This window comes from Rhinopithecus roxellana, chromosome 1, assembly GCF_007565055.1.
Source record: "Rhinopithecus roxellana isolate Shanxi Qingling chromosome 1, ASM756505v1, whole genome shotgun sequence".
Classification (NCBI taxonomy): Eukaryota; Metazoa; Chordata; class Mammalia; order Primates; family Cercopithecidae; genus Rhinopithecus; species Rhinopithecus roxellana.
Window position 1 is genome coordinate 149,491,611 of NC_044549.1, and position 144,179 is coordinate 149,635,789.

The 144,179-nt window shown below is 31.7% G+C and overlaps 1 protein-coding gene across 1 annotated transcript; it reads right to left on the reverse strand.

The window, feature by feature from the left end:
• Positions 1-8,944: 8,944 nt before the first annotated feature.
• Positions 8,945-111,212, reverse strand: SI (sucrase-isomaltase). The gene is made up of 48 exons (XM_010358645.2): positions 111,149-111,212; positions 108,592-108,709; positions 107,239-107,375; positions 101,835-101,952; positions 101,462-101,571; positions 100,032-100,183; positions 97,891-98,062; positions 96,083-96,182; positions 95,031-95,143; positions 92,625-92,750; positions 91,888-92,019; positions 91,678-91,797; positions 86,667-86,780; positions 81,267-81,351; positions 80,614-80,731; positions 78,345-78,516; positions 74,558-74,674; positions 72,406-72,560; positions 71,349-71,433; positions 70,592-70,648; positions 69,542-69,666; positions 67,999-68,087; positions 65,043-65,092; positions 64,165-64,335; positions 62,375-62,530; positions 54,201-54,407; positions 50,768-50,922; positions 49,160-49,328; positions 47,549-47,645; positions 47,340-47,452; positions 47,126-47,251; positions 45,515-45,643; positions 44,696-44,806; positions 42,849-42,911; positions 39,271-39,387; positions 37,894-37,981; positions 36,850-36,988; positions 28,517-28,650; positions 26,730-26,764; positions 26,527-26,643; positions 24,272-24,420; positions 22,347-22,431; positions 22,211-22,267; positions 21,350-21,474; positions 17,187-17,275; positions 13,023-13,072; positions 12,276-12,440; positions 8,945-9,466 (listed from the first exon to the last, which is right to left on the reverse strand). The coding sequence occupies exons 2-48, from the start codon at positions 108,707-108,709 to the stop codon at positions 9,398-9,400; spliced, it is 5,481 nt and encodes a 1,826-aa protein (XP_010356947.2). The 5' UTR covers positions 111,149-111,212; the 3' UTR covers positions 8,945-9,397.
• Positions 111,213-144,179: the final 32,967 nt, after the last annotated feature.

The window sequence follows — 144,179 nt, forward strand, 5'->3', positions numbered from 1 at the left end:
AGTGGGAGTTCCATGCGTGCTGTCAATAACTCATTATATAGGCCCCATCCTAACCCCTATTGTGTAGATGAGGTAACTGAAGTTTAGAGAGCTTAAGTGAGATGGTACAGTGCGTTGGTGATATGTGCGGTAAAGTCAGTTTTTTTTTTTAATGTATTAGATATATGGCCTTGGACAACTTATTTAGCCTTCGGTTCCTTACATTCCTCATTTATAAAATGAGTAAGATGATACTGCATACCTATTAAATGTTAATGAAGACAAATTAAGATGATATTTAAAAATTATTATCATACCACACAGTCATCATTTACCAGTTGGTGAAATATGGATTCAGAAACAGAAATTCTGATTTCACAGCCACTATCCTTAACTCACTCTCATAGTTTCAAGTTGCAGAGAGCCTCACATGATGGCTCTTTCATGATGGGCTAATGGTTTTAAACTTTAACTGTGTCACAAAGAAATGAAGAACTTTTCAAGTGTGGTGAGAAGTAAATGAGGAATCATGACGGTGAAATCTGGGGACAGTTTATCTGGAGGTAGTGTTTAGGGTGGATTACAGGATGAAGGTTTGAAGTCAGTGAGTCTAATTACAAATTGTTTTCAATGATACAAATGAGGTAATGAGGGTCTTCATTATGTGATAGTTGTTGTAGAGAAAAGGAGGGACAAAATTAATAAATGCCATTGTGCAAAAAATGGATGAAGTTGGATGGACGGGGTTGAAGAAACTATAAACAAATAAAAAATAATGTCAAAATTTTCAAGGGCCAGACATGGTGGTGCATGCCTATAATCGCAGCACTTTGGGAGGCTGAGGTGACAGGGTCACTTGAGTCCAGGAGTTCAAGACCAGCTTGGACAACATAGGGAGATCCTATCTCTGCAGAAAAATTTTAAAGTAGCTGGGTATAGTGATGCTTGTCTGTAGTCCTAGCTACTCAGGAGGATGAGTGGAGAGGATTGTTTGAGACCTGTAAGTCAAGGCTGCAGTGAGCTATAACTGTGTCACTGCACTCCAGCTTGGGTGACAGAGTGAGATCCTATCTCTAAAATAATAACAATAATTAATAATAATACATGAATAAATACAAATTTCAAGCATCTGTCTATAGAATTTTGACTATACAATGAAAGAAAGGAGGGGGAACTGTCTTGGGGGAAAGGTGAGAATAAATGTATTCAGTGACCTGCAAACATTCTCTGATCTTAATTTTATGACTTATAGATGTTACATGTTCAATTTCTGATTGAGTGAGTTTCAGAAGACTAAAGCACATGCCAGTCTGACCATTTGTGTAACTTAAAGGGGGTTGTGGTGGAAAAGAACATATAAATAAGTTTGCTTGAATATGTATGAAATATCCACAGTGGTATATATAAGAAGATGATACATTGCTTGTGGGATAAATGAATACTTAGTGCCAGGTGTTTCAGAGAATAATTTCACTACTTATTTTTTTTTTTTAATTTTTGAGCCATGTGACTATGTTGCCATATAATACATTTTAATAATTAAAAAGTATACCTTACCTCATATGCAGATTAAAACATGAGTTTGAAATTGAGCATAAAAAATGTATGGGGGTTGCTAATGTGATAGTTATTCTCTTGAAAGGATACTTGAAACCAAAAGAATTAATAATATAATCAAGAGAAAACATGAAGCAAGAGACCAACAGAAAACTATTAGCTAAATCTTGGAAAGTGTCAAATTAATTTGGAACAAAATGACTTATAAAAACAACATCTATCAGGATTTGATTGTATATTGTCATATGGTTTCAGAGACAAGGATATTTACATCTATTCTACGGTTATTGCTGTTAAGATCATCTTTGTCCTAGATATAAAATTTACGGTTATGGAGTGTGTTATGCTTATGTATTAACATTTTTTTTCACATAATAAGACAAGGACTTCTTCAAGAAAAAATATACAGGAACTAAATATAAACCACCAAATATGTTTCTATTTAACTCATCTTATAAAACCCTCAAGTTTAATAACTTTTTATTAAAATATATATATAAAATATACATGTAAAAATGCATGCAAAACTACATGTAGAGCTAAACAAAATTTTGTAAAAAGAATCCGTCTTTCTTGCTTGCTTGCTTTCTTGATTTTTGTCACTATTTATTTATTTATTTCAACTTTTACTTTAAGTTCCGGATACAATGAACCCATCTTTAAAACTAATAATGTAATCAAGAAAAATAATGTATGTTGCCAACACTCAGAAAGCACCTCTATGTCTCTCCAGTTACTACCTCCATGAAGGCTGTCAATCATGGCTTCTACCACAATTAGTTGGTCTTGCCTGTTTTTTTTGTTCTCCTTATATACTTGGCATCATATTGTATGTTTGCTTTTGTATATGTCTTCTTTTATGGTAAAATTTACACTTCAGGTGTGCCGTTCTGCAAGTTTTGAGAAACTCATAGAGCTGTGTAGCTGTCACCAAATTAAAGATATAGAACTGTTCCATTATCTGAAAATGATTTTCTGTGGCCTTTTGTAGTAAATCACTTACCACACTCCATTCCCCTGATAACCCTGGTCTAGCTTCTGCCTCTATCGTTTTGCTATTTTATAATATTTTCAGAAAGGAAATCATAAAGTTTTGGCTTTTGAATTTGGCTTCCTACACTTAGTGTAAGCTATCTGAATTTCATCCAGAATTTTACACATATCAGTAGTTCATTTCATTTATGGGTGTATAATAGTTTATATTTTAAAATTCTAAATAGTTACTTTATTAGAGCATCTTTTATTATTATTGTTATTATTATTATACTTTAAGTTCTGGGATACATGTGCAGAAAGTGCAGGTTTGTTACATAGGTATAAATATGTCATGGTGGTTTCCTGCACCCATCAGCTCATCATCTACATTAGGTATTTCTCCTAATGCTATCACTCTCCTTCCTCCCAACTCCCCGATGGGCCCTGGTATGTGATGTTCCCATCCCTGTGCCCATGTGTTCTCATTGTTCAACTCCCACTTATGAGTGAGAACGCATGGTGTTTGGTTTTCTGTTCCTGTGTTAGCTTGCTGAGAATGATGGTTTCCAACTTCATCCATGTCCCTGAAAAGCACATGAGCTCATTCTCTTTCATTGACAAATGGGATCTAATTAAACTAAAGAGCTTCTGCACGACAAAAGAATCTATCATCAGAGTGAACAGGCAACTTACGGAATGGGAGAAAAATTTTGCATTCTATCCATCTGACAAAGGGCTAATATCCAGAATGTACAAGGAGCTTAAGCAAATTCACAAGAAAACAAACAAACAAACAAAACAACCCCATCAAAAACTGGGCAAATGATATGAGCAGTCACCTTTCGAAAGAAGACATTTATGGAGCCAACAGACATATGAAAAAAAGATCATCATCACTGATCATTAGAGAAATGCAAATTGAAACCACAATGAGATACCATCTCACGCCAGATAGAATGACAATCATTATAACGTCAGGAAACAACAGATTCTGGAGAGGATGTGGAGAAATAGGAACGCTTGTACACTATTGGTGGGAGTGTACATTAGTTCAACCCATTGTGGAAGACAGTGGGGCCATTCCTCAAGGATCTAAAACCAGAAATACCATTTGACCCAGCAATCCCATTACTGGGTATACACCCAGAAGATTATAAATCCTTCTACTATAAAGACACATGCACAGACATATTTATTGTGGTACTATTCACAATAGCAAAGACTTGGAACGAATCCAAATGTCCATCAATGTTAGACTGGATAAAGAAAATGTGGCACATAATGGCTTATTTATGCATCACCTAGTTGAGAGACATTTGGGTGGTTTTTAGGTTTTGGCAATTAGGAATAAAGCTGCTATAAGATTTTACAAATTTTTCTTTCCTGTGAACACAGACTTTTGTTTAAGTTGGATAAATACATGGAAATGAAATAGCTAGCCAAGATAGCAAGTGAACACTTAAATTTTAAGATTCGCAAATTCCTATCCAAGGTGGCTGTACCATTATTTCCTTCCCCTAAACACATTTTTTTTTTTTTTTTTTTTGGTGAGATGGAGTTTTGCTATTGTCTGCCAGATTGGAGTGCAATGGCGCGATCTTGGCTCACTGCAACCTCCACCTCCTGGGTTCAAGCGATTCTCCAGCCTCCGCCTCCTGAGTAGCTGTGATTACAGGCACCTGACACCATTCCTGGCTAATTTTTGTATTTTTAGTAGAGACTGGGTTCTAAACACATTTTAAAACAATTATTTACTTTGTGATTTTAATGGGTATGCAATATATGGTTATATATGCTGTTCTTGAGATATTTTGATACAGGTACACAATGTGAAATAACCACAACAGGATAAATGGTGTATTCATCACCTGAAGCGTTTATCCTTTGTGTTATAAACAATCAAATTATACTCTATTAGTTATTTTCAAATGTATAATAAATTATTATTGACTTAGTCATCCTGTTGTGCTATCCCGTAGTAGATATTATCTATTTTTTCTAAATATTTATTTGTACTCATTAACTATCCCCACTTCCCCTCGACCACCCACCTACCACCCTTCCCAGCCTTGGTAACCATTGTTCCTCTCTTGACTTCCGTAAATTCAATCGTTTTAATTTTCAGCTCCCCAAATAAGTTAAAATATGTGAAATTTGTCCTTCTGTGCCTGGTATATTTCACTTAATATAATGTTATTCAATTCCATCTATGCTGTTTTGAAATGACAAAATCTCATTCTTTTTTATGGCTAAGTAATACTCCATTATGTATATGTACCACATGTTCTGTATTTATTCATCTTTTGATGGACATTTGGCTTGCTTCCAAATCTTGGCTATTGTGAATAGTGCTGAGATAAACATGGGAATGCAGATATATCTTTGATTTGCTTTCTTTTGAGTACATACCTAGCAGTAGGATTGTTGAATTGTACGAGAATTCTATTTTTAGTTTTTTGAAGAAACTCCATATTGTTCTCCATACTGACTATACTAATTTACATTTACATGAATAGTGTAAGAGGGTTCCCATTTTTCACATCCTCACCAACATTTATTGTTGTCTGTCTTACTGGGGTGAGATGATATCTCATTATAGTTTGGATTTGCATTGCTTTGATGATCAGTGATTTTGAGTACATTTTCATATGCCTGTTTGCCATTTGTATGCTTTCTGAGAAATGTCTATTCAGGTCTTTTGCTCATTTTCATCAGATTATTAGATTTTTTTCCTATTGTTTGAGATTTTTATATAACCTCCTATTAATCCCTTGTCAAATGGATGGTTTGCAAATATTTTGTCCCATTCAATGAATTATCTCTTTGTTGACTGTTTGCTGTGCAGAATTTTTCTAACTTGATGTGATCCCATTTTTCTATTTTTTTCTTTGATTGCCTGTGCTTGTGGGATATTGCTCAAGAAATCTGTGTCCAACGTCCTAGGGAATTTCCCCAATATTTTCTTTTCATAGTTTTATTATTTCAGGTCTTAGATTTATGTCTGTAATTCAGTTTGATTCAATTTTTCATGAATGAGATTATGTCTTTTTCAGGAATATGGATGGAGCTAGAGGCTATTATACTTAGCAAACTAATGCGGGAACAGAAAACCAAACACCTCGCGTTCTCACTTATAAGTGGGAGCTAAATGATGAGAACTCATGAATACAAAGAAGGGAATGACAGACTCTGAGGCCATCTTGAGGGTGGAAGGTGTAAGGAGGGAGGAGATGATAGAATGAGAAAAAATAACTACTGAGTACTAAGTCTAATATCTGGATAATGAAATAATCTATGCAACAAACCCCCATGACATGAGGTTACCTAAATAACAAACCTGCACATGTACCACTGAACATAAAATAAAAGTTAAAAAGAAGAAAATACTTTGAGCTGAATGAGAATAAAGGCAAAATATAAAATTACGCTTGTAGGAGTCTGTTAAAATTATGATTAGAAGGAAATGCCTAATATTATTAAGATGGAAGTACTCTCCCTACTGAGCTAAAGGTCAAAACATGCTCTATCAAATCCCACCTACTACTTTTATAGAATTTTACAAGTTGATTCTCAAATTCTTTAAAAAATCAAGAGACACAGAATAGGCAAAACTATTTTGGAAAAGAAAATTATTAGTGGACTTGTACTTGCTGATTTCAAAACTTAACCATGATGCTAGAGTAATCAAAATAATGTGGTACTGGGATAAAGGTGGACATAGTGATCCATTGAATAGAATTGAGAGTTTTTAAATAAATTCATTAATTTATGGTCAATTGATATTTAAATTTGTGTTTATAATTCACACATAATAATTGTACATGTTTATGCGATACAGAGAGATATTTCAATACATATATACATTGTATAGTGATCCAGTCAGGGTAGTTAGTATGTTCATCACCTCAAACTTTTATTTCTTTGTGGTTGTAACTTTCAAGATCTTCTTTTCTAGCAACCTTGAAACATGCAGTTGATTATCACTGGCTATATTCACTCTACTACCTGATAGCACACTAGAAATTATTCTTCCTATCTAATGTAACCTTGTACCTGTTGACCTATCTCCCTTCATACCCCCTTCATTTCTCCCATTCCTAGCCTCTGATAACCACTATTGTACTCTTCATTTTTATGAGATAAGCTTTTTTTTTGGTATTCTCTTAATAAGTGAGATTATCAAGTACTTGTCTTTCCCTGCCTGATTTATTTTATTTAACATTATGGCCTCCAGGTTCATTCATGTTTTCACAAATGACAGGGTTTCATTCTTTTTCATAGCTGAATCATATTCCATTGCATATATATACCACCTTTTCTTTGCCACTCCTCCTTTATGATCATATTGGTTGATTCATTCTCATGATTATTGTGAATAGTGATTCCATAATCAAAGGCATACAGATATCTTTTCAACACACTGATTTCAATGTTCTTGGACACCCAGTAGTGAAATTTTCCAAATCATGTTATAGTTCTACTTTTAATTTTTTAAGGACCTTCCATACTGTTTTCCATAATTGCTATACTAATTTATATTCCCACCAACAACGTAAAATGTCCCTTTATTCTGTATCCTTGCCAGGATTTTTTTTTCTTTCATCTTTTTTATAAGAGACATTCTAACTCAGGTGAGATAATACTCTTTGTGGTTTTCATTTGCATTTTCCTGATGATTAGTGATGTTGGACATTTTGTGATATATCTGCTGGCCATTTGTATGTATTCTTCTAAGAAATGTGTTTTTAGACCTTTTGCTTATTTGTAAATTGGATTATTTGTTGTTTTTGGTATTGAGTTGTTCGAATTCCTTGTATATTTTGGATGTGCATCTCTTGTTGGATGCACAGTTGCAAATATTTTCCCTCATTCTAGGGAATATCTTTTCACTTTACTGATTGCTTTCTCTGCTATAAAGATAACTTTTAATTTGATATAATTATATTTGCCTCTTTTTGCTCCTGTTGGCTGTGCTTTGGAGGTTCTATCCAAAATTTCTCACTCAGACCAATGTCATGAAGTGCTTTTCCTATGTTTCCTTCAAGTATTTTCATAGTTCAACTCTTTAAGTCTTTAATTGAGTTCATTTTTATATATGCTGAGAGATATGGATCTGTTTTTTTTTTTTTTTTTCTTCTTCTGCCTGTGGCTATCCAGTGTTCCCACCACTGTTTACTGAATAAAGTGTCTTTTCCTCAATGTGTGTTCTTGGCACCTTTGCCAAAAATCAGTTGGCTCTAAATGCACAAATTTATTTCTGGATTCTATTCTGGTCCATTAGTCTATGTGTTTTTTTTCTTTTTTTTCTTTTTTTTTTTTTTTTTTTTTTTTTAGTCAGTACCATGCTGTTTTGGTTACTACAGCATTGTAGTATATTTTGAAGTCAGGTAGTATAATGCCTCCAGCTTTATTCTTTTTGCTCAAGATTGCTTTGGTTATTCTGGGTCTTTTATGGTTCACTACAACTTTCAGGAATGCTTTATCTATTTCTGTGATGACAGTTATTGGTATTTTGATAGGCATTGCATCAAATCTGTAGATCACTTTGGGTAGTATGAGTATTTTAACTTATTTTCTTATTCAATTTATAAGCATGGGTTATCTTTCCACTTATTTGTGCTTCCTCAATTTTTTCGTCAATGTTTTCTAGTGTTCCTTATACATATTTTTCACCTGCTTGAGTAAACTTATTCCCAGAGTTTTTTTGTTGATGGTGGTGGTGTGATTTTTATATGTGTGTGTGACTATTGTAAATGGGATTGTTTTCTTTTCTCAGATAGTTCACTTTTGGCATATAGATATTCTACTAAATTTTGTATGTTGATTTTGTATCCTGCACCTTACCTGAATTCATTTATTAATTTTAATCGTTTTTGGTGCAGTATTTATGTGTGTGTGTGTGTGTGTATATATATATACACACACACATATGATCTTGTCATTAGCAAACAGAGACAATTAGACTTCCTCCTTTCCAATTTGAATGCCCTTTATTTATTTCTCTTCTATATAAAGCAAACTAAGTCCAGGAAATTTGAATCTCTAGACTGACGTTTGTGTACTCCAAAATCCATACATTGAAAGCCTAATATCCAGTGTGATGGTATTTGGAAATGGGACCTTTGGGAGTCACTTACATCATGAAAGTGGAGTTCTCATGGTGGGGTTAGTGCTCTTATAAAAAGAGACGCGAGAGAGTTTGCTTCCTCTCTCTTTGCCATATGAGGATACAAAAAGATAATTGTCTGTAAGCCATAAAGACTGCTACCATCAGCAATGGATCTGCTAATGCCTTGATCTCAGGCATCCCAGCTTCCAGAACTGTAAGAAATAAACGTTTGTTGTTTAAGCCACCCAGTCTATGATAAATTGTTATAGTAGTGCAAGCTAAGACAATTTCCATTAGGAAAATAAAGACAAAATACACATTTTATACACTTACATATGTTTATTCTCTTTTTCTAATTAAATATACATACTAAGAAATAATTAAATCTTGTGATAATTATTGTTACATAAATCTGCTAAATGTTGAGAAAAATATAGTATATAATTTATAATTACATAAAAATTTAATTTAAAAATCATATGTTTAAATTATATCTTAGCTATTTACATACATGTTTAGTAACTAGTTTACAATTGTAGCTGATACTTAAAGAGGATAAATAGGGCTATTTGAATTTTGTTAGATATGCCTTAAAATTGAATCCAAGTCACATTACTATAATAAAATTATCATTATCATTAATTAAATAGCTTTTCGATGTTATGAAAGCCATATTTTGTAGAGTACAAGAACCAAGTGAAGAGGGAAAGTTGTAAGCGCTGTGAAACTTAAATCCTGGTGTTTTTTCCCATTGACAACTAAAATTGCTGGTGATCTTCATGACCAGTTGATTTCTAATGGTTCTTCTAGAGTAACATTGTTCTGGGTCAGATCAATTTTTAATATCTAAAAAAGTAAAATGATAATTACTTGTTTAATCAGAACCACATTTTTCTTATTTTAATGAATGATATTTCAAAAACAAGTTTTCTAATAAATAGTATATACCTTTATTTTCTTTTATATCTTGAGAAAGTTTTACTCTAGGAAAGTCTGCAACCATTTCAGCAACAATTTCACCCAACCTACCCATTTTACCTAAGGTTAAAATAAATCTCAGAAAGGTGGAATTGCTGTCAAAAGATACTGAAAAACCTGTTATAGGTTTTTATAGTATAAAAGCCAATTTTATTGATTTCTATGACTTTACTCTTTTCACATAATTTCTAAATATGGAGCTATTTATAACTGCACTGCATGAATCTCAATGCATCCCTTTTTCAAGTATTACCCAGACATTTTCAGTCAAAGTTTAGATTTAAAAGTGTTATTTTACCTCAATCAAAAAATATTTTATGATGCTTAATTTATTGCCAATGATTCAATTTTGCATGGTCACTTTATTTCACTGGAGATAATCTGAAGTAGACAGTAGAGAGATTATTATCTCTATCATGGAGATTATTCAGTTGCTGTAGTCAAATGATCTTCTGTCATAGTTTTATGATATGACGATTTCAGGAGACTTTACCATTGCTGCTTTTTGTCCAATGAACTGACAAGATTTTCTGTGCTTTAGCTCAGCAAGTTTGGATTCAGTCATCAAATATGCAAGAGGAGGGTTGGTGAATCCTTTACTGCCTAGCACATAACAGGCCTTTTCATAAGGACTTTATAAATTTAATCTTCCTTAAAACACAGCGTATCTGGATTAATTTACCACACTTGATAAATGAATTTAAAAAGTAATAGTTAAATAATTGAGTATTCGTTAGACAGGTTTAAAACAGATCTAAACTATTTTTTTAACTTAAATGTAGAAAGCAAAAATATACCACATAGCTTTTAATACTTTTTACAAAAATCAGTTGGACATAATTGTTGCTACAAAAATTTTTAAATTATATTGTTAGAGCAATTAAATAATCTCCATCATAAATTAAAGGGCAAGCAGGGTAGAGAAAGAAATTGATCATCCTCTCTTCCTTTCCTATGTATCTATGAAGGCTTGGAAAACAGTAATTGCTCACAAATATTGAGTTTATTTAAATACACTTAGAAGGAACTGCTCAGAGTTGTTGGTTAAAGTAAATGTATATTTCGTCATCACTGAGGTAATGAAACTCAAATATTTGTTCTCAATGCTTAAAATTCTTTGTGAATGTTTTTAAAGAGAGTAGAAAAAAATGATTTTTAATGGTTTGTTTATACTCTACATATTTGATCAAAACGACCTTGAAATAACACCCCAAAATATTAAATTATCTTATTTGGCATTGTTTATTTACTTTATTTTTACCATAAAAGTTGTGAGCTTAATTTTCATCATTGTAATTAGTAAATAAAAAGCAAGACATTATTTAAGCCAAACCATCTTTTCTTTATCTGATTGAACATTGAACAGTACAAAAAAGTGATTTCTAATTGTGACTGATAACTATTGAGTAGTTATTTTGGGGAATTAATTTTACTTCTTTGGGGACCTAATTTCTTTGTCAGCCACATAAGACTATTGGACTAAATCAGGTATTCTGGAATTTTATAAACAAGTCAAATTTTAAAAATAAAAATATGAGTGTAAGGCACTAAGATATTAACTGTTATTTTACCGGGGAAGGACACATTAAATATATCAAAGTTGGGAAATTATATTTTATATTTCCCATCCTTGATATAGTTTTAAGAAAAACAGCGAGTTGTACTGCAAAAGCAGTAAGAAAAACATAGTTCCATATTAAGGAAAACCCCACTTGTCAACAAAACAGCAATAGCAGTAGGATGGGTGTTAAGTTTCAAAAAGATGGAACAGACTTTCAGGTGCTGTTTAACTCTGGCATTCTCTGTCACCTACAATGATCTAAGACTGCGTCCAAGACGGACTTTTTTTTTTCTTTTTTAGGTTCAAGTTAGTCAAACAACTGATTATTTTAGAAGTTAAGTTCACTTAAAGTGACTGATTAATGGCTCTTTATTTTTACCCAAGTTTAAACAGTAAAGGGTGGGTACACACACATTTACACAATTTTAGTAGTGCATAAGTGCATAAGTAGGCTTAAACTTAAAATGAACACTTAAAACAGCTGTTTTCTAGAATATGTGTTTGAAATTCACCTTTGCAAGCCATAGATTCACAGAATTTAGAACTGGAAGGAGCTTTAGAGATTGATCATTTACTTGCATTTTTTTTTAATTCAATTAGATACAACAGTAGGCCTAAAGTTTTTTGTTCAAGGTTAAGAGCTAAATACTGGCAGCAATGATGCTTTAACACAAGAATCCTGACTCCTTGTATAGTATCTGCATCGTACGTATCACACTCCTGTATTAATGGGTGCTGACAGTTTCATTAAGTTTGCAAGAATTTTAAAATGCATTTTCAAGACATATTCAATGTTTAAATGCAGATATCTTGTTTTTAAAATGTATTTTCTGAGGCACTTTATCATATAGGGATAACAGTTATTTTAAGTTTTAATTTAATTTTGCTTTGATTGTATCATAATAATAATAAAATAGGTGTCATTAGATTGATTTGTATGACAGTTTATTAAGGATAATAATAAGGAAATAAACATGGAGGCCCAATGAAAAGGAATATATGAAGAATGTCATAATTGACTCATAATTATGTTTCTTATGGATGAGGGATATAAGAAGTCCACATAGATGCTTTAAATACGTACGCTTTTGTAAAATATCTTTTTATGTTACTTACCGTCTTGGTATCGTCTTCAAAAGGAAGCAAATTTTGATTTCCATTATACCTTAGAGTAACCACATTGACAGGAGTAGTTCTTTTCCCCCATACATGAATGGACCCAAGCCTCGTTTCACTTTTATTTATGTAACCTCTTTTCAATATAGTGCTTGTTAAGGTGGTCTATAAGATAAAGAAAAAGGAATAACATAAACACTTCATTTGCAAAAGCAATTCAATCGAGAAAAAAACACAAAAGTGTATTTCATAGTATAATAAATTGTTCATCTGTGCATTTGATATAAGGTATTTTATATAATAAACATGAAAAAACTTCAAATATTCTTCCTTTTTTCCTATGTATCCATTTATTGAGACAGGGTCTCCCTCTGCCACCCAGGCTCAGAAAGTTTGGATTCAGTCATCAAATATGCAAGAGAAGGGGAGGTGAATTCTTTACTGGCAGGCTGAAGTGCAATGGTGCAGTCATGACTCACTGCCATCTCGAACTCCTAAATTCTAGTGACCCTCTAGCCTCAGCCTCCTATGTAGCTGGGACTACAGTTACATGCCACCATACCTGGCTAATGTTTTTATAGAGATGGGGTCCCACTATGTTGCCCAGACAGATCTTGAATCCCTGACCTCACATAATCCTCCCATGTCAGCCTCCCTATGAACTAGGATTACAGGCATGAGCCACCCCACCCAGCTGTGAACTTCAAATATTCTTTAACAGAATTGCATATAAATAATCTTACATACCTGGTTTAAATTAAATTGTACAGATAAATATAGGTCTCTTTCATAGGTGTCTGTAGAGAGAGAAAGAAAAAGAAAAAAAGTGATATATTGTTATTTCCAAAGAAGAACCATAGTAAATACCTGTATACTTTGCATCTCTTTCCCAGTATAAAAAGTAGCAAATAGTATCAAGGTGTATCTATTTTTTCTCTAAGCCTATTTAAGTAATTCAGATACAATTCAAGAAGCCCTGCAAATGAAGGATGAGTCACCAGGTAAGGTCCTAAGAAGACAAGCTAGGTGGTATATGTGTGTGTAGGGGTAATGATAAAGCAGTAACAAGTTGAAAATCACTTTCACATACAACACTGGGAAGGTGGCAAGAAGTGCACAAGTAGTCCAAGAATAAACAGAATTCAGCGATGATAGCAATGGACACTTACTTGCCACCTTAGTGACTGACAAAATAATATAAAGGAAAAAAAGACATGGTAGCAACACATTCTAGCGTCATTTGAAAAAACAAATTCAATTGTTAAGAGATTGTTACAGGTCAATTAAAATTAAACTGACAAAATACAGGTTTATAGCAACTTCTTTAAGGTATAATCATTATTTTTTAGTTTTTATTTTTTGAGACAAAGTCTGGCTTTATCATCCCAGCTGAAGTGCAGTGACACAATCATGGCTCACTACAGCCTGGACCTCCTGGGCTCAAGCAATCCTCCCACCTCAGCCTCCTGAGTGACTGGGACTACAGCCATTCACTACCATGCCTGGCTTTTTAATTTTTTTTATCTTTGTAGAGTCAGGTTCTCCCTATGTTGCCCAGGTTTGTTTTGAACTCCTAGACTCAAATGATCCTTCTGCCTTAGCCTCCCAAAGAACTGAGATTATAGTCATGAGCCACCATCACCAGTTTGAAGTATAATCTTGCTGTATTTAAAACCCATTTTAATGATAATCCTAGAGCTAAAACTTGTTAAGTGCTATTTATCAAATTCTAAATAGTTTATCACATTTACTCTGAAAGATATGTTATTATTATTATTCCCACTGTATAGAAGAATAAAGTGGCTTTCAAAGCAGTTAAATAAATTGCCAAAGGTAAAACAAAAAAACAAAACAAAACCAAAAAAAACATAAAAGCTAATTACTGTCAAAGTCTGGAATCAAGCCCAGTTTTCCCTGACTTCTAAGATTATATTCCTATGTAAAAAAACAAATAAGCATACATAAGATAGAAAGAGCAAAGCAGAGTCAAATAAATAAAACAATATTGGGGTAACATTGAAAGAGCAATATATTTTAATTCTCTTCTCTCCTTACACATATCAGAGCTGTATTCATTAACCCACTAACATTAATTTGCTATTGATTTTACCTATACTAAAATGGATATTCTGCCTGAAACTTTTTTATATATGCTAATGTATGTATGGCTAATTTAATATGTATTACAAGACATATTAGTGTCAATATTCCTTAACCATTTTAGTTCTTATTTTCAATACACAATTACAGCTTAAGTTTTCATGAACAAACTTTTAAGTATAGAATTCTGAGTTAAAAAAGCAAAGGTGACAGCTATTAGGAAGATATGGGTAGCTTTGTTGTTTTTAATAAGAGGAAGAAGTATCTCACATATGATCTTAGTCAGGGACACACACATAGCTATTTCATTAAGATAAGTAGAAAAATTAACATTTTACTAAGCTCTAACTTTATTAATCAAGAATGGTCAAAATTTACTTAATGTTAAGTTTCAGAAGTTCATTTTGATTTACCTTTAATTATTTCATGATAATTTGTTACCACATTATAATATATCACAAAATTTGAACATATTTGTTTAAAAGAAAGAAATCATTTCAGATAGGATGCCCATCAGTTAGATTGTTGTGTTTGCTGTGAGAGAAAACCTCTGTGGAGATTCTGATCTAACAAATCCAGAGAATAAGCATTTGGTATATATGATTATTGCTGTTAACTCAAGAAATTTCAAGGGACTATTTAAAAATATCTATACTTAATTATACCAAGTATACTGATATTGTGAAACATAACAAAATAAATAGACCCAATTGGCAAAAAGCTATTTTTTATACTTGCATGAGGAGATCATAGAGAAATATTTGAATTATGCTCAGGGACTTTCCAGTGATTACAAAAAGTCTGCCATGAAACTTGAATAGAGTAAAGTCCACACCAAATGTTTTCATCTATATCTTAGTTTGATAGGAAGAGCTGGAGAAAATTTTAAGAGAAATTTGTCTACCTAACTGATAAAATGAATAACTTAATTTGTTAATGATGAGATTCAAAGATCCCAAGTTGCATACCTAAACTTTACACCCTTGGGAAATTGAAGGCTAATTCCCTGTTGGACACAAAGAGAAAGGCTGAAAACTTCATAGACCCTCAGTTGTTGCAGTAATGAAGGTCAGAGCTCTAAAAACAAAGGACTAACTCATGTTGGTATCTTCACTTTCTAAGTCACAAAATGTTATAAAGAGGGATTTATTTTTCCCAAGAGTCTTGCTCTCTAGCATACAATTCTTCTATCAACTTTGTTATACTTGTTTACTAATGGATTATTTCTTATGGTTGCAGAATATTAACTATGATTCATCTTAAAAGATAAAAAATGTATGTCTTTGCTATTAATGATAAAACTATTATCTTTGGATAAGTTATTTAAATTGTAATATTAAATTGTAGAGAACTATCAACTTCACACAGATGTCAGTTTTTATGATTAAAGTTTGTATCAAGAAAATGTTCAGAACGCTCATCTAGTAGTACTGACACTATTAAATGGCAGTCAGTAAACCTATCCTCTATCAGGGTTTACATACAGCATAAAAATCTCCTATGGGAGATTTCTGAGTTTCTCCTAAAATTAATGAAACTTGAATGAGTCCTATAGTCTGCATTCTTAGCAAGCTGTCTCAGGTGTTTCTGATAACAACAGCTAACGGATTTCACATGGCTAGGAGTTTAGAAGTTTAGTATGGAATAGTTATGAATGGAATAAGCCCAGATCTAACGTAAAATATATCTCCTCATGTAAGAAAATGCTAAATACTAAAAAACAAACAAGCAAAAAGAGTAGACATAAAAATACAGAAATTAAATTTACTTGAAATTGGTTTCTGGACTACCTCCTTGTTGTAGAGGCACCGCTCGTGCATTTTGGGGGCTCAGAAAGTGATTTCTCAAAATAAAGGTCCCAGAAGCAACACTGGAAGCAAAGTTTCTCCCTGACCTTCTCCTGCCTTCCTGTCTCTTGCCCCTTATTCTCTAGTCATAGAAACTAGAATTCCTTTTCCCAAAGGCGAGTCATAGAAACTAGAACCCTTTTCCCCCAAAGCTAGCTATAAAGCCTAGAAATGTTACTCTCTTTCCCTGCTTTTCTGTGTAACAGCTGGCCATGAAGAAATTAATAACCTCCTTCCAGAGGGGTCTCACCCCATACCTGAGGAAGAAATGCTAAAATTAATAAGCCAACAAGAATGTGGACAGGCCTTGCTAGATTTCCTCACTCAATCTATTTCCATTAGCTTATACCCTTTTTGTCCAATCACATTTCTACATGGCAGTTCCTGTTTCACTGAAACTCAGAATACAGTCTGAGAGCGTTCTCTGTATCTTTATGCCTTTATTCGGAAGGTTCCTGTTTCACATAAAACAATGATTACATATGCTTGCTATGCTTTTCTCTTGTTAACTTGTGTTTTGTTATTGGTGTTGGCTGTGACCCTTATGGTAAATGAGGAAAAGTATCACTCCTTTTTGTCCCTACAGCATCAATATTTTGCACATATAATAATGTGGTTATTCAGCTAAGTTAACTTTATATATATGCCAAGTGTCTATTATGTGAATAGCACTGTGCTAGCTTCTGGAAGTACAAAGATAATAGATACGTAATTCCTGACCACACGAATTTCTTACCTAGACACTTACCATAGGGATTGACTAATTTAGGATAAGAAAAGTCTTTAAATGTTTGTGACATTGTTTATCTATTTAAGCTGATTCAGTGAATTTAGTAAAATCTTTTAGCCTCGAATAATATTAATAGCTTTGTACTCAGCTTCCAAAGAACAATAATAGAAAACATAAAAGTAATGTGATAGAATATGTCATCAATTAAATTTATCTACTAAATAGAGCACTCACCTATACTCTCTCCATCATCCCAAAACAGAGAACCCTGCGCCATCTGATTATCATCTGCAGCAACAATGAGCTTCATGTATTTTTGTCGACTATAAGAAAGAAATATATAATTTTACCCATGTTTGTAGGATAGCATATGTCTAGGTATGATATGATATGCACATAAGAATCTACAGTAACACAAGCATTAAGGAGTGTGCAAATGACTTAGACCGAGAAAATTAAAGCATTCCCATTTTTCTAAATTAGTTAACAGAAATTATATAAAACAATAATTTTTTTCGTATTTAGCTGGGTGCGGTGGTTCACACCTGTGATCCCAGCACTTTGGGAGACCAAGGCATGCGGATCATGAGGTCAGGAGTTCGAGACCATCCTACCCAACATGGTGAAACCCCATCTCTACTGAAGTACAAAAAATTAGCCGGGCGTGGTGGTGGGTGCCTGTAGCCCCAGTTACTTGGGAGGCTGAGGCAGGGAAATTGCTTAAACCCAGGAAGTGGAGGTTCTAGTGAGCCAAGTTTGCACTACTGCACTCCAGCCTGGTGACAGGGCGTGACTCCGTCAAAAAAAAAAAAAAAAAAAAAAAAAATTATTCGTATTTAATAGGAAATATGCATGCCTTTTGATCTCAAGAGTTAACATAATATAACAAATCAAAAGTGGCCTCATTGAAAGTAATTAAAACCACATTAAGTTTATAAATATATTTACTCATGCCTCTCTTGGGTAATCCTGTCATTAAGCATTAAACATGAAACAATTTTAATATCATTTTTAAATCTTTTATGACTTAAGCCTTCCTCAGATTTCCATACATAAATAACTGAGTTATCACTGGTTAAAATTAATAAGAATGTATAAAGTAGTCTCCAAGTTCTAAGTTACATCCTTGTAATAGACAATACCTTTCAAGCATGTTCCTACATAGAGCTATTTATGAACTAAATACTTGCTTCCATGTTAAATCTCCAGCAATCTTTGAGAAGCAACTTGATTTAGCAGCCTCATATTGTTTGAAATAATTTTTCAGATCAACTGTTTTAGCTGTCTGCCTTTTCCAATCACAAATGCTGAAGAATATATGGCCATGGAAGTCTCCTAAAATTTCCAGAATCTCTAGAGTTCAAATCTCCACAGTAATTTGATATTTTTCAGTGAAATATATTAACATATCTTAGCATGAATATGTATATGAATTTCAGTTCACAGTCACTAGGGTTTAAATATAATTTAGAAACATCAAAAATATGGCTTAACCTGCAATTTCCCAACATATACTAAAACTTGTGATTAGAATGAGTTTTACAACTTTTTACACTGTACAATGATCTGTCTTCTCTCTCATAAAAAAAAAATAAGGTTTATTCAAGGCACAACTTATGAATGGTCTCCTCCATGAAGCCCTCACTTTTCAGGTGCAATAATGTATCTCCTGTTTAACTGATATCAGGGTAGAATATTAGTAGAAACGGACCTGGGTAGGTCGAGGAGATTAGAATATTCTGTTCATGCCAACTGGGGCTGTCAGCATGTAGATGATCGAGAGATGATACAGCACAAAAAGAGAAGAAAAACAGAGACAGCGTCCTCTAGAACCTGAGTGTCGAAGCAAGGAATTTTGCAAGGGAAATAAAGATTGACGGGAATAAGAAGTTTACACCTACGTCAGTCTGAGAACACAGAGCAGATCCATTGTCCCTGGTAAATTGGACCTATTGCTGAATGATAGAAAGAGAAATCCAGGTAGAGGTGCTCAGGAAAGAAGAGAAGGGCCTGGCCAGACAATCAGTTATAAAAATGATGCTAGACAGAAAATCTGGGATAGGCTTCATATTTATATAGGACAAGGTCATTAAGAAACGGGTCTGGAGTTCCACACCAGCCTCGCCAACACGATGAAACTCTGTCTCTACTAAAAACACAAAAATTAGCCAGGCATAGTGGCAGGCACCTGTAATCCCAAATACTCAGGAGGCTGTGGCAGGAATATCACTGGAACCTGGGAGGTGGAGGTTGTAGTGAGCCGAGATAGTGCACTCCAACCTGAGCAACAGAGCAAGAGTCTGTCAAAAAAAAAAAAAAAAAAAAAAAAAGAGAAAGAAAAAAGAAAGAAAGAAAAAGAGAAAGAAAGAAGAAACAGAGAGAAAGAAAGAAAAGAAAAAGAAAGAAAGAAAGAAAGAAAGAAAGAGAAAAAGAGAAAGAAAGAAAGAAGAAAGAAAGAAGAAAGAAAAAGAAGAGAAGAAAGAAAAGAAAGAAAGAAAGAAAGAAAGAAAGAAGAAAGAAAGAAAGAAAGAAAGAAAGAAAGAAGAGAAGGAAGAAAGGAAGGAGGAAGGAAGGAAGGAAGGAAGGAAGGAAGGAAGAAGGAAAAAGAAAAGGAAAAAGAAGGAAATAAGCGAAAAAAGAAGAAAGAAAGAAAGAAAGAAAGAAAGAAAGAAAGAAAGAAAGAAAGAAAGAAAGAAAGACAGAAAGAAAGAAAGACAGCAAAAAAACAGAGGAAAAGGAAGAGAGAAAGAGAAACGAAAAAAAGAAAAAGAAAGAAGAAAAGAAAAAAGAAAGAAAGAAAGAAGAAAGAAAGACACCACGCCAGAAGAAGAAAGAACTAAAGACAGACCAAGAAAGAAGACAGAATAGCACGGCGAGAAGACAAATAAACAAAAGAAAAGAGAAAAAAACAAGTCTGGTTCCTCTTGGATGGCAGGACGCTTAGTAGTTTGATGGAGTAGTGATACTGCCCGTGAATGTCTACATTTTCATGGACTATAATGAGTCAGGAAATATATCACAAGACAGACAAAGAGAGGCAAAGAAAGGGAAACAGAAAATTAATGGAAAAGAAAGGGACACCTCCAAGCTATACTGACTTAAAGTTTATAAAAAGGTTCATCAAATGGAATATTATTCAGTGCTAAAAAGAAATGAGATACAAGCCAGGTAACTCATGGAGGAACCTTAAATGCATATAGCTAAGTGAAAAAAGTCAAATTGAATGGTTACATACTGTATGATTCCAACTATATGACATTCTGGAAAATATAATTTTATAGAGATAGTAAAGTATCAGTGGTTGCCATGGGTTGAAAGAGCAATGAATAGGTGGCACATAAAGGATGTTTAGGGGAGTAAAACAGTTCTAAATGACACCAGTGGTGGATGCAGGTCATCATACATTTGTTTAAACCCAGGGAATCTACAACATCAACAGTGAACCCTAATGTAAATTATAGTCTTTGGTGATAAGTGTTAGTGTAGGTTCAACGACTGTAACAAATGTGCTACTCTTACGGGGGGTGTTGAAAATGAGACCGGCTATGCATGTGAGACAGCAGAGGGTAAATGGGAAATCTCTGGACCTTCTCAATTTTGCTGTATAAAATTGCTCTAAAAAATAAGTCTTTAAAAAAAGGTTCATCAATATTTCATGTTTTCATAAAATGATCTTCATAATACTAGATCTTCCACATGTCAGAAGCAGAAAAGTAAGGTAAAAACCTTGTTGAGGCAATCATTCAAAATATAAGACATTAATTTGTCATTACTTCTGCATATTATAGACAGATCATAAAGGTTTAGTTTATATTTTAATCTGGGAAGCTTTCTTACTTTAAGAGGAAATATCCTGTTGGAAGACAGTTTTCCATGGGTCTCTTGCATTTTTGTATGTCACATGCAGAGGCACTGACAGCCTGTCTTCTGAGCTGTCTTTTCAGGGATGTTTTAAAAGTGAATAGCGTTGGATGGCAGGGTTTTAAAAAAATTCTTCATATTTCTTCTTACTGTCCAATATAAAAAAGATAATGTCTTTTTTCAAAACAAATAATGGACAGATTTGTTTGTAGTCTTATTAAAGACACTGTTTTCCTAAACTTGGGATTTCTTGTTTGTGACACAGACCTCTTACATGTGCAACGCCTGCCTGGGCCTCTCCATGTCATCCCCATGGGACTTGGTGGAAAAGAAAACCTGATGCTAAGATAAAGTTCCGTTTCTTGCTATGTCATAAACCACAAACACCTTTGTCTCTGACCTGGCAATCATAGTACTGAGGCAGGCTAATGTAGAAGCTTGGCAATGGGGTAAAATTTCAGACCTTTTCTATTTCTTAACAATGCTAGCATGATGTATCTCATAATTTAACCTGAGCTTGGAAACAGTTCACTTACCTGTAAAATGTGTTTTGAGCTGGCTCTTGACATGGTAGGATGTGACCACCACGGACATGTAGGTTTATTGTCTCAAAAGTAGCATTAAATGTGTAAAATTGTCCTCTGACACCAATATCTTTGCCCTGGAAATGAAAGGGATGGAAAGAAGAACAGGTGGAGCAAGAAGTGGAATCATCAGCAACATTGGTACTTGAGGATATATATTTTAAAAAATCAAATGATACACTTTTAAATTTAAAAATTAACATGTATTCAGAAAATCTTAATTTGTTTCACTGTCGTAACCATTTTACTATATACTTACATACATACATATATATATATATATATATATATATATATCTCATAACATGATGTTGTATACCTTAAATATACACAGTGGAATTTATTTTTTAAAAGTATATCTTTACAATCTAGTTAAATATAAGTCTTTATGATAGCTTTGAAAGTCATTTATAGTGTTGTTTTTGTGGAGCTCACATGCCTAAAGTGTGTGGATTTTTGAAAGGTCACAAAAGCTCTCCTTGACTTGCCATGTACATTATTCTTGGTAGGACTGCACTATCTTTAATGATAATTTTACATATCCAATAAAAGGCAATTATCTTTTTGTGTGTAATGTGTAATTACCATGTTTATTTGCTAAAATAAATCAATGACTACATAACAAAGTGCAGCAGAATAAATTAACTCTCTTTCACTGTGGGTTAATCCAATTCAGCTATAATTTACCAGAAATGTTACTTTCCACTCTTTTTAAGTGGAAAGTAAATCCAACACACCATTAATGAAAAGGCTGGAACCAAACAATTACCCATTTCTGTTTAGTCAACTCCCCAGAATTCCTTAAATACTTACTGTATGGTAGTCAAACCACCGAGCATTGGGGATGTAGGCATTTACAATTTGAACATACTGGAATGTAAATAAATAGCCATTAATTGTATATAAACCAAATACAATTTTGTAAACAAAAATATGTGGTAGGACTTACAGGTTCCAGTACTGGGGTAACCATAAACGCTGGACCCCATAAGAACTGCTTGAATATATCCCAGGTTGGTTTTTCATCAAAGAACCTTGATAAAATTATCACAAATAATTAAATTAAAAGAAATAACTTTCTCCTGAATACCATAAAATCATTATTCAAATCACATTTTGTATTATAGACTTTTCTGGATTAAAATAAAAACAAAATGATAAAAAAAATTTTAAAATGTATCAGTTGGATTGTAATAGCACAATGTGCAGCAGCATAATACTTTATGAGTAAGTCTAGACTATAACTAAATTTCCTGAGAATATAGAGAATTGTGATGGACATGTAACATCAACTAAATGAGAAATTACTTTGGAAGAGAACTAATAGAGGTACAAATATTAACTTTGTCTAGTATATGATCAACAAATTAAAAAGCATATTAAAATCACTCTGGAAGAAAATTGTGAGACATAATAATTTTAATTCATTAATTTTAAAAACAGTTTGCTTATCCTACTTAATAAACTCTCTGAATAGTAGATTTACATGTTCCTAAAGGCTCTGTAACATGTTAATGGATTTCTGAATTTGAGATATAAATGGCTAGGAAAAACAAAGGTGTTTTCTTTTTGGTTTGTTTTTAATGGTTTAAAAGCCACTGTTAAATGTTAACATTTCTTCTCCAATTGAAATGAAAAAGAAAAGTTATTTCTTAAAATTTGTTTGTTCTTTTGCTGTGGTTTTGTTTTGCCTTATTAAAAGCTGAGATTAATGCTGAATTGGAAAGCTGGGCTTACTCCTCCATAAATTCATGAAAGTAGAAACCCAGGTATTCTCAATAGGACAACAGTCTGTATAGTTAATAATAGTATTTCTGACTAGTGACTCAACCCAGAGCTGATACGCTGATTATCCTGGGAAGTAAATAGGAATAACAAAAGGGGTAAAGTCTGTAAATAAAAAGGAGATCAATAAAATGTTATCAGAAATAAAGAAGGGATTATGGTAGATGACAAATTAATAAAGGAACCAGAACATAATTTGAATCCAGAAAGAATCTTTTGTTGTTGTTTTAGGAAAACTGGATCACTTATCCTGTCATCAAAAGAGAAGGCATACCAATTAACTTATTTTGGTATATTTACTTTGGGTATTATTTTTTAAATTTAGGTAAATATTTGCCTTTTTAAAATGGGCTTATCAATAGTGAAATCTAACAAATCAGCTCATTCAATTATGCTAGTAATATAGGGTGCTCAAAAAGCTAAATATACTGTGATTATTCAGGGTTTTTTTTGTTTTTATGTTTGATTGCATGTTTTGCTTTTTGTGATATCTACAATAAGAATTTACTGTATTCAACTTAAAGTGGTTGAAAATTTTTGCAGATATGTTCCATGAAATATAATTTTTAAAGTTTGGTCATATGTAAGTTTGAGCTTTAAGAGGTTAATCCAAAACAAATTTATAAGGATAATATTGACACTGTTCCTGTATATCTTATTGGGATACATCAAGGAAAAGGTGAGATGGTCTCCAGTCAGACATCTGTATATAGTAGATTTACATAACTGCAGTAAACCTTGATTAATTAAATCATGAGGGGCATTACTTATCTCCCTACAAATGTTGAGAATACTCAGTGTAGACACATATACAAAGCATGTAGAACAATACCTAGTATACAGTAATTATTCTGAAATAGAATTATTACTTTTTAATAACTAATGAATGTGGTTCATTCTTTAATGGTTTATGCTAGACTATTAATGGACATCTTTGTGTACATGCTTTATTAATCAAAAATGTATGCTAATATAACAATGCAAAAGTTAACAATCTAAAATGTTTTATATTGCACTATTAAGAGATCATTGGGTAAATTAAATGAAAAGTATCTCTCTGTGATAAGAGAAAACAAACTTTGTACTTACTCATGCAAAAGGGGTCGAATAACAGTGCCACCATGAGCATGAATTTCATGCATTTGTGTGTAGAAATAGGGCAATAAGGTGTACCTAATATTTAGAATATTCCTTGACATTTCAGCAAAAGTTTCATTCCAGGAAGCGGGATCTTGTCTCTGAAACAAAGCAAAATAACATAGTTATAAACTTTTGTCTTTGTTTAAATCATAATATTCATATTCATATTTGAAGAAATAAAAATAAGTGATATTAATTTATTGTCATGTGCTATGTACTTTCTCTCCAAAAATATTATGAAAGAATATTTCTGTCACATGATAAAGAGAAAAGGTACACAATATTTTAATAAGATAAATTCAAATTAAGTCCATGGCTTGATTTAGTTTAAGTGAACATATCCAGAGAAAAGTTCACATTTTAATGGATGGCAAATATATTGTCAATTAGGTGACAGTCAGTGTTAGAGTGATAAGTATAGAAGAGAAATGGAATGATACGTTATCCAAAGTGGATTGAAATAAACACAGACAAGCAGAGCAAATGATGGTGACCATGCACATTGTGGGTCCTCAGGAGAAATGAACAGATTGTGGTACTAAACTGATAGAAGAGAAGGCATAAATTTGAATGAAAGGAAAGAACATGCCTGAGTATTCTCTGGAATGCACACTCCAGCTCAAAAGACTAAAATTTTTAGTCTAAGATTTAGAGTGGAAGTTTAAAAGTCTACAAAAAAGTTCTTGCACGTATTAGTTTAAAAATAATAGGCAAGAAAAGTTATTACTATTTTATATTTCGATTTGCACCAGGGGAATAAACAAAGCTACCACAAAGCTCGAGGTAACATTTAAATGTTTTTCATTGACATCAGCATGACTGGGGCCCTTTATAGTTGTGTCATATCAATGATGATTCCAATCTTTCTGTATTTTCAGGAGTAAGAACGTTTGAAAGAAAATTTGCTGTCATAGCTGTTATATGCAGTATTAGAATACGGAAAACCTTGAAAGTAAAAATGATCCAAGAACTATTAAACTATATGTGATCTTATTGCTGATATTTCCAAAGAAAAAGAAGAAGAAAAAAAGGCAAAAATCATTATCTGTTGCTTATTGACCTCATTGATATGATTTTAGTTTTAACATGTTGATACACAAGCATCTAATTATAAACCATACAATTTGAGTAACACATTTCAACAGTTCATTTGTACCAACTCATAGTTAAACTTAAGTAGAGGTTTCTTTCCTCTAGATTTTTATTTAAAAATACTTCCTCAATCATTTCCTCCTTCTGCATTTGAATTTTTCTCAAACACTCCAAAGACATTACAATCTTTGGGTATTTTACTTTGTTCCTTCCATGTGGAATTCCCCATATATTTATATTGGTTACTGTTCCCCACACCCATCTCTGCTCTAGTATTTCTTCATTTAATATGTTTCTGAGCACTTTTCCTAAAGCAGAATCTCTGTAAAACTCCATCACTTTAGCTTAATCTATTTTTCCCTTATAGACATTTATTTGTATCTGACCTATTACATATATAATGGTCTATTATTTATATCCCTTTTTAGAATATATAAATCATTGGAGCAAGGACTTGGTAAATATGAAATGGTATACTCTCAATAAAGCATCTCTGTCCAAGCTTTTATTGATTCATGCTCTACTTTCCCAGTATTACAGCTTTCTAAATTGCATTATTGACAGCAGATTTTCCTGTTGAGATATTACTGTGTCATCAAGTTATGTCTCTATTGTCCAACTTTCAAATTCTTTCAAAACGTGGTTCCATTCTGCCTACAATCCTTGTATTTCAGCATTTTCTAAAATAAATCTTACTCTATTTCTACCCACCTTTCCAGTAGGGGGGCCATATAGATTTCACAGCACATCATGAGCTCTGCCATTTATTTCCTACAGGCAGAACACATCTTTTAAAGACCAGCTCTGTCTTTAACCTTTCCATCATGTGCGTTTTGCTAATTTATCATTTCTCTACATTTCTTCACTGAAAATCAGCATCATGAAATTTAGTGCTTATTTAGATATTGGCTCTAACTGTTCATAATTTTCCATAATTTTTAGTAATGTCTCCCCAGTTACTCAAAAAAAGTTCCTCCAGACAATTTCCTCACTACTCCAAAATTATATATAACATCAATAAATATGCCAGCTAAATAGGCCATGTACACTAAAGTATAATGAAGAGTAGCCCAAGTAAGAAAATATTGAAAGTAAATGTAGTAATTACATACCCTAGTATTTGCAATGTTGTGATTCCTTGAGTATGGATAAAATGCTCCAAGTTGCATCCAGCGAGTACAGAGATGATAATCTGAGTTGTTGAAGAAACCACAGATGTCTGCTCCAGTCTAAAATACATTGCTATATTTAGTTAAATTTGAATACTTTATGAATATTTATAATTTATGAAGATAAAAGGAATAAAACTACTTACATATGATATTCCAAAGAGACTAAATTCCATCATACCTACAAAAGTTAGAAAATATATCTTAGAAAGTTATTTTGTCATGTATTTTAATATTGGTTTTTATTTCTACTTATGAAGATGTTCTCTTTTTAATATCAACCTCCAAACGTGAAACATTTTTCAGATTATGAATGTAATTATCTCATAATGCTTCTCATAATGCTAATACATTTTGACTTTGTAGCATTAGTGATATTTACAAAAATGAGATACTATAAGCTTCCTTGACACTTGCCAGGTGACATATTCAGAGAACAAATACATTATAAACACATTAAGTGTGAGAAGGAAGTGGTGTCTACAATCTCATTTTTGAAAATAAAGATGTTATTTCTGCAGTCATTTAACTATAGGTCTTATTGAACTATAGGTTAAATTTATTTCAGACTATCATTTGAAACAGATTGAATCATCCTTATCAAACAAAATCCTCTAAGGAGTAATCAATTCTATAAAATAGAATGAAAGTGAATTCTGAGTTCTTATTTTAAAGGAATATTTCTAAGAATTAATTGTTTTCCTTGAATTTATCAACAGTGAACAAATTTTAAGACTAAACATAGAGCACAAAAGTATCTATTTCCCTATTAAAATGATAATGTCTTATTTAGCACTTATTCCATTATTGTCACAAATTTCTTTTCAAATTTGCTTCGAAATGTTTCATTTTTTAGCATCTATCAGTGATTTATATTCCCTAGAATCTAGAATCTTTTAAATTTTAGTTTCAGAAGTACATTTGCAAGTGTATTATTTAGTAACTTGCTTGTCACGGGGGTTTTGTGTACAGATTATTTTGTCACCCAGATACTAAGCATAGTACTTGACAGATTGTTACTCAATCCTCACCCTCCTCTCACACTCCAACTTCATATAGGCCCTGGTATCTGTTGTTCCCTTCTTTGTGTTTATATGTACACAGTGTTTAGCTCCCAGTTATACGTGAGAACATGTGGTATTTTGTTTTCTGTTCCTGTGTTAGTTTGCTTAAGATAATGGCCTCCAGCTCCATCCATGTCCCTGCACAGGCCATGGTCTCGTTTTTTATGGCTGTATAGTATTCCATGGTGTATAGGTACCACATTTTCTTTATTCAGTCTACCTGGGCATTTAGACTGATTCTATGTTTTTGGTGAATAGTGAATTGGTGAATTCCATGTCTCTGATGAAGAATGTCTTTTGTGAATAGTGTTGTAATGAACCTTCCTGTGCTTGTCTTTGTGGTAGGATAATTTCTGTTCCTCTGGGTATATAACCACTAATGGGATTTTTGGGTTGAATGGTCATTCTGTTTTTAGCTCTTTGAGGAATTGTCACACTGCTTTTCACAATGGTTTAATTAATTCACACTACCACCAAGAGTATATGTGTCAGCTTTTCTCAAAAACCTTGACAGCATCTGTCATTTTTTGACTTTTCACTAATAGCCATGAAATCTAGAATTTCTAGTCATTTTTCTTTATTGACTGTAGACGTTATCTTTGCCAGCTCCTGCCCTTTTCGGCAAGGAATCTAAGGCCAAAAACAATGACAGTATTTCCTCAAAATAAACTAGTTGGAGATCATTAGTTTCTACACAACACCCTCATCCAGCTTCCTGGCCCACTGTCTTTTTCTGATGCTCTATGCCATAAAGTATGATGTGAAGAACAAAATTCTGAGGACTTACAAATTTTATGACCTAGCATCAGCAAAGGTAAATATCTAATAGAAAACACAAAATAATAATAAAGATGGTGACTTTCACTTACCAATGATTGATTTGTCCATGTTGTCCCATCGTGCATAGTTGTCTCCAAGCCAATGTCCTCCCCATCGTCCACCAGTAGGATATGTGGAACGAGAAATTACAATCCCTCTTTTTCCCGTTGTCCTCTGCAATGCACTAATATAGTGGAGAAGTATTTTTGAGTTTTTACACGAGATATTTTCTCCAAATATATCTACTTTGACTAGTTTGTAAAAAAATATAGTGATTCGTGGTGCTTATATTGTCTCTTATTACAACTGGCTGTTGATAAGTTTATCTTCTCTCCTTAAACTATAAAATCCTCAGAAGCATAAAGGACATCTTTTTCCCTTCCAACATTTACCAGAGTGACATGCAGATATTAAGAGGCCTTTATATATTCCTTCAATGAATGCAAGTTAAATCAACTATTAATTGAATGAAATCAACAAATCCATCACATCAAGCTTTTTATTTTACTTTAATGTATTTTTAATAAAGGCCTATGCTCTAATTATTCGTTGCTCCAATCCTTCTCAACTGTAACATATCAACACTTAATATACATATTACTGTGCAGAGAATGCCTACTATCATACTCTTTGCTTTAAAGGGTTAATTTGAAGAGAGCAAAGTATTCTTGGGTCTTAAAACTAAAAATAATTGATCAATTTCAAGTGTAGAATCTATTGGAAGTAAGATCTTCTCAACAGAATGGGTTGTGTAAATGAAATCATATGATTTATTTCCTTTCTCAGTCTTTGGAGAATTAATGACATGCATGTTAAAATATGCTCTAGTTTTAGAAAAAAGGCAATAATTATTTTATATCATCTGCATCTATTGTCCTCTATCTCCCTTTTTTTCCCTCTGTCATTGTCTCTGACTGAACACTGATATTACATTATAAGAGTATTAATAATATTTTACTCTAATATTAGTTGGAAATAAAAATTTTATTTTTATATTACTCAAATAATTTGAACATGAATTAGAGCTACAGAATTATCTTAGAAGAAGATACCACAAAGACATAATCAGGCAGACTTTACTGGGCACTAACACATTATCAACAGTATTGAATCATTTCCTTGTTACAGCTGGATCCCAGTGTTTGTATATATATAAAGCTCCTTCCATGACACCGTGAGATTCCTAAAATCAAGCATGGTACTTTAGTCTTCCTTGCATCCCTTATATCTAATACAATGCTTGGCATGTAAGCTCAAGAAATTTTGGAATTAACAAATGTCTCAAGTCAAAAGTACAGGAAACTAAACATGTATTAAACAGACATAATATATGGAACCATCGTTTGCTAATAAAGGCAATATTATGTTAGTCAACTTAAAACTTTCTACTTCTAAATTGTCACTCTTTTAGAAGACCAAAAAAAGAAAATGATCATCACTGCTTTATTTTTTCATAACAAATATAAAAGTGCCATTTAGGAATATTAATGTTTTAAATATACACTACATGCATTTTTTGAAATTTAATAAGAAATAAATATATAATATGAAGAGTAATAATTGGTGATAATTCTATAAATTTATATGAAAATGTATTTTTGGAGTTTAGTTTGCAAACAAAATTAATTTTGTTTAATATAAAAATTATTTACAAGGACAGGGTTGTCACAAATTCTTAATGTGTTCATATGCAAGAAAATTATGTTTCTGAAGAATTTTTTTCTATATTATATATCTTACACTTGCAAAAATTCTTTACTGATGCTTTAAATTAACAGCTGAATATATGCTTTCTCAGGTTTCTGATTGATAAGGATTCTACATAAAGTAGTTTCACACAATGAGTACAAAGTTACAGTTAGATAGGAAGAATAAATTTAGCAAGGTGACCATAATATATTGTATATTTCAGAATAGCTAAAAGAATTTTAAATTTTCTCACTACAAATAAATTATAAATATCTGAGAAGATAAATAAGCTAATTAGCCTCATTTGATCATTTCACACTGTGTAATGTATGAAAACATCACAATGTGCTCCATATTTACTATTGTTAATTGTAAATTAAAACTATAAAATAAATGGAGTATTTTCATAATAATTTTCTCTTAAGGGTATTCTAACCTCTTATATAAGAGGAATCTCCTCTGTAAACCCTCACACAGAATATTTATTTGGCACCACTAAAGATATAAATTTCAAACACGGTAAATATATTATAATTATTTCCAACATTGTTCAATTTTACAAATTGCTCAGTCACAATTAACTTAGTTTAAGTTATTCTTGAGAAACACCTTTAAGCCAGAGAGCTTGTTGTTTCTTACCACTTGACATTGGAGACTTCAGCTTATAGGAAAGAGATATTTTTGTTGTATATTTATTATTGCCTACATGAGCATTTTCTTGAAATATATTTTAAAAATTAGAATATATCTTTGATTATTATAAAACAGTTTTTTATAGAAGTAAAACAATTTAGAAACTCTACATGTATATTACAAAAATGAAATATGTGAAGAGAATATTAAATTTAAAAATTTTAAACATATTTTTAAGCTTCCAACAATAAATGAGTATCTTTATTTTAGTCATAGTTTCTAAAAGAAAATGTTAAATTAATTACCTTGACTATTATCTTTAATTACTGATGAAATCAATTTATAAACATTTTCCAAACACTTCTATCTCATGACTGGATGGTGTTAAATTATTTTAGAATATAGACTGGTGTATAGTAGAGAAAAGAAAGTTATTACAGAATTGTTATCCTCAATTTTATGAAAACAACTCTTTGAAAAATCAAAGATATATTATTGAATTATTTTTGAAGGCAATATATTTAGTATTATGTATTTAGTATTTATTAGAAATATAAATTTTCCCAATTCACATTTCAAATAGTCACATTAGATCAGAAAATGTAATATCTGTTTTAATTTTGAAATTGGGTAACAAGTATTTTGTAGGTTAAAATATTTTCATCATGTTTTAGTGTATAATAAATTAATGAAATTTGAAATTTCCTTTAGTAAGAAGACAATGTGAAAGACTATATCATGGAAAGAGTTTTATAGATTCATATCTCAAATTTTATATTTTGATATACCAACTGTATCAATGTTCCATTCATCTATATCATTCAGAATCTAATGTCTGGAAGACATGCATTTACTGTCTGGTCTGGAGATGCACAGCTGATTAATAGAAAGTTACAGCAATTACTAAAGTAACTTCTAAATTAATGAAGAAGTGAGGTATACTGTGTTTGTTTTTTCATAGACTAGTTTTTATTTAAAAAAAAAATACAAGAGACCACTTCCTATAGTTTACAATTCCCCCACTTCAAAAAGACACTCTTATTTTTTCCAGAAAGTTACATTAAATATAGCAAAGCAACATAATTTTCCAAGCTGCAAATTATCCCTGTTTATAGGAATATCTGCAAAAATAATTTGTAACTATTGACTTTTTCCATTCCATTCTATGATTATAAAACTCTTGGGCACTTATTTAAAAATTATATATTTAAACACAGCCTAAGCATTCAGAGGGAGTCAAAGACATTTAATTTTCCAATTCCTCTCTAATGAATAGTGTGTACTAATCCCTAATATTTTTAAAGCTATTGGTAAAAATGAAAATATATGTGTAGTTACATAATACTTGAATATTTGTATGAAATTTGAACCCATAATTTGAAGTAGATTTTTAAATGTATTTCTTTCTACATTTGAAGAATAGGCTTTATTTCAGTACAACATTGAATTTTAAATTACAAGAGACAAGAGCAACTGAAGACTCAAAACTTTTGGTGTGAGATTTCTATATGAAGTTTTTTCTATTTGCCATTGGTGTCTATGATTCTTTCTGTAAAACTATTTGCAGTTTCTCAAGCCTATTAAATCCCATTTCTGAATCCATGCAACCGCTTCTTTTGTTGGGTTTCTTGTTTGTTCCATGTTAAGTGAAAGAGCACAGTATGTCAAGAAATAGCTAAATGTCAAATATGTGGCAGTTTGTAAGACAGAAAATATGTCACTAAAAACCAAAATGCTGTGGTCTGTATAACTTGAGAAAAAAAAGTGTGTTTATAATTTGTTCAGTTTTCCTCAATGATAAAAAGAAAGACTTTACTCTTCATAATTTGCTTAAATGTAACATGTACCTTATTTATAGTGTTCTTTTACATTTGTCAAGGTCTTTATACATGTGATTAATAATTAGTCTCTAAAATTTTCTGAGCTCAACACTTTTTTGTAACTGAAAAAATTAAAATATTAAGAAAGTATCTGAAACATGAAAAATTTAAGACTGTATAAATTAGGCTACTTAATACTTAATCCAATTAATCTGCTCAATTTAAGTAATGTGGTTGAAACTTGCACTGAAAAGTTTTATGAACAAGAGCAAAATTAGCACTAGTAAGTATATGTATATTGATTTCATTTTCAAGGATATTCTATGGAAGATTGTGCTGACTTCCTCCGCATAATTTTACTTAAAAGTGGAAAGGGACCTTACATATGTTTTAAATATCTCTGCATATGGACTATTTGGAAATTTACCTGTATCTACCTTGAACTTATCAAAACAACTTTGATACCTGTGATTATAACAGGATAATGATGAATTTATTTAAATTTACTAAGCATCCACGATGTGTCAGGAACCATGTTTGACTCTGTAATGTGCTTCAGAAGTATACTTATTTCCTGTCTTCTGTGGAGAGGAATTAATTTTTTCAATTTTTGTTAAGCTACATAGTTTCAACTCAAAGCACATAATTTTTGCCAATGAGATCATCAATTTTAAATATTTTGTTCTTTTTAATGTCTACAGTTTTAGTTAAAGTAAATTTAGCTGTCGATAATTATGTCCCAATATTGTGTTCCAGAAGGACTAATCAAAAGTAATATTTGCCCCAATAAAAAGGTATTGTTAAATGCCTGTTTGTTCACTCTTAAAATAACTTAGTGTTTTATTTTTGGATTTGGTGAACAAGTGAGTTTTTGGTAATACATTCATCTATTCTGAGTTGATTAAGAGTTAATTGCTAGAAATAAGATAAGTAGGTTTTACTAAGTGAGAAATGTTATCCATACTCTTTACTTCAAAATGCTTTTTATTCTTTTATCAACTTCAGTTATTTGTTAGAGCAAACGTTTTCAACCCTGTATGCTCATTAGAACTGCCTGGAAAAATTTTAAATATTCAGATGCTTAGGCTATAAAAGAGAACAATTAAATAATAATTTATTTAAAATCACAAGCCTTCTGGTAATTACAAATGAAAAAACATACAACAGATATGCAAAATATAAAAAACAAGAAATCAAATAACACCAGAGAAAAGGGAAATAGGAAGAAATGAAAGAGGAATGAGAAGACCATTAAACAACCAGAAAACAAATAACAAATGATGGGAGTTAAGTCCTTATTTATCAGTAATGAAATTGAATATAAATAGACTAAATGCTCCAATCAAAAGACACAGAGTGACTCAACAGATTAAAAATAAAGACTCAATGAAACAATCAACAAAGTGAAAAGACAAACCACAGAATGGGAGAAAATATTTGCAAAATACTCATTTGACAAGGGATTAATGACCAGAATATTTAAGGAGCTCAAACAACTCTATAGGAAAAACTATTAATATTCTGATTTAAAAATGGGCAAAATATTTGAATAGGCATTTCTCTAAAGAAGATATACAAATGGAAAACAGGCATATGAAAAGGTGCTCAACATCATTGATCATCAGAGAAATGCAAATCACAACTACAATGAGATATCATCTCACCCTAGTTAAAACGTCTTTTATCCGAAAGACAGCCAGTAACAAATGCTGTGGAAGCTGTGGAGAAAAGGAAATGCTCTTTCACTATTAGTGAGAATGTAAATTCATACGACCACTGTGAAGAGCAGTTTGAAGTTTCCCAAAGAACTAAAAATGAAGCTACTATATGATCCAGCAGTCCTGCTGCTGAATATGAATCCAAAAGAAAGATATATCAAAATGATATCTGGCCTCCTATGTTTATTACAGCACTGTTCACAATAGTCAAGTTCGGAAGCAACTTTAGTGTCCATCAGCAGATGATTAGATAAAGTAAATACGGTACATATATACAACGGAGTTATACAGCTATAAAAAAGAATAAAATCGTGTCACTTGCAATGACATGTATGAAACTGGAAGTCATTAAATGTTAAATGAATTAAGTCAGACACAGAGAGACAAACTTCACATGTTCTCACTTACTGTGGGTGCAAAATGTTTGAAAACGCAAAACACTGAACTCATGTATATAGACAGTAGAAGGATGGTTACCAGAAGTTACGAAGGGTTGTGTGGGGGCGAGGGGAAAGCAAGTGTTATGGTTTGGCTTTGTGATTCCACCAAATCTCATCAGGGACTGCAATCCCCACCTGCCAAGGAAGCGACCTGGAGGGAGGTGATTGCATCATGGGGGTGGTTTCCCCTATGGTGTTCTTGTAATAGTGAGTTAGTTCTCATGGGAGCTGATGCTTTTAAAGTATGGCAGTTCTCCTGTCACTATCTCTGTCTCCTAAAGTCATGTAAGATGCGCCTTGCTTCCCCTTCACATTCTGCCATGATTGTACGTTTCCTGAAGACTCTCCAGCCATGCAGAACTGTGAATCAATTCAACCTCTTTAAATTGCCCAGTTTTTAAATAAACATCTTTAAATTACCCAGTCTCAGGTAGTATCTTTATGGAAGAGTGATAATAGACTAATACAGCAGGGATGGTTAATGGGTACTATATATACATATATGTATATATAGTTAGAAAGAATGAATAATATATAGTATTTGATAGCACAACAGGATGATAGTCAATAATAGTTTAATTGTATACTAAAATAAAAACTAAAAGTTTAATGGGATTGTTTGTAACACAAAGGATAAATGCTTGAGGGGATAAATACTTCTGTTTTCCATGATGTGATTATTGTGTGTTGCATGTTTGTATCAAAGTATATCACTTACCCGATATATATGCACACCTACTATGTGCACATGACACTTTAAAAAAAAATCCAAAACTTAAGAAGAAAATTTCCAAGTGATTATAATGTGTAGTTAAAAGCCAGGGATCTACAACTGCGGTGTCTAATATGGTAGCCACTAATTATTATTTCATATGTAATTATTTTATATTACTTAATTAAAATTAAATAAATTTAAAATTCCATTCCTGAGTCATACTAGACATATTGTTCAATGGCCATGTATGGCTGGTGAGTACCACATTGGCACCCAGGATTATAGAAGATTTCTATGTATTTATTTATTTTTTCAGCCAGGTTCTTGTTTTGTTGCCCAGGCTAGAATGCAGTGGTAGGAGCACAGCGCACTGCAGCCTCGACCTCCTGGGCCGAACTGATCCTCCTGTCTCAGCCCGCCAAAGTGTTGGGATTACAAGCATAAGCTACTGTGCCTGGCCAGAAAATTTCAATCGTCGCAAAACTTGTATTGGAAAGTGCTAATAAAGAATTGATTTTCAGTGAATGGTCTGTATTCCATCATCATTGGCCTTACATAAATGTTTGTTTAACATGCAGATAATTAGTATGATCATTAATATTTCAGAAGTTCAAGATCATTAAAAATGCTCTCATTTACTAATAATAGATTTATTTATTTTGTGTTTTTATTTTTATTTTGAAACAGAGTCTTGCTCTGTTGCCAGGCTGGAGTGCAATGGCACAATCTTGGCTCACTGCAACCTATGCTGCCCAGGTTCAAGCGATTCTTGTGCCTCAGCCTCCCGAGTAACTGGGACCACAGCTCTGCACCACCACTCCTGGCTAATTTTTCGTATTTTTAGCAGAGATGGGGTTTCACCATATTGGCCAGGCTGGTCTTGAACTCCTGGTCTCAAGTAATCCGCCTCGGCCTCCCAAAGTGCTGGGATTGCAGGCATGAGACACTGTGCCTGGCCTGATAATGAATTCAAATAACAAATTTAGGCAAACGTTTGGTGCTTTATATGTTAATGACATCAAATTAAATGTTATTAACTCATTTACTAACATTACTCGAGTATTATTTATTAAGCACCTACAATTTGCCAGGCACTATAATGGGTACATAATGAGAAACAAAAGACAAATGGTCTAGGATTTATTTTGGGATAGTATAAAAATTAGAATAATAACCATAAAGATATTTAGATAAATTAGATAGAAAGAAACACAATTTTTCTAAATTCTATGAAGGAAGAAGTTACAGAGAACAATTGGAAAGTAAAGGGATACAAGAGAAGATTGTTGGGACGGTTAAAATGATAGCATTAAATATAAGATCCAAAGAATAGAAGAGTCAGAGGGGATAATTCAGAACATTGCTTACTCATAAGTAGGTTTCATTTGTGACCATCCATAGAGATTGTGAACATCGTAATGCAAAACTGATGTTCCATCACTAAGAATCTGCTCAGTTTCCATGCACATTGTTCTGAAATGTAATCCATCGGTTCTTTTTGTGAGTTCTGGAAAGAATCAGTGAAAAAATATTAATGTTATACATTATATTTGTATACAATGAAACGTGTAACTCATAATTATGTATTCTTTGGCAAAGACATTAATCAGTGTTTTATAATAGCTATTTATATTTTAACCATGTGTATACTTTGTATGAGTTAATTATAAACTTAAATGGTCTGAAATTGTAACTGAATTACATGAATTAATAAAACCTGGAAAATAAGTACACTCCTCAATGTCTACTCTTTCTAGTGCATTTAGATGGAAAACACTGATTAGAGTCTTATTAAAAATTCACTTGGTAGCATAAAGCCCAGAATTTAAGGGCTAGGCAAATGTTATAACACTGCCTTTTGATTCACTTTTTCTCAGTTTAAGATTTTTTTCCAGAGTTTTGCCATCACTTTATAAGCTAATAGTTTGTGACGTTTTCTGCCTGCGTAAGAGAATGATGATGAATATGAAACATCACATTAATCGTCATTTCCTTCTATGTCAAAGGTAAACAGAGAAGTGTTAGTATTCTTCCTTTATCCTTAGTAAAGAAACACTTAAAAAAAATCCTTTCAAAATAATTTCATTTGTTTATCTTAAAGAGTATTTAACATTTTTGAATTTGGGAAAATTATTAAGCAAACCAAAATAACAAATTCAAACAAATTTAGAATTGTGCTTGAGTAGATAACATATATTTGTAGATTTTTTTTTTTTTCTCAGAATAGTGTTAAACAATATTGGTAATGGGTCAAGGTGTGGTCCAGTGTGTGGGTGGGTAGTGAAAATTTGGTGTGTAAATCCTATTCCCTACATTCTATGTATATCTAACATATATATATGTTTATATTATATACCTATTAATAAATAATAATAACATGATAATATCAAAGGCATACCAACAATATTGTACCTGGGAAATAAGGTGGATAATTTAGTTTCTCATTTCTGCATTGATTAGTAGTTGTTCCATGTACAAAACTTGATGGCTCATTCATATCCTTAAAAAAAGATGACAGAGAAAGGTAAACAAAAAATAAATTTACAACATATATTCTGAAAAGAGCTAGTTCAAAAAGTAAGCAGGTTGTCATATTTGAACAATGTTACATATACTCACTATTCTAAACAACCTAAATTATAAAACATCTCAATTATATTAAAGTAGTTTATCTCGTTCGCTTTTTTCAATCGGTTTCCTTTTGAAAAATAAAATGTTCTATTTTCTCTGTATTATGCATTATACCTATAAAAAGAGTTTATTTTCATATTTTTAAGACCTAGCATTATAATAGTATGTGTCTTATCATCTCCTTCCCCTCCACTCCTGCCCTGAGCCTGATATCAATTGCTTTTACTGCTAAAACTACAAGATATATTAATAGTTTACAAATGCAGATAATTTCAAGAAGTATCACTATTGAGCACATATCTCAGAATCTCAGTAGCCATATATAAAAGAATCATAATCTAAATAAATAAGTAAGCTACCATTTAAAATGGATTGCCTCCACCTGAAAACAGATAATTTTCTCTGGATCCAGATGTCATTCTCAGGAATATACTTAAGAGAATCCCTTATAGTATACCAATTGATACATCTAATAAACATAGATGTTGCATGAATTTTTTAACAAAATATATGTTTTATAAGATCTTATAGCCACAAAGTTTCCACATAGTGACAGCTGTATAAAGCTTTCTTCAATTTCCAAAATAAGTAAATTAACGCTTTACACTGGAAAAATCAACAAATTAAAAAATTTTACCTCCAGAAATTGAAATATATTACATCAAATTTTCTGTATTAAGCACTTACTTGTAGCAAAGTAAGTTATTTTTATGCTATTTCAAAAATATATTATTAAAAATCTTACTACTAACATTTTAAGGTTACATCAAAAAAGAAACTTTAAAAGACAATGTTACCAAATTTAAGAAATTTTTATTTCTTATACAAAGGACTAATGGTTATTTAAGCCTGAGACTTATTCCTATATTAAATAAAAGTAAAATAAATGTTTACAAGTATTTATTTATATATAGAATAAGAGGGTATTTTGCTTTTTGAATTTTGCAAATTGAAAAAGTCCAGGAAATAGCATCCATACACATAAATTTAATTTTTAAAACTGTAGCAGTCCTTTGCATAAGAAAATTCTATGGGGGAAAAAAGTGGACTAGTTTTCAAATAAAATATTTTATTGACATTATTTGAGCCAAGTATGAATTTTGCATAATCACTGTACAATAAATAACTTAAAACGTAGATTGTTCAAAGTTTACTTACAATCCACAGACCATCAAACTTCATCTTTTCATTGTAAAAGTCCACAATTTCTCTGGCCCACCACTCTGCTGTGGAAGTCCTGAAGAAATCTGGAAAAGCTGCATGAGCTCTGGAAGCCTGTAAAACCAACATTTAGACTCACATGTGGAAAGTCTTAAGAGAGATTATATACATATAAATCTAAATGTATCTGGCAGATTCACAAGTCATGTATGACTGATAATGAAGGCAACTGACATCAACCTTAATTACATAAATGTATGTGGTTTCTTCCTCATCACTTTAATAAAGAGGGACATCAGTGGAGAGAATAGAGCCGTCTTGGGATTCTATGTTTAAAGGAACAGTTCAGAACCCACAAAAGCATATTTTTAGTGCTTCCTAGAGTAATGGGGAAGCTTTTTTCACTATTACTGTAGAGCCCATACTTCAGGTTTACTTTTATGGAGCACAATGAAAGAGCAAAGGGCCATAGTCAAGCCTGTTTTTATACAGCTTTCTCACTTCCCAGAACCATCTCACCACCCTAATCAACTGCTTCTTTTTCATCTTTCACTTCTAATCCTTTTCATCCCACTAGAGAAGAGGTGTTTTATTCCAGTCCCTACTAATAATATTCCCTACTTTCCAGTTGAAACATGTAAGTTCCAGTGTCAGAGTAACTGTGCCTTAGCGAAAGATTGACCTGCAGCTAAGTTAATTGGATATGTCTCAAAAACATGACATGACAACCTGGAGGCTTTTTTGGCACATGTTAAGATTCTGTTGTAATTGCCTTAACAGTCTTCTCCATGAACAGGATATCGGAGGACATAAAGAAAATGCAGAGAGTGGGGAATATAGAGATTTACAAAATATGTATGATGGATTTTTTTTTTTTTTTTAAGATAGAGTTTTGCTCTTGTTGCCCAAGCTAAAGTGCAATGGCATGACCTCAGCTCACTGCAACCTCTGTCTCCCATGCTCAAGCAATTCTCCTGCCTCAGCCTCCAGAGTAGCTGGGATTACAGATGCCCCCCACCACACCCGTCTAATTTTTTGTATTTTTAGTAAAGCCGGGATTTCACCATGTTGGTCAGGCTGGTCTCAAACTCCTGACCTCAGGTGATCCACACGCCTCAGCCTCCCAAAGTGCTGGGATTACAGGCATGAGCCACTGTGCCTGGCCTCTGATTAATATTTTTAAGAGTAGAAAGGGACTTACTTTTATCATCTTATCCATTAATTACTTTTTACTCATAAGGACAGAAGGCTTGGTGGGATTATATTGAATATTTTCTATGCAAGAATCTCCCTTATGATAATTAACAACAAATGGTAGCACCAGATCTTGTTTATTAATTTTCACTTTTCTGCTCTTTACATAATTCTTTTTTTTTTTTTTTTTTTTTTTTTTAGTTTAACTTATTCTATTAGGTGGCTGCTTCTATCCCTTAAATGAAAGCATTGATTATATCCAGAAAATCAATCAGGTACATGTAATCCAACACTCTTGATACCTTTTGTGAAAGAGAATCTGAAAAGATTCTGCATAAGCCATTCTACATAAATTGACACTGTCCTATTATACCTATATAAAAATTCATGCTTTTCTCTCTAGTGGTACACAATATTACTCAAGAATAGTGGGCAGAACTCAAGTTGAAATAACACTTTTTCCTCAATGACAAAGTTCAGTAGGTTCAATTATTTGACTCTGTTTTAGAAGTAGTTTGGGGTAAGTTTTAAGCTCCCAAATTTTTTACACTTACCTAAACTTGTGTAATGTAATGATTATAAATTCATCTGGCTAAAAGAAGGACCACCAACTCTTAGTTTTGTTGACATTTTTCTATTTATTTTGTATTTTACTTTTAATTTTTACTCCTCTAATCCTTATTCTCTTCCCTCTGCTAACTTTAAGTTTATTCTTTTTCTACTTCATTGAGAGGTAATGTTAGGTTATTTATTAGAGATTTTTATTATTTTTAATGTGGGTGTTTCTTGTTATACACTTCCCTCTTAGTACTGCTTTCGCTGCATCCCAGAAGTTTGGCTATGTTGTATTTTTATTTTTGTTTGTCTGAAGAAATCTTCTAATTCTCTTTTGATCTTTTCTTTGTTCCACTGGATGTTCAAAAGTGGGTTGTTTAATTTCCACGTATTTGTGAATTTACTTATTTCCTCTCTTTTTCTGATTTCTAGTTTAATTTCACTGTGACTGGAAAAGATAAATGGTATGTTTTCTATCTTCTTACAATTTTTAAGGCTTATGACTTAACCTGTGATCGCTCTTAGAAAATGTTCTATGGGCACTTGAGAAGAATGTATATATGGCCGCTTTTGAGTGGAAAGTTCTATGTATGTCTAAGTCCATTTGGCCTACAGTGTTGTTAAAGACTGCTGTTTCATTGTTGATTTGCTCTCTGGTTGTTCTATTTATTATTGAAAGTGTGGTAACAAAGTCGTCAAACATTATTGCATTGCTCTTTCTCATTTCAGTTCTGTTAATGTTTGCTTTAAATATTTAAGTGCTTTAATGTTGGGTGCATATATTTATAATCTTTGTATCTTCCTAATGAATTGACCCTTTTATCATTATATAATGACCTCTTTTGTCTTTTGTGACAGTCATTGACTTAAAATTTATTTTCTCTGATATAACTATAACCACTCCTGTTCCCTTTTGGTTATCATTTGCATTTAATATCTTATTTATTCCTTTTGCTTTCAAGAATGAATGTTTAGGATATTACACTGAGTAAAATAAGCAGAAAGACAAATGTTGTATGACTCAACTTACATGAAGTATCTAAAACAGTTAAACTCATAAAACATAGGGTAGAATGGTAGTTACCCAGGACTGTAAGTGGAGGGAAATAAGGGCTTGCTAAGAAACAGGCACAAAATCTCAATTATGCAAGGTAAATAAATTCTAGAGATCTGCAGCACAACATTGCCCCTATAGTTTACAATGATTTATTATATGCATAAACATTTATTAAGATGGTAGGTCTCATGTTAAGTGTTATTACTGTAAAAACTTTTTTTTTCTTTTTTTTTTTTTTTTTTTTTTTTTTGGTTGCCCAGGCTGGAGTATAGTGGCGTGATCTAGGCTCACAGCAAGCTCCACCTCCTGGGTTAACACCATTTTCCTGCCTCAGTCTCCCTAGTAGCTGGGACTACAGGCTCCTGCCACCACACCTGGTTAATTTTTTTTTTTGTATTTTTAGTAGAGATGGGGTTTCACCATGTTAGCCAGGATGGTCTCAATCTCCTGATCTCGTGATCCACCCACCTTGGCCTCCCAAAGTGCTGGGATTATAGGCATGAGTCACCGTGCCAGGGCATAATTTTTAAAATAAAAGAATGAATGCTTGGATTAAATAAAGCAAAATATAAAATTGCTTAATAGGCTGACTGATACTTTGTTATTTAGGAAAATTAGGTAAATTTGATCTAAATATGGTCTGATATAGATAACTTAAAATGGCCATCTATTTTTAAAGAAAAGCATTCAAATTGAGTTATTGATTAAAATAACGAAGTCTAAGTTTTGAATTTCTTTTCATTATATAGTTAGTCAATGTAACACTTACATTAACAGCTTCATCTTCAGTTAGAGTTTTATCTATTGTTATATTGGGCAAATCTGGCCAAACCTACGAGAGACAAGACATGGAAAAGCAGATCAAAACATAGTCAGCATGGTATGATTCCTATGTAAATGAAGTGTAATGGAGTATTAGAGGCATATTATTAACTCAAAGTCTTCAGATCTGTAATCCCTTCAAATATCATTATTATTGGCATACATATCATTTGCAAACTAATCCCATTTTCTGTGTTAGTCTACTCTTTAATATGGCAAATATAAAATAGAATTGTCAACCTTTATGGTAGTTAGTGATTTGGAAAATAATACATATAAACAAAATGTTCTGGTCAAAAAAGAATATGAAAATATATGCTAAATTTAATTTAATATAGTATATTAGAACTATATCTAGAATTACTCCAGGGTTAAAAACTAAAAGCAGTATTTTTTTTTTTGTTTGAAAGGAAGAAAAGATCTGATTGAATAATGTCATGCTGAGTCAAATATCCCATTGATTTTCAGAATTAGTACTAAATCCTCCTCTCCCTTCATCCCACCACTATTCTCAGCCTAACCTCATTGCCTACCAACATTTTTTCTTCCTTCTCCTCCAACCAGAAACACACAAAACAGAGCTCAAATTCAGTTTGCCGAAAGCTCTGGAAATTTGAATCTATATTGTAGAAGTTAGAAAGTCCTATATAAAAATATAAATAATCCATCAAAAAGAAATTATTTACAAGAGATTAGCTACTGGCAGAGAATAGTGCTCTAAAGGAAGGGGAGAAAGGGTAGAAATCTGACAAAATGTGTAGAAATATAGAATGAGGAGAACGTAGGGAGTTAAAAAAAAAAAAAAAAAAAAAAAAAAAAAAAAAAAAAAAAACCTTCTGGACTAATATGCCTCTCAAGTAGCTGGGGCTACAGGCATGCACCACTATGCCTAGCTAATTTTTAATTTTTTTGTAGAGACAAGGTCTCCCTGTGTTGCCCAGGCTGATCTCGAACTCCTGGACTCAAGAGTTCCTCCTACCTCAGCCACTCAAACTGCAAGCATTACATGCATGTGCCACTGTGCCCAGCCCTGTCTATATTCTTCACTCAGCTTTCTCTAATGTTAGCATGTTATATAACAATGTGAACTTATCAAAACCAAGAAATTAATGTTGATACAGTACAGCCAACATTTATTGAACATGTTTGCATTTCACAGATTTAATCACTAATGTCTTAATATCAGTCCAAGATTCAAAAAGCCTCTCACATTTCATTTAACTGTGTCTCTCATCATAGATATTTTGAGGATTTTATCATTGTTGTTCATTCTAGTTATTACTATGAGATTTTTTTCTTGATTGCTTTATATAAAAGCCAAATCAAAATATTTTTATAATATATTAATGTATCAGGTCTGAATATAATTGCTTATATAAAATACAGTGAATTATACTTCATGATCTAAGTTTTAACTATAAGTATAGCTGTCAAAACATGTTGTTGCTACTATTAACAATATGTTTTTAAGAGAAGTGAACATTTAAATATCTTGCAGTACAGAATAATGAGTAGCCATCTTACTAATGGTAGTTTTATAATAAATTACAAGTGGTACCAAGAAATATAATAAAATACATCTTAAACAAATCATATTTGGACATGTGATTTATATGAATTCTTTCTTTGTGTCTAATAATTCGGATTGAACCAAAGACTACACATTATTAGTTATTAAATAATTACATTTCTGTATAGCTCTCATGAACGTTTTTAACTTTTACTAATTAAATGGAAACTTTCATTGAAATATAATTTTTATATTTATTCCATTTCAAGATATCGATTTAGTACCTTTGCCCAACAAATATCATTGGTGTTTGGCCATTTGACAAAGACATCATTCTGCTGTCCTCTTTCAAATGCAGGGTAAGTCCTTGATTCGTTTCCTGAAATTGCTGGATCCTAAAATTAAAATGAAATATAAACAAACTACACATGAAAAAGCATAACTACTTGGACAGTGGTTATGAAGCATAAGTTTTCATTACTATATTATCATAATAATGTGCTCTCACATGAAATGACAAATGATATAAACATCAGTGTTCTAGCTAGATTGCCCTCCAAATTTCTTAGAAGGAAATTCTAAGGACTCTCAGAAATGCATTAGCTATCATTTCAAGCAAGATTAGTAGAGGTTTTTGTTTTTATTTCTATGGTGAGCTATCTGGCTACCTAGCTTACTTCCTATAAGTTAGTGATAAAAAATTATCCTCACTGAATCACCAATCTGAAGGCAAATTTTTAAATATGAAAAACATCAGAAGCAATACCAGAGAATGACCTAATAATTATATAAAAATAGAAACTCTACCATTACATTTTGATAACTCCCATAAATAGAGACCAATTTGTAGCTTGGATGATAACTAGAAAACAGCTTGCCTTTAACTCAGTTTTGGATTTAAACCTCTAGGGATATACCTAAATAAAAAGGTAGCTGATCACAACCCATGCAAATAAAATGAAGTGCTAAAGGAAAAGAGTTTTATATTTGGGAGTATTATCCAAAGTTACATACTTTCTATTTTTGAAACACCTTCCCCCTCCTCATTTTAGGAGAATTAATAGAAACAAGAAATAAGACCCAGATAAACTCCAAGTACTGACCAGGATAATAATGTATCTCATTCCTTCTCCTCTTATTTTGTCAACAAACTGAGGAAGGTCCTGGAATGCTTCACCAATTGTAAAGTCTAGCTGCCTTTCCATGTAGTCAATGTCTGTGTACTGAACATCCTGAAATACACAAAAAATCATCACAGTATGGCAAAAAATACAAAAAAGTAAGTGTATCATATTTTATTATACTTATAAAAGTAACAGCAATATGAAAGTTTGAGTTCCTCCTCACTAGATCCTGAAAAGAATTAAGTGGTTTAGTGTTCAATGAATAAAAGTAGCATGTAAAGATATGAGGTATTCTAAGAATAACTTTCTATAAATGTTCTGTTTTGTCGACAGTTCATTTAGTAATTTTGATTTAGAGGTAAAAACTGTTCTAAATTGATATGTATTATGTAATTTTTAAAGGAAACAGAAAGACACTGGGCAATAGTATTTATGATGCTATGAAATTAGGTTACATGACAAATAGGAATTTTGTACAGTATATACAGAAAGAAGTGTTGCTGTTTCTGGGAACTATACAGCAAATGTTGGATAATTTCAAGTAATTCTAATATTGGAAAAAGAGTATTACCAATTACATCAATTACTATGATCTGGTTCTTGTAATATCCATCAAAGTCATTTTTAGGATAACAGTCCTGCTTATATAAACAAGAATTACTGTAAGATAGGTAATTGCAAGTATGTTTAAACCAACAAATATTTGAATTATATCATGGAATATTCAATTTAAGCCTAAATACAAAATTTGTTAATTATTTTCTATTATTTGACATTATCTCAGTTTCTTCTTTGAGGTATCATAGAAAGTATGGTCAATAATGTATACCTCCTTTTAAATAATACATTTCCACTTGCATGTTTCTATATGGTCAACATACATAATTAATTTCCCGTACTAGTTATTCAGGAACCTTATATTGGACCCTACTATAAATACCAATGTCTTACAATGAGGTTTTTCTGATTGTTCTTAGAATAAACTCTTATATATCAAGTCTTCTATATTTTAATGTTTAGGTGTTACCAGCAGCATCCCGAGGTTCCTTAATTTTGCTAAATAATGAGGAAATTTAGAGACTGATCATTTGTGGATACTTTGGAATATTTAGCTTCCTGAATATTGAGTGAATCTGTATTATATATTACAACTATTATCTGTTCCAGGGCAAAAAAAAATTAGTTCCACATCCAACTTGTTCTCCGGTTGATGATACAGATGTCTTATCTTGTTGACGATACACATTTCTGTGAACTCTAATATGAAGAGAACATAGTGACTGCCTGTGCAACCCAGAGTTTGTGAGAGGAAATCAAGTGCACAATGACTTGTTTAGCACAACACAGCATGATAGAATTAGGGAGGGAAAAGGAAAAGGAATGGTATTTCTTCCTCTCTTTTATCTGTCTGACAAAGACACTGTATATAAATCTCATATCCAATACATAAGGTGCTAGTAAAAAAATGAAGCATGCCTAATTAGTTTAAGGTATAATGCTTAAATTAATTTTAAAGTATACATGTTTAATTATTTCATTCAACTTTTACATATTACATATTTAACATTGTTTTAAAATTAATATACATACATAGGGGATGTTCGCAGCCACCATAGCGTCATATAATTCCCGAATCTCTGAAGTATTTGCATATCCATAACGACATAATTGGAAACCCAAAGCCCAATAAGGTGGCATGACTGGATGGCCAATTACCTTTAAAAAAAAATTCATGTGTGAACTAAGAGGATTATTTGATGCTATAAACATTTTTAATTTTGTTTAAAGAAATATGCAATCATACTTCATGGTATTGCTTTGTTGAAACTTCTGGAGTTGGGCCCAAAAACATATAAAAATCCAAGATTCCTCCAACTGTGCGGTAAGTTAGAGCAGGAGTTGGCTGGAATGTCACATCTGGAAATCCAAAATAAGATTCCATTTTTATCTACGTATATTAGTTTATAAAAAAGTCACATAAAATAAGAGATATTCAACAAATGATAGTTTTACCCATTGCATTGCTGTTGAGTAAGAGAACACCGTGAGCATTGCCCTCCTCTTCCAGAGCCATGTAATAAGGATGAAATCCATAGGAATTAAGTTTGTACTGAAATATAAAAATTAAGCACAACATATTTTAAGTAACAATAGCGTGTGAATTTAATCAATGTTATTTTACAATGTATTATATAATCAAGCCGTGGTATTTAAATTCCTCTTTTTCCAAACCTTAAACCATGCTTCAGTTAAAATAAATGTGTCTCCCTAGAAAATAATTGTTTAAATTGTTCCTGCTTTAGAGTAGTTTACAAATTTTTATATAATATTTGTATATTAATAGAAATTAATTTCTATTAATATACAAATATGTAACAACCACAAATGCTTCCACGTTATCCGATGTAGAATACCATTGCCATTAGAGTAGTTTGATTTCTTTCCAAAGGTTATATGTTTAACTTATCTATAAACTGGTATTTTTTCCATAGTAAAATGTCCTAGAAATGATAAAAGTGATGAATACAATTAAACTGTCCAGAAAATATCTTGTTTATATATTTTATATTTATAGAACATTTACATTTTTATATTTATAAAATATTTAATTCACTGTTTCATACTGTAATCATAGTCAGACATTATTAGATTATATACTTTTGATTCTTAATATATAAAATTACCATTGAAAGTGATTTTGTAGTAATTTATTTTCAGTAATATACAAAATTACTAGTGAAAGTAATTTTAGACATCAATGATCAAAAGTATATTAATCTAATAATATCTGTACAAATGTTGAAGGGATTTTAAGAAATCAATTTTGGTAAAACGTATTCTTTCAAGATGGTGTTAATAGAAAACAGCCTTCAAAAACCTAACTTTGGAGTATTATGATACAAATGCAAGCTGTTTGAGCATCTAACAATAAAAAATGTTTACAATAGGATGCAAACTTATAGTATGCTGCTGAGTATATCCTTTTAAGTACACATCACATGTGAAAAATACAAATAGAATAATTTTTGTTAAAATATATTTTTATGATATGTTTGGAATATTATAGATAATATCATTTGTTGTACAGTACATTAAATATTCATAAAATGAGTTGTATTAACAAGACAAATCTTTGGAAAAAGTGTCATGAGTACATAAAAACACATTGTAAAGATATAATTAGCAGTTTGGCCACATAAAATTACACAACTGCAACTGTGGTTTATAAAGGGTAAAAAGATCAAATCAGTATCTGAGAAGTAAAAAACAATCAAGGAAACCGTTAGGCAGATATTTTCTATACTGGAGTAAAGGTAAACTTGACAGGGAATACAGAATCAGTATATCCTTTCTATGCATTTGAAACAGTTGAGGTATTGAGTCAAAGCCTGGCTTCTCACAGTAGTCAAGCAAATTGTTATCCATCCACTCCTCTGCTTCCACCTGTAATTTCTGGTGACTTTTTGGGTTTGTTTCTCACAAAATTGCTATAGCTGCTCTGGAGATCTCTCACTAATGCCTTTGTCATTACTTCAATCCTAAAGCACAGGCCTATAAAGAAGTGGCTTGGATTCTACTCATGGTCTTAGTTGCCGCATGGAGTGGTCACATGTTGGTACCTACACCAGGGGGTTGGTCTCTTGTGAACATTCCCCAAGTATGCCAGTTCAGATCTCGCTTAAATGCTGTATGTTCCACTTCCCCAAAACCATATATATATTCTGATGGCAGGCGAGTCGATATTTGAATGAACTGGTCATTAAAAGCAAATCCAGGCAGTGAAGAATCCCAACTGAAAACAAAAGAAAATAAAGCTATGTCTGTCAAAACATATGCAAAATAGTATCACAAATGATAATGACAATTCTTTCTTAGATTATCAAAAAATCAATATTTTTTCTATTTTCCTAATTATACCCAGGTACCAAATGGAAATAGATAACTATTCTAATACATTTTTTCTTTTAGCTAAGTTAAGGAATATGTAAAATATGTTTCCTATAGTTATAGGGGAATCATAAATAATATGATTATACATGTCTTTCTTTAGACAAGTATTCCTTTTAAAAATAAAATTAATACGAAATCATAAATGACTCAGTAATGTGTGACCTAGAAATTAAAAGTTCTCAATTTTCCTGCTCCCTTGAGTTAATCACAATACACGTTTTTCTATGTGTAGAATAAAAATAAATCAATATTTTATAATGAATTTTAAGTTTAATGGATATTTAAATGTTGAACTCTTGCCAATTACTACTCCCAATTGTATTTTTCTTCCTTTATTTTATGTTCATAAAAATAGCTGTGTATGAAGTAATGTGTTTCAAGAAACATATTATTCAACTCATTTGCAAGAACATAAAGGAAGATGGAAAGTAACATTAGCAAGGAGAGGAAACGTAAGTATTACAAGTAATCTGGGCATATTTTAACTTTTTATATTTATTATTTTGGAAAACTAATTGAGAATAATGCTTGCCAAATGACAATAAATAATGCCCTTGCACCAGGATATTTTTATAAAATGACTTAGCGTCACATGTTTTGGAACAAAAATATTGTCATAACAACAAAATTATTAAAGTGATCCAGATACAGTTTTAGTCATTATTTGTACATATCCTGACAATACCAGAAAACATTCTGATAACATCATCTAAGGAATGGCATGGCAAACTTAAATTACATAAAAGTATATTTTAATATATTATAGCTTCTAGATATTTTGATTAAAGACCATAATTTTAAAATTAAATTTATTCATTGTAACATAAAAATATATCTAGACTTATGTGTTGTAACTTATTTTCACTAATACATAGCAGACAAATTATTAATTCTATCAGATTCAAGCACCAATAAACTATTTCAACAGTTTTAATAAATATTTACTTCATTTGTTTCCAAATACTTATTTTTGCCAACACTCATCATGCTTTTTAAAAGAGGTTTTGGTTTTGGTTCTCAACTTGATTAGAAGAATGAGTCTGATACTAAGAGTGAAATTGAACACCTTCAAACTGTAGATAAAATTGTGGGCCAATCCTTTAAAATAGTCCCATGGACTATGTTTAGCTAGAAATATTAAAATGGGCAAAGTTATTTAACATAACTTAAATTTTTGTGTGTGATGCTAATCTAGGACAGTGAAGGCTGTTCATCATTTTACTTTTCCCATCCTAAACTAAAATTAAAATATCCTTTGTATCAAATCATTCAATCACTTACATAACTCTTCCACTGCTTCTGCGTCGAATCTGGATGCCAAAAGGATTTTCCTTGATTTCAACATCATAAAGTCTGTTTTCATAAGTACTTATTGGTGCATTTGGAATGTTTAACGGTACTGGAACTTCATATCTCCTATTTTGGGGATCGTAAATCTATTGCAGATAAGTAGTAAAAAAGTTTACTCCGATTGCTGACATAGCATGTACATATCATGAAATAATTTAAATAATGGCTCAAATATGAATATTTAGAATTTTTCTCCATATAATTTCTAACTCTACATTCATGGTCCATATAACCATATCAATATAGAATTTCATGTACACATTTATAATGGGACCAAACTGAGTACTGCATTTTTGAACCTTTAAAAATTGTTTTGTGATTTGTTTTCTATACAATAAGATCAAAACAGAAATTTTAGAGCTAAATATTCTATAGTATGGGTATACCAAAATTATTTCATGGTTAAAAACAGAAGTTGTTTCAATATTTTTTGTCATACCTACGATTATACAATAAACCCTAATGCTAATTTATGTTTATTTGTGTTTTTATTTATTCAATACATTTCTTAAATACCTCTAGGGACTGAGTATACTTACCGTTTTAGGGTCTTTGATAACTATTGACAAACTGCTTTCCAGAATTTGTTTACTGATTAATATTCTCACCAAAATGTGTACTCTAGTGTTAATTTATGTTAAATTAAAAGCATTTATTTTTCATTGTTATTCATTTCATTTCTTATGCAATTTCATCTTTTTCTACATTATTATTTAACATTTATGTTCCACTGTACTTTAAATTGCATTTTGTTCCTAGAATTTTTAATGAGTGTAATTATCTCGATATTTTAGTTTCTTCTGTTAAATGTCTTCTTATGAGAGGTTTTGACATTTTTTCTTGATTACATGAGTTGAAATTGCTTTTCCTAAGTCACATATTTATCAGATATTTACCCATTTTTTGTCTTCTAATTGTGTATAGTGTTTTTCCATGTGAAAACATGTCTTATTTGTATGTAAGAAAATGTGTAGATTTTTACCTATGTCACTTACGCCTTTTTATCTGTGGCTTGAGAGGCCTTTGCTAGCCAGATACAAAATAAAGATGCAGCTTAATTTGTTTTAGGCTATGTTTAGTTTTCACATGCAACTCACTCTAAATTTTGTTTTAGTATATGATTAAAACCAGACACTTTTCTATATAAATTATTAAATAAACTACTTCTTCATTATTAATTTGCAAACCTTTCTTCACACACACACGTATCTTCTATGCTTTTGTGCCATCACACACACACACAATCTTCAATGCTTTTGTGCCATCTCCTTTCAATAAACAATCAGGCAATTCTATCTCCAGTTCCACACTGTTTTAATTATATGAACTTTTGTTCTTTACCCCTTGCTGAATTTTTTTTTTTTATATATACCTTAAGTTCTAGGGTGCATGTGCATAATGTGCAGGTTTGTTACATATGTATACTTATGCCATGTTGGTGTGCTGCACCCATCAACTCGTCAGCACCCATCAATTCATCATTTATATCATGTATAACTCCCCAATGCAATCCCTCCCTCCTCCCCCCTCCCCATGATAGGCCCCAGTGTGTGATGTTGCCTTCTTGAGTCCAAGTGATCTCATTGTTCAGTTCCCACCTATGAGTGAGAACATGCGGTGTTTGGTTTTCTCTTCTTGTGATAGTTTGCTAAGAATGATGGTTTCCAGCTGCATCCATGTCCCTACAAAGGACGCAAACTCATCCTTTTTTTATGGCTGCATAGTATTCCATGGTGTATATGTGCCACATTTTCTTAATCCAGTCTGTCACAGATGGACATTTGGGTTGATTCCAAGTCTTTGCTATTGTGAATAGTGCCACAATAAACATACGTGTGCATGTGTCTTTGTAGTAGAATAATTTATAATCCTTTGGGTATATACGCAGTAGTGGGATGGCTGGGTCATATGGTACATCTAGTTCTAGATCCTTGAGGCATCGCCATACTGTTTTCCATAATGGTTGAACTAGTTTACAATCCCACCAACAGTGTAAAAGCGTTCCTATTTCTCCACATCCTCTCCAACACCTGCTGTTTCCTGACTTCTTAATGATTGCCATTCTAACTGGTGTGAGATGGTATCTCATTGTGGTTTTGATTTGCATTTCTCTGATGGCGAGTGATGATGAGCATTTTTTCATGTGTCTGTTGGCTGTATGAATGTTTTCTTTTGAGAAATGTCTGTTCATATCCTTTGCCCACTTTTTGATGGGGTTGTTTGTTTTTTTCTTGTAGATTTGTTTGAGTTCTTTGTAGATTCTGGATATTAGCCCTTTGTCAGATGAGTAGGTTGCAAAAATTTTCTCCCATTCTGTAGGTTGCCTGTTCACTCTGATGGGAGTTTCTTTTGCTGTGCAAAAGCTCTTTAGTTTAATTAGATCCCATTTTTCAATTTTTGCTTTTGCTGCCGTTGCTTTTGGTGTTTTAGACATGAAATCCTTGCCCATGCCTATGTCCTGAATGGTACTACCTAGATTTTCTTCTAGGGTTTTTATGGTATTAGGTCTAACATTTAAGTCTCTAATTTTAACCATTGCACAGTGTTTGTTTTTTCAGACAAACTTACAAGTTATTTTATGAAGTCTCAAAAGATACTTCACTAAGATTTATATGAAAATACTTTAAAAGCAGCAATTGAGCTAAAGTGAATTAACATTTAAAAGATAATTGAGTCTTATTTATAATTTTAAAATAATATGAACATTTTTAATAGTTTTTCTCCTTATAGATAGTCCATTTAGTCCTATAATGTTTGATGTTTTATTATTTGATTTTTTCATTTGAGTTTGCTAATGAGATTTGTTGCCATTTCTGCTTCTAAATAGTGAGCAACAATCTACAAGAAAATATCTTTGGAAATACATTTTACATCTAGTTATTGTGTTGATATTTAAAATTTCTGATGCTATTCTTAATGGAATCCCTTGGGATTCTTAGGTTAAAAAAAATGCTATCTCTAAAAGTTGAATGAAATTATTGCTTTGGTATATCTTATTATATTGGCCAGAAAATTAAGGCCACAACTTAAAAATAGTAAAAAGAGTAGGCATCCAATTTTGTTTATTTTAATGACACTATCAGCATAGTTTGATAATAAATGACTTATGTATTTTGCAAGAATTTAAATGTAGTTTTTAAATCATCATTGTATTAATCACAAAGTTAGCAAGAATGAGCAGTTTCATTTCTTGGGCACCTAGCTATGAGTTGTGTAGGAAAAAATATTTTTATAGAATCAAAATATTATCAAAACTGTTAATAACCTTTAATACTACATTAAATATCCAATCGCAGAATTATCCAAAATCTCCAAAATTACCCAAAATCAAAACTAGCTTTGAGGTAGTTTATATCAAGCATACCTTAAACTGCAACATATCATTTTTGTGATATTTCACCTCCACACGAAGAGTTGAGATGGGGTCAGAAGGTAACTTTATTCTAGCATTTGCAGTATTTAGTTGGAGGTCAGCTGTTACACCCATTGATGAATAGTTAGTTGACTTGACTGAATAAGAGTTATCTTGTCTGGGAAAGTAACACTCAGGTGCTTTGGATAGAGAAGAATCCTAAAAACACAATGCATGTTCATTGTCAGAAATTATAAGCCTTGTAATATTCGACTCTTTAAAATTATACTGATGTTTAGTCACACATTGTATGATTTACAAGTTTCATTAATACAGAAATGAAATAATAGTCATAACACAAAATATATGTAATTTGAGATCCCATGTACTAAAATTTTATACAAAATATTTGCCTTTACCCTCTACAGAAAGAACGGTAGAGCAGAAGGATCAAATGTCATACTTTTTTAACTCAAAATATAGCATTAAATTGTGTTGTCTGCAAAAGCAAGTATATTACTAATACATTTTGATTCCATGTTTGTTCTTACTCTTCATATTGATTGTTGATTATTGTGTATAAAAATGGCATTATGACATGCCTCTAAAGGGCAAATGGTAGAGTCCTTTTACTTACAATGAAACTCTCAGTCCTTCTTTTTTAAACTTATTCTTATACTGGTAAATTACATCCTGATCTGGATTTGAAATAGGAACCCTTGGCTAAGAATCCGAGTTGATTGGTTTACATAGAAGTGAGAGACAAAACCTAAGAAAAAGAATTATAAAATGTGGCATTGATGGCTAGTTTCTTTACCACAATCCATTCTCCCTAACTTCCTTGATTATTATTATATTATGTGGAGAAATATATTTATCTACATTTCCAATTTCCTTTTAAAGAAGTTGTATAAGTCCTCCTAAAAGCTCTTTAAAAGAAAGGGGCCTAAGCTGACTAAATTGAGATACTCTGTTTGACTCATCTTCTCAAGGGCGTACTGTCTGGCTTCTATCTAAAGTGAACAATTTCATCTGTGTACCCTATCCCAGGCCTCCTTACCTATAAAAATATTTCTCCCTCAATTCTCCACCTTCTCTTGCATCAAAAATATTGCATTCATTATGTTACTTTTAACAGCATAAACTGATTTTATTCATCTCATTTTTTTTGAAGTAAATGTCACTTCAGTAGTTTCTCTGACTACTGTTCTATTTTTTCTGCTTTATTTACAGCAAAACATAGAAGTGTTCATCATACTCGCTATCTCTAATGTGTCCCTTGATTTTCTCTTAAACTGACTCTAACCAGGCTTTTATCCCTAGTACTACATCTAATGTTTGCATGCCAAAGTTACCAAAGACTCCCATGTTGCCAATTCCACATGTCAGTTTCCAGTCCTTATCTTACTAACAAACAACTGGCATAGTTGATCATTTCTTCCATTCTAAATGCTTTGTTCAATTGGCTTCCAGGACCCAGCATGTTATTTCCAATCCAATACATGAGCTGTTCTTTCTAAGCCTCCTTTGTCATTTCCTCCTTGGCTAAAGTTTGTAATTGCCCAGGGTTTAGTCTTTGAATACTTCTCATCTGTTCAAGCTTATTTTATTGATGATATCATCCTACCACATGGACTTAAACAAAGAAATGAAAGTCTCAGCAATAGAATCATACAGGCAGAGGAAAGAATTTCAAAGCTTGAAGATGAGGTTTTTGAATTAACTCAATCCAATAAAGACAAAGAAAAAAGAATAAGACAATATGAACACAACCTCCAAGAAGTATGGGATTACGTTAAATGACCAAACCTAAGAATAGTTAGTGTTACTGAGAAAGAAGGGAAATCTAAAAATTTGGAAAACATATTTGAAGGAATAATAAAGGAAAACTTATCTGGCCTTGCTAGAGACCTAAACATCCAAATAAAAGAGAACTCAAAGAATACCTGGGATATTCACTGTGAAAATACCATTGCCTAGACACATTGTTGTCAGGTTATCTAAAGTTAAGATGAAGGAAAAAATCTTAAGAGCTGTGAGGCAAAAGCACCAGGTAACCTATAAAAGAAAACAGCATGTTTCTCAGCAGAAACCCTACAAACTAGAAGGGATTGGGGCTCTATCTTCAGCCTCCTTAAACAAAACAATTATCAGCCAAGACTTTTGTATCCAGGGACACTTAGGTTCATAAATGAAGGAAAGATATAACCTTTTTTCAGACAAACAAATGCTGAGAGAATTGACTACTACCAGAATCAGTACTATGGTAAGTGCTAAAAAGAGCTCTGAATCTTGAAACAAATCCTAAAAATACATCAAAACTGAACCTCTTTAAGCATAAATCTCACAGGACTTATAAAACATAATTAAAAAGCACAAGGTATGCAGGCAAAATGTAGCACAATGAATGGAATGGTACTTCACATCTCAATACTGACATTGAAAGTAAATGGTCTAAATGCTCCACTTTAAGGACACAGAATAACAGAATGGATAACTATTCATCAACCAGCTATCTGCTGCCTCCAACAGACTCACCTAACACATAAGGACTCACATAAACTCAAGATAAAGGGGTGGAAACAAAAACATTCCATGTAAATGAACACCAAAAAACAGCAGAAGTACCTATTTTTTATATCAGATGAAACAAACTTTAAAGCAACAGCAGTTAAAAAAGGCTAAGATGGACATGATACAATGATAAAAAGCCTTATCCAACAGGAAAATATCACAGTCCTAAATATATATGCACCTAACACTGGAGCTCCCAAATTTATAAAACAATTACTAATAGACCTAAGAATTGAGAGAATCAGCAACACAGTAATAGTGGAAGACTTCAATACTCCACTGACAGTACTAGAAAGATCATCAAGATGGAAAGTCAACAAAGTAACAATGGATTTAAACCATACCTTGGAAAAAATGGACTTAACAGATATTTACAGAACATTCTACCCAACAACCACAGAAGATACATTCTATTCATCAGCACATGGAACTTTCTCCAAGATAGACCATATGATAGGCCACGAAATGAGCCTCAATAAATTTAAGAAATTCAAAATTATATCAAGCACTCTCTCAGACCACAGTAAAATAATACTGGAAATAACTCTGAAAGGAATCTTCAAAGACATGCAAATACATGGAAATTAAATAATCTGCTCCTGAATGATCATTGGGTTAAAAATAAAATCAAGATGAAAATTTAAAAAGTCTTTTGGGCCGGGCGCGGTGGCTCAAGCCTGTAATCCCAGCACTTTGGGAGGCCGAGGCGGGCGGATCACGAGGTCAGGAGATCGAGACCATCCTGGCTAAGGCGGTGAAACCCCGTCTCTACTAAAAATACAAAAAACTAGCCGGGCGTGGCGGCGGCGCCTGTAGTCCCAGCTACTCGGGAGGCTGAGGCAGGAGAATGGCGGGAACCCGGGAGGCGGAGCTTGCAGTGAGCTGAGATCCGGCCACTGCACTCCAGCCTGGGTGACAGAGCGAGACTCCGTCTCAAAAAATAAATGAATAAATAAATAAATAAATAAATAAATAAATAAATAAATAGTCTTTTAACTGAATGACAATAGTGACACAGCCTATCAAAAGCTCTGGGATACAGCAAAGGCAGTACTAATAAGAAAGTTCATAGCCCTAAATGTCTACACCAAAAAGTCTAAAAGAGCACACATAAACAATTTAAGGTCACACCTCAAGGAACTAGAGAAACAAGAACAAACCAAACCAAAACTCAGAAAAAGAAAGGAAATAACCAAGATCAGAACATTACTAAGTGAAACTGAAACAAACAAACAAACAATACAGAAGACAACTGAAATAAAAGTCTAGTTCTTTGGAAAGATAAATAAAATTGACTGATCATTAGCAAGATTGATCAAGAAAAGGAGAGAGAAAGTCCAAATAAGCTCAATTAGAAATGAAATGGGAGATACTACAACTGACACCACAGAAATACAAAAGATCATTCAAGGCTACTATGAACACCTTTACACACATAAATTAGATAACCTAGAAGAGATGGATACATTCCTGGAAAGACACAACCTTAAATAAGGAAGAATTAGATAACCTGAGCAGACCAATAACAAGAAGTGAGACTAAAATAGTAGTAAACAATTACAAACAAAAAAATGTCCGGGATCACATGTATTCATAGCAGAATTTTACCAGTTATTCAAAGAATAATTGGTACCAATCCTATCGACATTATTCCACAAGACAGAGAAAGGGGGAACCCCCCTAAATTGTTCTATGAAGCCAGTATCACCCTAATACCAAAACCAGGAAAGGACATAACCAAAAACGTAAACTACAGACCAATATCCCTGAGGAATATAGATACAAGAATCCTTAACAAAATACTAGCTAACCAAATTCAACAACATATCACAAAGATAGCCCAACATGATCAAGTGGGTTTCATACTAGGGATAGAGGGATGGTTTCACATATGCAAGTCAATGAATGTGATACACCACATAAACAGAATTAAAAACAAAAATCACAGGATCTTCTATTACAGCATTCCATTTTGATTAAAACTCTCAGTAAAATCAGCAAACAAGGGTCATACCTCAATGTAATAAAAACCGTGTGACAAACCCACAGCCAACATACTGTGGGGAACAACAGCTGAATGGGGAAGAGTTGAAAACATTCTCTCTAAGAACTGGAACAAGACAGAGATGGCCATTCTCACTTATTTTCAGCATAGTATTGGAAGTCCTAGCAAGGGCAATCAGACAAGAGAAAGAAAGAAAGGGCATCCAAATCAGTAAAGGGAAGTCAGACTGTCGCTATTTGCTGATGATATGATCGTTTAGCTAGAAAACCCTAAAGCCTCCTCCAAAAAGCTCCTAGAACTGATAAAATAGTTCAGCAAAATTTTCGGATACAAAGTTAGTGTACAGAAATCAATAGCTCTTCCATAAACTAAAAAGAACCAAGCTGAGAATCAAATCAAGAACTCAACCCTTTTTACAATAGCTGCATAAATAAAATAAAATAAAATAAAATAAAATAAAATAAAATAAAATACTTAGGATTATACCTAACCAAGGAAGTCAAAGACTACTACAAGGAAAACTACAAACACTGCTGAAAGAAATCATATATGACACAAACAATTAGAAACATATCCCATGCTCATGGATGGATAGAAAGAATATTGTGAAAATGACCATACTGCCGAAACAATATACAGATTCAATGCAATTCCCATCAAAACACCATCATTAATCTTCACTGAACTAGAAAAAGCAATCCTAAAATTCATATGGAATCAAAAAAGACCATGCATAGTCAAAGTGAGAATAAGCAAAAAGAACAAATCTGGAGGCATCATATTGCCTAATTTCAAACTATACCATAAAGCCATAGTCACCAAAATAGCACGGTACTGTATAAAAATAATCACACAGACCAATGTAACAGAATAGAGAACTCAGAAATAAACCCTGATATCTACAGCCCCCTGATCTTCGACAAAGCAGACAGAAACATAAAGTGGGGCAAGGACATCCTATTCAACAAACGGTGCTATAATAATTGGTAAGCCACATTCAGGAGAATAAAACTAGATTGTCATCTCTCACCTTATACAAAAATCCACTCAAGGCGGATTAAGGACTTAAATCTAAGACCAGAAACTACACAAATTCTAGAAGATAGCACTGTAGACATTGGCTCAGGCAAGGATTTGATGACCAAGAAACAAAAGCAAATGCAATGAAAACAAAGATAAACAGCTGGGACTTAATTAAACTAAAGAACTTTTGCAGTGCAAAAGGAACAGTCAGCAGAGTAAACAGACACCCCACAGAGTGGGAGAAAATCTTCACCATCAACACGTCTGACAAAGAACGAATATCCAGAATCTACAACAAGTTCAAACAATTTGGCAGGAAAAACAAACAAGCAATCACTTCAAAAAGTGGGCTAAGGGCATGAATAGACAATTCTCAAAAGAAAATATGAACAAATGGCCAACAAACATATGAACAAATGATCGGCATCACTAATGATCAGGGAAATGCAAATCAAAACAACAATGTGATACCACCTTCCTCCTGAAAGAATGGCCATAATGAAAAAATCAAAAAATAATAGATGTTGGCATGGATTCAGTGAAAAGGGGACACTTCTACACTGATGGTGGGAATGTAAACTAGTACAGCCACTATGGAAAAGAGTGTGGAGATTCCTTAAAGAATTAAAAGCAGTACCACCATTTGTTCCAGCAATCCCACTACTGAGTATCCACCCAGAGGAAAAGAAGTCATTATGCAAAAAAGATACTTGCACGTGCATGTTTATAGCAGCACAATTTGCAATTGCAAAAATGTGGAACCAAACCAAATGTTCATCAATCAATGAGCAGATAAAAAAACTGTGATGTGTGTGTGTGTGTGTGTGTGTGTATATATATTTATATATATATATATATATAGTTATATATAGTTACATATATAACATTAGCATTATATATAACATTATATAGATTTAACATTTTATATATATATATCACATTAAAAATATTTAATGGGAAAGATAAAATTTCACATGTTCATGTTTAGAAACTATTTATGCTTTAGTAAGATGAATTGTTCCCACCTGTCCTTTAGATTGTTTTGATAAAGTTAGCATACTTTGAATGTAAAGGGGAATGGATGTGAATCTGGCTGAAGAGAGACAACTTAAAGAGAAGGTTCAGAGAAATGAACTTCACTATTTGATTTCTGTTGATTTTAAAATCTTTTCTCCTCTTCACTTTTTCTGTTCTTACATTCTTCCCTATTCTTCACTAGTGCTACAGATTATGCTGTTTTAACAATTAATGGAGAGAAATCGGGATAATTTCTCTGGAGGCAGAGATTCTATGCATCTCTTTATATAAATGTAAATGTCTCTGGAAAATTGCTGACAGATATGTCTTGACTCATCCCAGTGATATAACAAACGCATTTAATTATTTGGTTATATTAAATAAATGTATCTGTTGACAAAGCTCAATGATGTAACGAAAAGTTCAGAATTTGAAAAACAGGCATAGCAAGAGGGAATGTTTTACAATGTCCTTCCTGTGACATTGGTAAAAACACCTGCCACCCTCAGCCATCATTATTTTGTTAAAATGAAAGTCAAAATAACTGGCCAGAGATTACCATCCTTGGTAGAAGAGAACTAGCCCTCTACTCAACATTATATGTCTTAATAATTTGAGACAATGATTTCGAAATAGTGTCCACTACTGGCATATCTTATCCAAATGAGCAAATCAGCTACAGTCAACACCAAGTAAAGTGTAACAGACAGTATTATTTTATTAAGTAAAGTTACACTATCCAAAGTGCCTGGAAAGCAGTTTACGCATCAATTCAGCCTGGCATTTACTAAGATATGTCTTCGGATAATTAATTAAAATAAAAGTGAATTGCCTGTCAGAGACGCTAACTTCACATTCCACATGATTATCTAATTGAATTTAGTTTATATGCTGCAGATTTAAAATTATAACATGTAATATTAAGAAAAGAAAAAGAAAATTAAAAACTAAGATAAATTATATAATTATATAATGTGAACACTATTGCCAAATTGAATTTTTAAAATTTTAAAAATTATATTTACTGAAATATTTTTTTTTATTTTATTATACTTTAAGTTCTAGGGTACATGTGCATAACGTGCAGGTTTGTTACATATGTACACTTACGCCATGTTGGTGTGCTGCACCCATCAACTCGTCAGCACCCATCAATACATCATTTATATCATGTATAATTCCCCAATTCAATCCCTCCCTCCTCCCCCCTCCCCATGATCAGTCCCAGTGTGTGATGTTCCCCTTCCCGAGTCCAAGTGTATGTTTTTGGAAAATATGCTGCATAAATGACAGGTATGAAGAAATCCAAACTTGACTGCAAAATGATCTTTCTACTTATAGTCAATAATAAAGTCCTTTTCAGATAGATATGTAGTCTATGTTCACTAATAAAATTGTTTATTAGTATATTTTAGACTCAAAAATTATATCTGAATGTCAATTAAATTATATCTCAATGAAGATATAAAAAAATAAATAAAATAAAATAAAATTATAACATGTAAAATTTTCATTGAAATGCTTATGTGAAAACCATATCATGAGTAATAATTAAAATTATTATTACCGTTTGCCATACACAGCCACGTTGTATGCACTTTTGTTCAGTTGCCAAATCTGCATCTGGATAACAATTAAATGTTTCATTTTCTGAGAAAATTTGATTCCATTGAACACTAAAGTTTCTTCCAAGGTTAAGGTTGAGATCTGCAATTAGGAGAACCTTTGAAGACAAACAAAAAACACAAACAAACAAAAAACACAAACAAACAAAACTTTTAAACACTGTATCTGATCATTGGATGATTTAAAAAAAAATTTACATTTTACAAAATGTGGCAATGATGGCAGTTCTTCAAATTAAATCATTATTAGTTTAGATAAAATACTTTAAAAATAGAATTATATATATGCAATATATATGTGTGTATTTACGTATATATACATATATGTACATATGTATGTGCACACACATACAATTATATCTATAATTGGGATTTCAAAATTATGTTTGATTATTTCTTATATACCTTGGGAATAATGTGAGCAAATTTATCCCACACCCAGATTTTCATCTGCATAACTTACTTTTTGATATCCACCAAACATAGTTGCAAAACTTTACTTTGAGTAATGAAAGTTCATATAAAGATCAATCTATGCACAGCAGAATTATAAAGGTATACTACTAGTGTTTATGTATATATATTTATAAGCATAAAAGTAGACATACAAATAGCCACAGATAGACCTTTATATTGCATACCTAACCAATACAATTATTTTTTATTATTCCCTCTTTTAATCTCTATTAGAGTCATAAAGTTCACAATAAGCTCGTATTGCTTAATTTATATCAATTTGTTCTTATAATGCTAGGAAATATAAATCATAATACACCTACTAAATAAAAAATAATTAATCAGTACATATTTTCTGAAAATAAATAATTGAAAAGTCCTGGGCCAGAGATCTTATGAGTTAGACAAAAATATTATAAGACAATGTTCTGTATCTTAAACAATTAAGAAATTATTTATGGCAATATTACTAATAATTTGGTATTATATAAATGGAGAAAAGGTAAATGACAAAAATAATTGCTTTCATGTTTTTAAATATTACAGTCTCTTTTTTAATACATCAATCTACTACCCAAAACAACACTATGATTGAAATATTACATTTTGCAAATGAGAAAACTAAAATAATGAGAGATTTATTTAATGTGTTTAGAGACAGAGATAGCAGAGCTGGAATCTGTGCATCCAATAACACTGCATCCAATTTTGTTATTCTTTTCCCCTCTATACTACAACCGTCAAAGGAAACAAAAATCACAACATAAGGAAGGCTTTCTACAGGAGAAGAAAAGTGTAAACACAAAATTGAAGTCAGAAGAGTACAAGATATATTTTGAGGACAATGACACCTCACTAAAAAAGAAACAGGAGAAAGACTAAAGAAATGAACTGAACCAATATGTTAGAGAGTCTAAAGCAGCTAAAACATTTGGAATTTCTTTTGTGTACAATAGGTAGGTTAGAGTTCAGATTAGAAGAATTTTATGGAAAATATTAGCAAGGCCCATATAACTAGTATGCATGAGAAAATAAAATAGGGAGAGAGAAATTGCAAGGAGTTCCCTTCATGTTGATATCTAAATACAAATTGGATTGACATAAATTGGAATATTATTCAGAAAAAGTGAAGAAAAAAATGAAGGGAGGAAGGAAGCAATGAAGAGAAGGAAGGAAGACACACTGAGAGGAGAAATATGGTAAGTGCCCGAATGGTTATATAATGTTAAATGTGAGATTATATGATAGCTAAAATATTTTAAAAGATTGTAATTACCTGGTTAGAAGCATCATAAGTGAAATTGGAATGAGGGCTCATTGGTTGATTATTTTCCGCCACTGTAACTTCTGTAACAATGTCTGTCAGCCCAAGGATTTTTACAGTCTGAAATGCTAAGGTAGTTCCTTCCTGATATGATGAATGTGTGCACACAATATCTAATGTGTTCTGGGAAAAATAGTATATGATATTATATATTAGGTCATCAGATACAAACCTGAAATAACAATACCGATATGACATAGCAAAGAAAGGTCATCATCTACACCTCTATTCCTTCAAGCTCTCCTCATCCAAGTAGCACGTAGAAATATACTCATTAATAACTATTTTAATTTATATATATATGCCAGAAAATTTTACTTTCAGAGACAACCTTAATTACTCATATGCAACACATATATACTCATTCTTATTCTAGTCCTAACATTGATGAAGAATAATTTAACTTTGCCAAAAAAGAATGTACGAAAAAACCAACATCTATGAAAAAAATTATTTCTATTAACTATTCAAAATTTAATAAACCAAAATCCACACCAATTATTACTGTGACTAATTCATTAAAATATTTTCAAATACGTTGAAATTGTTTTCCTAGGGCATGTTGCCTAAAACCAAACATAACATGTTAAGAACTCTAAAGGTTTCTTTGCATCAATTACATGATCACAAACTTTATAAAATTTTACCATAACAACTTGTTTATAATTTAACAATTTAAATAAACAATTTAAATGAACAACTTATTTCATTACATTCCATTAAAATCTGTAGGCAAATGTAAACACCTTTTCCAAAATATTCACCATAAAAGCATAACCTAGGCATGAATAAATTATACATTTAACTATAAGTACAAAGAGAATACTTACATTAGAAACTGAAAATGTATATAATATGTAGTTGCCATTTTGTATGGTATCTGAAATGAAAAATATCATGATCAGTACAAAATGTAATGTTAAATTTGCTGCTCTGGTTTTACACTTATATAACACTTAAGAAATTTGAACAAATTAGATTCTGTTTATTAATGAAGCATCTCAAACATTTTATCTGTAAATGTTTTAATTTCCTCTAAATAATATAATAATGGTGTTTTATTTTCACAGCGAGTAGAGGTAATGAATGCATATTTGCCTTGTTTACTTTTTCAAAGACTACCAAGATATTTCTGGAAATTAAGAGAAAGTCAAACTTACAGTAAATAATATATAATTAAAAATGTATTGTTTTGAATGATATTTTCTCCCTTGTAAACCTCATAACAGTAAATTTTTCTTAGGAAGACATGGCATACTATATTTTGCATCTTTATGTTTATTTTTTTCTATTATTTTTGTATTCAAGGAAAAAATAAATCTGGAGACACGTTGAAGATTGAAATAAACTTTAATCTGTAATTGAAATAAACTTTAATGAGGAATATGGATGAATACAATGATTCTGTACCATATATGTAATAAAACTTTTATTCAACATATCTCTCTAAAAGAAAAACTGAAGATAAGGACTGAAGTAGTTTGTCATAAACAGTGTTAAAATATGAAGGGAATCCTAGGATTAATATAATATACTTTCCACAACATTAATTTGCTTAAAATTTCAGTCTTAGGAAAAAAATTATATTCAGAACCTGAACTGAAGATCACTTTACTGTCTCCATGTTTGCTTACAAATCCATTAATCAGAATTCTGGTTTTCTTTCACTTTTTAAATGCACATAGCTACATAGGTATCATATTAGATAACTGACTGAATTGTATTATTCATATTCTTAGCTACTTACTTATATGAAAGTAAGCTATTCATATGCATCTTTATCAGTAGACAGTATGTATTTGGAATATTTATATAATTTGAGTAATAGGAATAATCTTATAATTGTACCACACATGCTGTCAATGGAGGTATCATCTCAATGACATTGTTTGATTGATGACTACAAATAATGTAAGTTCAGCTGAAATCCACTTTTATAAAACTTCTATGCAGGAAGTTTTTTGGCTTACTACATAAGCCAGAGAATAGGTTTGGAATCTAATCTGACGGAAGGGCTCACCCTAGTGTGTTTACACCCCAGGGTATTTTAAGAAAGAGCAAGAAGGATGGTGTGCTGAAATTGAGAAATAGAAAGCAATACAGGATAATAGATGTGTATGTGTGCGTTTGGGGTGTGCGCGTGCACGTGTGCAAATGTTAAAGCACAAACCATAAGCTCTCTAGGTCTCGATAAAACACTGTCTCCTAATTGAGTAAAATGGAGGATCATTAGAGGGTTTTGAGAAGAGATGCAATTACTGGAATCCCCTTTTTAAATGATTATCTGCTGGATTGTAATAAAATTTTAAAAAGGGATTGAAAACAGCTACAGGGCAGTTAGGAAGCTATTGTCCTAAATTAACATGAAAGATGGTGGTGATCATGGTGGAACTGATGAGAAGATTCAGATCAAAGTAGAACCAATGAAATCCTTAGGTTGTGAGAGAGAATAGCCCATTCCAAGGTGTTGGCATCTGGAGCAATGAAGTTACCATCAACTGACAAAGGGAACACCATAGATGTAGCAGATATATGGTGGTAAGATCCAAGTTCTATCTTGGCAGATTATGTTTTAGATTTTTATTAGACAAACAAATAGAGAAGTATATAGAAGACTGATTTGGAGATACAAATTTGGAAGTCAGGTAAATGGTATAAAAGACTACATTTATCAAGGAAAGGACTATAGAGGACATTTATGATTAGTAGTTGTTAATGATATAAGTAATTCACAGCTTGCATTGAGAAAATCACCCAGAGAACAGATCTTTCCTTGGAATAAGTTTGATTGCTAATACATTGATATAAGGCCATAAATAAATGTAATTTGTTTAAACGAATGTTAACTGAGGGTGAATATAAGGCTTAGGAGAGAGTTACAGAATCCTGTGGTAATTTTTAAATACACACATTTTCAAAAACACATAAATAAATATTCACATGTTTCATATGCATTTAAAGGCTTTTAGGATAGTCTTTTTTTTTTTCTTGTTGCCCTTCTTATATTTATCTGTAACTCTTTAAAATTTGTACAAGGATATTCCTTAATACACCTAAGAAGTAGTTAATTAAAATAGAAGATAAATTTTAATCTTCTGTACTCATATATAAAACACATACCTAACAGCCCTCTATTAGAAGAAATGAGATTTTTCTGAAAGGTTCTAAAAATGTATAAGGAAAATTGTAAGTGAATACTTAAATACAAATAGACAAACTTACTATGGCATAATTAGAAATACCATAGCATAAAATTACTTTTAAATATTTCGTTTGGTATACTGAATTCTCAAGTTTGGAGCTCAAGAAATACAATGAAAGATAATAAGGAAAATAAATTGTAAGCAATTGATACGATGACATTCTTACCTCAAATAATTTGACATTAAATAACTAAATCATTAAATGTTGGTTTTATTTTCTGTTTACAGTAACAAAATTTTAGTTATAATCACTATCTTACTTCAAAACAGTTGAAAATATAATGCAATTTGTATACCTGAGAAATTATTTACTATTTTAATCTAAAAGATAAAGATAGATTTAAAAGTCTTGTCAAAGACTTACAACAAACAAAAGCACAAAACTGGATATTTTAGTTAAATATAGATAAAGCAAATAACAATGGTAAAATGTTTAAAGTAACCTAAAAGCCTGTAACAGATAAAAATTTAGGAATTAAAAATAAAAAATGTGATATTTTAAAAATGAAAAAACCTATATCAATAAAGCCAAAACTTCCAGTTATCAGAATGAACATTTAAAGCATATCACTTTCAGACTTACCTTTAGTTTCTCCATCATCCCAGAAAAAGTCTCCTTTGGCTGAGTTGTTTTCATCTAATGCTACTATAAGTCCTAGAGGATTCTTACGGCTATTAAGAAAAATTAGATGCATATGTGATTCAAAATAAATGCATAATAATACAATATCCTATAAATAAGTCCACTTCAACCTGTCTGTTTTATGGGTCCTGAATTCAGTAGGAAAATTGACATCAATAAATTTGTATTTATATGTATTCATAATTTACTGATATCAATGTTCCTATGTGAATACAGAAGTACTTTATACATGTAGAAAATGAGTCAAAAGAATAAACGTAATAAATGCGATAATGGATTTTTTGAAGGCTGAGATACTTGCAAAATTGAAACAATGTATTTTAATTCAAATAAGAAAAATTAAATGTGTCATATTAAGGCTCAACTCAACCTGTATACCCCTAAATCTCAATGAATTAAGTCTACTACTTATGAGCAAAAAAATTAAAAAAAAAGATTAAAATTTAAAATAATGTTTAGTGGAATCTGTAAGAATATTATAAATGAAATGATTATAACAGGAGAAATGAGATATAGTCAAGAAATATGTGTTTTTTAAGTTACATTTTACCATAAAATATTATCTCCAAGGCTATACAGTCCAGGCATCTCCTGGACTGTATAAGACATATTTCTTCCAGTATGTATTTACCAAGGTATATGTTGCTGTTGGTCATTACAGCTGTCGTGTATAACAACTTTTTGAGAACATACTCGTGAATCAGTTACATTATGATACTAGTCCATTCTAGAATGCCAAAACAGTTAAATTACTAATTACTAATGCATATCACTAACATACTACATAAAAGAAAATAATAAATAACATAATTTCAGATATTCTTAATGTGATGAAGAAAATACAGTAGGGTAAAGAATAAAGAGTAACTTCCTTTTGGGTTGTGGCAGAATAGAGAAAAGTATGTGAATTCAATACGGCACTTTCTGTACTCCTTGTACTCAGAATGAATGATGCGAAATGGAGCACCAGGATTTTCAAGTTTCTTTTACTTTTAGAAAATATTTCTGAGATTTACACTTAGTGAGCAATTTAGTTTCTCTCTTGCTCTTTACCTAACATGAAATACCCAGTTCATTTATGAACTTAAAACATTTTAGCAGAAAGAAATACATTGGAATTTATTTATGTATGGAAATTCAAATATGTAAAAACTAACAATACTTTACTCAATAATATAAAAAATATTCACATTTTGTATATTTATTAAGAATCAAATATTATCTTTAATTATGCTAATGTGAGTAAATTTTTGATACAGGAAGTTAACTTCTAAGTAAATTATAAATTTTGAAAATTAAGATATTTATAATAATATAAATAATTTCATTCTTTCTATAACTACGATGGTTATAGTTCAGTATTACCTTTGTGTGTCAAATATCTGCAGGTGAAGAAACTAAATATCTCTGATTCTTAATGCAAATATGAAATATTAGAATTTGAATTTTATTCTAGATTTCAGTTAATGATTTTTCATTTTACCTTGCTGTTGTTGTTACAGCTGGTTCTTGAATGGGGATGATATAACCTCCTCTAAGATGTAATCCTATTTTGTCTGCTGGAAGATACATATTAACACGTTGTTTCCTCCATGGCCTTTTTGCACCCTAATAATTGGAAGATTACAAATATTCTTAATATTATTGAAGACTTTAAACTCTATTTCACAAGAATTAAAAGGTATGCATAGAAACAATTTTTATTATGAGCAATTTATGTCATCCAAATGAATACAATATATTGTTTTCTAGTTTTAGGAGAGTTTGGTTTTTTTGTTGTTGTTTTCTCCCCCCAGTTTGCTGAACAAAGCAGAGCAAAAATAAGTTCACTTTCTCAAAAATAAAAAAAATCAACATAAAGAGACTCATTTTCTTTCTACAATAACAGTACTTTAATTAGCTTTTTTATTCTTTGTTATGGTTTAAAGTTAACTATGTCTTTAGGAAGGATTTTCTTAAAATCATTATTCCTGTAAAAATAAGGGTATACTTAGCCAATGTAAGTGATTTGCAAAATAATATCATTTAGAATAAATATTTCTCAAAAAGTCTTGTTCAGCTGAAAAAAATGGATGGTGTATATGAGTGCTGTTATTTTGTCTTTTCAAGGTTGAAATAAAAGGCTTTTTCAAATATTTGAATATACCATATAAAAACAAATATGTAAGATTAGCTCAGTACTCAAGTCTTCTGGCAATAAGATAAATATATAAAACAAGAAAAAGCATTAAAATAAGTTGCCACTCCTTCCTACATTACTGCTAACTTTTATTTCCAAAATTTAAAAATAAATAATATCTCTTTATGCTAAATAATATAACTTCATATTAGAGTCTAGCTCATGTGCAAAAAAGGGTATACTTACAAAAATTTTGACACATTTCTAAAGTTTGAAATTATTATTTTTTATAGTTAATAACAGAAATTCTAAAAATATGTATGCTATGTAGTTAAGTTTCTATGGAATAAAGTTTCTATGTAGAAATGTTTAAAAATATACTTGTGAGTCCATTAGTATGTTAAGGTTACTTACAGATTCGTATTCATACCAGATAGCATCAGGGATGTAGGCACTCACGGTCTCTGCTCCCTAAAATAAAGAAAGATAATATGTAATTTTTAATTTCAATTTTTAACAGAGAGGATTTTATCAAATATTAAGTTGGGTTTTCATAGTCAAGGGAAAAAAACTTTATGTTGTTACACTCCGATATTTCCTATAGATAATAATCAAAAGGCTACTTTATTAGCTTCAGATAATATATTGTAAAACTTACAAAAGCAAAGAGGTAAAGAAATAATTAGATAGCAATTAAAATAACATATGCATATATATGTACTGTTATAAACCACATGGTCATTGTGAATGTGAATATGTTTATTTCTGTTTATGTCCATAGACACATACACCTTTTAAAAATAGGTAATAATTACCAACTCACTCCAGTGTTTCTCCAACATTTTCATCTGATCAGCAAGTTTTCCAGTTCCTCTTTATTTACAATTGAGCAAAATTTCAATGTATATGTCTACTTAAATGAAAGCCCTTTGTTATTGTGATTTGATTTTGATTCTATAATATAGTTTTTTTTTTTCAGGAGAACAATAACTTCATATAATTTTCAACTTTTTGAAATTTGTTTCACATCATAGAATTCCAACTTGATATTTATCAGCTTGAAACAGTCCACTGAGTATCATCTATTATTCAGATGTTTTGTAACGTAGGGTCAATTTAGTTGTACAAACTTCAGTTGAAACAATAAGGTTATTAAACCTGTAGAGCCTACCTGTTTTAGAACAGGAGTAATAAGTAATGCAGGGCCCCACAAAAACTCAGTGTCCTCAATCCAGCTGTTCATATCTTCATAAAACCTAAGAACAATGACAATGTTTAAAGTATAATAATGAAAAAATAAGTTTAGCTAAATTCCTGGTTTGGTTTATCTTTTCAGTTTTTTTTCCTGGGAATTGTTATTATCTTGAATTGTGCTTGTTTCAGATGACATTTTGAATCCATAGTTCTTACATCCTTTATTGTTCATCTGACACTCAAGAAGGAAGGGAGGAAGCGAAGAAGGAAGAAGTGGGGAGTAGAAGAGGGAGAAAGGAAAAGGAAGAAATGAAGGAAAGAAGGAGGGGAGGGAGGATAGGAGGAAGGGGTGGGAACAAAGGGAAGGAAAGTAGAAAGCAGGGAGGGAAAGGAAGAAAGAAGGAAGAAAAGAGAGAAGGAGAAAATCAGTTTATCTCATACTCAAAAATCTATCATAGATCACAAGGTTACCTTTTATTTATACAAAAACTTTTCTGTTTAATTATTTTCTCCTATAAGATAGGTTCATAAAGTATAGGAAATCTTTCATATTCTACTTTCTTCACTTAAAACTTTTTCATGGTAAACTCTAGTTTTTACCTGAATTTAAAAGGATCTTTAAGTCATTCATAACAGAAAGGCCCCACTCTGGTCAAAGATATATGAAAAGATAAACACAATTTCCTTTTTTAGTAAGTACTATACTGTACTCTTGATCTATGTTTAGTTTATTGTTTCAATATTTAGTTGATATATTTTTAATAATTTTATGCTTAATCTTTCTTACTGATACAATATCCTAACATGTTTCATCTTTTCCTTGTAAGTTCTATTTAATTCTCTCATTTCTACCTAAATATTGTCCAATTAATTATATTTACTAGTACCATTGTATAGCTCTTCAAATCATCTATACAAATGTAAAAACAAGCATCAGAAATTTAATTTATATCTTGATTTATCTCTATTAATCTTTTCTGTATAAGTTTGAAAATACTTTAAAAAGTATTATAATTATTGTAATTAGTACTCACTCATGAAGAACTGGTCTTGCTACTGTTTCTCCAAACACATGGGCTTTATAAAACAGAGTGTAGAGGAAGGGTAATAAGGTGTAGCGAATAGTTAAATAGTGCCTTGATGATTTAACCAAAAGCGAATTCTGCCCAAAAAATGCAGGATCCTGATGCTGTGAGATAGAAAGATAAATTAAAATAAGAAAGCTAAAATATGAGTGAAAATTAAAGTAGAAGCATTTTAATCTGCTGTTTAAAGCAAACTACATAAATTTCAGCTTCTTTATGAGAAATTAAAATTATTCCAGTTTCATCATCAAAGTGTTTGAATGAATATGTCTAGGTTTTGTTATATGTTTTAATTGCACTTAATTTTGAAGTGGACACTTCAACATATTTGAAGTATTGCCACAGAAAAAATAAACATTTTTTTAACAAAAGAGAATTTTTATCTTATAATTGTGGTAGAATGAATTATTGGCATCAATGTTTCATGCTTCCTTGTACCCACATCCTTTATCATGGAATGTTGTAATCTCTACCAGTGAAGTTAGAGTGTACCTACCCACGCTTTGACTTGGCGCTCAGTCATGCAATCCACTCTGGCCAATAGGATGTTATTATGTGTGATACATTAAAGCAGAGGCTTGAAATGGACTTGCCTAAGGACTTACTGTCTTGTACCATTGCTATTAGAATTATCACAGGTAGGTTGCTGGCTCAGGAACACAGGGAACAGAGCTACCTGGACAGCCTTGTAGACTTACAATTTGAAGTGCAGCCTCTCTACTGAGCTCAGGCTAGATAAGTGACTCCTTCAGCCAAGTAACAGTGATATGGACAAGCCTGTTTAGGCCTCCTGCTTTTGGTAACGATATTAACTGAAGACCTCAACTACTGTCTCCCTGAATCCACTATTAAGTTTGCACTGAAAACCATGTTTCCCAATATTGCTCCCAGCCTTGAATGAGCATAGTAAGAACACGATGCAGACTCATTCCTGGGAGATGCACGAAAGATGAATGGTCAGCTTTCCCTTAAGGACTCCCCACTCACCTGACTGAAACTTGGTTAGAACTAGGCTGCAATTCGGAATTCTCCCTCCCAAACCACCTTCCCTTCACCTTCATGAAGATCAGACCTGAACCGTGGTCTGCAGACTCTCCCCGCTTTCTCATGCTCACTCCCTTTTTCATTCAAATTATTTCACCAGTAAATTTCAAAATTTATTTCTGTCTTATCATCAGCATTTTGGAGAACACAAATGAACGTAGAGTTTCGTGAAATTTCTATCAAAATCTCCCATGGATGCACATTTCCTGAAAATATCATTTAGGTATATTAAGGAGAAACTAATCTCCAATTTGTACCTTTTAATTCTTTTTGATCATACCTCTCTCCAGGCTGAACTCAGTAGTTGTGCCTCTTCTCAAACACAATATAAGCCCTGTATGCAGCCAGTGTGTAAACATTGAATGGTTTCTCAACCAACATGTACTTAATTGATGTAATGGTTTAACTGAATTTTACTATTCTCTGTGAAAAACATGCTTATCATGATGAGCCAACAGTATGCTGAGTTCCCAGGGCTGGTAGACTAGCTTTGTACTGTCTTGCACTTCTGCTCCTACCAGTCCAAAACTGTGTTTTAAAAGTGTTAGTTTTGTTTTTTGTCCCTGTGTATTCATTCCAGTTCTATTTATTATTGAAAGACACTGGACTCTAAATGTTTTGTGGGTATCTTTAAATTTTTGTTTCATATGAATTAAACAAAAACTCAAAATCCATTACAGTATATTATAACTTTTCTTCATATAAAAGTTACCCGGAACTTACATTGTTAGAATCCAAGAATTCATACTCTAAAAGTTTTGGCTCTAATTTAAAATACTGGTAATCTAATACATTTGTACAGTGTATGCATTAGTCTCAACTAAGATATTTGTGCTGTGACTACATTTCATTTCATGATTTCCTTATTTGACCTTTTTTTTTTTAAATGTAATAATATACAAAATATGTACAGGTCTTGAGAGAGGGAATTCTAACAATTCTTTATAAATTATGCTATAATCTTTCAGACCATATACTGTATAGATTTAATTTAAGGACATTAATAAAAACTATGGTTGTGTTTTATTTCACAACATGGAGAACAAGAGGCACTTACTTCATATCCGTCAGCATTATGGTTTCTGGAAAATGGATAAAATGCCCCAAGTTGCATCCATCTTCTGCAAAGCTCTTCCGTGGTTTCAGCCACAAATCCACAGATATCTGCTCCAACCTAAATAACAAATATATTTACTATTTATAATATTAAGATTGTCAAATTTGGCTAGAGCATCACACTGTATGCCTCACCTGATTAATGTGCATTATTTACAATTTGTTTTACTCCTTTTACATGCGCTTCCTTAAACCAATTTATTTTCCATTTTCGCTCCATCCTTGTCTCTAGTTGCATTATTTTACAGGTTTCCTTCATTGCCCCTTTATGCATTTTCTTAGCCTTTTGTATTTATATTTTACTCATATTTTATTTTGATGTTCTCATTAATTCATTGTAAAAGATGAAACTATTGTATTAAAATATGTTGCTTCTTAATCTCAAACTAACTTTCTTTGATCTGATTTTTCTTATAGTATAATATGTAACTGTAGGAATAAAATAATAACAAACTGTGACCATGTGTTCATGTTGAGCTTTGAAATTAATTATTCCAAATAAAATTGAGCTTTGCACAATGTGTACCCATATAAGACCTCATTATCCTTATTCAAGGACTCTCCAGAAAATATTATCCTGAATTTAGTGTTTACCGTTTACCAACATTTCTTTATTTTTTCCGTGTAAGTATATGGGTATCTATAAACAATATATAGCATTGTTTTGCATGCTTTCTTAACTGTATAAATGACATGTTGTGTGCATTGTAATGTAATTTCCTTTTTGTGTGAGATTCAATTATATTAATGTTGCTCTAGTTCTCCAATGTATGGGTACTCATGACTATAAAAATTCTTCCGTGAAATTTATATATAGGTTGAACATTTCTAATCCAGAAATTCAAAATCTGAAATGCTTAAAAAAAAAAAAAAATTTGAGTGCCAACATAATGCCAGAAGTGGAAAGTTCCATACCTGGTCTCAAATAACAGGTTGCAGTCAAAACTGTTTCCTCAACAAAATCATATAAAATTACCTTCAAACTATGTGTGTAAGGTGTATACGAAACATAAATTTGCTCCTTTAAGACATTTTGTTGCATATGTGTAAACACTAAATTATCTGAAAATACCTGAAATCTGAAATCTTTCTGGTCCCACACATTTTGGATAGGGGGTACTCACCCTGTAGAGATATCCTTGTGAATATGTAAAAAATGTATTCTTACTCTATGGTGTACATACACAGGATTATTTTTCTTTTTTATTTATAATGTGAATTGCATAATCAGAACTGTTTGTAATCATTTACAAGCACTATAATAGCACATGAATGTTCCTCTTATTCATTTTCTTGCCAATTCTTGATATTTTTCAGACAAATTTTTATCATCTTTCTTCATAAAATATATCTCACCATGGTTTTTACTTGCATTTCTCTGATTACAGGGAAGTTGAGAACTTTTTCATATTTTTATTGGGTCCCGATAGAATCCTCTTTCTGTAGAATTGCCTGTTTATATCTTTTACTTCTTTTCTATTGTTCTTAATTTTTATAGATTTAAGGTAGGCACTTCAAATTGAATATCATTTATCGACTATGTGAATTGAAAATAACATTTCGTGGTGAGTTGCTCTAATTTTTAACTTTTCAAATGGTCTTTTGATGAACAGAAGTTTTCATTTTGCTGTAGTCAAATTTATACGTGTTTCCCTTAAGATTTGTTCTCCTTAAGTAATTAAGTAATTAAGTATTCTGCTTAACTAATTATTTCTCCAACCTGATGTCATAAATTTATCCTTTTATATTTTCTTCTGAAATGGATAAAGTTTATTTTACACACATAGGTCCCTTAATCTATCTGGAACTGTTTATTGTGCACGGTGTGAGAAATTGACACATTTTATATTGTTTCTTAAATACTGAGTTAATAGTCCATGTAAATAGTTGATACTTTCCTTCAGTGTTGTCATTTAACAAATTATATATGCATGGGACTGTGTCTTATATTGCCATGTTAATCTATTTGCATATCCACAGTCCAGTATCATTGTGTTAATAACTGTAGCTTTATCTGGTTAGAACTAATCCTCATTCTTTTTCTCTACTTCTTTAAAATGTATTGTTTTGCAAATGAAGTTTAGAGTCACCTTTTATGTTTCCCAAAATCTCTGTTATTGTTTAATTGGAATTCCACAAAATCTTGATAACATTTTATAGAGAATGCCTATTCCTAATATATTGAGTTTTCTTATTATTAAACACAGTATATATTTAATTTACTTAGCTATCCTTATATTTTCTCAAAAAGTCCTACATTTAGTTTTAATATTGACTGTTGGTTATGGTTTATTAATTGGTTGTTATAACAAATGACATCTTATAATAAAATACATTTGAATATTGCTTGTTTTTCCTTCCTTTTTAACAAATATGCTATAACTTAGTCTATTTTATTAAAAGTTTTGGAGAACCACCTTTGTATTTTAAAATTTTTCCTCTAGAGATTTTGCTTACATTGCCTTAATTTTATCTCTCAGCTTAATCCTTATATCTTTCTTTAGGTTTATTGTTTTTCTTTTTCCACTTTTTAAATTCATGCACTTCACTCACTGTTCAGCGTTTCTTTCTAAGTATTTAAATCAGTGGGTTTTTCTTTAAATACTAACAGCTGAAATTTCCCACGATTTAATCAGTAAAATTGTTAAAAGTTAATTTTCTAAAGTTTTTTTTTTTTTTTTCAATTCTATTCAGTTTATCTTTGGCTCATGCATGAATTTGATAACATGTTTTTCAATTTTTTTTTCAGATAGGGTCTCAAAAATGTGAGTCTCAATCTTGGCTCTGTGCAACCTCCACCTTCCAGGTTCAAATGGTTCTCCTGTCTCAGCTTCCTGAATAGCTAGGACTACAGGTGCCTGCCATCATGCCCGACTTTTTGTATTTTTGGTAGAGACAGGTTTTCACCATATTTGCCAGGCTGGTCTCAAACTCCTGACCTCAAGTAATCCACCTACCTCAGCTTCCCAAAGTGCTGGATTATAGAAGTGAGCCACCTTGTCCAGCCTATTTTTCAATTTTCAAACACAAGATTGTGGCGGGGGGGGGGGGGGGTGTTACTTTTATTTATTGGGTTTTTGGTGTTTGTTTTATTTGTGCATGTGAACAAAAACAAATCACTACAGTTTTATAATACTTTCTACGTTACTTTTGTTATGTAGTGTCTCTCTTTAGTCTTGAATATCAACATTGGACACTACTTTTTTTTGTTTGATAGAGTTAGACTTCTCAGATATTTTATGTTCACAATTTCTAGTACACATTTTCTCCACTTTTGAAATTTTAAACATTTTTGTTCTGTTCTTATGTTTTATATTCTAAACAAAAGATTATCTCTTAAAATCTAAACTGGTAATCTAGTATTTTAAATAGACTCAGACTTCTGACATTTATTTTTATAACCAATATATTTGAACTTTTCTTCACCATCTTATTTTTTTCTTTATATCTTTTATATAAGCTTTTCTATACTGTATTTATATTTATATTTGTTTTCCTCAATTATCTTGATTTCACTGAATTTTATTAATACTACATTCTCACTGTAATGGTATGAAAATTATAGATGCCATCTGTATTCTTATTTTCTTCATAAACTCAATAAAAATAAAAAGCTGAATTATTTCTGTAACATGCCTTTTGATCATTTTACTAAAATTCATTAAGATTACATTAAAAATTAATACAATTGTTGCTTTTATGAGGAACTCTGTATGAAACTGTCTTACCAAAGGTATTCCAAACAAACTGAACTCCAGCATTCCAGTTATAGACCATTCCATTTGTTCCCATGAAGCAGTATTGTCTCCTAACCAATGTGCAGCATGTCTTCCAGATCCAGCAAATGTTGAGCGGGTAAGAATGAAACCTCTCTTATTAGGGAAAACTTTTTGTATAGCTCTAAAAATAAAACCAAATTAATTAATAAAAATTATTTTAAAAAATAAAGTTGGCATTTAAATTATAAAATTTCATAATTCCAAGCCATGTGATATAGTTTGGCTATGTCCCCACCCAAATCTCATCTTGAATTGTAATTTCCACAATTCCTACACGTTGTGGGAGAAACCTGATGGGAGGTGATTGCATTATGGGGGCGGGTCTTTCCTGCACTGTTCTTGTCATAGTTAATGAGTCTCATGAGATCTGATGATTTTAAAGAAATGGGAGTTTCCCTGCACAAACTCTCTCTTTGCCTGCTGCCATCCACCTAAGATGTTACTTGCTCCTCCTTGTCTTCCGCCATGATTGTGAGGCCCCCCCACCATCTGGAACTGTAAGTCCAGTAAATCTTCTTTTGTAAATTGCCCAGTCTCAGGTAAGCCTGATCAGCGGCATGAAAATGGACTAATGCATTATGTCATAATATTTATAATAATTATGTCAAAATTGCATGCATATCAATTTTGTATGTCACTACTAATATTTACTTATTTAAATATATTCTGGTAAAATATAGTGAAAGGGAATTTTTAGAAATCACTAAATTTTGAATGACTCCAATCATCCTTTACCAAATTAAATAAACATGTGCATTTGGTATCCACTCAGCATTTGTTTTTGAAATATATGATTTAAACTAATTGAATTCCCTTATAAATAGAAAATATTATACCTGAACTTGAACCCAATGCACTTTTTGTAGTGTGGTGACTCCAATTATATATTCATTTCTACATCTTCAAATATTAGTAGGCAAGTTAGGGATAAAAAATATTTAAGAGGGTTTTCTTTGTTTGTTTGTTTCTAGAAGTTAACCACTGTCCACAACTACAAGCATCACTCATGTTACCCAACTATTATTTATAACGTTTTCATAATTGGAAGCAATTAGGAAATGAGTAACTGTATTTCAAGTGCTTTTCCATGTTATAGTCTTTATTATATTGAAACATGGCCTATTATTTCTTTCCTAGGATATACTAAGTTAAACACCGCTACATGTAATATTCTATTGAGTTTACAAAGTAAATTAACACCATGAAGACAGTGTTTAAGAGTTTGGGTATCAGTATGATTTAGGACCAGAAAAATATAAATTTGAATAAACACTCAGTCACAGCTGTTTAATTATGAGAAAATCATAAGTATATTGAGAGCAGTATTGGGTTTATTGACTATAATATCACAGGACCATAAACGATGCTTGAAAATTAGCAGATAATGAACATATTAGTGTTTTCTTCTTTTGTTTAGTATCATATTTTATAAAAAATGTACAGAACATTACTTAGAAGGATATTAATTAGAAAACTATGTTTTAATTAAATCCTTCTTTTTGAAAAATAGTTAAAGACCTGTTCCTGGGGCAATATTTTCCCAGGTCAGTTGTGAGATTCAAGCTTAAAACACAGTTATATTCAGAAATGATAAAATTTTGAAGGATACAAGGATATTTAAATCTAGGAGTTAAAATAAAGGGTCTCAGTTAAATATATACATATATATATATTATATAAATAGTCATTCTTCTTTTTTTTTTTTTTTTTTTTTTTTTTTTTTTTTGAGACTGAGTCTAGCTCTGTCGCCCAGGTTGGAGTGCAGTGGCACGATTTCGGCTCGCTGCAACCTCCGCCTCCTGGGTTCAAGCTATTCTTCTGCCTCAGTCTCCCAAGTAACTGGGAACACAGGAGCCCGCCACCTCTCCCAGGTAGATTTATATTTTTAGTAGAGATTGGGTTTTACCATGTTGGCCAGACTGTTCTCAAACTTCTGACTTCAGGTGCTCTGCCTGCCTCGGCCTCCCAATGTGCTGGGGTTACAGGCGTGAGCCCCGGCACCCAGCCTACCACTTCATTCTTAATAAATGAGTCCCGAATTCATGAATATTAGTAAGAGAACTGATATTTTGAATGCCGTAACTTTTCAGCAGGCATAAAATGTTGTCTTTCTTTTTCATAACTTTACTATTTCCCAACTATTAATACACTGATAAATTATCAAAAACTTTTAAAAAAAATAAATATGAAAGAATTATTTGAATGCAATTTCACTTACTGCTCTGTGGCTATAGCCATGCTGTATCCATAGAGGCTATGAACATCATACTGTTTCCCCCAGTTCTGCACAGCATCCATGCAAATTGTTTTGGAATACATGAGTTTGTCAAGAATATCTTTGAGAAAATACATAAGAAACATTTCTCATATTTTTCCGTTATAAATGTTATAATATATATTTTCCATCATAAATGTTATATCCCATTTCATTTGTGCTACGAAATTCCATATTTGGTCGAAAATGATGACAAAGGACAATTCAGCTAAACCTAAACTAAGTTCCAATTAGGTCCTCATCTTTCACTCTTGCTAAACTTGGATTAACTATTAGATTTATATTTACATTGGTAAATACTCTGTTTTCCAACTTCAGTAACAAAATAGACTTTAACAATATAGAAATATACCTACACCCAACTATATTGTACATCATATATTTATGGACCCATTTTAGAGCCTTATAATAGATTAGTCTATTTTAATACAATCTTAGGCAGAAAATATTTGGCTGAAGAAAAAATAAACAAGTTGATTTTATGGTTTTAAAACTATACCAAAAATTGTAATTTAGAAATATATGTTAGAAATTACCAGTAAAACAGAAAATTATTCTCAATTAAAGCAGTAATTAGATAACCAAATAAATTTTACCAGGAGTAAAAGGTGGATAATTCAATTTGTCGGCATTGCATCCTTTTGCTGAACCTTGAACAAAGCTGGAAACTTCATTCATGTCCTGAATGGATACAAAATGAAGAACCACAGATTTTACATAATTATAAATCCTATTAGCAGAAACTCTCCAGTTCTTTGAAAATGTTTTATATAAGATAACCATAATGCTCATTAATTCCTAGAAGATAAATATAAGCTACCAACCTAAAAATAAACAGAATGTCTACATCAGATAAGCATCTTAGGATAGAGAGATTTTAAACAATCAAAATGTAGTTCATGTATCTAGTTGTGATTATATATATATATATATATATATATATATATATATATATATATATATATGACATTACTTATAAGTATTAAGTCATTTCCAAATAGCTGTTAGTCTTCTCATTATGAGTCCGTTATTATACACATTCTTTGCATATCCATTGATTCAATGTATTTTGTTTCATTTAACCTTTATCTAGTTTCTATGATGTGCTAAGCACATTGCTAGCAGGAAAATTTGCCTACCAACAGCTCCTATACACTCATAAAAGAATGATAGTTTTAAAAAGGCAAATAGACTTTAGTATTTTCATTAAAATAGTTATGGCTTCACAGAATCTCTGAAACACTCAGGGAAACCTAGGTCAGCACGATCACACTCTGAGAACCAAGACCTAAACAGCTCTTGAAGAAATAGTGGTGGAATATTATGTTCACGGATTTTCTAGCCATTTTAACACAGGCCCCAGTCTTGTCCCACTACCTACTAGCTGTGTGACCATAAACCAGTTAAGTCTTTGCACTAAAAAAGATAAATTTTATAAAATCATATATTACCAAACATATACTCAAGAAATATGTGTTTTGTATTTCTTCTCTGCAAAATGTGTCGAGGACTTCTATAAGCCTTGTTTTTCACATCTCTATAATAAATTGTCTCCTTTCATATAAAGGCATCACATTCAGTCACATCCTTGTCTCTGTAGTAATTTTACTTCCCTCAGAAAAAGTAGATTTTCTTAATTACATTTCCTTTTCCCCATCTACATCATGCCCATATTTTAAGACTCACTGCTTTTCACCTTTTTGAATCCTTCCTCTCTTATTTCAGCTTTCAATCCTCCCTTTAACCTTAACACTCCTATATTAACTTTGCAATCGTTAAACCTATCTTTTATACTGCTTTCTGAGACTCCCCAAATAGATAATATTTATCAACAGATTAGAAAAGATCTGAGACTGATGATGTCACTTAAATAAAATAATTTTTAAAATGTAATGGTGAATCATTTGTATTATAGTTAGACATTTCTTTCATAAAATTATAACTACAACTAGACTTATTTAGTTTGCAAAAACTTCCCTAAATATTGAGTCCTTCTGACTGAAGCCCACTCAATGTGATTATTCATCTCTGTTATTCTCAAAATATTCTCATAAAAGTGTCTAGACTGTGGATATAAAAAGAAGCTAAGGAAATTTGATACATGGAATTGAAATGATAAATTAATGGTGCTCAAGGGAAAAAGGAATAGACTTGTTATCATGACAGATTTAAACGGTATATATTTCCACTTCCCAAATGTTTTCAGAGTAAGCAGAAATGAGAGAAATTAATATAGTTATTCCGAAGTACAAAAATACCTAAAGCTACATTGAGTTATTTTTTTGAAATTGTCTGGAATGTTATATTCAATTTTGTTTCCTATGTCCAGTAGAAATTAATAGTGGTATATACAGCAAATAAGTGTAGGTAAACTATATTTTTCTTCATGATTCCATCAATACAATTCAAGTTTTAAAAAACTGCTGCTGAAATGTATAATTTGGGAATAGTGAGCTGCATTATTTTAAATTTTAAGAGAGTCTTTTTCTAAACAATTTTAACATCCGGGTATATAGTATAGTTGAGGAATTACAAGGGCAAAACACTCAACTATGATATTAATATCCTTTCTATTTGAGTTACATATGTGTAAATTTGCCATAAATTTCACAAAATTTTTCATCACTGAAAGTAAACATTATTATGTAATTTCAGGATGAACAAATTATTTTAGAAAAAAAATTAATTGGTTTTACTGAAAATAATTGACAAAAATATTTAAAAGTTCTATTTTATGACCATTTTAACATGATTGAATCAGAATGTGATTATTTTGCCAACTCACAACAAAAGGGAAAATAGTTTTTTGAATCAATAATATAAATTTTTAACCTACTGAGTCAAAAAAATAACATTTTTCATAATTTTAACCATATTTTACATAAAACATGCCATTTAATATTTTAGTAACCTTCCTTAAATATGTCTAAAGTATGTCTATATAGCAAGACTGTATTAAATTACACTTAGTACACATATTTTAAAAGAATTTATCTATTGTAGTATATTTTTAAGTGGCATTTTGAAAATTATAAAAGCATTTTAATTCTCTAACTTATCCAAATGATTTAAGTGAAACTATAGTTATTTAATATTAGATACCAGTGCATTAAATTAAGATTTTTAATATTACAACTAGTAGATTTGGAACATTGTAGTCACGAGGCAAAAGCCTCAGTGGACTGACAGTAATAAGCACATCTAAAGTTATGTAGGTGTCATTCAAATCATCTTAAGTCTATTAAAAACTATTTTTTGAGGCTGAGGCGTTACCTACCAGCTTGGCCAACATGGTAAAACCTCATCTCTACTAAAAATACAAAAATTAGCCGGGCGTGGTGAAGTGCGCCTGTAATCCCAGCTCCTCGGGAGGCTGAGGCAGGGAGAATCTTTTGAACCCAGGGGACGGAGGTTGTAGTGAGCCAAGATAGTACCACTGCACTACAGCCTGGGTGACAGAGCAAGACTAAGTCTCAAAAAAAAAAAAAAAAAAAAAAAAAGACTGTCAACTTTGTTTCCGAGAATGTACCTCAAGCTTCTTTAAAATTGCTTGAAAATTGTGATAGTGTTCTGATGGCATTTTATATGCACATTTAAACTAAATCTAGATAAATATAGCCCTGTTTTTAAAAAAAAATTGTAAAAGAATTTCATTTTTATAAGAATCACATGAAATGTAGAAAGAATATAACCAAATACGCTTCTAGCTATTTGGATATATAAAATTATTTGGACATATCTTCTTAATAAAATTTATGTTTCCAAATACTATGCATTAAATTATTCAGTTTTTCATTGAATAATTTTGCTTATTAGATTTTTAAGAATAGATCCAAAATAACAACATGATATCAAAATATTCATATGTATTCACAAAATGGAAATGGTATTTTAATTTTTAAAATATTGACTAACACTTTTGTTTTGAAATCATAGCTTTGGTCTTAATTACACTAAGTACAGTAGGCTTTTGTTTCTCAACTGTTAGGGGATTATCTCTCATAAAAAAGAGAATTCAAATTTATTATATTTTATACACAAAAACTATATTTCAATGACAATTAAGCTAACATCATTTCCCAAAGTGATTTTAATATTTAAACTTAAAATTCACGAATATTAGCATGGAACTAAACTACAAATCTAGTAAATTATAAAACTATTTTTATACTTGACATAGATCTAAAACTTTATCAGTTGAACAACAACTTGTTTTAGCTGGATCAGAAACAATAATCCAAAGAAAGTAAAATAATTAGATAAACCACTTAGCAGTGTGATATGGCAGTATTTAAGTAATAGCTATAAGTAAAATATCCACTGTTTATCCATGATATGTATTAGTTCACTGAATTTCATTGATCTTTGAAATTGTACTGCTTTTTATGTTGTTTTTTGTTTGTTTGTTTGTTTATTTAAGGCTTAGTTACAATGCTTCTGTATCAGTGTTGGAAATACTCTGCCTTTCTCAGATAACCTTCTCTCCCACACTTTGGAGGTCCATCAGGAATTTCAGTTTTCAATGAATGCAAGAAATGCAATATTCTGTCTTTCTATAACACAGTCAGGCTCTGTCTCACTATTCCTACAATATTATTTATATTTGTAACTTTGCTGTAATCAAAGTGGCTCCTGACTAGGAAAAAAATAAAAGACTTAAGAAACTTTCAGTATCAGTTAAATAATACAAGAACTAGATTTTAAAGTAAAGCTCAAGATAACAGTATTTTTCTTCTTATTCCTACCAATTGCTAGTTATTAGTGGTGTGATATCAGTGATTTTATGTTAAATAACTGAAGCCTTTTCATCTTCTTTTTGTTACTGTCATCATAGGAGTTCTGAAAATTATGCTAACCCTTTACCCAAATCCATGTTGTCAGCTGAAAACATAATTTTTCCATCTTCGTAGTCCCAGCAACATGTCTGATAGATATATGGTGCAAAATAAATATTTGCTAAGTAAATGATTGATTGATTTAATAAATAAGGGAATAATTAGAAGAATGATTGAATCAATAATGAGCACCTAAGGAAAACAGAGATGGTGTGAATCTAAAACACCAAAGAAAATATAGCCATCACTAGTGTGTCCATTATGTATTTTTTCAAAATTATACACAGTTGTAATTTAGTTTCCATCCCTAGCAGCAGGTCTTCAATAACTACAGATATACAGCTTCATTAAAGAAACTCTTTAACACTTGTATTTTTTTTTTTCTTTTTTGAGACAGAGTTTCACTCTTGTTGCCCAGGGTGGAATGCAGTGGCACCACCTCGGCTCACTGAAACCTCCACCTCCCAGGTTCAAGCGATCCTTCTGCCTCAGTCTCCAATGTAGCTGGGATTACAGGCATGTGCCCCCAAGCCCGGTTAATTTTTGTATTTTTAATAAAGACGGGGTTTCACCATGTTAGTCAGGTTGGTCTCGAACTCCTGACCTCAAATGATCTGCCCACCTTAGCCTCTCAAAGTGCTGGGATTACATGCATGAGCCACCACGCATGACTGTATTTTTCTTTAATAAGTTTATGAGCAAACTAGGATTCTGTTTGTTGCTTTTTTGAGATACAGTAATACTTAACCTATTGCCAATTCTTATTTGTTCTGTTCCATAGCTTACTAAAGAGAAGTCTCTAAAGGACAGGGGCTTATTCAGATCACATTGCTGCTGTTGCTTGACTGTTAAAAACTTTAATAAATTTTTTGCTAATTGATAAGTAATAGGTTTATCACCAAATCTTATTAACTAATTTTCAGGTAAATTATTACACATAAAGGAAAAAAATCTTGGATACAGAAAAACCTTAATTGGCATTTTTTTCTCACTTATGCCCATGATGGATATACCTATATATTCTAGGAAAAAACATTATAGTAGCTTTAAATTTTATGTTGAATACATCAGAAAAAATATATTTTGCTGACTTAGTAATTTTTACAGATAAATAATTATACAGTTATTGACCAAAATCATTGGTTTAAAATAGCTACTTACAATCCAAAGTCCATCATATTGCACTTCTTGATGGAAAATACTGCATTCATTTGCCCACCAATCAATGCAGTTTGGATTAGTGAAATCAGGGTATACTGTTAATCCTGGCCATACCTAGAAGAATAGATCATCCACATATATACATGAAAAAAGAGAACAATAAATCAATGGAATTTCAAAGTAAAGAAGTTGAGAATAGTAAAAAAATTAAAGTTATTCTACTTCTTTAGGTATATATGACTCACACATTATCTAAATTTACAAGAATATCATGACTATTTAAAATGCATTTAAAGAAGAGCAGTAAAAAGAAAGTGAAATATGAAGCATTTAGAAAGAAAAAATTATCAGAACGTGGCACAAGGCTGCTATTTTAACTCTAAATTTGTTTTTGAGCATCCTGGTAGGATAGCTTAATAAATAAACAATAAATATTCTATATAATGTATTTTATATCCCATAAAATAAAGCACATTAGCTTATTTCCAAAGGCATATGCCTCCAAGAAATTTTTTAAGTGTCTTTATCTTTATTTTTTATGAATAAACATGAATATGATACATACTGGGCACTATTTCAAGTACTCTCATAATTACATATAATCTTCATTAGAATTTTTGAAAGCAAGTACTATTTTTATCACCACTTACAGATGAGGTAGGTACTATAATTAAAGTCATTTTGCAGATTACAGAAGTAATGCAGAGAAGTTAAGTAAGTGGTTCAAAGTCAAACCACTAATAACAGGTACAGCAGCAATTTAAACCCAAACACTCTTACATCTGAGTCCATGCTGTTACACACTTTGTGTATTATGCTGTCTTTTTCTGATTTATGCTTCTTGAAATTATTTTATATTATTTTACTTATTACTTACAATAATAACATTAGGCAAGCAGAATTTAATTTCAGATAAATTGAGCTAAATTATATTGTTTTGTATCCAAATATTTCAAATTGGCTATCTGATCTGTCCATAAGGAACAAAGCGGGTGTTAACATGTATTATGTGAAATATCAATTAAGGGTAAGAAACTGCGTGAGTTTTCTATTTTTGCAGAAGGAGTTCATAATTATTTAAAAGAGTTACACCAGAAACTTTAAGTTGGATGAATGTGATAAGAACGAAGCTTAAGGTAGAGAGACGGAGCAAGATGGCTGAAAAGAAGCCTCCAATGACCGTTCCCCTGCAGAAGAACCAAATTGAACAACTACTCCCACATACAACAAAGCACCTTCTTCAGAACCAAATTCAGATGAGTGATCACAGTACCTGATTTTAGCATCATATCAAGGGAAGACTCATTGAAGAGGGTAGGAAAGAGTCTTGGAATGCATGCACCACCCCTCTCACATTCCCCAACAGTGTCCATGGTGCATGGAGAGAGAATCTGTGCACATTGGGAAGGGACAGCAAAGCGATCGTGGTGTTTTTGCATTGGAACTCAGTGTTGGCCTGCCACAGCGGAAAGTACGAAGGGGCAGAAATCAGCTGACACCCATAGATGGAGCATTTAGAACAGCCCTAGCCATAGACTATGAGTGTGCAAGAGTCATGGCATTATTGGGCTTTAGGTGCCTCCTAAAGCAGATACAGCTGCAGTTAACAAAGACTTAGATCACAAAACCCAAGTCCCTTAGAATACAAGCCTATCAATAAGGATGGGCAAAAACAAGCCTGCACTGTGAAGACTACAATAAATACCTAACTCTTCAATGCCCAAACAATGACAAACATCCACAAGCATCAAGACCATCCAGGAAAACATGAACTCACAAAATGAACTAAATAAGGTACCAGAGACCAATCCTGGAGGGACAGAGATATGTCAACTTTCAGACAGAAAATTTTAAATGCTGTTTTGGGGAAATTCAGTGAAATCCAGGATAACATGGAGGAGTTCAGGGTTCTATCAGATAAATTTAATGAAAAGATTAAAATAATTTAAAAGAATCAAGCAGAAACTCAAGCTGAAAATTGCCATGGATATACTGAAGAATGCATCAGTCTTTTAGTAGTAGAATTTTAGTAGTAGAATTGATCAAGCAGTAGTAGATTTAGTAGTAGAATTGATCAAGCAGAAGAAAGAATTAGTGAGCTCAAAGACAAGCTATTTGAAAATACACAGAGAAGACAAAAGAACAAAAGAATAAAGAACAATGAAACATGGCTACAAGATGTAGAAAATAGGATCAAAAGTGCAAATCTGAGTTATTGGCCTTAAAGAGGAAGTAGAGAGAGAGAGGTAGAAAGTATATTAACAGAGAAAATGATAGGAAACATCCCAAACTTAGAGAAAGATATCAATATTGGAATACAAGAAAGATACAGAACACCAAGAAGATTTAACCCAAAAGAGACTACCTCAAGACATTTAATAATTAAATTCCCAAAAGTCAAGGATAAAGAATGCAAAAAGCAGCAGGATAAAAGAGACAAATAACCTACAAAGGAGCTCCAATATATCTGGCAGCAGACTTTTCAGTGTAACTTTACAGTCCAGGAGAGAGTTGAATGACATATTTAAAATGCTGTAGGAAAAAAAATATATACTTTTAGCAGAGTATATATATTTTGTAAATATCCAGTGAAAATATCCTTCAAACATGGAAAAGAAATATAGCCTTTCTCAAGCAAAAGCTGAGGGATTTCATCAACGCAAGACAAACCCTATAAGATATGCTAAAGAGAATTCTTTTAGTCTGAAAGAAAAGAACGTTAAGGCCGGGCGCGGTGGTACACGCCTGTAATCTCAGCATTTTGGGAGGCCAAGGCGGGCGGATCACGAGGTCAGGAGATCCAGACCATCCTGGCTAACACAATGAAACCCCGTCTCTACTAAAAATACAAAAAAAAAAAAAAAAATTAGCCGGGCGTGGTGGCGGGCGCCTGTAGTCCCAGCTACTCTGGAGGCTGAGCCAGGAGAATGGGGGGAAAAAAAAAAAAAAGGATGTTAAGGACCAAAAAGAAATTATGGTACAAAACTGACCGTGAATAGTAAGTACACAGAAAACACAGAATATTAAAACAATACATTTGTGGTATATAAATTACTTGTATTTTGAATAAAAAGATTAAAAGTCATATTTATAAAAAATAACTACAATCTTTCAAGACAGACAGTATAATAAAATATAAATGGAAACTAAAAGTTTAAAAAGCAGGAGGAGGAAGTTAAAGTGTAAAGATTTTATTGGTTTTCTCTCTGCTTGTATGTCAGTTTGTTTATGCAATCAGTGTTAAGGTGTCATCAGCTTAAAATAGTGAGTTGTAAGATATTATTTGCAAGCATCCTGGTAACTTCAGATCAAAATAACTACAACACACACACAGAAAATAGAAAGTAAGAAATTAAAACACACCACCTAATAAAATTACTTTCACTAAAAGGAAGACAGAAGAAAGGAAAGAAGATAGAGACAATCATAAAACAACCAGAAAACATGTAAAAATAGCAGGAGTAAGCCTTTACTTATCAATGATAACAATGAATGTCAATGAACTAAATCTCCAATAAAAAGATATAGAGCAGCTGAATGGATTAGAAACAAGATCTAATGATCTATTGCTCACAATAAACACACTTCACCTATAAAGATGCACAGACTGAAAATAAAGAAATGAAAAGAGATATTCCATGCAAATGAAACCGTAAAAGAGCATGAATAGCTATACTGATATCAGACAAAATAGATTTTCAGACAAAAAATGTTAAGAGAAAAAGAGCATAATTATATAATAACAGGATCAATTCAGCAAGGAATGTATATATATCACACATATAGCACACATATATATGTATGCATTACATATATATGTGTGTATATATATGCATCAAACACTGGAGCACCCAGATGTATAAAACAAATAACCAAATAGATAAACAGAACTCAATGAAATAGGGCTGCAGACTTTGACACCCCATGTTCAGCATTGTACAGATCATTCAGACAGACAGAAAACCAACAAAGAAACACTGTCTTTAATCTTTATTATAAATTAAATGGACCTGATAGATTTTTATAGAATATTGTATCCAATGGCTACAGACATTCTTCTCTTAAGCACAGGAATTTTTCTCAATTTTTTTTAAACTGAAATCATATCAAGTATTTTCTTCCACCACAATGGAATAAAATTAAAAATAAATAACAAGAATAACTTTGGAAGCTACATAAAAACATGAAAATTAAACAATATGCTCCTGAATAACCATTGGGTCAATGAATAAATTTAGGAAAAAAATTTACAAATGTTTTAAAACAGCTGATAATGGAAACACAATGTACTGAAATATATGGGATAAAATGAAAGCAATACTAAGGGGAAAAATTATAGCAGTAAGTACCTACATTTAAAAAGTTGAAAAACTTTAAATAAACAACCTAATCATATGTCTTAAAGAACTAGCAAATCAAGAGCAAACCTAACCCAAAAGTAGTAGAAGAAAAGAAAAAATAATGATCGGAGAAGAAATACATGAAATTGAAAAAAAAAAAAAAAGTACAAAAGAGGAACAAAATAAAAAGTTGTTTTTTTTTTGAAAATATAAACAAAATCAAATAACCTTTAGCTAGACTAAGAAAAAAAGCAAGGCCCAAATAAATAAAATCAGTGATTGAAAAGGACACATTACAACAGATAACACAGAAATGCAAGTAATTTTTAGAGGCTACTATGAGAAGCTATATGCCAATAAATTGGAAAACCTAGAAGAAATGCATAAATTCCTAAACACATACAATCTACTAAGATCAAACCATGGAGAAATTTATCTGGTATATCTTTACATTTTGCATGACTTCTTATAAGAACTGTTTTATAAATTCTTGGATTATTTTCTTTGTCTAATGTTTTTCTCCACAATTAAAATACAAAATTCAGACCTGAAAGCAGACATACACACACACGCGCGTGCGCACACACACACACACACATGCACATCCACAGAAACTTCATCGTTTCCGAGAAGAAAATTTGAGCGACACAATTTTAATAAATATATTTTACCTCTCCAATAATTGGTGTACTTCCATCTGACTCATTTATCCACACATGTTGTGCGTTTCCCCTCTCATAGGATGCATATGTTGTTCCATTGGCACGTCGACCTATGGAAATTGCAGGATCCTAATAATAGAAAGAAGAAACTATGCAAAAATCTATTAACTTACACATGTGTAGACACTAAAAATGTATTAATGTATAATTGGTTATTACCAAGATGATGACATATTTTTGCCCATGGTTATGTAAATCTTGCACAAATTGAGGGAGTCCGTTAAATGCAACTTGATCATAAGTAAAGTCTTTCTTGTCTTCCATGTAGTCAATATCAGTGACCTGTGTATCCTGAAAGTTAGAAGATTGTACTTCAATACATAGTACTGAAAGAGCTCTCAATCAGGTCAATCTTTAACTCCAATGAATGTGTGTTATAAACATAATCTTTAAAAAATAAATGAACGTCCATCCTTTTCATTTCACTAAAGAAGCAATTGTATTGTTCGTAAAACTGGCTTTTCTAATTATTAAGTACAAAAGCATTAAGTGATTATTCATATTTTTCAGTGATAATGACTAGATATGCATTGTTTTTATATATGTAGATTTCAATGCACAAAAATCAAAAACTTATACATTTCAGCATTTTTTGAAAATATATAGACTCTAAAATTAAGGTCTACTTTTAAAACTAAAAATGATTTTGTTCACAGTGGAATATGTATTCTGTTCTAGTATAACTAACAATCGGTTCTTCAAAAGCATATATTTGTACTTTCAGGAGGCAAGGTCATTACATATGAGATGAAATATACTTTACAATTAAAAGGTAGCCTTGTAATTATATTATATAATGCATATAGTAGATATTCGTGACAATTTCCTATAGCTATTATTATGTGACAATATTTAACTCAAGTTATATATTCCCACGAACCCTTCCTTCTACTTACAAATGGTATGCCAGCTTCTCGGTTTCTCCTTACCACTTCTTTCACTACATCTAGTGATTTATAATTCCAGCGACTTAGTTGGAATCCAAGACTCCAATATGCTGGCATTGCTGGTAGTCCAACAAGCTTAAAGTAAATGAGAATATAATAAGTTTGAGTAGAAAAAAATATAGTTAACATTAATAACCAAGGTTAATGTGCCTTTTATTTTCTTATATCTCTAATATTCTTTTAACTTTATATAATTTAAACAAACAATTAATGTTACCTGGATTCTAAACAATTTCCTATTCTATTTGAATGTGTTATGAAATTTTTAACAAGTTCAAGTCTTGTACTTCATGTTTTAGTTTGTGTTTAAAAATTAGAAAGTGCAGGATACCAAAAAGGAGCATTTGCCGAGATATGTTTCATCTATTGTAGAAAGTTAAATAAGAGAATACAAGAAAAACAACAAATAAATGATAAGATAAAAGGGAAAATTTTCCACCACAATCCTACTTTCTATTACAAGTCACCATATAAGAAAAACAGAAAAGATGTTTGAAACTACAGAATTTCTGTTTACCTACATTTTGGTACTTATCTATCTCCTGGTTTGCAAAAATGTTAATAAAATATATGTTCTGCAGTCCTCCCACCCAGTTATTGCGTAGACTCTTTCTTATTCACATGCGGCACCACAGCTTCATTTCTTCCTCCTGGGGACAAATGGATTGCCATCTCTTCCTATTTCTATAGTGGCCCAAGCAAGCTCAGTGCAAGAGAATATCAGTGTCACGTTACAATGGATGATATAATTTTGCACATGGAAATTTGGATGTAACTGGTGTTATTTTTTTCCACTAAAAAATGAGTATTAGGTTATACGTGATGCACAATCATACTTGACATAAAAATTTTTCTTTGGTTTAGACATATATATATATATTTTTATATATGTATAGGATCCATGGTTTCTAGGTAACAATCAAGAAATTAATTACTCATGTTGTGTTATTGTTTTCTATTCAAATGAAATACTAAACCTATTTCAAACTTGGTATCAGATAAACCTGATATCAAATAAAGCTTTCAAGAATTAGTATTTTTTATACCATACTCCTAAACACCATATGTCCCATAAAATTAAAGATTTAGACATGTGATTGAAATTTCTTTTTATATATGTGTGAAGAATCAACATACATGCTGACATAAATTTCTTCTCATATATATGTGAAGAATCAACATATATGTAACAATACTTTTTTTGAAATAGTTTGACATTCTGCCGACTTTACTCAACATGTGGGAGATAACTATGCCAGCTGATGTTTGACAGTTGACATGTCAAAGAGTAGTGTTTCTCCCTCTTGTTCATGTGATAACCACACACACAGTCTATATGTAGACCAGCCCAGAACTATAATTATGATTTTATATTAGAGAGACTGTAAATGTTGTGTGTTTCTTTTCTAAATTTTACATTTATAAACATAAATTTGGGAATGATTACACATTGTAAATGATTAAACAGCAAAAAACCCTAGCTACTCTCATTTCAGATTTTTGGATCATAATTTTAAAAGTTTTTAATAGTAATCATCCTTTGAGAACATTTTTGCATATGGGAATTTTATGTCAAAAGATATATCAAGAAAATAAGATTTTTAAAATAGGCATAATCTTAAAATCTTATACCAATGAAAATAATTTTCTTTTCCATTATAACACCAGGAATCATATATATCAACAGTTAGAAGAGAGAAATTACGTGAAAGTTTTAGAATCATCTTCAGTGTAGGTCCTGGATTCCCCAGCTCTCTAAAGCCCATATTGAGCTCCGGTATACAAGATGTTACTTAATATATAAATAAGAGTTGCCTAGATAGTGACTTGAGATGTAAAGTTTTAGACTAGGTTTCAAACTCAACCCTCTGAAGGCCCCAGGATAGGAGTCAATTTTCCTGGAGTTTACCTACTATGAATTTCTAGTTAGATTCATCGGTCTTCCCCCAACTCAGTTACCTCTAGGGTTTTGACCAAAAGAATATATGACCTATACATTTATTTCCTACTCTCAGTGTTAAATAAGATCGTTCCTTTTGCTTTACTCCATCATATAAAGTCATGAATAAGTAAATATTTAATATTCAACATCTCAATGAAATCCAGTTCTTGAACTCAGCTGCCTAGAAGTAAGAAATTTTCAATTCAGAAACATAGAAACTTGAGTATATATAGAGTTCATTGTATAGGTGAAAAACTAAAACCACCCAGCTGCATCTTAAATATGTTAAGATTTTCAAAAACATTTAGCTAAGAGGCCCCTAATGTGTAAAATAAAGTCATCTAAATATGTGGTCATGTTAGATGAAATAAAAGTATGCAGAAAAAATTTTATAAAATAGACCTGAAACACACCTGTTGATACTGTTGAACTACTTGTTCCGGTGTATCCCCTAGAAAGATGTAAAAATCCAGAATGCCACCAGTAACTCTATATGTTACTATTGGAGTAGGCTGGATAAAAATCTCTACAAAATAAAATTGGGAAACTTATATGTAAATCGTGAAAGGGCTTATAGCAATTAATTGCAAATTCCATTTAAATTAATTTGTATTAACTACATTATTTTACAATATTTTGAAATAATTAAGAAATAATGAAATATTGAATGCAGGAATAACATAGGGAAAAAGTAAAACGCCAACATGTCTGAGGCTTATAATAAAATGTCCCAGCTATTTTCTTTCACAGATGGTGGCAAAAGCTCCCCCTGGATATTGCGTTGCAAAGGGTTGGTTGCAAAGGATTAGTTCTCTGACCACCAAAAGATGTTTCTCTAAAACTGCGTTTTTAATTAGTCATTTAAATTGAAGATTCTCTGAAAGGTCATATTATCACATATTAACTTCTAAAGGACAAAGTGTCAAAAGTTTTAATTTAACTTTTCTAAATATAAGACACAGTAACTGACTGGATAACCATGTAATAAACTGATCTTGCTGAAATGTGATTAATTTCTTCAATTTCTTATTATCATCAATTCACCTATTAAATAGATATTATACTCATAATATTAAAAACTAAAATACTACATTATATGAATTATGATGAACTAAAAAATTTACTCTTCTATTTCCATAGACATCTTTTTAATTTTCATTTGTAGTGGCATGTTTACTTATCTAGACAAATGAGATTGAGGGAATGAAAATACCCATTGGCATGGATATGTTTCGGTAATCCTCTGAAAGGAAAATAAAGTGCCTGAATGCCACAACATAGCGTACTCTCCCGTATGCAAAAATTGATTTTCTCTTTAATTTCAAAATCTACTTATAACAATTTCATATGTTAATATTAACTATAATAGAGTTTGCTCTGACATACAATATGCATGATTGAAATAGAGCACTTAAAACATTTCAAGTGAAATCTATAAATATATTATCAAATAAATTATTCTTACCCATTGCATTGCTATTCATTAAGAAAACACCAAATGACTTTCCAGATGTATCTTCAATACACATAAAGAATGTTTGATGGCCATATAAATTATTATTATTCTATAAGTCAAGAATTTGAAAATAAAATTTTCAAATATATTTAAAACAAAAAGATTATATATTTTATATGCTCTTCATGAATTAATTTGTTACTATAATTTATTTCCCATGTTTCTATACTAATTGTCTTCACTATACATACCAATGAAACATTATAGGTAAAACAAAACTTCAAACTTTTCATTATTAATATAGTAATGTATAAAATATATAACATATACTATTAATATATTACTTAACTGTCCTGTTTTATTATAATTACATTAATTTTAATAACATATGCCCAGGTGGGAGGATCTCGAGGTCAGGAGATCAAGACCATCCCGGCTAACATAGCGAAACGTCGCCTCTACTAAAAATGCGAAAAATTAGCTGGGCATGGCGACATGCACCTGTAATCCCAGCTACTCGGGAGGCTCAGGCAGGAGAATCGCTTGAACCCAAGAGGCAGAGATTGCAGTGAGTCCAGATCACACCACTGCGTTCCAGCCTAGGTGACAGAGCTAGACTCCATCTCAAAAATAAATAAATGAAATAAAAAATAAAAATAATTACTTAGTCATGATAAGGTAATGGCATGTTTATCAATTAGGCCTCATGTATGCCCAAGGTACTGCAGGAGCTTCCAAAATGATATGTACCCTCATAAAAATTTAGTAGTCTGTTTCTTGAGAGCTGATGAGGAGTTGACATGATAGAGACAAACTGGAAATACACTGATAAGGTGAAAGGAAAAAGACTTCCTGACTAAGTGGATATGGATTTTTAAAGGAAAGAATGTATGGAAATCAGCTCTGACATTCTCACTCTGGTGTTAATTAATTATTCTCACTCTGCTGTAAATAGAAATTAGTAAAATTCATTAGAAATTCTGTACCAAATGAAACTCTTTAAAACAACTACTCATTGGCTTATTTTTGATATAGAAACAGCATTGCCAATTAAAAAGAAATAACTGACAAACATTTGACCCAAGTCAATCATGAATCAAAAATATTTTTTAAAGGTATGATGTTTGCTCTCCAAAATCTCACATTTTGAGCAACAAACATAGAAACAAACACATACAGGAGTAACGCACTAATATGATTATTATACTAAGTCAAGTATAAAGATAAAGACTAAGTCCTTATTGGAGAGTTTGGGAGTTCTTACAAGACCAAATTTCGGTTGAGAGCTGAATGATATATTACATGAGTGATGAAGAACATTAGTTTTCTGTACTTATCAGAAAAAAAAAAAAAACAAACTGTGCAAAGATTTGAAGTTATGAAAAATGATCATATATTATAGAACAATAAGAAGGACAGAGATGCATGAGATAGTATCTGGTAGCTAGGCAGACATTATATTATATGAAGACATGTAAAACAGTGTTTGGAATTATTCTAGTGCAATGGCTAGCCATTGATGGATATAAGTAGAAGGGTGAGTTGAAAAGGAATCATAAAATATGATCATGAAAGTCAAAATAAACCATTTATAAACTGGAAATCCTGTGAAAAACTTCACAAAATCTGTTAGTCACTGAGTCCGTTTAAAACCTATCAATTGTCACTCTCAAGCTAAACAAGCTTCTGTATTGGTATCAGTGACATTCAAATAGTTTAGTTGATCAGTTAAAATAAATGATGTTTACAAATATGCTAAGATTATCATCTGCTGCACTATAATGATTACATTTATAACAAGAAAAATAGTTTCTTACATCACCAGGAAGTTGATCTCGAGTAAAAATTGGCCATGTTTTCCAGTATAAATCATGACGAAATCTCTTATGAACCTGTTCCCCAATACCATAAATGTAATCACTTGGAAGACGGGTTGAGATCTGTAAGTACTGGTCAGAGTACACTAAGGGACCAATGGTGGTGTCAAACCTGCACCATAAAAGAAATAAATAATCATGTGTATATATATGATTATATATATATATACATACATATATATATATATATATATATATATATATATATATATATATATATATATATATATATAAATGTTCTACCAGATACAGGTTTATGCTAACATTATCCAGAATATTTCATTTTAAACACACCGCTGGTTAGTTTGGTCACTTCTTAGAAACACACAAATTACCCCATAAAAAATATTTGTTCACTGCATCGACACAATTTTTGCCAATATCTTTCACATCCATTTCTTCTTTACTTTTCATCACAAGTTTAAAGCATAACTACCATTATCAATCACATTTCACAGATGACACAAACTGGGATAATTAACTGATGTTTTTAGGGACCACAAACTGGTAGGCAGGAGAGCCAAGTTTCAAATCCAATTCTGCTTGCTCTAGGTACCAGATTTTAAAATACAGTATTTTACTGGCTTCCACACTAAAAAATTAAGCTTGAAAGCATTTTTACCCTAAAAAAGTTTAATGTTTTATGCAGGTGAAATAGGTACTACAAGAAATGCTAAATGACGTTTAAGATTTGTATGCTTTTATTTTTATTCACAATTAGTCATTGTATATACAGTCAGCCCTCCATATCTGTGAGTTCTGAATTCATGGATTCAAACAACAAGGGATGGAAATTATTTGAGGTGGGGGGGAAAGAATGATGTATCTATACTAAATATATACAGACATTTTTTTATTATCATTCTTCACTAAACAATATAGTATAACAATTATTTACATATAATACACATTGCATTCATTATCATAAGTAATTTAGAAATGATTTAAGTATACAAGAAGATGTGCGTAGGTTATATGCAAATACTACACAATTTTATATAAGGAATTTGAGCATCCATGGATTTTGGTATACTCAGTGGGGGAGCGGGGGTTGTCCTGAAAGCAGTCTCCATGGATACTGAGGGAGATCTGTGTTAATGGGATACAATGTGATGTTTTGATACACATGATTTGATGATAAAACTAATTAACGTATCCATCACCCTACATACTTTTTACTGCAAATATTTAGAATTTATAGTAGTCTCTTAGTACTTTTGCAAGATACATTAAATTATTATTTTACTATTAACTATAGTCACCATGTTGACTGGTCTCAAAAACATGTTGTTTCTGTCTAATCATTTGATCAACATCTCCCCATTCTCTTACACTCCCAGCCTCTGGAAACCATAATTCTGCTTTCCGCTTCTATGATTTCAATATGTTTTAGATTCCACTTATAAGGGAGATCATACAGTATTTGTCTTTCTGTGCCTGGCTTATTTCACATGGCATTTAATATTTTTATGATTTAACACAAAGTCATTAACAAAAGTACTAAAATACATTTAGTAAGAGTAATTGCTGAGATTTAATCTTGACAATTGCTTTATTAGCAATTCTTGGTGATACAATGGCATTTATCTTGAAACCATTCATAGGAAATTACTAAATCTCTTGCACCTACACACCTCATACAATCATAATGAAGGTGTTCAGTCTATATTGGATTCTACATATATATAAACTATTTTAATATTAATATGGGAACTAACTCCTCTTTCATCTTTGAATAGTAACTGTCTGATTCTACAAACTGGCAACAAAATGTGATAAATATAGGGGGAAAGACACAAGAGCTATTCTATGTATGTACAAATATATGCAAGACTAGAGTTGCATTAGTGAAGCTCTCCACCTTCATCTTTGTTCAACCTTTATTTGTAGATTCTGATTTATGTTCCAGCATCTTTCATCCACAAGAAACCAAACTCCTTTATCACTGTAATCTTTATAAACCTATCCACCTACCCTCTTTTGGGAGGAAATTTATTTCTAGAGAAAATGTCTTGAAATTAAGACTTTCCAATTCTATAATAACAGAATAAACTCATATAATTGTAAAATAATATACTTACAAAATTTTAGCATTGCTTTTCCTAAAAACTTGAATGCTAAATGGGTTTTGGGTAACCTTAACATCATACAGTGTATCAGAAACTGTGGGTCCAGTAAACTCTTTTACGTACTGATGAGGAACTTCATATCTTCTATTATTTGGATCAGTAATCTGGAAAGATTTAAGCAAGTTAGCATTACTTGATTCTAGACTTTTATTTAATATTCCATTTCTGAACTATTAAATGCAAGTTCTAAACTAGAAATAACATGGTGATTAGTTTCATAGAAGAGTATTAAATCTATTCAGAACCTTAATTTTAACATTTTTGAGTGGCTATGCACAAAGTGTATAAATATTAAAGAAATACATAGATTTAGCCGGTTATTAAGTATTATGTATAAAATTAAGTACAGATTTTAATTGACTGATATAAAAATGACAGTATTACCAAATATTGATTACTGAATACTAGTAATCAATCACTGTATACTAGTAAATCAAGACACTAAATACTAGACCTTTGTGAAGTTAATCATTCACAATGCTTTTCAATGTTTGGGTCCTTATATAACTGTAATAAAGATAAGAATCTTATCCATAAAGATAAGAAATTTTGTTTAAAAAATTTTAGAGAAACTAAAAAGAAGTACTGAAATAAAATTGAATCACTGAGAAAAAGAAAAATTTGGTTTCCGTGAAATTATTGCTAAAAAGGTGATGTACAAATAATTTGGTGCTGTTTTTACTTCCAAATTTTTATACTAGTAAACTACATTCTAAAAAAAAAGGAAGAATCGTACTTTTTAAAACCATGAATAAAATTTATAATCAATGAAAGTATTATGTTGCATGTATAAAACACTAACACTTTTCTCAAATTAATTTTAGATTAATCTTCTATCATAGACTGTAGTTTAAATTATAAAAAAATTTAAATGTTTCTTGAGAACGTTTATTTTCTTCAAGGCACTGAGCTAAATATTTTGCATGAATGATATTATGTAAGTCCCCCAAAAATAAGTGCAGAGCACACTATTATTATTTGTACATTATATTTGCGTAAACAATCTGAGAGAAGTGCAGTTTAATTAATCCTTCCCCTTGGAATAAATATTTCTCAAGAGAGAAAATGTATTTGTAGGAAGAAAGGTGTGTTCATCAAATGTCTCACTGCAAGCGCCACCTCCCGGATTCTTGTCATTCTCTTGCCTCAGCCTTCCCAGTAGCTGGGACGACAGGCGCCCACCACAACGCCCGGCTAATTTTTTGTATTTTTAATAGAGACAGTGTTTCACCGCGTTAGCCAGGATAGGCTCCATCTCCTGACCTCGTGATTCGCCTGCCTCGGCTTCCCAAAGTGCTGGGATTACAGGCATGAGCCACGGCTCCCAGCCCATCAAATGTCTTTTAGTATTAAATCTTCTTTGAAAACCTTAAAAACCGAACCTTGAACCGGAAACGATTGGGTGTCTGATTTTGAGTTGTGAAGAGAACACTGTTGATGTCATTTCCAAATAGTGTAGGTGAAGGTATCCTGTTTAATTTGGCTTCAAGTCCTTAAAGAATAAAAAGAGCTGCCATGAGTGACTTGATTTATAATGTTAACAATTATTAAATATATTTATGTTACTGTATTTACCACAGATGAGTACCTTTTAAATTTGTTACAATCATGCAAAAATAAGAAATTTGAACATTCTCAGGAACGTATTTCTTATTTGATTCTATTTAAGGTATTTTTCCAAAGAAAAAATTAAGACACATTTTTGCTTCACTTACAATGTATCATATTGAGTCAACACGATAGAGGACTTCTTACCAATACTTGTTGTTGTCGTTTCTTGAGCATTATAACCATGATTATCAACGAAGAAGCACCAAGGAATAAGAGAGTCATTCCATGGCCTCCAGCAGCAGCCTCTCTGTGCACAAATTCCCTGACAAAATAGTTTAAAAGGAATTATATCATTAGTACCATTATCAGATGTCCCAGTCTCTATTTTTCCAATGAATGAATATTTTTAAATAATCTAATTTTTTCAAATGTGTAATATGGTAAAATAGCATTTGCTCTTTTGTTTCCTTTACTTGGAAGAAATACATTTAATAAATTGAATTAATTACACCCTGTCAGAAATTTATGACCTGAGATGTGATTATTAAAATCACGTATCTATACAAATTTTTGTAAGCTCACATATTTTAAAGGTATCTGATCTCCAAACAATTATAATTTATTCTGTTGTCATGGTATTTATATGGAAGAACTGAAATATTTATTTTGTACTAATTATGTATCAAGCTGAAATTTAAACTAGAAGGATGAAAACATGGCCCTGAATTTAAAACCACTTAAAATGTGTAAGGGATTTAATTCTACCTACTTACTAGTTCAATATTTAATTAAGCTATCTTAACTAGTTTATGTGCCAGTATCACAAGTAGTTGCTGCAATTGCATTCAATTAATAAAGCAAAATACTGAATTCTCAGTAATTTTATTATCCATATGAAATATTATGTGAAGCGAAAGAAAAATTATAAATGTTTATATATAAATAGTTTAGCTAAATATTGATGCTATGCATGAACAGCAGTAATTACAAGTCTTCTTTCTATGTAAATTTAATAGTATGACACACTTTTGTAATTCGAAAAATTGTAGGATTTTCCCCTTTGCTTACTTTCCATGAAAATAAGTTCTTAAAAGCCTCCATTTTAATCAGCTGAAAGTGTGCACCAACCTTTCTGCTATTTCATCCTCAAATTAAAATGGCACCAGATACAGACACACACACACATATATATAATATATATAGTATAGATACTATATATTTATATATTTTATATAATATTTAAATAGCTAAGCATATGAAATATATGTACATTTATTGTATATAAAATATAGATTTTATATATTCATTTATATATTAAAGTATATATTATATATAAAATATATATTTATATTAAATAAAAATAAACATATTTTTATTTTTATGTAAAATAAATATATATATTATTATATACATATAAAATTATATATAATATATTTAAATATAAAATCTCTCTAAACACCTTATATACATATATGTGTGTGTTTGGGTATATATTTATATATTTATACCCAAACACACATACACACATATATATTGCAAACTGGGGTACAATTGGATCTAATTACTTATTAGAGTCTAAAGTGTGTGCAACTTTTGATCAGGCAAGTTTATCTTCGGTTGTCTAACCTGAAGAAATACTCCTAGCAATACAAAGAGACAATTGTACAAAAAAATATTATTTACAGCAGTCTCTACGAAAGATTTGTATATAAAAGTCTAAATACATTTACATAAATACATATATAAACACATAAAGGTGCTAAGTTTAAAAAATAAAATGAAAGAAATAAGCACACTATAATCACAATTTAAATAATTAAAAAGTATAGAGTAAAACAGGCTTACGTTCATTTCCTGAAAATATACCATATTATTTTCCTATGTCTTTCATAACAACCTTGGAAAAGGTGCCTTAAGGCAATAAAAATCTACTCTCTTACCGTACTGGAGACTATAAGTCCTAACTCAAGGTCTCAGCAGAGCCATGCTGCCTCCAAAGGCTTCACAAAATAATTCTCCCTTGTCTCTCTCTAGCTTCTAGTGGCTCCTGGCAATCCTTGGCATTCCTTGGTTTATAGATGTATTTTTCCAATTTCTGCTTCCATTTCACATGGCTTTCTTCCCTGTCTGTTTCTGTGTGTGGTTCCTTCCTCTTATAAGGACATTAGTCATTCAACTCATGGCCCAACTTAATTCACTACGACTACATCTTAACTAATTGCTTCTGGAAAACTGTATTTCCAGATAAGGTCATATTCCACGACTCCAAGTAGATATGAATTTTTGGAAAACATTATTTAACCTACTACATATACACACCAATATATTAATTAAAAATGTATATCCCTGTTGTTGCTTTAAAAATATTGGTAATTTTAGTTTATCTTATGAAGATTTTGATACTTGTTATTTATGTTTAGTTGTCCTTCCTATTTTTCAGGGTTTCAGGCATTTTCCTCATTATTTTTAATTTCTCATCTAATTATTTTCCTTTTGGCTTCATTTGACACAGTTAAACTCTAGCAAATAAAAGTATAATAAATTTATCATATTGTAACATATTTCATCTATGTGATATACAATTATAAGTGATTATATACATTAAATGTAATAATTTTATATGTAGTAACATATAATCTGTATACAATACATAGATATGTATATTCACTGTATTGTGCCCCCAAAATTCATATGTTGAAGCTCTAACCCCCAATGTGAAGGTATTTGGAGATAGGTCCTTTCAGAGATTAATTAAGTTTAAATAAGAATATAAGGGTGGGTCCGTAATTCATTGGGACTGGTGTTCTTATAAGAGAAGGAAAAGACAACAAAGACCCCTCTCTCTCTGCACAAAGAGGAAATACTCATTGTGAGGACAAAATGAGAAGGCAGCTGTCTACAAGCAAGAAAGAGGCCTCACTAGAAACCAACATTGATGATACCTTGGTCTTGGATGTCTAGCTTCCAAGACTGTGAGAAAATAATTGCTATTGTTTAAGCTACCTATTCTGTGGAATTTTGTTATGGCAGCCTGAGCTAATGCACTTTGCATGGAATTATGGCTGTTTCCGAGGTAACCATTTGATTATTCTATATTTTCTCATCATTGTGCACTAAGTAAATATGCCCTTTCTAATATACAATAAACATGCCATTTCTAGTATACAATAATTTATACAGTAAGTTTAATATAACTTATTTTCAAATATTTAACAATCATGATCTATCCTCATGTATATGAAAATCCAAGATAAATCTTTTTTTTAAATTAAGGAAATTTTTCGAAAATCATTACTTTAACCAATTTCAATCTCTATCACTACATTTGGAACAAATAATATTTAGTCAGATAGAATGCTTCTTATATTTAAAAGAGTAAGTGTATATATTTAAGATGAAAATTATTGCTTTAGTTGATCACTTAAGATGGTGGAAAATTAACTTTTGAAGTATTTTAAAGAATCTTTAAGGTATTTAAAGAAAAGTATTATTAAAGATACATAATTATAAATAACAACAACAGCAGCAACAACAAAAAAACCCTGAATGACAAAGTTTGAATAAAAATCATATTTGAAAATTGCAACATCTCCTAAAGCAGAAAAAGGCAAATATGTAGGCCCATTTTCTAATTTCAGGTAGATTTCATTTTTCATTCCTTTATTATTTACTTTTTAAATCCATTTCATATAATAGAAAAATACAACCTTGAAAATTCATCCACTTAGAGAAAATTATGACATGCTCGTTAAAGAACAGTGACTACTGAGTTCATGAAACATGAGCTCACATTGAACTTTGCATACTACTATTCTAATTCCAGTTTTGCCTGTAAACTAGCAAAGTGACACGGGAGTATTAATTTAGCCTTGAACAACACTCTAAGCTTCCATATAAGTCCAGAACTTTATGAATAAGGTACCACTTAAATGATAATCTCTTTAAAATCATTTTGTTAAGTTGCACTTTCCTAGTTAAAAATGTCAAGAAAATACTCAAATTCATTTGAGATATACTAAGTTCAACTTTTAAAACTGTAAAGTTGTCATTTATTGGCTGAAGTTTAACTTGTTTACTTCACAAATATAATTTATTTCACACTGAAAACATTCCTCAGCAATCTAGCAATCTGTTTAAGTTGATAGTAAAGACTAATAGTAGGCAACAAAACTAGAAACCATTGACTTTCAAATGTTGTTTCCCTATAAGACCTTCAAAACCCATATTGTTCCTCATAGAATTCTATGTTCAACTTCAATCATTTTTTTTCCTTCTTTCTTTCCTTCTTTTTCTCTTTCTTTCTCTCTCTCTCTCTTTCTTTCTTTCCAGATGGAGTCTCACTCTGTTGCCCAGGCTGGAGTGCAGTGACTCAGTCTCAGCCCACTGCAAGCTCCACCTAAGAAGGTTAAGTAAAGAGAATATCTGGCCACTTTCCTCAGTGTATCACAGTAAATACTATGTTATTTAGCTATTCTATCAGTGGGTAAGCTATAGGACCTACTATTTATAGTATTACTCTAAGGAAAATCTCATGTCTTTCAAATTTGTTTGTGGCAAATTAATTAGAAAATAATATGCTTAGTATGATGTAGGGAAGATAGAATAGGAACAAAATAAATTTTATAGTTTATTCAGTTAATTTATGTGTGGTAAAGTGGAGTGGAGAAAGTGAAATTTATAATTGCATATCATATTTGCAAATGCAAATATTTGCAAACTGTCAGTACATAGAGTCAGCCCTCTGCATCTGTGGATACAGCAAACTGTGAATCAAAAATATTTCAAGGAACAAAAAATACCAACATGGTAATAAAAATAATGTAAACAAAAAACAATACGGTATAACAATTATTTGCATAGCATTTACATGGTATTAGATTTATAAATACTCTGCAGATGATTTAAAGTATACAGGAGAACGTGCATAAGTTAGATGCAAATACTGCCATTTTAAATAAGATATTTGAACATCTGCAGATTTCGATATCCTCAGAAGTCCTGGAACCAATTCCCCGAGGATACCCATGAAGGACTGTACATATACACCCACACACATAGACCTTTATTCCCACACAGATTTGTGGGGGAAAAAAGGAAGATTGAACGCGGGTTACATGAATCCAATTGGTTACCGCTAATTTTATCCATTTTCTCTTCTTCACTGCTAATTGTTAAATTAAAAACAAATAATAATTTTCATAAAATGAGTATCATTTTATGTTCCACAGATACTTCTTAATGCTATCATTACAAACACTCTATTGGAACATACATACCATCTCTTAAATGTTCTATATTGTCAAAGGTATACTTTCTTCAAGAAGTAGATTTGAGATGATAGAATTTCATGAAGATGTATAAAATTAACAATAACTTGTTAAATATGGATGAATATTAACTTGTTAGTTTAAATTGAGCAGAGATAAAGGAAAGCAAACTCAGTAACTTCTATTATCTATCATTTTTAATAGAGAGCTATGATAAAAAGATAAATACAGCCTAATTTATGTCTAGCTCTTCATTAAATAAGATTGATCCTATATTGAACAATTATCTTAATATAATAATTTATATATCATTAAAAATAGTAAAGACTTTTGTTGCAGACCTCTGTTGGGAATTGTTCTGGAATGCAGTTTATTCTCACATTGACAGGATCATTTAACACATTTGGACATTTTCCTGAATCAGAAGGATTCGTAGTCGTACGAGTAATAGCTGGAGTTGAAGTAGATTCACTAATTTCTGGCGGAGGAAAAAACTCAATAAAATAAAACATGACATTAAATTAATTTTCTCAGATTTTTCAAGTAACAAGTATTTTTTGACATAATACATGAATTCATATAAAATAAAAATTTTAAAATAAATTTTGCATTTAAAAAAGACCCACAAATTCAAGCACTAGTCATCAAAAGGAAAAGATCCAATCATACTTTTAAAATTGACAGTGCAGAATCCTATTGACTTTTTCTTCAGAAATACAAAATATATTTACAAAAGGACTTGGTGTAGATTCAAAACGTAACAAAATATACATTCATACTGTATTTACAATTTGTACTTTACAGCTCAAGAAACAAGATGGAGCAATATGATTTGCGAAAAGCCTAAAGAGAAGGTGAGAAGAAATTAGAGAAGAGGAAAATAGGTGAAAGTACGTACTTTCAAGGGAATAATTTGATAGGTAGAGTAGAGAAAGCTGGAATAACAAAGAATGGTAGATACCAACTCCATATAAATAACATTCCAGCAACGAGATATCATTAAAATCTATTGCTTCATAGTGGAGTAAGCTCTCAGTTTCTGGAAGTAGGCAAAACAAAAGACTACCAGGAATAAGAAACGCTAACTATAGTCTAGAAGATAATGTGTAACATCCTTTACAAGGCTGGTTTGCTCAAGAGAGAATAATGAAGAGATTCAGCGTTCCGTATGTACCAACTCTAAATTAGAATTAAAATATTCAGAAAAAGATAATTAAACTATCCAAGTCTTTTTTCAACTTTCCTCTAACTGCCTTTCTCATACAACCTCTCTCTCCTTAAAATACAATCTAGTCAGAAGAAAGAATATATGCTCAAATCCTCATTTCCTTTGCAAGTGTGCAAAGGCTGGAGCAAAAACCCAGGTTTTCCCACTAATGAGATGATGCTCAGGCAGTAAGCTATTATTCCACCTTACATTAACGATATAATCCCTTTGCCTCTTTGCTCTTTGTCAAGTAGCTAGGGAAGGCAATTAATGTCAAAGAACATGGATTCCTTAATTACAATAGCTCGTCATTGAAATAACTGGAATATAATGAATACAAAAGGTTGGAGTAGTTGTGTAACTTACCCTGGATTTTTCTATGAGTGTTTCGTCTTACACAGATTATTTTTTAAAACCTATAACTATTGTGGAGTAAATTCCTCCTAACTTCACGATAATGTAGACATGCTTTTAATGTACTACTTACCTTCAACAGCAGGTGTCTTAGTTGCTAAAACAACAATTAGGGCAATAGCTATTATAGTAACTATGACAAAGAGGGCAATCAGAGAGATTTCTAATCCACTAAATTTCTTTCTTGCCATCTAAAAACAGAAAATAATATGTATTTAAAATGTAAAATATATAACTATAATAAACCACCAATAATTCTCATGAAATTACATACATTCTTTTTTTTTTTTTTTTTTAGTAAGTACAATGCAGAGTGGCAGACAGCACTTACATAACATCCTAAATTAAGCACCCACTTAATAATATATTAAGCATGTACTTAATAACTTGTAACTTATCCTGATATAAAATGTAAGCAATACATGCAATTTAAAGTAAAAAGAATGAATTACTGATGTGCATTATAGTAGTAGTACGCTGAGATGAAAATATAGATGGAAAAAATATATTCAAGTAGGTGTGCGTTGCCTTCTCATTTAGAGCATTTTGCTAGGCAAAGGCTTCCATTTGCACTGTTTCTCAATTCTCACAACAATTCTATGAAAGAAATAGTTATTCACATTTTACGAATTAGGAACTTTAAGCTTAAGAGAGAATAAGTTATATTTCAAAGTTAAAATCTTCAGTTTTTTTCTTGAACTCTCGTCTCTCTAATTCCAACACTACTTTCCACAATGATATTGTCAAAACGAACATAAATACATATGTTTGATAGAACAGTATATATTTGCGAGTTCCTACTCTGTTTAAAAGTCTTTTGAATTATCATTAAGTTCCTCCATCAAACAGAAGCAAATTAGATATACAAAACTCTCATATCAAAAATGTATATTTATTATTAGATGGCATTAGACTTTTGAGGTAGCATATAGAAGATACCCAAATGTAGACTGGAAAGAACACTTCTACCATAATTATCTGAAAGCATATTTGTTTAATTTAATTTTGACCACATATATCTTATTTTTCTTAGTTCTCAGGTTTCCATGGATTATCTGTGTTCCACAATTTTAATATAAATCTTAATTCAAAGACATATTCCAAAGTAGAACTTAGAATTTCTACAATAAATGCTTTAATAAATTACTGGGTTTAAAACCAATTTTTTTTTTTTTTTTTTTTTTTTGGTCTCACAATGGTCCCTGTTCTGTAACTGTGTCAACTCAAGTACCCAGTTTTCCCAACCTAAACATCTATTTTTTCCTTCTTCCATAGGTTTTACAACATTCAATCATTCAGTAAGTCCATTTGACTTTATCTTCAAAGAATTTTTAGAACTATGCCTTCATTTTATCCCCAGTACCACAGCATAATTTTCAGATAACACATTGCCTTCATACCTGCTGTTCAGTTTCAATCCCTGTCCATCCACTCTTCTAGGTGAATTCTAAATTTTTCTCAATTCAGATGTCATGGTGAGTTCCTTACTACTCTGAGGCACAGTTAATCTAGCCTTTCTTCATTTACCATAGCATAGGAAATGTTCATTGCAATTATTTACGTATATGTCAATTTCCTCAATTAGATTGTTACATTCTTGTTAGCAAAAATTATAAAAGTAGTCAGAGACTAATACTAAGTAAACAAAAACTTAATTTTTTACTATAGCTTATACATGAATATCTGCAAATTAGCATTCATTCTTAGTATATAATTTTCTGTTACAGATACGTAAGCTTATTACTGCATCAGTAATCTTCAAAGAAAACAAATGTAAACTAAACAGAGCAACAGGTAACATATAAAGCTGTTTGAAAAATGAAGCCCAGCTGCTTGATATTATGTTGAGAATTGACAAAGTTAAACTTAGTGTTCAACTTTAAATAAGTGTAAATCTCATTTGAAGTGATAACCTACTTTGCTACCAACAAGTCAGTAATGAGAATTGTGTTTTCTTTTTTGACAAGGGAAATCTTAAAAAAATGCATTTTTGTCATGAGTCAAACTCTCCTTTGTTTAGAAAAATCAAAACAAAATTTAAACCAATTGCTTAAAATTACTGTGATAAAAATACGATCCCTGTAATTTTGGATTACAGTAATTTTAAACAACTCTTCTTGGAAACTATGTACTGATACCCTTTCTCTGCCTATTTATCATGAAGATGAACAATATTGTATAACAACTTGAAGAATGATCTTTAAAAAGTCAAGTAGGAAACATTAAATGTTTTATAAATGTAGTATTCTACTCTATATAGATTTTCTTAGAATATATTTAAGCATACTTTATTAGAGTATTCATCTACTTTTCAAAATATTAATCAATACTTATTTTCTTTCATATAGAGTCATTAAACAAAAGTTGCTATGATTCCACCTAAGTCTTACAAAAGTTGTAATGAAGAGTTGGGCCAAAAAAAAAAAAAAAAATCCTGTATTTAAAACAAATTAGACATGTGTTTTCCTGTTTAATACAAGGTACTGCATGTTTTCAACGGCAACTTAAAATATATGATATTGCTATTTTAACCTAGTGCAGATAGATGGGAATACTGCTAACACAAATTAAGAAAAAATATAATTAGTTGAAAACATAAAAATAACAAAAAAAATGAGCCATAGACTTACCTTATTTCATAGCCTGTTCTGTTTGCTGTGTTGTACCAGACTTGGATAAGGCTGCCAAAATAATGATCAAGGCAAGTTGCTTAGGTATATATTGAACTACTCATAAAGTTTTATTGCACCCTCACCAGCCTATCAGTGTTTAATAATCTTCTGCTCAACATGCAATTGTTAAAAGCCTTAACCCTGAAAATAGTTTACATAAATCTTTCTCTCTGGGAATATAAGTTAATTAGTAATTGTACTGTCAGATAGTCTTTGATTTCTCAAAGCTGTGAACTATTAGAATTTTAAGAACATAGAAGTAGCTCTTTCTTTTCTTTTTTTTTTTTTTGAACCTGAAACATCTTTTATTCATGCATCTTCTTTTTTTTTTTTTTTTTCCTAATTTCTTCCTGTGTACTTGAGTTACCATCTAGTATCATTTCCTTATTCTTTTTTTTTTTTTTTTTTATACTTTAAGTTCTAGGGTACATGTGCATAACGTGCAGGTTTGTTACATATGTATACTTATGCCATGTTGGTGTGCTGCACCCATCAACTCGTCAGCACCCATCAATTCATCATTTATATCATGTATAACTCCCCAGTGCAATCCCTCCCTCCTACCCCCTCCCCATGATAGGCCCCAGTGTGTGATGTTCCCCTTCCCGAGTCCAAGTGATCTCATTGTTCAGTTCCCACCTATGAGTGTTTATTGCGGCACTATTCACAATAGCAAAGACTTGGAATCAACTCAAATGTCCATCTGTGACAGACTGGATTAAGAAGTATCTCTTTCTTTGTTTTCTCTTTTCAAAATTATATGTCTTTTATGTTTGGATGTTGTTATAATAACTATTTTGTCTCACTGTGTGCAATTTAGATCTTCACTGGAAAGTAGAAACATTTGAAAGACAGAATCTGTAAAAAATTTGCAGGATATAACAATTAGAAGGTAATATTTTGTAAAAAGTAATTATTAAATAAAAATTATTCCCTGTGTCTTGTCTTCGATCTTAAGGTTGAAAAAGTGACCAAATCCTTAAGTATAAAACATAAAGTAGAGGTGTACAGATAAGTAATTTAGACATAAAATCAACATATTTATCTATTTATTTATCATACATAGCACTCATTGAATTATAAAAAAATCATATTGTCGTAAACCCCTCTCATTTCATATAGTAAAATTTATAAAATTAATTACGCTACTGGTTTAAGCTAGCATAATGTTTAAAAGCAATGGATTTGATATAAGAAATTTGGACATAAATGCTGACTGTACTATGTTTACTTGAGAAATTGTGGGAAAAATACTAACTATAAAATCACTAAGAGAATTATATGAGCTAATATTGCTTATTATTATTGACCTCAATTTGACTCTGAAATTGTTAGAGTATAAGCTTTGCATATCATCTGGACACTATATTTTCAACAAAATATATATTAAAATAATGCATTTGCATAAAGTGGAGCAATTAGGTTTTGAAACACACTAAATATGAGTCTAAAAAGAATTATGCATGGATTGTGGTAAGACTCAGTAGCTATATAAAGGAGAAATTTCAGTATATAAAATCAGTTATGTAGCAATAAGTTTAAAATCAGTCTAGAATAATCTAAGTAGGAAAAATATAACAAAACTTTTGAGGGATTTACTCTCTATTCATACGCCACATTATCTTATATGTATAAAATCTCACTAAATCAACCCAAAGCTCCTAGAACCAATAGGCAAGCAAAGCAAGGTCACAGGATAGAAGGTCAACATACAAAGGTCAATCATGATCCTAAATAACAGCAAGGAGCAACTGGAAAATGAAACTAAAATATAGATATAGACAGAGATGTAAGTTGATAGATAACTAGATTGTTAATTAGAGTAGCATCAAAAACTGTTGATGAAAAATTTAAAGATTTTAAAAATTGAGAGATATGCCATATTCATAGATTGCAAAACTCATTATTAAGCTGCCAATTTGCCACTATTAGATCTACATATAAAATGTAATCTAAATCAAAACTCCAAGAAGTAAATATAGATAAGCTGATTGTAAATTTTGTATATGAATTTGTATAACAGCTTTATTGATAATTTTCCCAAACTGGAAACAACCACAGTGTCTGTAAACTCCAGCATATCCATACAATAGCAAACTAGTCAGCAATGAAAAGTTATAAACTACTGATTTGTGCAACAACATTGATAAATCTTATATTTCAGATCAGTTGTTTTCCTTTTAATTTTAGTTATCTGATAGATTCAAGAGAAATGGGTAACAACTTGTCTTTTCATTTCTTCTTTTAAAAGTGAGAGCAAAGATTCTTCCCAGCTTACCACATCTTTGAATTGAAACGGTAAACCTCTGTCAAGTTTCAATTACATGTTAACCTTTACACGTTCCTTTACATGTAGAAATATTTTAAGTAACATTTTTTATTTTCTCCAGTTAAAAATTTTGTGTGATTTTGAATTTGCATATCTTCTATTTCATATCCTTATCTCCCTCTCGTGTGAGACAAACTGGCCTTTACTTTAAGTAATTACTTCTGCCACCCTAGCTCTGGTTCCAACAGTGAACCTCAATCAATACAATAAGGTGTTCAAAAAATGCTTAGAAGGTAAATTCAGACAAAAATCACAAAATAAACACATTCAATTATAAGCATAAGGAAGTTACGTATAGTAATAAAAAAGGCGTTTAACTTAAAGCATATTATTTTATTTAAAAACAAATATAAATTCTTAAAATTTCAATTATTAACATAAAATTGTACAAAAACTTAAAAATTTTACAAGCAAAATGATCCCCAAAATGATCCCCAAATTGAGTTAGATAGTCAGTAGGCAGGATAAGTTGTGAACACCAAAATGAATCATAACTGGTGATTGACATTTAGTGTAATTAGAACAGATTGTTCAACTACTCTCTTTATGGAGTATTATGTACTTTGTCTTTGAAATGTACATGTCAGAATTTCAAACGTATGGTAGTTAAATCACGGACATCAAATATGCACTTTAGGTTAAAAGTTATATGATTTAATATACTAGTTTCATATGTTACTTGCCACCAGGATGCAACAGAAAGACAATATTGAATTTTCACAGTAATAATACAGAGATACTTCAAAATATTAAATAATAAAAAATGTTCTGCTTCTTTTAGAGGCTTGTGAAAAAACTAAAAAGGAAACAGCCACATGGCAAGAGAAGAAGAAATGGAAGAAGCCTCTAGGAGTTAATTTGTTTGAGTTCTTGCTCCTAGAAGACAGAAAAGGATGCAATAGAACACAAATATAAAAAGGCAAGCCAAGGTTCCTGCCTGGGTCATAAAAACTATTGGATACAAAGGATTTTAGAAGAAGAAGAAGGAGAAGACAGTCAGGGGCAAGACAACAGCACCATTAGAAAGACCAAAAGATGGAGAGTTATGTGAAGAGCTTTCAGAAAATAGGACATATACAAGTGCTGGTGTTCCAGTCTTACGCAAAGATGCATAGATAAATAAATAATAGCACACATTTGCTAATAAATAGCACAGATGACATTTTACATGTATCTCTAGATGTAACAATTCTTACAAGCTTCATGCCCAAATTTCCAGATATCTTCAGCAGTCTAAAGTGGAACTCTTTACCATTTCCATCAAGACCATTCTTTATTTATCTCTATCTCAATTGATATCTCTATTTCTCTCTAAGCAACGTGAGTTCAAGATTCTTAATTCCTTTTTGTTAACCATTATACGTTGACACTTAATTCTGCAAGTGCTCTTCCTCAATGTCTCATATGTAATTCTATTTACTTTACTGCTATTGGTATAATAATTACATTATTGTCATTGTTTCCTAACTGGTCTCCCAAACTCCAGTTATTCAACGTTTATTTTTTCTCTAAAGTAAATCCACCCACCTCTCACCATAAAATAATTCAATTCATTATATTCCCAGTGCAGTAGTCCAATGATACTTAATGCCTAGAGGTAGAGAACCAAATTTCTTAACCTTATATTTAAAACCCTATGCCTTTCATATTTACCATTTCATCTCCCCTGCTTTTCCCTTCATAACAATGTGTGTCACGCTTGTAGCATAGTGCTGTCTTAGTTTGTCTCATATTAAAGCTATCCATGATTGCTTCAATTGGTCATATGAGACTAGAAATGCAGAGAAAGTCAGGACAATGCTTTCCTTGGCTTCACTTAAATCAGAATGCTTTTCAGGATATTTTATATGGAGTAGAATATAGCAGTGACTGCCACTTGTATACCCATATCAATTCTCCCTTTCCAAAGCTCGCCAGTCAAAGTCTATAAGGAACACAATTGTGGTCAAACAAGGAAGAACAGGGTGTATTAGTAACAGGAAGTGGAAGGGGCTTATTATAGGATTTAGACTTGTGCTGTGTGACTATAGAAGCTAAAGAAAGGAAGGCTAGCTTTGAATTGAATAATGTCCAGAAGTAAGAGCACTTCAGTAATACAGTTGCCAGGCATCATAATCTTTGTTCAGGACGCTGGAGGAAAAACATCATGCTGGGGATATCATTGGTAATAAAACAGCAACACACTCAAAAGTCAATTTTGCAGCTACAATATGGCCTTGTTAAAAACATGGTTTATTGTAATCTGACCATTACCATAGCTAATTTTTCATTTTCTCTCTTTTCTTTCTTTTAGTGATAGAACCGCCTACATTTAATACGGTATGTGACTGTCCAGACTATGCTATTAAACTGTTCATGCTGCTAATTTTGTGTATGTAGCTAAATTCCCATCAATGGGGTGAAAGCTGATTTTCATGCATGTGACTTCCATAGTACATTTTTTTTTAAAGAAACACCTTTCTCTCCCTCATCCTTTACTTCATTCTATGAACCAAACATATATGCATTTCTGTAAGTCAGCTTTGACCACGTATTTCCTAGGAGGTAGTGGAGTAAAAAGTTAGAAGTCTCATAAGATTCCATGACATCCTTGTGGAACATAGCTACCTGTCTACCCTAGATCGTTCACCTTCTTCTGAATAGTAAATGAAAAATAAATAATCTATCTTCTTATAGCCAGTAAACATTTGAATCTTTTCATTAGAGTAGCTTGTTTCATACTCATCTAATAACATAGAACAAGATATTGGCCATTGAATTATGAATTCTAACAATAAAATGTTAAGTGCATCTACTATGGATCTAGAAGTTCTTAGTTGTATGATGTGCATTATCTATGACCTTCCATTATGTAACTTGCCAAGTATTGTTATGAATCGGGAAACTATTTGCATAGATACACTGCATAAACATGAAAGACTAAGAAGAAATAATAAAACCCAAAAACCTTAAAAGGACTATAATATCATTATAGATCATTGCAAAATGAAACAGAAAATGAAAAGGAGTTTCACTCATGCTTTGCTGTTTGATGACAAAAGTTTTATTTGTGTTGTCAAATCTGCATTTTTGAAATGAGAACTGTGGACTTGGATGATGTTATGGTCTGAAGGTTTATGTCCCCTCCAAATTCATATGCTGAAATTCCTACCCTAAAGTTGATGCTATTAGGAGTTGGGGCTTTTGGGAGGTGATTAGGTCATTGAGATGGAGATTTTGTGAATGAAAATAGTGTTTTTCTATAAAAAGGCCCCCAAAAGAGCTTATGCCCTTTCCACCTTGTGAAGGCACAACATAAACGCACCATCTATAAACCCAGGATGCGGGTCCTTACCAGACATCAAATCTGGCAGCATGTTGATCTTGGATTTCTCAACCCTCATAATTGTGAGAATTAAATTTCTATTGTTTGCAAACCATCAAGTTTATGGTATTTTGTTACAGAAACCCAGACAGACTAAGATAGATGGAGAAGAGCTGGTTCATTTCAAATGTAAGTTCTTGGAGAACTTCCTTTGAGTTATATTTAAAAAACTTTCTTTAATCTTCACTGAAGCAAATTGACAAAACAAATTGCTACCTAGTAAATTTCAGTCGTTTGATATGTAAAGATTTTTTTTCTATATAATATTATCCATGCTATGAAATACACAAAAATTAAACTAATAAAAATGAATGTCTGAGAACAATATTTATAATTATCACTGTAACTATTATAAATATAATTGAAAATACATTTCCTTCCTGAAATATTCCAGTCCTAAAATATTCAACTTGTTAATAATTTTCTTTATCCTACTTCCATATTTTATTCTAGGAAATTTATTACAGAAAATATCACTTTTGGAACATAAAATATTTGTTCACATACTAGAAAATTCTAAAAAAGACTAGGGACAGTAAGAAATTTAAACTGGACATTATTTCCCTGTAATGGTTATTAACTTATACATTCCTGAAATAGAAGTTTCACAAATAACAGTAAACATAAATAAAAATAAAGTGAGGCAACTATGAAATTAATCTGCTCTCCTTAGAGCACTGTGAGGCTTATCTACTTTTAATTAAATATTTGACAGAAACTCATGGCCATATTTCTTTGACAAATAAATTGAGAATCCTAAAACCAGCTTAGAAACTTGTTTGTTCTTCAAATTTTTCTAAGGTTATTGCTATACTATTAAAATTAATTGGTAAAACTTCATAGACCTGGGTGTTCACCAGACTCAAACTAATTTTTAGTTCTAATTCTGTGAAGGTTTTGACAACGATAGTAAGTTATCGATGAAACAGGGATTAAACACTTACTTTCTCTTTTCTTCACATATAAAACTTAATTGGAATAATATTTGTTAATTAAATAGCAGTTACTAAAAGTACATTTGAAATCAATTCAAATATAAATTTTTCAAAAGTAACGAAGCAGTCTCTGAGTAAGCATCTCCAAGACGTGGACCTTTCTAATTCTTCAATCAAGATTATAGCAATCATCTTCCAAAACCCCTTTTTGCATTCAATCATATAAGCAATAATTTCTAGAAACATACGTTTTTGGGCACAAAATATGTTCTCAATTGCTCATTTAACTCAAATGTTTTCTAAGCCAATGGCCACCAACAGAATGAAGAAACACTGTCCAGCTCTAAAATTCATATTTACCACAGTTTGAGATGTTTATGACCATTCTAACCTATTGGTATGTTACATAATGCCATATCTGCATTAAGGAGAATAAACAAATGAATAATATTCCCTTTCTATAATCACTACCTCATAAAGAATATGTGCCCTTCTACTGGGTGCAAAAGTCTCAATTTATTAAACTCTTGATGAAAAAAATTGGAAAATTGTTCTCTTAAAAAGAGAGAATAAACCATCGTGAAGACATTGTATATTGTTAACAAACTTCTTTGATGTTTTCAGAATATACAAGACAAGTGTTACAATACTAGCATTGTAATTATTTTCCCCAGAATATGTGAAGATCTATAGCTGCAATATGACGTCAGACTAATAGTTGGGGTTCATTTTAGGTTTACACTGTAGTACTCAAATTATATTAAAAGAAATCCTGGCTGGACGTAGTGATTCACCCCTATAATCCCAGCACGTTAGGAGACAGAGGTGGGTGGATTACTTGGGGTCAGGAGTTTGAGACCAGCCTAGTCAAATTGGTGAAACCATGTACTAAAATTGGCAAGGGAATGGTGGTGCACACCTGTAATCCCAGCTACTTGGGATGCTGAGGCAGAATTGCTTGAACCCAGGAAGCAGAGGTTGCAGTGAGCTGAGATTGTGCCACTGCATTCTAGCCTGGGGCAACAAATTGAGACTCCGTCTCAAAAAAAAAGAAAAAAAGAAATCCTAATTGAGAAAAAAATCCATGTTACATGTCACCTGTAATGTAATACATGAACCTAATGAATTGTTTCACTCTTACCCCCCCAAAAATCCTAGAAACATCTAATGCTGTGCTTTGGATAGGAACTAGGTTGCTGGCACAAAACTGAAAACTCACCACACCAAGACATGCTTTAACAGAAATAATATGTCAGCATCTTTCACAAATACAGATTGTTAGGACTTTCTACTTTTTTTGATGTTAATTTGGCAACAAGATTTTTCAAAAAGTAGTTTATTTATGCATTGAAATGTCTAGATTCTGCCTGTTGCACAAAATTTAGAAAGTTGGAAAGGACATAAGGCTACCACATTTATAAGAAAACAGTTCAATACTCTTCAAAGATACAACTTTTCTTGAACCTATTTGACAGTTGGAGTTACAGTAAAACTATTAACTCAAAATCTGAATAAATTCAGAAGAACCCAAAGAGTTACAGGACATCAGTTCTTGTGTACTTGAGGCAGATGGGCATCAATGCCATGCAAGCCAGTATGGAGAATGCCACTGGAATCTGTAATGAATTGCTAAAGGCTGAGTGTGGGCAATCATGAGAGTGTGGGAACTCTGGGACCCGAAGGCACAGGGGAATTGGCACCCACTCACGAGTTCTCATGCATAGAACTGCAGACTAGGTGGAGAGTTTTAAGAAGCCCTCCCTTATGAGACAGTTTTAGTGGAAAAGAATGACTTCTACCACAAGAAAAGTACAATATCCCACCTGCTCCCCTACGGAGCAAAGGCCTTAGGATGCTGGGAAAAGGTAACAAATCTGCTGTCCTTGGGACACGGATGGAGACCTGAAGCTAGGGGAATGAAATAGAGATAAACAAACAAACAAAGAAAAAAAATTATCTTAGAGAATGGGTAGAAATATATTTTGGACCTGGACCACTAGGAGGGTCTCCCTGCCCCTGGGTTGGGACAAAATCACTGAGAAGACCACACCCTTGAGACCCAGGGACACAGCACCTGCTATAATGGAGTCCAAACTGGAAGTGAGAACAACACCCTTATCAAACCAGGTAAAGAGCATTGAGAAAGAGAGAACAGCAGTCTACTGTTAAGGGAATGATCAAGAGCATGGAAAGAGATCTTCTCTGAGGCACAGAGGAAAATATATGACCTAAAGCCAAGGGTCAGCAGATATCGAGAAAAACATACTCTGCAAGCCAACCATCCTTACGGCCACCCCTGTTTCAAACTTAAGGTGATTCTATAGATATTTGAGCCTGTAGTTCATTAGGGTACTCATAGAAACAACAATATCCAAACCCAGTTTAGCTCCTAACTACATTGACACAACATTCCATAATAAAGGCCTAGCAAAGGCAAAAATGTAACCACTTTCTGGCATGAGTATTATACTATTTACCTCAGGCTCCACTATCCTACAAAAGATATCTCAATTTAATTTCACTATCAGATTTATATTAATTATCCAACCATGTTAAATAATGTGTGCCCATAAAAACATGGATAGTACAGTATCCTCCTTTGTTTGCCTTATTCAATAAACATATTAGTGATGGCATATTAGCTGATTAAAATGTATTGAGGCAGATTTTTGGTGATACAATGTGATATGTACATTCTGTGAAGTTTTAATGCCAGAAGGTATACTACAGGAGAAATGCTAACCCATGCTTATTTATGTATATATGTAGGAATTAAAATTCTTCATGCAAACTATTTGTATTTAAGACAATAAAAATGCATATGTATATAAAATTAAAATAAAAAATAAAGGGCCGGGTGTGATGGCTCACACCTGTATTCCCAGTACTTTGGGAGGCTGAGATGGGAGGATCACTTGAGGTCAGGAGTTCGAGACACCGTGGTGAACATGGCAAAACCCTGTCTCTACTAAAAATACAAAAATTAGTGGGTGTGGTGGCACATGTCTATAATCCCAGCTACCCAGGAGGCTGAGGCAAGAGAATTGCTTGAACCCAGGAGGTGGAGGTTGCAGTGAGCTGAGATCGCACTACTGCACTCCAGCCTGGACAAGAACGAAAGTCTGTCTCAAAAAATAAATCAATAACAAATAAATTTTATAAAATAAAAAATAACAAAACATGGATCAAATTGCTGGTAGCATTAAAATTCAGAATTAAGAACCTGAATTGAATATCAACCTTTTAAATGGTTTTTTACACTTTTTAACATGGTCTAGCAATTTCTGACTAAATTATTTAGAAAAATATATTAAGAGAATAGATAAATATTCCTACACATAAATACTAAGAAAGAAACTTCAACTATTACTGGGATTCAGTTTGTATAGATATTTACTATAAAATCAATATTTCTTTGAGAATCAAAGTAAAAACATTATCAAAGTAAAAACAATATTTTTGACCATCACCCTAGAAATGAGACCTTTGACCCATATTTAAAAGGACTTTTTCAGACCAGGCATGGTGGCTCATGCCTGTAATCCCAGCATATTGGGAGGCTGAGGTGGGTGGATTACGAGGTCAGGAGATTGAGACCATCCTGGCTAACATGGTGAAACCCCGTCTCTACTAAAAATACAAAAAATTAGCCAGGCGTGGTGGCACACACCTGTAGTCCCAGCTACTCAGGAGGCTGAGGCAGGAGAATCGCTTGAACCCGGGAGGCAGATGTTGCAGTGAGCTGAGATCACGCCACTGCACTCCAGCCTGGGTGACAGAGCGAGACTCTGTCTCAAAATAAACAAACAAACTTTTCCACCTCCCAAATTTGCTATCTTGGTTTTACCTTATTATGGTGTTTTCTTTTATTAAATTGATATATTCATCTTCTTTGAAGAATATTGTTATTGTTGTCTTTAGCTTTCATACTGGCAAATTTAAATCAGAAGATACAAAAGAAAAACAGAGATGCCCTTCTAGAATTCAGAAGAAAACGATAAAGATATAAAACTAATGAGGAAGTAAATATTAAATAGAAACAGTAAGACTAAACTATTGATTTATAAGTAAAAACGAAGATTATGTTGGGAGAGAGGGTTAAGGAGTCACTGCTTGGGAGGAGACACAAATGCCTCACTGAGGTGATGTTTATGCCATGATCAAAATGACAGTAGAGAGTCAATCTTGCACAACTCTGGAAACAGTGTCAAAGAGAAGCCACTCCTGGCACAGACACTTACAACGGGAAGTGAGTCTGGCAGAGGAAGGGAGAAAGGGGGGCAGTGTGGCTGTAGAGATTCTGAGGGTGGGGAGCAGGACCTGAAAGGAAAGATCCTGGGCCCTGGGAGATGAGGTTAGTGATCTGCTCTTCTTTGACAACATCACCCCAAAGCTTAGCATCTTTAAACAACAACTACTTAATATTTCACAATTTGTGTGAACCGGAATCTGGGCACCAGCTTAGCTGGGTGTCTCTGGCTCAGGTTCTCTGACGAGGCTGGGACTGTGGTCTCAAATGAACCTGGACTGGGGGAGCTTCAGTTCATGTGAGTATTGGCAGGATTCAGTGTGGACTGAATTCCTCACTACCTGAGTTCCTCCCTGTCTGTTGGCCTAGGCACTCCCTCGGTTCTCTGGCATGTAAGCCTCTGCATAGGGCACTTAATAACATTGGAGCTCACAACCTCAGTTTGAAAAGTACAACAGAGAGGCACAGAGAGAAACAAGAGAGAAAGAGAGAGAGACAGAGACAAAGACAGAGACTAAGGAAGGAAACACAGGACAGACCAAGAATGTGCAAAATCACTGCTGTTTTTGTAACAAAATCTTGGGAGTTGCAATAGACAATGTTTTTCTCCCCAAAATGCATATGTTGAAATTCTAACCCTCAATGTAATGGTATGAGGAGATGGGAGTTAATTAGGACCTGAGGATGGAGCTTTTATGATTAGGATTACTGCCTTTATTAAAAAAAAAAAAAAAAAAAAAAAAACGGAGCGCTCCCCCAATCTCTGCCAGGTGAGCATACAACCTGAAGTCTGCAGTGTGCAACTCAGTAGAGTCCTCACCAGAGCCTGACCGTGCTGCCACCCTGATCTCTAACTTCCAGCCTCCAGAATTGTGAGAAATAAAATTGTGCTGTTTATTTTATTTATTTCTTTCTTTTGAGACGGAGTCTCGCTCTGTTGCCCAGGCTGGAGTGCAGTGACCGGACCTCAGTTCACTGCAAGCTCCGCCTCCCGGGTTTATGCCATTCTCCTGTGCCGTTTATTAAAATATGCATATATATTGCTTTACGTGTAAAAATTTGAAACTTTAAATGAAAGGAACTTTTCAATCATTAATGTACACCTATAATAAGGACACAAAGAAAAGTGTGCATATAGGTATACATAATTATATATGTGACATACTTGATGTAATGTTATTGTATAATACAGAATATATGTAATAAATATGATAATCATATATGTAATATATAATCTGTTATATAATTTCAAGTACCTAATATATAGCTATATAATATACTCATGTATGCAGTTAAATAAATAAATTTATGCATTTAAAACACATTTACGTAGCTGACTATATATGGATTATATATACTATAAGTGTGATTATACAGGCCAGGCGCGGTGGCTCACTCCTTTAATCCCGGTACTTTGGGAGTCCAAGGCTGGTTGATCACAAGATCAAGAGATCGAGACCATCCTCGCTAACATGGTGAAACCCTGTCTCTACTAAAAATACAAAAAATTAGCCAGACGTGGTGGCAGGTGCCTGTAGTCCCAGGTACTCGGGAGGCTGAGGCAGGAGAATGGCATGAACCCAGGAGATGGAGCTTGCAGTGAGCGGAGATCACGCCACTGCACTCCAGCTTAGGCAACAGAGTGAGACTCCAACTCAGGAAAAAAAAAAAAAAAAAAAAAAAAAAAAAAAAAAAAAAAAAAAAAAAACTGTGATTCTACAGCTTGTATAAAATATATAATGTGATTGTATAATGTGTACATCATTATATATAACTTTGTATATTTATAATATATTTAATTTGCAAAGACCATGTGAAATTTTAATTTCATGTAACTTAGTTTTGTTTTTCTTAATTTTTAAAGTTTAATTTTTGTTGCTGTTGTTGGTTCATTGCCTCAGTGTCATATCTACAAAGTCTTTGCCTAACCCATGGTGACTTAATTTTTAAATACTGTACAAAATCTGGCAAGATTTATTTTTTGCATATGGTTGTACAGTTTTTCCAGTGCCATTCATTAGCAACCAATTTATTCTTTCTTCATTGAACAATTTTCATACCTATATTGAAAATATATTGTCTATACAAGTATGGATCCATTTCTTTACTCTATTCTTTTTCAACAATCTATGTCTAGCATTTCTCAAATGCTACACTACCTACTGTTATAGAGTAATTCTTGAAAACGGGTAGAGTTCATCCTCTAGATTTGTTCTTTTTCAAAATTGCTTTTTTTTATTTGAGTTCTTTTTCTTTATGTACATTTTAGAATCAGTTTGGACATTTCTACCAAGAATTTCTGCTGAGATTTTACTTGTGATCGCCTTGAATTTATAGATAAGTTTAGAGAGATATTACTTCATAACAGTATTTAGTCTTTCAATCCAATAACATGGCATATCTTCCCATGTATTTAGGCTCTCTTTGACTTCTTTATTCAGAAGTTCTCAGCATACAGATCTTTTTTGTATTTTCTAAAAGGTATACTTTAATGTTTCTATGTTTCATGACGCTAGTGTAAAAAAAGTCTTATATTAAATTTTAATTTTAATGGTTAATTATAGACATATGAATGAATTTTGTATATTGATCTTTTATCATGCAATTTTGCTAAACTCACAGAGTTTTTGTATCATTATTGATAATCATTGAGACTTTTACAACAATGACCACGTTGTCTGCTTATAGAGTAGTTTTATTTCTTTTTTAAAAATGTTTGCACCTGTTATTTCTTTTCCTTGTTTTATTGCACAGAGACCTCCAAAACAATGTTAAATAGGGGTGATGTGACAAATCATTCTTGCCTTGTTCCTGATCACAGAGGAACTCTGCAATCATGCACCATTTTAAATAATGTTATTTATAAGGTTTTTCTTTGTAGATACTCTTGATCAGGTTGAAAACGTTACCTTTCTTGTTTGCCTAAATGGATGCTAATTTTTACTTAAAGCTTTTCAGCTTGTATTGAGATGATCCAATTGCTTTTCTTTCTGTTAAACTGGTGGATGTCCTTGATTAGTTTACAAATATTAGAAAAAGTCTTCCATTTATAGAACAAATTCTACATGGTCATATGTATTATATTTTTATAATACATATGGTTGGTTTGATTTTCTAGTATTTTCTTGGGCTTTCATGTGTCTGTGTTCATGAGGATATTGGTCTCTAATTACTCAGTCTGGTTTGATAACTGTGTAAAGCTTACCTCATACAATAAATAGGGAAGTGCTTCCTCCTCTTCTATATTCTTCCATCTCTTCAATATTTATAAAGTATTGGCATTATTTCCTTCTTAAATGTTTGTTAGAATTTATCAGCGAAATAATCTGATCATGGAGGTTTCTTTATAGCTAGATATTTAGATATAAATTATTTTTTCATAGATATCATAGTCTAGTAGCTATATACTCTGATTTAGAATGTGAGGTCAGATGTCATCTTCCAATATAATGTAAAAGATAAGAAATTTGGATTCACTAATTTCTGAGTGGAATTTTTTGCTCATCTATCTGGTTTAGACCCATTAAAGACTGCATGCACATACATCTGAGCAACCAGAGTAGTAGAAATAAATTTACCAAGTATTTGATTAAGTGAATTGATCATCACAATTTAAAGAAAAACTGCATAAATTAATTAAATTATGCATAGAGATACTGAAAAGATATTTAATAAGACTATGTAATAACATTAATTTTTAATTTCCCACATAAATGAGTTATTCAAAATAAAAATTATTGCTTTATTACTTTTATATATATATTCAATTTTATGGATGTAAATTTACATAGCTTTGCTTTTTCCTGGGCAATTACCATTTATTGTGGGGTGAAAGGTACCCAAAATGTAAAATGTAAAAAAGGTTAACCGAAAGTTAAATATTTTCTGTTAAAAAAAGGAAAAGTCAAATAAATATTAGGCAGGTAATTTAGTTCAGGTAAATAGAGTAGGTAAATAATACCATTATCAATGCAGTTAAAATATTTTGGTAGATCATTTTTGTTCAAGATAAAATGGAAACAGCTTGATTTCAGCCTTGGAGTCTGATTTTATAAAGAGTCATAAAATAAGTAGAGAGACAACTTCTAGCAATTCTTGTTTAAATCATGCTTTTCTTTCTTTACAACTTGCCACTTACTTGTCATGTTAATGACACCACAAAGTCCCTCATAAAAGTCAACTATAGCTTAAAGGCATCTCCTATTTCTCTAAATTAGAATAAACATTTAATTAAGTAAATTGAAGTGAGAAAGAAAATCTTTTTTTTTTTGATTTTCAAATACTTTATAGAGTAAGTGCAATTTTTTTCACGAATACATTATGATTTCCAAGAGACTTTCAGTTCTGAAAGCTAATTGCTATGAGATAGATTTTGTACCTAAAATTTATTTATTCATCAATATTTAGCAACTTTTTATCAGACATTGTTTTAGGCACAAAGGTTAAATAGCAAAAATGACAATACTTTGCTTTACACAATTAAGTGGATAAGAGAGAGAGACAAACAGTAGTTAAAATACAGTAATATTTAACTCTAATATCCTAAAGACTTAGAACATAAACATCTCAAATCCAATTCTTTCCATCTCTCACTCTGCTTTGTTTATAGTATTTTCATTTTATTTTGTTTTTGGTTACAGCCTTTAATAAGTACAAAGGAATTTGTTGGAAACCAAAAAAGTTTACACACTCATTTCTAAAACTAAAAATAAAACAACATAAATAGTTATTGTATGTTTATTTAAATTTAATCTTTGTGTAAATAGTTCATTGAGTTTAAGCCACAAATACAGTTTTTCCTATCCTGAGATTACGTTTTCTTGTCTTTTGATACATTTGATAGTGTATTTAAATATAACACATTTGATAATGTATTTTAAAAAGTAAAGTGAATAAAGATCAAATAAGATTGATATGATTATCACCGGCAGTCACAGTGCTTTCCAGAATGAAAGTCTTTTGCTTTTGCAGATGGTTACTGATTTTTGTTTTTCACTTTTTTATTTTGATACTTTATCCTCTTAATTTCTGAGATCTGATGTTCTGTATGAATAAATAAGAAAAACATGGATGTTTCTTATTTTCTCCTTATTTCATGCTTGTACAATAATTGTAACAGAATAAGATCATGGGGTTTTGAGTTTGAAGTTTTGCCTGTGTTTGTTTTTTTTTTTTTTTTTTTCTATAAGTTCATATTTTATTCACTTGAGTTATTGTAATCGAAGTATTTCTTTAAGATAATACACATGAAATAATCTGTAATTCACTATATGATTTTTTATGTTTTTTTAATCATGTTTTCATTTCTCATAGTGAATGGCATGCCTGACATGTAAATTGGTAAATGTTAGACAGAGTTACTTAGTAAACCTGAACAAAATAAACCTTTCTAAAATCTGCTGATGTCAGGAAAGTTACCCTATCAAATCAGTGAGGGGAAATTTTTTTTTTTTTTACTTAGCTTAAAATATTAGGACAGGCTGCTATTATAAGAAATGTAAGTTTAAAATTTTAGAAGTAATTTCACTTGAAACCTCAATAGACATATAATCATTATATTTCATATGGCCCAGCACTGATATTTAAAGTCTAGACTCCTTAAAGGTCAGGTCTAATGCCCTCCCTATAATGAAGACTTTTTTGAACTCTTCCACCCCACTTGATTTACCCTAGCTAACAGCAGTTTCTATCTCTGAAACCCCATTATGGTACATTAGATTCCTCTTATCTCCCTTTTCCTGTTTTATAAATATTTGTGTATATTTGCCAACCATCTTAATAACACTCTTTCAGTGTTCCAAACATTACTTAACGTGTTAGCAAGTTTTTCTTGTTTACATATGATTACCTCAGTGAATAACAGAAAGAACTTAGAGTTTGCTTAAATATAAACACCATCATAAAATAGATTAACATTTGAAATGAGTGTATGAGAAAAGCAGGAGAGAGAGAAAAAAAAGAAAGATGATAGAAAACATGAAATATGATTAGAAGAAACCAGAAATGATGATAACACAAATATTGATGATGTAATTTCCTCAGTATTCGAACAGATCATAACAAATTTTGTTTTATGCTCTCTAGTAGTCTCTGCCAAATGAGTCAGACTTAGTTATGTAATTTCCAGTGTTCATAAATAAAATCAAACCAGTTGTCCACAAAGCTCACATAAGTTTCTTACATTGAGAGTGTAAATATATTTATCTCATGGGTCTTCGTGTATAGGGTACAGGAAAGTAAAGGATATCACCTCTCCTTGTTACAGTATTTAAGGCAATAAGTTTCATCCATTTGTCCTTTCAATATAAGCCCAAAGAAAGATGGGTCAGACGTGGTTTGGCTATGTCCCCACCCAAACCTCATGCTGAATTGTGATAATGCCCATGTTTCAAGGGTAGGGCCTGGTGGAGATTATTGAATCATGGAGGCAATTTCCACCATACTGGTTTCATGGTAGTGAATAAGTCTCACGAGATCTGATGGTTTGATAAATGGAATTTCCCCTGCTCAAGCTCTCTTTCTGTCACCATGTAAGACATTACTTTGCTCCTCATTTGCCTTCTGCCATGATTGTGAGGCCTCCCCAGCCATGTGGAACTGTGAGCCATTAAATCTCGTACCTTTATAAATTACTGTGTCTCAGGGTATGTCTCTATTAGCAGTGTGAGGACAGACCAACAAAGGGTCTATTCAGGGAGGTAGTTCAGTATAATCAATTTTATGATCAAAATCATGGCATTTTACGATTAAATTTCTGCTTATCTTGCTTAATCCAAGTATAGTTAGTAGAATACTTAATATTCCTGTTTTCAATTTTTTATTTTCCTACATGTTCTCCTGTATACTGACACTACAAACTACCTTTATATTCCAATCTAGACTTCTAGACATCAGCAGATGAAAAAATATTCTAAGCAATTATAAATTGAGCTACCCAATGCTACCTAGTAACTGTGGAGTAATCTTTGTGAAACTACCATATTTGAATATTTTATTGAATTTTTCTCATATTTTTAAAATGGAAAAAAAGAGCAAGTTTTAATATCAGTGATCACAAAGTAGAGGTTTCACATAGTTATGACATTTAATTGGAATAATCCAAGTAGTACTATTTGAAAAAAGAAAAAGATATCTTTGGATGTGATTAAATCTGAAAAAATTCTCCTCGATCTATGGCTCAATGAATTTAAGTAAACCGATCATGGTTTGAAGTGTGAAAAAATATGCATGAATTCTCAGAAATACATATTATGGTATTAAAAAAAAGAAAGATATAATTTGGGATCTTTTAACATGTTTTAGATCTCTGGAAACATAAAAGTTTAAAACTGGAAGACTAACTCTATTACTCATTATCAGGACTACATTGTGTTTCTTGCTCTCTGGTTTCCAAAGTGAAAGATGAATAAATTTGAGAGACAACAATTCAACTGTATACCCAAGGAGATTCAGTGTGTGTGTGTGTGTGTGTGTGTGTGTGTGTGTGTGTGTGTGTTTGCGCATGCAAACATTTCAGATATAAATGTAAATATTATTCATTACCCTTTTTGTCTTATTTTCTCCTTCCTTAAAACAGGCATTTTTGAAAAACAGAAAAAAAGAATACTAGAAAAGAAATTTATGAGAATGTATATATTAAGTTTATGAGATGAGGAAAATTATTAAAATAATCTGTTAAGGCAAGTATCTTCAATATCAGAAAAAGTAATATTGAGAATTTGGATTAAACTTGAAAATAGTTAAAGATATTAAGAGACATGGTATAACTAAAATAATAATAATAATAAATGAGTCCATCCTAGCTTTTTGGTGATTTAAAATATATTTAGGTGTGCAGCATAAACATAAAATTATCAGTGCAATTTAGAGCAAAAATTACTAGTGAATAAAACATTTGATTATATCGATCCTTACAGTACTTACATCTTGAATACACAACTTGTCCTAAAGGGAAAGCATCTGATATGACTATCTCTAATCATAATTGATTACTGATTAATAATCTGTAAGCAAATGAATTCATCTGCATCAGATATAAATTTCTGTCATGAACTGGCAATCAACAATTTATAAATAAATATGCATATATGTGTATATGTATACATATTTTTTTGTTTGTTTGTTTGTTTGTTTTTTGAGACGGAGTCTTGCCTCTGTCGCCCAGGCTAGAGTGCAGTGGCTTGATCTCAACTCACTGCAAGCTCCGCCTCCCGGGTTCATGCCATTCTCCTGCCTCAGCCTCACGATTAGCTGAGATTGCAGGTGCCTGCCCCCATGCCCAGCTAATTTTTTTTTGTATTTTTAGTAGAGACGGAGTTGCACCATGTTAGCCAGGATGGTCTCAATCTCCTGACCTTGCAATCCGCCTGCCTTGGCCTCCAAAAGTGCTGGGATTACAAGCGTGAGCCACCGTGCCCGGCCTATAAACACATTTTCAATTATAACTTAAGGTTATGAAAAACATTACATTTTCTTTTATCTACAATTTATCTTTACTTTTGTTTTTTACTTTATATTTTTTACTTTAACCAGGATATTTTTAGAAAGTGTGCATTACCAGAAAATAAAGATACTTTACTGCTTCTCAAGGATTGGTTATACCAAATGGATAAAGTATTTAGGAAAGAAAAATTCCATTAGAAAAGATGTAGCTAGCTGATTCATAAATGAAGCATTTCTTTTTACCAGTATATTAGCTAAAATGAAATTAATTTATATTTGTGTTTTTCACATATGATTTCAAGGAAACAACGTTTGCCTTTTAAAAGTGGAATGTTTTTCATAATTGTGAAGGGAATATTGAGCATGTCTTAAAAGAACAACAAAAATAATATGGTTTATTGAATTTAAAATTACTTTAGACCTCTGCATTTTCTTAAAATCTTTTCCCTCAGAGAATGTTTTCTTTAATTGTTGTTTGTATGCTGAAAACTACTAAATTTGCTTTTCTAATTTTTCTTCTCATCTAAACTACTACGTCCCAAACTTTCCATTGTACATTTTGTCTAGTATCATCTTCTTACCTAAGTAAGAAAAGTCAAATAAATATTAGGCAGGCAATTTAGTTCAGGTAAATAGAGTAGGTAAATAATACCATTATCAATGCAGTTAAAATATTTTGGTAGATCATTTTTGTTCAAGATAAAATGGAAACAGCTTGATTTCAGCCTTGGAGTCTGATTTTATAAAGAGTCATAAAATAAGTAGAGAGACAACTTCTAAAATTCTTGTTTAAATCATGCTTTTCTTTCTTTACAACTTGCCACTTACTTGTCACGTTAATGACACCACAAAGTCCCTCATAAAAGTCAAATATAGCTTAAAGGCATCCCTTATTTCTCTAAATTAGAATAAATATTTAATTAAGTAAATTGAAGTGAGAAAGAAAATCTTTTTTTTTTTGATTTTCAAATACTTTATAGAGTAAGTGCAATTTTTTTCACAAATACATTATGATTGAATGTGCTTCTATGTTTCAAAGTCCACAGTTCTGAAACCAAATTCAGTATTCAGTATGCTTTCTCTCAACTTGCTTCTAAATTATTTCAAGACCTTTTAAGTGCTACTATTTCTAAAGTAACCATCCTCAATACCTATTTAACATCTTTCATTAGATAGGTGACTTCATGTTAGATCTTGCATGAAGCTTCAGCTGTTAAGCTTTTCCCATTCTCAGAATTTCTATAGAATTTTAAAAATATATTTAATATTAGGTAATTTTGTTTTGTTCCCTAATGGTTTTATATATGTGGATTTAGCTGTGAACTTTATGTGATAAATGTCTTACCTAAATAACTTTTCATCTTAACAAAATTATGCTAAGTATAACCCATAATTCCGGTTTTACCAATGGTTTGATGAGACTGAGAATAATACGCCTATTTCAAAGTTGTACAGAACTTTGGTTTAATTCTACTCTGATGTGTAATTTGTAAAGCTTTCTACAATTATATTTTCTCCTAATATATAGAACATTTTATTTTTCTTTAAACCGTATCCAACTCTGAAAATAAAGTAGATAATGAATAGCTGTTGGTAGATTAGTAAAGAAAAATCAGTCTTGCAAAAATGAAGCTATTCCTTTTTATTGCTGTTGCTGTTTGTTTTGTTTTGTTGTTGTTTTCTGAGACAGAGTGTTGCTCTATCACCCAGGCTGGAGTGCAGTGGCGTGATAGCGGCTCACTGCAACCTCTGTCTCCCAGGTGCAAGCTATTCTTCTCACCCTCCCGAGTAGCTGGGATTACAGGCGCCCGCCATCACGCTCAGCTAATTTTTGTATTTTTAGTACAGACTGGGTTTCTCCATGTTGGCCAGGCTGGTCTCGAACTCCTGACCTCAAGTGATCCATCTGCTTTGGTCTCCTAAAGTGCTAGGATTACAGGTTTGAGCCACCACGTCTAACCCTCAAAACTATTCTATTTGATGGTAAATAAAGCAACACCATTCTGAGGGAATAATAAAATCATTGTCTATATATGAATATATTCTAGGTTATTTATAGACACAAAACCCACTGAAACATAGATAATAAACACAAAATAATAAAACATAAAATCAAAAGGCTGACTGCCAAATGTCACCATAAGAAAAGATAAGACAAAATATTTAAGAAGGTGTTAAAAATGACATCTTTGTTTAGTTTTAAATTTTGTATAATGCCTCTTGTATATTATTATTAGTTAATGTCATTATTGTAGTGAAACATCTAGCTCAGGAAACACCAAAGTTTGTTCAAGATATTCTCTTTTATCTTCAATAGAGATTGGCTAAATGAAAATCATAGTTATAAAATCTCAAAAATCTTTCCTATTAATGGAAAGATCCCAGACATGGGAAACAAGGACTGTCTCTCATGATAAAAGGGAGCATAGAGATTTTTCCTTGCTCTCAGCAGGAACATTAACTGCCAGAGATAATTCACTGGGAAGCAGCGAAGTTGTGGGTCTAGCAGTGCTGATGGAATCCTAACAAGATCATTTTCAGGGCATTATCATAGCTGTGTCTGGCACTACCTAGCATCCTTTAGTTTCTACCCATTTTCTGAATGTTTTGTTGATACTAAGAGATAAAGTCTGGTCCCTGATTAAAGAAAAAAAAAAGCCATGCAAAAATTAAGTTTATGATCTCAGTAAGCATCCATATCGCCTGAATATAAACAATAAAGGAAAGAAAGAATTACTAGAACATCTCCTCAAAATATTGGAGAATGAAAAATTATTCAGTTCACATAATGATGTTCAAAATACACTCTAATCTCTCAAAGTCTCTTTAGAATGTTAAAATGTCACACAATTTATTTATCATGTAACAATACACATTTATTTCAAATTAGTGATATCCTCATAGGGAAACAGTCCTTTTCACAACACGCAGTTAAACAGAACATTTTGTCCTTGGCAATTTCCAGTGACTGCCTCCAGTCACCCGGGCAACTATCGTGTCTAAAAGCTCACTTGGAGACACTTAAGCCACAATCCAGGTGAAGGACCATGAAAAGGTTTAGCTTTTAACCTTGCAGGTCATCAGAAACTCAGAGCAGCATCAGTTAACACAAATATACCTACATTGAGGAGGAAGCTTACAAATAAGAAATGCTATATGCCTGTATCAATCAGTAGTTCAGGGGGATTAGCAGTTCCATAAACAGCTCATTTCACATCATTGTCATGTCCCTTCAGTCTGCTTCTCAATCCCCTCCCTCACTTCATTTTTTCCACTTCTACTTGTTAATTAAAGTGTTTATTTAAAAAAATATATATTTGTTATAAAGCTAATTTTCCTTAACCTTGGAATATAGGCAGAAATTTACAAGTTTGTCTCTGGAGCTGGATCACATCTTTATTTGAGAAGGACTATACACTAATGTGACCTAATTATCTTTGTGTTTCTAAAGTGCCTGTACTTCATAAGCAATTAAAGGAAGTTTATGTTAAAATAATGCAACTTTAAAACTGAGTCTATTGATAAGAATTGTATTTCCTAACACTCCATAAGTAAGTTGAAGTTGAAGATAAATAATAGTTAAAATGTAAGATAACAGCATGCTAACAATTATGATATTGTGAAATAATGATCAGTTTATTTGGTTGTATCTGCAATTACAATCTAGTTGTTTATTTACTTAAATTTTAATCAGTTAAGATCTATATGTGAGCATGGGCCATTTTGTGTAGCTTAGCATTTGTGCTACTGCTCAATCACAGAGAACATTATATAAACATTTTTAAATTGATGAAATTCTTATTCAGCAGGACTATCACATTCATAAATGTGAAAATTTGAAAGTGTTTAATGTGAAAATTCAATTGAACTTTTTCTTTATATATAAAAGAAAACAATCTAAAATCAAAACTTTTTTGAAAATGCCTTTTTATATTAGTTGTGTCAGCCTACAAAAACAACTTTTTCATTCTACTTTATTGGTATGATAATATTTTGAGAAGTCTGGGAATCCAGGTACATAATAGAAGAAATAATGGTCTACTATTTGTTATACCTCACTTGATTTTGAACTATTACTCAGTAGTTTTATTTCATTCCTGAAAATTAAAACAATTTTCTGTTTCATTCTTGCTAAATGAGAAAAAATAAAAGAGTAAAACAAGAGAAAAAGCAAAACAAACAAAAGGAAAGAGAAAGAAAGGAAAGAAAAGAAAATGAAGAAAAATAGACATCACATTGAGATGTGTCTTCTTATCTAATTAAACGACGCTCCCATCAAATTATTCAAACCAATGAAATATTCAAATAATTATTTATCTCTCCCCCAAATCCTTAAGGGATAATATTCTGCATATTTAAAGTTTGAAGCTCTCTATTGCTCTCCAATTGCAGATAGTTAATTGGCTGAAATTATACTCAATTACCTACACCAACTTTCTTCTGAAAACATTCTTACTTTGCTTGAAAAGCAAGCATCTGATTTTGATCAGCTGTAATTATCATCTTACAAGAGGATTAAGATTAATGAATGACTATACAATATTTTATGTCATTAACTTGTTGATTCCATTTATGATACTTCAGAGAATATGATTCAATATTATTGGGAATTTCTTATAAACAAAATTTTTACATAGAAATCAAAAGCTATTAATGAAGAAGAAAATGAGAAGATAAAAAGAGTGATTGCAAGGACAAGTCTCACTGAACTTAAAGTCTACAAAGTGCATATTTAAATGATAGAAATAAATGGTAAAAACAAAAACACCTAGATGAGTCACATGAGTTTTTAAGATCACTATGTGGAGTCATAAGTTCTAAATTAGAAGCTTGTGAAAATTACTAAAACTCATAAACTACATCTGGATTGAAAAATGAATAAAGTATTATTATTTTTGGCAAATGGTAAAATAATATTATATGTAATATTATATGACAGACACTACTTTATTCCTTTTATAGGGGATTATCTTCTCTGGCAAATAAAATAACTTTCTCACTAAAATAGTACGGTGGAAGAATAAATCTCAATATAGCTGAAGATATACAAGAGTGCCTGGCTTCCATAGTATGGGATTAAATCTCATATTCTGGATTAGCTGTATCTCAGATTACTTCAAAATTATAGAAAAAATGCTAATCATCCATTGTGGTAGAAAGATAAAGAGATGGTGCTGTCAAAATGAGTACATATTTTTTCTTTCAAAGAAAGAACTAAAACTGAATCTATGAATCAAATACTATTGACTTTGCATATTGATTCAGCTTAAAATTTCGTAACTGTTTAGGAGCATTTCAGTGATTTTTGTTCAAACTGATTTAATGAGGAAAAAATCTGGAATATATTATTTGGAGAATATTAAAATAATTTGGGATAATATGATATCAGGAAAGTACCTTTGTTGGATTCATCAAGTCATTTATGAATCACATCAATTCCATTTAAGCAACATTTTTAAGTGGGGTGAATGAGAGAATCAGGAAGAATTCAAGTGTCCCCATATAAGCAATTAAAAATGTATCTGGTGATAATTTTATGGGCAATATGAAAGATATATTATGTCATAATAAAATTAGGGGTTCCATAACCATTAAAAGAGCTATACTTAAAGTGAATTTCTAAGCTCACACAAGCCTGAAAGGTACTATAACAAAATTTATAAATAACATGAAATTGCTATTTCATAAATACATTTTATATAAAACAATCCAAATAAGAATTGTGTACTTCAGACAGAAAGTGTAACAAAATGTGGTAATATCTTCTGTATCCATTCTGTTTTTTGCACTAAAGCCCTTTTATCCTTTTTGTTTAACTCAGATATGCATTATTTCATGCCTTCATTCTTATGGTCTCATAACTGGTCTCTCTGATCTTGTAAGTTGACTCCTCTCCATTGCCCTTGATACTGAAGTGATGTTTCCAAGATTTACTACAGCAAATAAGCACATGACAAGATGTTTGACATCACTGGTCATTAAAAAGCTGCAAATTAAAGCTACAATGAGATACGAACACAAACCTTTTAGAATGTGTAAAATTAAAAAAAAAAATCATAACTGATGATAGTAAGGATGTGGAAGAATTGAACTCTGTACAATCACTTGGGGAAATAGTTTAGAATTTTTAAAAACTTTAAATATACAAGTACCATGTTACCAAGCCATTCTATTCCTAGATATTTACCCAAAGGAAATGAAAGCATAGATTTCCATGAATACTTGTAAATAAACGTTTGTACCAGTTTTGTTACCATTCAGTAATAGCTGAATACTAGAAACAACCTAAATATCCATCAAAAAGTGAATTGATAACACATTGTGTTATATCCATACAATGGAATACATCTTAATGAAAAAAAAAGAAGAAGAAACTGAATGAACTATGAATGGACTTGTAGGGGATCAAAATCACCGTGCTAAAATATGCCATGTTGGCATAACAATTATTTTAAGCTATAGGCAAATGAGAATCAGCAGATGCAGAAAAAAGTTTTCTCAGAGCTTCCCTTATCTTACTAAAAGCAGAAACTTCTGAAAAATGAGGAGTGCCATAAATATCCTAGCTCAGGGAAGTTTTATGGTCATAAAAAGAACAGAAAGTCAGGGCCTTATGGACCTTCACAGGTAACCTACTCAGTTTCCATTCCATCACCCCATGTATTAATATTTATCTTCCCAGTTTGTTGCCCTTGAAATCATAAACTCTATTTTCTCTAAAAACTTACCATTCTTTTGTTAAGTTGGTATGTAAGGCCAAGTTCTAGCCAATCCTTTCAATTACTCATCTTTTAATACTACCATAATGCATGTTAAATTTTTGTTGTTTTTCTCTTGTCAATCTGTCCTTTCTTAATCAAATGTACAGGACCTCCAGTGAAGAATTTAAAATGAATAGAGAAAACAGAATTTTTCCTTCCCAATACATTCACAGCATGGATTAAACAAAAATGAATATATAGAGTAGGACTGCATTTATATAAAACTATAGAAATTGAAAACTAATCTTTAGTGAGAGAAAGTAGATCAATTTTTGCTAGAGCAAAGTGTGCTAAGGGGAAGGGTAGGAGAAAGAGTGAAAGATTATCGAAGTATACAAGGAACTTGTGGAGGTGATCAGAGTATTCATTTTTTTTTTTTTTTGGTTGTGATGGTTATATTCATAGGTATTTGTATTCATCAAAACTTATTAACTTGTATACTAAATATATGGTCTGTTACATGTCAGTTATATCTATATAAGTCTGTTAAAGGTAGAATAAAAAGAAGAAACAGTAATAAAAGCCAGCCCTCTAAATTGCAAATCCATGGGAAATTTGGGACTTTCAGCATGTTGCTACAAAAAAAAATTCCTGGAAAATAAAAATTATCCAGGACATTATCACCACAGTTAAACACTGTTAATTAGACCTACAAATCTCAGCAGTTAGATAGAAGAAAGAAAACAAAGTTATTAGTGTAGGAAAAGGTTCTACTGAGATGTTAACTGTAGATGAAATTAATATATACCTGGAAAATACAAGGAAATCAAAGAAAACAGTTAAAAAAATTAATAGTGATAGTTGACTACAATGCTAATAAAATATTAATAGTAATTTTAGAAAATATAATGGAAATATAAATATTTAGAAAAGATTCTTCATTAAAAAAACAAATTCAAAATAAAGTGAAATAGCATGTAGGACCTAACTTAAGAAAACTTTAGTACTATTCTCAACGACATATAAGAAAATGTGAATATGAGAGTCTTTTTTGATGGTAAATTTTATTAAATATATATCTTTAATATACACTGTGTAACCTGAATAAGCTAAGCTACCTTGGTGCTGGCAGCAGCATAGAGTTGTATTTAATACACACACGCATACATACTCATATAATCATACACACCATCATATATATACACACACAATTACACATACACAAAAGCACTGAGAATTCCAACTTCAGAACTTTTGAAGAGTAGAGATTAATGAGAGAATTGTTTTTCCCAACACACACAAAATGTCCAAAATATACGATTTAGCCATTTATTCTCCATATCACAAAACAGCTGTTTCCACTCACCACCTGGTCCCATTTTCTTTTCTAGGTCTGCATTCAAATACCAATCTGCTCTTTGGAACACCTCTTCAGCTGTCAGACCACTTTTGCTCGAAGACTGGCCCAATTTGCTTTGTCTGTCAAATTTACCTGTACTAAATCCAGATTCCAGAGAACTTGAAACTACTTGTAAAAACGGGGTGCCCAGAAATCCCTCAGAATTATATTCCCTCCTCATCCAGGAGAATATGCTTTTTGTTTTGATTTGTGTATGTGTGTGTGGTGCGTTTGGAATACTGTAGTCTAATTTTTATTGCAGTACACACGTCTTGCAAAAGTGTAAAGGCACTAGTTAAATAATATAAAAAATTAGATAAAAATAAAAAAAGTTTACAATACATACATGATGCAATATTTTATTCACATTAAAATATAACAAAATGTAATGTTAGACAATATTGTACACTGTGTAAATTGTATAGCATACTTATATTTTTATTATGTTAAACAATGATAAGCCAAAGGAAACTAAATCTACTCAATGACACATATAAACAACATAAAACTAAAACAAATAGATGTAGATAAGGAATACAGACTGTTCACTTAATATTTGTTTTCCTGGCTAGTGTTGGTCATTAGATAGTCGTCTGTGTCATGATCAAATGCATCTGTATCTAGGCTTCCAAAGTTCTGGGAAGCCATGGGCTCTCATGGACTTTATCCCATGATTAAAGACACTCTCAAGAGTTGTAAAACAAGTGAATAGTTGGTAATACTGTTTGTAAATCTTGCCAAGCTGGAGGCAGATTCGGAGAAACACAAAAGGTCCTACTAGGACTTAGGTTCTGGCCTTCAAGAAGGCCCCATAACTGGGAGTGATTAACACAGGAACAGAAAACCAAATACCACATGTTCTCATATAAAAGTGGAGCTAAATATTGAACACACATAGACATAAACATGGGAACAATAGACACTGCAGTCTCCTAGAAGGGGGAGGGAGGGAGGGAGAGAGATGTGGGTCAAAAAAGTACCTATTAGGTACTATGCTCACTACCTGTGTGATGGGATCTGTTCCCTAAACTTCAGCATTATACAACAACCTGCACATGTACCCCCTGCATATAAAACAAAAGTTGGAATTTTAAAAATTAGAAAACAAAAAGAGGAGAAAAATAAGTGGCTACCATGGCAATGTTCAGGAGCACAATCAAATTTTAATTTCATAGTAGAGTTGTCAGGGTTACCCTGGGAACCAAGTAACACAGACATCATTGAGTCCCTTGGTATCAGATTCCCAAAAATCATAATTCTAGCAAATAGGAATAAGTGAATATGATATTCTAATCCAAAATTATACTTTGTTTCTGTATCAAAAGACTCAATGTTATAAAGATACTGATTATTTCTGTGTTAACCAGAAAAATCAATATAACCCCATTTAAACAAATTTTTAAGCTGGTAAAATGATACCGAAATGTAACACTGAGATTTTCTGGTGTTTCCACAGCCACGCTCTATTATATAGGTAGAAATTTGGGGAATGATAATATTTCTTCAAAGCCTGTAATATTACTAAACTCAGAATACACAACAACATAGATCAAAGTGTAATGTGAAATAAGAAATAACAGACATATATTCTAAATCTTCCTTTAAGTTACCATGTGTTATCTAAGACTTCTTTAATTTTCCATAGGTTTAAGTAAAATAATAAAGATATGATATGAACAAGGCACATGTTCACCTGTTATAGCATTCTTTTCATCTGATAACTTTGAATTGCAGCTAAAAATCAGTTTATTATTGTCAGAAAGTTTAACTTAACACTGTATTGAAATAAAATAGTTTGCATTTGATACATATCTTCCAATGTCAGTGCATTCAAATACTTGAGAAAATATTTTGCTGCTACCTTCTCTTTGCAAAAATTAAATAGTAATAAAATATTTTCAAGGGGTAATTCATATTTGAAATGAAATAAATAAAAATGCATACAAATTCTGATTCAAAACCATTTTTTACTACTTTAGAATGCAGAATTCGACTATCTTAGCTCAATATGATTACAATTATTGGAGCATTGTGGTGGTGTCATAGTTCAACTAAGTGAAAAGAAACTACTAAATCCTCTTCTGTGCAGAAGTAGGATACTCCCCAAGTAGGATATTTCTTAATTTTTGAATGTGCTCCACTTCATTAACATATGTAGTGTTTTATTTATAACAAACAAAATAGATTATTATATTTCTAAGCAATTACTTGAGAATTCAAGTATAAACTGAAATCCAGAGCTTTTAGGAAGTTCATTTTCAAGAATATTTACTGAGCCCCTACTTTGTTTTAGACAATTTATTACAGACTACATGAATCATTTAATGAAAATTTCACAACATCCTCTGGGTTTAGGCTCTATTGTTGTCTCCAGATTACAGAAACCAAGTTTATATTAGAGATATTAAGAAGTTAGTTATATAATTTTTTATAAATGTGTTACTCTGATCTCCTATGCTTGCTTCCTGTATTAGCTGGATCAGTGGTCCTCAAATATCTTACTTTCATGACTTCACTATGCCCTTAAAAGGTAGTGATGCATCGAAAGAGGTTTTACTTATGTGGATATTATAAATCAATATTTATCATATTTGACATTAAAATGAGAATTTAAAACACTATGTCATTTAAAAGCATTGATAATAGCCCATCACACATTAAAATAAATATTTTCTTGAAAAATGTTTTCAAAAACATTTAAAAAATGAGGAAATTTTTATTGTTTTGCATTTTGGGAAATCTCTTTAATATTTGGCTTACTAAACAATAGCTGGTGTCTCATATTTATTCCTATTATTAATTCATTGTGATATTACACATTGTATATACTTATGAAAAACAAAATAAAAAAGCGAATAATATATTTGTATTATTATGAAAACAGTTTTGAACTGAGGAGTTCCTGGTTGGTTCTTGAGACCCTAGAAATCCCTCAACCACACTTGCAGAACCACTGTGCCAGGGCATCAGAAGTACCTAGGGTACACCTGGATACATCAACCTGTTACAGATAATTCTTATTTATTCCATAGTTACAAACAGACATTCTAAAATATACCATAAAAATTTTATGAACATGTAAGAAATAATAACAAATTAAACAAAATTCTGACAATTCTTGACAAATTGCAATAAATTAATGAAAGTAGTTATTTTTCATAACATTTTATTAGTAGTAGTAGTATAATATTCTTACACTGTAACCTAGTATGATCACAAAACATGGTTTTAGGAAGAGAGCAAAAGGAAGCTATGGAATGATGAACGTACATATTGCATTTCTTCTTTCATTTGGCAAACAGCTGCTATGTATAAAGCCTGATGCTAGGTGGCAAGGATTAAATAGAACTGAATTTGTTCAAAAATATTAAGAAATGCTTTCCAGAAAGTGAGAAAGAATAAATTATAGCCGAATAACCAAAATTGCCTGTAAATTCAGAGGTAGGTTTGCAAACTGATGCTGGAGAGCTTCATGTTAAGAAAATAAGCTTACTGGTGAAGTTTTCAAAGTTTTAATACTAGTTAGTAAAATATTTCTGTTATCTTATTGTGATAAGAGAAATTTATATATCATACCAAGTGGATAAAAGTGAAATATTATGCTAGTCAGTAAACAATGCCTTTCTCATAGTAACTAACAGATATGGCAAAACTTTTCACTGATTGTAAAGTAATGAACGTGGACCATACTTTAAATATGAAGAAGGAAATAACTTTCTTTTCTGTTCTTTAATAAATGGAAACTCTAAAGAAAATTATTGCATTAAGCCTGAAACCTGAAGACTAACCTAACTAGACTTATTTAATTATAATTGGCAGCATATTGTTTATAAGAATGAAATATTTTAAATAAGGTAACATGTATTCAACCTTGTTTATTTGATTGTCTGTGAAAAACAATCAAATATTGACCAGTATAATTCAGAAAATTATATATGCCTAAGAAAAAAAAATTGTCTTGCTATGATTGTTGGTACACTAAATTACAATTAAATATTTTAAGTTCATGCATTTTAATACAATACAACATTTTGAAAAGATATTTGTAATTTTTATAACTAACTTCCTACTAAGAAAAGAAGCAAAGATAGAACACAAGTTGGCTTACAACACAAAGTTCACTGTGATAAGATGATCAAGGTACAATAATAACTTTTCCTCCAATAAATTATCTGTTTTATTGCCATTATATTTGATGAAAATATTTGAACACAAAGTTCAGTTTTCAACTAATAATGAAACATGTTTTCTGAATTAAAATATAAATATTTTAACATTCTTTAAATATGCTCTAAAATGACTTCATTTACTCTTTCAACTATTTACTGAGATCCTGCTGTTTGCAATGCCCTACTGATTCAGGCCCAGTAGGAAGAAAAAAGTATAAGGACAAAAATATCTCTGTCCTTATACTTTGAGCCTAGATTCTAATGGGAAAGTAGTAGACAACCAACAATTAAACTATTAAATAAGCATATAATATAGTGTGTTAGAACACAGTAAGACTTATGTAGAGAAATGAGTAAGAAGGTGTATGTGCCAGGGGACAGCATTATTACAATATTTCGTATTTTCAAAATTAACACACATGAAAATTTCATTTTATTGGTATATGCTTTTCTGAGTTTAGCACAGGTATAGATTTCTATAACCACAACTGCAATCAAGATAAGAACAATTCTATCAATCCCAAAAAACTCTTTAGTGCTGCTCCTTTGTCATTAAATCTCTCCCTAGCCCTAAACCTTGACCAATGCCGATCTGTTTGCAATCTTCATAATTTTGTGTTTTCAGGAATGCCATTTAAATTAAATCGTACAGGCCGGGCGCTGTGGCTTACGCCTGTAATCCCAGCACTTTGGGAGGCCGAGGAGGGTGGACCACAAGGTCAGGAGATCGAGACTATCCTGGCTAAGACGGTGAAACCCCGTCTCTACTAAAAAATAAAAAAAATTAGGCAAGCGTGGTGGCGGGCGCCTGTAGTCCCAGCTACTCGGGAGGCTGAGGCAAGAGAATGACTCAAACTGGGGAGGTGGAGTTTGCAGTAAGCCGAGATCATGCCACTGCGGAGACTCTGTCTCAAAATAAATAGATAGATAGATAGATAGATAGATAGATAGATAGATAGATAGATAATAAATAAATAAATAAATAAATAGAATTAAATCGTACACTAGGTAGCCTTTAACACTGCCATTTTTGGCAAGGCATGGTGGCTAACACTTTGGGAGGACAAGGTGGGAGGATCACCTGAGTCCAGGAGATAGAGGCTGCATTCAGACAGTCGTGATAGCACTGCTACACTCCAGCCTGGGTTATCAGTGAAACCCTGTCTCAAAAAATTAAAAAAAAAAAAACTGGCATATTTTACCCAGCATGTAATAACTTTGAGATTTATTCAAATTGTTGCATATCCCAATACTCTATTATTTTTTATTGCTAAGTAATATTCCATTGTAAATAATGTATCGCAGTTTATCCATTCATCTGTTGAATCGGGTTTTGGCAATTATAAACAGAATTTCTATTAATATTTGTGTTCAAATTTTTTGGGCTAACGTAAGTTCTCA

Bases quoted from the DNA above. Each gene is read 5' to 3' on its own strand.
- SI (XM_010358645.2), bottom strand. From the start codon at position 108,709: ATGGCAAGAAAGAAATTTAGTGGATTAGAAATCTCTCTGATTGCCCTC. The intron at 101,572-101,834 runs GTAAGAAGTCCT...TTATTCTTTAAG, and splicing joins AACGACAACAACAAGTATTG to GACTTGAAGCCAAATTAAAC. The intron at 71,434-72,405 runs GTGAGTACTAAT...CATTGTTCTTAG, and splicing joins GCAAGACCAGTTCTTCATGA to GTTTTATGAAGATATGAACA.